General features: G+C 41.4%; 2 protein-coding genes and 2 non-coding genes across 6 annotated transcripts; 2 read left to right on the top strand and 2 right to left on the bottom strand.

The window, feature by feature from the left end:
• Positions 1 to 3,327: 3,327 nt before the first annotated feature.
• Positions 3,328 to 37,723, bottom strand: CEP126 (centrosomal protein 126). Of its 2 annotated transcripts, XM_038762046.1 has the most exons (12): positions 37,672 to 37,723; positions 33,738 to 33,857; positions 29,374 to 29,519; positions 27,453 to 27,549; positions 23,345 to 23,540; positions 15,759 to 17,913; positions 13,903 to 14,067; positions 11,646 to 11,767; positions 10,154 to 10,241; positions 7,201 to 7,410; positions 5,285 to 5,349; positions 3,328 to 3,827 (listed from the first exon to the last, which is right to left on the bottom strand). In XM_038762046.1, the coding sequence occupies exons 2-12, from the start codon at positions 33,851 to 33,853 to the stop codon at positions 3,744 to 3,746; spliced, it is 3,444 nt and encodes a 1,147-aa protein (XP_038617974.1). In that variant the 5' UTR covers positions 33,854 to 33,857; positions 37,672 to 37,723; the 3' UTR covers positions 3,328 to 3,743. The 2 variants fall into 2 exon arrangements, with proteins under 2 accessions (XP_038617974.1, XP_038617975.1); XM_038762047.1 differs by lacking the exons at positions 33,738 to 33,857; positions 37,672 to 37,723 and adding an exon at positions 36,597 to 36,689.
• Positions 37,724 to 40,420: 2,697 nt separating this feature from the next.
• ANGPTL5 (angiopoietin like 5) lies at positions 40,421 to 56,382 on the top strand. Of its 2 annotated transcripts, XM_038762071.1 has the most exons (9): positions 40,421 to 40,458; positions 44,052 to 44,211; positions 47,172 to 47,319; positions 48,265 to 48,368; positions 48,672 to 48,765; positions 50,613 to 50,713; positions 53,229 to 53,349; positions 54,219 to 54,404; positions 55,807 to 56,382. In XM_038762071.1, exons 2-9 carry the CDS (start codon positions 44,113 to 44,115, stop codon positions 56,121 to 56,123), a joined length of 1,170 nt encoding a protein of 389 aa, XP_038617999.1. In that variant the 5' UTR covers positions 40,421 to 40,458; positions 44,052 to 44,112; the 3' UTR covers positions 56,124 to 56,382. The 2 variants fall into 2 exon arrangements, with proteins under 2 accessions (XP_038617999.1, XP_038618000.1); XM_038762072.1 differs by lacking the exon at positions 40,421 to 40,458 and having other exon boundaries at positions 44,010 to 44,211.
• A 17,606-nt stretch (positions 56,383 to 73,988) lies between these two features.
• Positions 73,989 to 74,126, bottom strand: LOC119941707. Its single transcript, XR_005455291.1, has one exon. It is a non-coding gene; the product is annotated as a small nucleolar RNA SNORA7 (small nucleolar RNA).
• Positions 74,127 to 82,481: 8,355 nt separating this feature from the next.
• On the top strand, positions 82,482 to 82,619 carry LOC119941713. Its single transcript, XR_005455296.1, has one exon. It is a non-coding gene; the product is annotated as a small nucleolar RNA SNORA7 (small nucleolar RNA).
• The last annotated feature ends 35,408 nt before the right edge of the window (positions 82,620 to 118,027 follow it).

The raw sequence follows: 118,027 nt of genomic DNA on the forward strand, positions 1-118,027 counted from the left end.
GAGTCATTTTACTGCTCTGGGTCTCGGTTTCCTCATGTAAATTAGGGATTAAATCCCTGTTCTTCCTCCTACTTAGACTGTGAGGACAATGAGTGACAGGGACTGTGTCCCACCCATTTATTTTGTATCTTCCACAGGGCGATGAGGGGCAGGGCTTGGAGAAAGTCGGTTAGCCAGAAAATCGTATTTGTTGAGTGTTTACTGTGCGCAGAGTACTGTACTAAGCACTTGGGAGTGTAAAATATAACAATAAACAGGCACATTCCCTGGCCACAGCAGGGCAGCCTTAGGATGTCTCACGAGCCGCTTTATGCAGGGCCCAGAACTGTGATGACTCCCAAGGAAAGGACCCAGGTAGCCTGCACCCCCCCCCCCTTTTTTAAAAAAATTATGGCATTTGTTCAAGCGCTTACAATGTCCAGCCGCTGTTCTAAGCACTGGGGTAATCAGGCTGGACACAGTCCATGTCCAATATGGGGCTCACAGTCTTAATCCCCATTTTCCAGATGAGGTAACTGAGGCTCAGAGAAGTGAAATGGCTTGCCCAAGGTCACACAGCAGACAAGTGGCAGAGCCAGGACTAGAATCCAGGTCCTCCTGACTCCAGGCCTGTGCTCTATCCACTAGGTAACACTGCTTCCCTTACCCTTTACATTAGTTTGTAGGGTCTTTGAAGGCTGGAAAAACGTGCCTTGCAAGCAGTGTGGCTCAGTGGAAAAGAGTCTGGGCTTTGGAGTCAGAGGTCATGGGTTCAAATCCCGGCTCTGCCAATTGTCAACTGTGTGACTTTGGGCAAGTCACTTCACTTCTCTGGGCCTCAGTTACCTCATCTGTAAAATGGGGATTAAGACTGTGGGACCACCTAATCACCTTGTAACCTCCCCTGCAGTTAGAACAGTGCCTTGCACATAGTAAGCGCTTAATAAATGCCATTATTATTATTGTACTCTCCCAAGTATTTAGTACAGAGCTTTGCCCTTGGTAAGTGCTCACAAAATGGCAATCATTGGATGGGGCACGTTTACCACCTTGCTTATGTTGTAATCTCCCAAGCGTTTAGTACAGTGCTCTGCACACAGTAAGCGCTCAATAAATGACTGATTGATTCCATGCCCCAGCTTCTGTTTCTCTCTCCCTAACCACAGGAATCTTAGAAACGAGCACCGCGACACATCCAGAACCGATTCCCCTTCACCAAAAGGTGGCAGCGCAATCATTAAGTTGGCTTTTCCGAGCTCTGGCTTTTCCGAGCTCAGAATTTTCAAGCGAGATTCCAAGATACCAATATAGTGGCTGCATTTTCTCAGCCTGCAACGATGAAGAGTCAGTCAATCTATGGTATTTATCGAGTGCTTGCTGTGTGCTGAGCCCTGTAATAATATTAATAGTAATGATGACATTTATCAAGCGCTTACTATGTGCAAAACACTGTTCTAAGCGCTGGGGAGGATACACGGTGATCGGGTTGTTCCACGTGGGGCTCACAGTCTTAATGCCCATTTTACAGATGAGGAAACTAAGGCACAGAGAAGTTAAGTGACTTGCCCAAAGTCACACAGGTGACAAGTGGTGGAGTTGGGGAATTGAACCCATGACCTCTGACTCCCAAGCCCGTGCTCTTTCCACTGAGCTACGCTCTCTTCTCTTGTACTAAGCACTTGGGAGGGCACTTGGGAGTCGGTAGAGATGTTCTCCTGTCCGCATGGAAGAAACAGAAGACAACTCTACTTTGAAGGGTGAGTCCTTAGGACATTAAGGTCACTTTGAGCAGGTCACAAGAGCTTTCATTGTTGTCCTAACCTTCTCCCAGGCCTCCCCTGTTGCCTTAAGAGAAGCAACATGGCCTAGTGGATATGCTGTTTAGGCCTAGTATTCAGAAGCTTGTGGGTTCTAATCCCTGCCTCACCACTGTCTGCTGTGTGACCTTGGACAAGTCACTTTACTTCTCTGGGCCTAAGTTACCTCATCTATGAAATGGGGATTGAGACTGTGAGCCCCATGTGAGACAGGGACTGTGTCCAGCCTGATTTGCTTGTACCCAACCCAGAGCTAAGTACACTGCTTGGAACATAGTAAGCATTTAACAAATACCATATATATATATATATATATATATATATATATATATATATATATATATATATATATATATATATATGGTGTATATGTGTGTGTGTGTGTGTGTGTATAATATACGTATATATATAATGTCTATTACCAGGGAGGTGCAGTGCTGGGAGTTGGGGGGAACCTGGGTTTGTGTGGCCACCTGTATGACCTCAGGCAAGATGCTTAACCTCTCTGTGCTACAGTTTCTTTATCTGTGAAATGGAAGATCTAATTTACAGGACTGTTGTACAGACAGAATAAGTAATGTCAAAGCACTTTGGGAAAATAAAAAATAAATAAGTTTTGAACCAATTCCAGGTATTATTAGGACTCAGGAGCAAATTTCGGGTGATGATTGTGGTCATAAGAAATACATTATATTTGAGCAATACCTGCTACCCAAATTGTACATCAGAGACTAGAATGTTTTTAGAACTCAAATCTGTGGCTTCCAGCTATAACTATGGAAAGTTCCCAAATCACAAAGGCACGGACTTGATTCTCATAACATAATAATTCTAATAACTGAAGTCAATTTACTAAGTCTGATTTTTCCCATGCAACAGCATGGGAAAGGTCAAAGGCAGATGATCAAGTGATCAAAATGTTGATGAAAGACAACAGCAGAGACTTAAGTTTTTACTGTGTGAAAGAAGGCAATGGTTAACCACTTCCATATTTTTTACCAAGAAAACTCTGTAAGTCCATAAAGTCGCTAAGAATCGGAAATGACTTGATGGCATTTGATGATGATGAACTGAGGCGGAGAGAAGTGAAGTGATTTGTCCAAGGTCACACAGCAGACAAGTGGGTGGGAAATGTCTGTTCATTTTTGTATTGTACTTTCCCAAAGGCTTAGTACAGTGCTCTGCACACAGTAGGTGCTCAATAAATACGACTGAATGAAAGGCAGGGCCGGAATTAGAACCCAGGTCCTTCTGACTCCCAGGCCCATGCATTTATAAGCTTACCGTGGGTAATCAACAAAATGGATATCCCATTCATGGAGAATCAAGGCTTGAAGGTATTTGTAGCATTTTACTATAACTTTTTGGACCAGAAACAATGTAAAAATCACGTAAGTTTATAACCATAGGAAAAACTAGTGGAAGCCAGAAGATGGAAAAAAAAAAACCCAAATGGGGAGATGCTTGGAAAAAACTATAGGTGGCACAGAAAGAAAGGTGAAGAGGGGAATGAAATGAAAAATTCGAACCATCAGAATGCTTCAAAGAAAACAGCACAGAATTTATTCAGAATTCCCCAAATCATGAAGCTTGAAGAGTACAGCTCACCCACAACTTGAATAATAAAATAATTATTTCTTTTAAAGTTACAGTGAATTTACATCCAGTAGCATGCTCATTTAAAAACAATGAGGTATTTCCATTCTTTTAAAAATGTATTTAACAATAAAGTGCATAATAAAATAGAATTAATATCATAAATGTAAACTAGTCAACTGACATCCATTACCAGTGTTATATTTTGTGATTTCTCATGTAGTGCATAAAATGTCTTTCAATGCAAGAATATATATTATCTATCTTTCTATCTCTCTGTCTATATATATGTACACATACAAGGAAAGCTTCAAACCAGAATTCCCCTAGAGCAGTTTTTATTATATTCCATTAGTATTTTCTCTGTAATCGTGACCGAGAATAAGTTGATATTCTGTGATCCATAGGAAGGGATGTGGTCCATGGCTGACTTTTCTGTAAAATATTTGATTTCAGAATATTGCCTTTAGGAAATTCAAAATACACTGCCCAAGTTAACATGCTACTTATATACTAAACATAAAGAATTCATTACATTATAAATTCAATACACATTTTTACTGCTAATAGAATGTAACAGATAATTTTCTGACAGTAGTCAGGCAACCCTAATTATAGTAATGCAATCACAATATATTTTCAGTACTTGGGTTTATTTAAAAAGTCACAGGGGCTAAGACACACATGGCTAAAACTGTCTTCCTCCTTCCAGTCAATGGGAGACTAGGAAGGAATACACATGTTCTCTGGAATTAATTTTTTAATTCCCTCTAGACTGTAAACTTGTTATGGGCAGGTACCATGTCTGCTAATTCTTGTTTGTTTTTGCAGGGAATGTGTCTTTTATTATATTGTACTCTCCCAAGCTCTTAGTACAGTGCTTTGTGCTCAGTAAATATGGATGAATGAATGAATTCTGTTGTATTTGTACTCTCCCAAGCTCTTAGTACAGTGCTCTGCACATAGTAAGTGCTCAAAAAATACCACTGATTGATTAATTGCAGGATTTGACAGCAAAATGGGTGAACTTTGTTAGGCACAAAGTTCGTTGGTACTGGGCTTGGCTGAGGATTTGAACTCTTGGTTTATTTCATTTCAGGGCTTCATTTTCTGTGGACATGAATATGATGTTACACCCTCATTCTGAAAGCAACTCAAATTATTAGATTGGGGGAAAAATCTCTAGGCAATTCTGACATTGTCTAATTCAGGAAGGGCAAGAGTTTTAAAATTTTGAGGTATTTTTCAGGTGGAAATTGTACCTTTTTAAAATCTGGATCTGAACAGGTTTCATGGCAGGCCAGGGCAATACCTTTAGAGCCATGAAACACTATTCGTGAACACTGACAAAGGCCTGCTCAAGTGGCTGACATGATTCATTTCAGAGTTTTCCACCAGCCCTATCTACCTGGCTACCGTCTTGGAAGACTTTGGGCAGCCTCTGGATTGCAAATAGGCTGGCGGAATTTAAAGGTGAAGACTCTACTTAAACTCTTCCCAGACTGGTGCTAAGTTTTGCAAGACAGAAATCTGGGACAGTGTCAGGGGTAACTTTGGCTTTTGCTCTTTCTCTGGTGCAAAAACAATTTAAAATAAATCAAGCTTATAGCAGGAGCTCATTTCTAGTTTCTTTTGTTCCTACTTGGGTCCAGCTGCTGCCAAAACCAAATCTAAAATGGTGATGGAGACGCTATCAACCAAGCCACAGGGTATAGTATTGCAACAAAATAAGCCTGGTTATAAAACTTTCAGTTAATGGTTTTCCTCAGTTCTCAGATGTCTTGTCGCAGAAGGTCTTAGTAGTAAATCCATCTTTTGTTAGAGTAGAAAAGAGGTGCTATAAGAAATTTGAATTCTTGGAGAGAACCTAAACAAGTCCATTGAACACTTACCAGAGGTGATGCAAGCTGTAAAATACTTTTGATGGATGGGTTTTTGCAAATGATTCCTTGGACATCTACAAAAAATATACCACCATGTTATAAAATCACCTCAGCATTTACACTCGCACATACAAAAATGGAAAGAAGAATCTAAATTCACTTTTCACTTTCTGAAGTATATGACGGCATGAAATATAAAATCTTCCTTAAGCCTAATACAAAAACATACAGTACTTTACATAGGTAGCAAGGTTAGAAATATAAAAGGTCAGATTTCTTAAAGAGTAACCTTAGAAGTGTTTGAAAAGAACTGTCAAACTTGTAGAGCTGTGATATAGCTATCCATCAAAGTGGACTGGCATTTTAACCAAGTAAACTCTTCTTTCAACAAGAATGCCAATAACAGGCCTCTTATTTTTAAGACTTTACAAAAAATATGGGAGCTGGCGAGTCAAGCTGGGCCAGTTGCAGGATACCGCGTTTTCAGGTTGAGAGGTGAATTGAAAGAACCTAGGTGAGTTCCAGGTGAATACATGAGTACATTAATGGCAGTGCCAAGAACAGAATCTATGTCTCCTCACTTTGTCCCGGGTTTTGTAGCTGAAAGATACAAAGAAACAGTAGCTCTACCCCTCCAAACTTCTCTAATACAATTTTACATGAAGTTGAAGGCAGCAATTTCAAGGAAACTTGCTTGAAATCAAAGAAACATGCCTTAAATTCAATTTACCTTTAATGTGTTTCTCCTTCTAGACTGTGAGCTCCAGGTGGGCAAGGAACATGTCTCCAACTCATACTGATATACTGTACTTTCCCAAGTGCTTAATAAATACCACTGATTGATTAATGTGAGGTTTGGCTTGTTTCACTCAATTAAATAATGTGCTTGTTGAGGTTTCTCCTTCCTCCACCAGTAATGGAACTGGGTTTCTGCAATACAGGTAAGCTATGGATCTCTTCATGACATTGTTAATGGTGGTGGGAAAGAAAGGGCTTGTTCCCATTCCCTGTCAAGGAGGTTTCTACAGCATCTAAGTGCTGGGGTAGATGCAAGATAATCAGATCAGACACAGTCCCTGTCCCACATGGACCTCAAAGTGGAAGGGGGAGGGAGAACAGGTATTTCTCAAAGAGGCTTTTGCTCTTTCAAAGAGGAGGAAACTCAGGAATAGAGAAGTTAATGTGATTAGCCCAAGGCCACATAGCTGGCAAGTGGTGGAGCTGGGGTTAAAACCCAGGTCTTCTAACTCCCAGAACCACTAGATCACCCTGCTTCTCCATCACCTACCACAGTTGCTGTCATTGGCTGGCCTCTTCAGGGTGGTAGGAGCGGTGTTGGGTGGGAACTTGTTATATCCCTTAGGTTGGACCATATTATGTATTTCTGTCATTTCCTGCTTAAGTCGCTCATGGGGAGGGAGCAATCCTCTGTTTTAGCTAACTTGAAAAGCATTTGAAAGGGAGAAGAGGAGGAGAAAGTGGGAAAGCAACTAGTGCACTTCCTAGAGGAGAGAGTCAACTTGGCAACAGCAAAATGTATTTGATTTCAACTGACAAATTGGATGAATTCCATTATTTTCTTGTGGCAGAACATAACTGTGGTACTTGTTATGCACGTACTATGTTCCAGGCACTGTACTAAGCGCTGGGGTAGATACAAGGTAATCAGGTTGGGTTCGGGCCCTTTCCCACATGGGGCGCATGTTCTTAATACCCATTTTACAGATGAGGTAACTGAGGCACACAGAACTGAAGTGACTTGCCCAATGGCACACAGCAGACAAGTGGCAGAGCCAGAATTAGAACCCAGGTCCTCTGACTCCTAGGGCCCCTACTCTTTCCACTATGCCACACTGCTTCTCTACAGGTCTGCACAGCAGGATAACAACACATGAACAATTTAGAAAATAAAATACCAGATGTACCTTGCAATCTCTGATTGAGGCAGTCGAGAGACTGTAGGATTTTCTGTTCTTCAAATGAGAGAGCATTAATGTTTAATTGCCGGGTCTTGTTTAATGTCGTAGTTGGTTTGTGGGGCTGCATGGTTTCCATCGCAATTAGAATTTCATCCTCAGGAGCCGATGACTTCACTAGATTTTCAGCCAGTAGAAACTGGGCAGTGCTTTCTGAAACTGTGGAGGATACATTAATCCCCCCAAAGCATGTCTTCCCTGCCTCCGACAAATCCAAAAATCCTATAAGATTTGCTCTGTATTTTATGAATTTCTACACTTAAGATGACACCTGAGTGTGACTGGGAAACGTTTTTCAGCTCTGATGGACTTGACTCAAGTTTTTTTTTTCCTCCCTCTGAATTGTCTTTGACCATCTCCTTCTTGGAGGAGGGTTTGTCCCCCCATCCCTCCAGGTGGCAGGATGGCAGAAGAGAGGAAAATGGCCCCACTGAAATGGTCTACCACCAAGGAATTTTGAGAAACATGGATTTGCAAAGAGCTCAAAGAGGAGTTAATAAGATGTGGTTCAAACTGGCCCCGCTAACAGGAAAGCTGGAAAACACCATTCAACACAGCTGAGCTAGTGCTTTAAAACAAAGGTGAACACAGGGTTGAACGAGTTTGGCTTTTCAGAGACTGTCTCCCCAAAATATGCATCGCTTCATTCTGTATTTGCTGTAATGGGGACACATGAGAGAAAGGATGGGAATCAGGAAGTGAAAAAGATGACAATGTGGACTGTGCCACTGATACTCCTTTATTAGCTTTCTTTTGAGACTTAATGGTGGGCCAAGAACATTTTTTAAGAAAACTTTAAAGTTTTCCTCTATCGTACTCTCCCAATCAACCAGTGATCTTCACTGAGTGCTTACTATGCGCAAAGCACTACATTAAAGAAGCAGCGTGGCTCTATGGAAAGAGCACGGACTTGGGGGTCAGAGGTCATGGGTTCTAATCCTGGCTCCACCACATGTTTGCTGTGTGACCTTGGGCAAGTCACTTAACTTCTCTGAGCCTCAGTTCCCTCATCTGTAAAATGGGAATTAAGACTGTGAGTCCCATGTGGGACAACCTGATCACCTTGTATCCTCCCCAGCACTTAGAACAGTGCTTTGTACATAGTAAGCACTTAACAAATACCATCATTATCATTATTATTATTCCTAAGCCTAGAGGATAAAGCTTGGGCCTGGGAGTCAGAAGGATCTGGGTTCTAATCCCGACTCTGCCACTTGTCTACTGTGTAATCTCAAGCAAGTCACTTTTCTCTATCTCAGTCCCTTTATCTGTAAAATTGGAATTATTACTAATAATAGCAATGGTATTTCTTAAGTGCTTTCATTCATTCAATCATTTATTGAGCACTTACTGTGTGCAGAGCACTGTACAAAGCACTTGGGAAGTACAAATCGGCAACATTTAGAGACGGCCCCTACCCAACAATGGGCTCACAGTCTGGAAGGGGGAGACAGATGACAAAACAAAACAAATAGACAGGTGTCAATACCATCAGAATAGAGTTATAGCTATATACACATTATTAATATAGAGTAATAAATATGTACAAATATATACAAGTGCTATAGGGAAGGGAAGGGGGTAGGGCGGTGGGGGGCGGTGATAGGGAGGGGAGGAGGAAGAGGAGACTTATTATTTGCCAGGCACTATACTAATTGCTGGGGTGGATACAGTCCCTAGGGTTCACAGTCTCAATCCCCATTTTACAAATGAGGTAACTGAAGCACAGAGAAATGAAATAACTTGCCCAAGGTCACACAGCAGACAAGTGAAGGTGTAGAGATTAGAACCCATGACCTTCTGAGTCCTAGGTCCATGCTCTACCCACTATACCATACTGCTTCTGTGAGCCCTCTGTGGGACAGGGACTGTGTCGAACCTGATCATCTTGTATCTAACCCAGGGCTTAGAACAGTACCTAGCATGTGGTAAGCACTTAACAAAAACCACAATTATTATTATCATTACAAAAGAATTAGCAGACGCTCTCCCTGCCCATAACAAGTGCTTAGTCCAATGCTCTGCACCCTAAGGACTCAATAAATACCACAGATTGATTAGGCAGGGATTTAAAGGAACTGAGGGAGGGATTTTGCCAGTTACAGAAGGAGGGACAGTGATTCCAGGTGCAGGGAACAGCAGGGAGAACATAGAGACAAGACCAAGAAGGGGAAATGAAGGGGTATTTGCCTCACTGGACAACAGGAAGAGAGACAGCCTAGGGGAGATGGAAGATGCAAGCAAGGATGCATGCAATGTAAGCCAAGTCTGGTGGAAATTCAATTGGAGAGGCCTTGAAAAGGGATTAATGCCACCACATTTGGTGACGTAAACTTTTTGGAAGTGGTGTTTTCAATCCATTTATGGGGAATGTCTTGAATAGGGAAGCCTATAAATAGAAGTGGAAATGGTCAAGACAGGATATGACTAAAGAGGGACTATGAGTTTTGGAAATGGATTAAGAAGGTAAAGGGAGACTTTAGAAATGTGGAGAAAAAACAATAAGATTTTTGTGGTTGGATGTCGGACAAGAAAGAGATGGTAATATGACTGCTACATTTCTACTGGGGCACTGAACTAACCGCATCCAATGGCAATGAGCAAGATGGTGTTTGCACTATGGGTAGCAGAAATTAGGTCCGAGTAGAAGATTGAGGGAATGGGAAAGGTCGGGAAGAAATATTTGAATTTTGTTCTTTACCCCACTGCAGGAAGAGATGATAGAAATACAGCTAAGACTGTTGAATTAATTGGAGGACTAGTATTCAGGTTAAAGATCTAGATTTAAAAGTCACCTGTATGGAAATAGAAAAATGAGTAGAGGGAGAGGTACCAGGAAAGAATGCAGGAAGAGAGAGATAATTGTATTCAGAGCCTGGAGGGCATTTAAAATGACACATACCTTCTTCAGCATTAGAAATAACTCTGGAAGTTTGCACTGGTTCAAAATCACAACGAAGTGGACTCAGTTTTACAGTATGTTCTGAGTTCTGAAAAATTGATTTAACAAAAGTGAATTTTTAATTTAAAAATGTAATGCTCATTATACAGTTACTAACCTTTCTGGTATTTTCTTCAAGTGGCTGAGGTGCTTCAAACATTTTACTGGGCTTGAACCACTTCAACCTGGCTCAAATCGTTACAAAAGTATTTAACACCCTCTCATAGAAATGGTCTGTCCTAGGCATGCTAACTGCTTAAGGAGAAGTGTGTGTGGCAGAAAGGGAAGGGAAGTAAGTGTACGGAGAGGATGGAGGGAAATGAGAAAATGGATCTTGGAGATCCGCTGTGATTGTTCATTTTACTCTGTTTCAGGGGAAGCAAGTAACTTGTCAGTGTAATGGGGAGGAGAGAGAAGATTGAAATATTGGGGGGAGAAAAAGGGTAAGGGGACAATTTGGACCAGTGGGAATGTTGTTGGCTAGGTAGTGTCACTTCTATTTCTATTATTCCTGTGTTTGTATTGAGTTTTGTTTGCTTTCAATCACCCAGCAGAAGAAAAATTTTCCATTTTTGCCGGAGCAACCATGTTGAATATACAAGATAATCAGGTTGGATCCAGTCCCTGTCCCACCTGGGGCTCACACTCTCAAACCCGATTTTGCAGAGGATGTAACTGAGGCACAGAGAAGTGACGTGACTTGCCCGAGGTCACACAACAGACACGTGGCACAGCCGGGTTTAGAACCCAGGTCCTTCTGCTCTGCACACGGTAAGCACTCAATTTGATTGATTGCCATTATTATAACAAATGCCATCATTATTATTTGAGGAGCGTGTTTGATTCTGGTGGGCTGCTATGACCTGGTCTAGCTTTAGGTCAGGGTCCCATCCCAGCAGAAGATCAGTTCCTTGTGGATCCTTCCTCCTTCCCAGACACCTGCAGAGCTTGGAATCCTGATTTAGACTATCCAAAGGATTGTGTAACTCACTCTTCTGTCTTTCCAAAAATCTTCAGGCCTCAGATGACCTGTACTGGTATAGACTTGTATTATTCTGTCCTTTGGCACAATTCCTCGGAACCCTGGGCCTTCCCCTTTTCCTCCTCTCTCCCCTTTCCTTTTAGGAAAAAATCAACCCAAATGTCAAGCAGTAGAGCGCTTAGTACAGTGCTGAGAAGCAGCTTGTCCTAGTAGATAGAGGCAGGGCCTGGGAGTCCCAAGGACCTGGGTTCTAATCCCAGGTATACCACTTATCTGCTGTGTGACCTGGGCAAGTCACTTCACTTCACTGTAAGCACTTAATGAGTCAGAAGGTCATGCGTTCTAAGCCCAACTCCACTGCTTCTCTGCTGTGTGACCTTGGGCAAGTCACTTCAGTTCTCTGTGACTCAGTTATAAAATGTTATATGGCTTTTTTCGCGATATCCAACAACTATTTTTATTAATATTTACCTGTCCCCGGTCACTGCATTTCGTCCCCTTGGAACTGGAAGTCTCTCGTCTTTGCTCTGCAAAACCTCTGTGTTTACTGTCACCGCTGTCAAGATTTTGTTTTCTTCTGGTAACAGTAGATTCTTAAATGGATGCCAGCAACAAGTCATCAGTCACACAATAGCACATCACATGCCATATGCAAACTTCCAAGTTACCTTGAGATATCATGTTATGTTGTGTGACTCCCGAAAGCTAACCTTATGAAAACAGTATTTCTCCCATTCCTCAAACAGTAATTTACTTTAACGTCTGTCTCTCCCCCTAGACTGTGAGCTCTCTGTGGGCAGGGAACGTGTCTTGCCAACTTGACCGTACTGTTATCTCCTAAGCGCTGAGTACCGTGCTTGACACGCAGTAAGCACTCAATAAATACCATTGATTGATTGACTGATCTAAAAGTTTTCAATGGTGCAGCCTTTGCCAAAGATTACACTGACTGGAAGGCCAAGGAAATTCAATTTAATGCTTGATTTTTCTGAGGAATGTACCTTGAATGCTACACAGGTTTATTATCAAGAACTGAGTCTCCTGGTTACTCTATGAGCCCAAAGAGATGCAGAGATTGTATCCAATCTGAATCTACCCCAATGTTTAGAACAGTGCCTGACACAGAGTAAGCACTTAACAAATGCCGTAATATATATACACTTGTATTTCCCATTTACCTTTACCTTTGAGTTTTTCCAACTCCCACTCCATTTCCACTTTCAAAAGCCTCAAACTTTCCTGACCAAGGAAGTGACCTGGTGATTTTTCACCATCTCTTTTCATACTCACTCTTCTAGTCGTAAAATACAAAGCCTCTTCTTGGTTAAATACTCACTCTTCTAGTCATTAAATACAAAGCCTCTTCATATAGTTTCCTAAATGTTCTATCTTTGTAAATTTATCTTTGTGTATGCTGATGTAAAAGCTTTCGATTTTAGGCTGTAAGCTCCTAGAGGGCAAGGACCAGGTCTGTTTATAATTTAAATAGACTCCAAATTCCACCCCCAGTTATCCTATAATACTGGAGGTTGTCTTCTTGAAGAGCTTTTGGATTATGGGGAAATCATGTTGTAGGACTGAATGGGAATTAATGGGCTAGGGTTTGATGATACCACCGTGACTAACATTTTTTGGTATACATTTCTGTATTATTATTATGTCCTCTACTAATAATTATTATTATGTCCTCTACTATGTGCCAAACTAAGTGTTGGAGTAGAAAAACCAGATAATCAGGTTGGACACAGTCCGTCCCTCATGAGACTCATAGCCCAAGTAGGAGGGAGAACAAGTATTACATCCTCATTTTACAGATGAGGAAACTGAGGCACAGAGAAGTAAAGTGACTTGGCCAAGGTTATATAGCAGGCAGGTTGCAGAGCCAGGATAAGAACCCAGGTCCCTCTGACTCCCAGGCTTGTGCTCTTTCCACTATGCCACACTGCTTCTCACTATAGAGAAAGAACATCCCCTAATTACTCCATCACCTTCTATCCAAGTTGCATAACAAAAACACATGTTATAGCAGAATTGATGATTAAGAGCCCCATTTGACTTGGTGTTCTGGCTTTAATTCCCACTTCCAGTTGAAAACAAATAATTTTCTTACAATACCTAACATGTTGGGCATTATTTTTTTTTATTTGTACTTTATAATTCAATACCTTAAAAGTCTAGAGATTTAAGATGGCTCCATGGAATGTGGCCTATCGAAAGAATAGAGCCTGGGAATCAGGGCACTTGCCTGCTCTGTGATCTTGAGCAGGCCACTTAACTTCTCTGTGCCTCACCTTCCCCATCTATAAATTAGGTTAAAATACCTGTTCTCCCTCCCACTTACACTGTGATTCCTCATAAGAGACCGGGACTGTGCCTGACCTGATTATCTTGCATCTAACTCCAGTGCTTAGTACATAGTAAGTGCTTAACAAATACTATCATTATGATTATCTAAATATTTCAGGTGGGTGAAGTTTTTTGGCTTAAAATATTTAGGTAATTTTCTATGTAGACCCGTTCTGCTGTGTTGCTACTACTGGCACCACTCCTGTGGTTCTGATCCCCTGAGTCTAAGGGATTATTTGTGATTTTTTTTTTCCACAATGGGAGATGTTTGTGGAAGGGATCTGAATGCAATGACATGAGGACTGAATTTACTCTAATTTTTCAATGACTTAAAAAACCACCCTTTTATTTACAGGTAGAATATGCAATGAAATAGTCTTACCACTTGATGGAGAAGAGAGAGTTCCATTCTTTGTAGAATTTAATTTCAAATTATTCAGAGTGGTACTGCCGTGAATATTAACCCCGGACAAGCTGGGCTCAGAAGCTGGCAAGTTAGTAAGGTAGGAATTATTGTAATAGGCCCCATCACGTTGTTGCAAATCACCTGAAAAGACAGTGAAATTAGGTCCAATTTTAAATCAATCAACGAATGATATTCACTGAGCACTTATTGTGAACAGAACGCTGTACCAAGCACTTGGGAGAGAACAATACCATTTGTTCCAGCGCTTAGAACAGTGCTTTGCACATAGTAAGCACTTAACAAATGCCATCATTATTATTCAGTTAGTAGACAACGTTCCCTGCCCGAAAGGAGCTGACGGTCTAGGGGGAAATAAGGCAAAGAACGCTTATAGTTTACACAATAAAATATTATTGTAGAACAGAAGTAGGTGATGAACTTAATAGAATGAAATGAAGGGTAAAAATGATGAACAGGTTACCTTTGTGTGATTAGACTGTAAGCTCATTATAGGCAGGGAATGTGTCTGCTTATTCTCTTCTGTTGTACCCTCCCAAGTGCTTGCTACAATATTCTGTTCACAGGAAGTGCTCGATGAATATCACTGATTGATTGGTTCTCTTTGACATTCAAAGAGGTTGCTACTGATAGTAAGATTTCATCTGTGTGTTTCTGAAGCTCCTTTCATATTGTGTACACGTAATAATAATATTAGTATTCGTTAAGCACTTACTATGTCCCAAGCACTGTTCTAAGTGCTGGGGTAGATACAAGTTAATCAGGTTGGACACACTCCCTGTCCCGCATGGGACTCTCACTACTAATCCCCATTTTACAGATGAGGTAACTGAGGCCCAGACAGGTGAAGTCACACAGCAGACATGTGACAGAGCTGGGATTAAAGCCCAGGTCCTTCTGATTCCCAGACCCATGCTCTATCCACTAAGCCATGCTGCTTCTCAATCAGAGGTATGTATTGAGCAGTTAATGTGAGCAGTGTACTGTACTAAGCATTTGGGAGAGTACAATACAGTGAAGTTGGTAGCCATGATTCCTGCCTTTGAGGAGCTTTCAGGCTATTTATGAGAAGCTTTCAGTTTAACAGGCTGTTTTTCTAGCACCTCGCCCACCAAACTTGTTGCCCGCTTCCGTAGGAGAAGAAAGAACAAAGGCCTGGGAGTCAGAGGACCTGGGTTCTAAATCCAGTTCCACCACGTACCTGCTGTTTGATCTCGGGCAGGTCCCTTCACTTCTCTGGCTCTCAGTTCCTTCCCTGCAAAATGGGGATTCAATCCCTCCTACTTACACTGCGAGCCCTATGTGCGATCTGATCATCTTCTATCTACCCCTTTGCTTAGTACAATGCTTGGCACATAGTAAGTGCTTATAAATGCCACAATTAGTTTACGAGTGCAGATGGGAGGGAGGTGGGATAAGGAGGACTTCCATTTGATCTCCTTGGAACAATTAGAGCACTATCGCCATAGGTCCCCAGCAGGGAAGACTTCATATCTTACTTAAGAACCATGATGCTTTCCTCAAATACTAATTGGAAAGAACCCGGGCTTGGGAGTCAGAGGTCACGGGTTCTAATCCCTGCTTCGCCACTTGTCAGCTGTGTGACTTTGGGCAAGTCACTTACTTCTCTGTGCCTCAGTTACCTCATCTGTCAAATGGGAATTAAGACTGTGAGCCCCACTTGGGATAACCTGATTACCTTGGATCCCCCCAGTGCTTAGAACAGTGCTTGGCACATAGTAAGTGCTTAACAAATACCATCATCATCATTAAATGTCCTTTCAAAAAAAAAATCAAAGTGACTTTCTTCTTACCTGTAGTGTTCTCGTTTTGAGCCAGGGCACTATTTACCCCTTTCCACAATATAGCAATTTCTTCTTCAGTAGGGGTGTGGTCCAGTTTGGGACAACTTTCTTCATAAACAGGACTGCCACGGGCCACCTGTAGAGCACTGGTGGTGGTATGGTTTGTCTTTGCCAAGATCTTGCCTTCAGAGATGCTACTGGAAGGTCGAAATGGCATCACAGTGGCTAAGTCAGAGGTACAAGTATTGTTCCATAGCGAAGGACTGCTTTCTTGAATGCCCAAGGTTACCACATGTTTGGGTGAAGAATCCCACTTTGAATGTAGATAAGGATGGCTTGCGTTCTTTTGAGGTTCTGAACATTTTACTGGTTGACATTGAGAATCCATTGCATTTTTACCCATCCTGCTATTTGATGTAAGTTGAAGAGGAGGATGAGGTATAAGAATTTTGCCCTGAGTTTGTATAACCTTGTTGGCGTCCCTCGCGGACTGGGGTCGGATGACAGTGCCCTTTCTGCTCTTAGATGCAAAAGCTGATGGGCCCTTGGCACATCGTGCTCTTCGAATGACCTTTGGTTTCCCCCTCCGTGGGCTAGTTTTTGGAGATTTAGCCTCCTCAGCAGACACAGAGAGTTTACCCGCTGCACTTTTTGAGGCTAACCAGGCTTGCTTAGCAAAGTGGTAACCTGATGGAACGAGAGAGTTCAAAGGCACACGATCTTTTTCCGATTCTTTTATGGAAGCAATTTTGGGGATGTTGAGAGGATCGTCTTTGGGGGTTTCATTACTAGCAGGATTTAGAGTACCACAGGGACTACTCCTTGTGTTATTAGCAGCACTGACTTCCGTTGAAACACAACAGGGTGACAACAGCACCTGGGTTATCCCAGTTTGATTCTTTTTTGAACCCCTGTCTTCATCCTCTGTTCCTCTTTTGCTTATCTCATCAAACCACCGCAGCTTTTTACTGGCCTTCTGACCTTCTGAGCCCTTTCCCTTGACTTTCGTCAGTTCGACGCTGTCGCGGATAGAGGCTGCGGTTTGGTTTCCAAAACAGATTCCTTGGTTGATAAGTAGGGCCTTGAAGTAATTGTTTTCATATTTGGATTCTTTCTTTAGAATGCTTTTGAGCAGACACACTCCATTTCTTTCATGAGTACTATGATTCATTTTTCTGTGTTGCTCAACCAAGTCAGAAAGAGAAGTCCTGCTGGATGGCGAGACCGCCATCCCTATGTCATTTTGCTCCTTTTTTTCCGGTTGATTTGATTTATTGAATACACTGGAAGCACTAGGTGAATCTGGAACTGAAAAAGTCTCCTCCTGTTCAGTGCCCTCAAAATCTTGGACCTTTTCGTCTTTGTACCCTAGATAATTGGCACACTGCATGGCGTGTGTACCTTGTATGTGCACATTCTTTCGTAAGGAACTAATGCTGCACGTGCTGTTATAAGTATCTGTACAATCACTCCATTGACCACCGGATACGATTAAAGGTGTGGTGGGTGGATTTGAAGCATGTGCCACAATTCTCCTTCGCTGGGTTAATTCAGTATTTTCTTCATAGTCGGAAATTTGAACTGCTTCATGTGTAGGAGAAGTTAGAGCAGTAGAGGGTTTTCTCGACTGAAAGGTTGGGCTTACAGTAAAGTAGGGTCTCTCTCTTTTGAACATTCCAGAAGAAAGAGAGCCAGCTTTCCACGTGGTGCTGGGTTCTGAGTTCTTCTCTTTATTTTTATCTTGTTTAAAAGTACCCAGCCCATTTCCAGAGGATGCTGTATCGGCAGTTAGTCTTTGTCCAGATCCAGTAGGAGCAGGTGAATTCTTCTCTTGATGATTTAAATGTTCACTGGGAGTAAGAACACTGGGTTTAATTAAAATGGCATCAAAAGGTGTGGCTGCCTGGGTATTTTTATCACCTAAGTTTGTGAGCCAATTATTCACGTGCCGCATTTTAGAGAGAGTCATTCCGTCTGAACCGAAGCAACTCTGATTTCTTGATTGTGGGCTCTGGTAATCATGTGATATAGAGTTCCACTTTGTTGAAAAAGAAGGAGCTTTAGTGAGTGTTTCATAAATTTCATCATGCTCCCCAGCCTCAAGGCTGTCTACACTTGACAGAGCTTCAGAATTGATAAGATGATTAACTTCTTGATGAACATGCTGAAAAATAGAAGGAAAGGACTGCTTTACACACAAAGACACACACATTTTTCTTTGGAGCCCTAAACTTATTAGTACATTCAGCATCCTATTGCTATTACTCAAAATATTTTAATGACCGTTTTTGGGAACAGGAAATAGGCATAACCAAATCTGCACAACATAGCAAAAATTTATCAAGGCATTATTATTATTAATAATAATATCTTTAATCTTTAAATTGTTTAGGAGAATAAGACAAACCACGCTTATTTTTTTCACACAGGAAACAAATTCTAAATACAACACCTTCCTGTGAATTTAGGGCTTGCCATGACTCTGAATATTCCAATTATAAATAACTCCACTTAATTGATCAATAAATTCCTAATTGCAAACTTTAAGGATTAAGCAGATAGACTTGAACAACCTGCTGTATTCCCAAATAAACAGCAGCTACTAAAACAGAATTGAAAAAAAACATCAAACTTTATTCAACTGGCTAAACTCAAGTCATGTACTCAAACCCACCTGAAGAATATATGGGCATAGTGACTTCCCCATCCTATTTAGAACCTTTACCTGCATATCCATCTTTCCATTGTCGTCGTCTTCCTATCTGTAATTCAATGGTATTTATTGAGTGCTTACTATATGCAGAGCATCGGGGAGAGTATAGTACAACAGTATTAGCAGTCATGTTCCCTGACATGAGCTTACAGTCTAGAGGGCTATAGATTCCTTGAAGGCAGGGATCATGTTTTCTACTCTCCCAAGCACTTAGTACGGTGCTCAATAAATATGAGGGCGAGAAAGAGGAGGTTGTGGGAGGAGAGAGGTTTTTAATCTTGGGGCTTCTCTCCCTTCTGTTTCTGACAGGGTACTAGTACTGTAAAGAACCTCTCAGAGCTCTCCCAGGATGAGGATTAAGACCGGTGTTTGATTTCTCAGTGAGCCGAGGTTCTTGTTCTTCCACACTGAGTGGGAGGGGATCCAGGCTGCACCAAATCAGATCTGGGCCCTTTGCCAGCTGGCTCCTTGGGTCTGGCGGGGCAGTTTCTTAGGTACTAGTTACCAGGCTCCAAACTATGTCTTCTCTCGTGCCTGGTGTTCGGCAGACGGAAAAATGCTCTTGCCAGATAACACCTTATATTGAAAAATCTGGTGGAAGGTTTTAATCAAGTGAGAATACCTCCCTCGGTAATCTCGTGTGTTTGTGTTTTATGGTATTTGTTAAGCACTTACTATGCATCCAACACTCTTTTATGCACTGGGGTAGATACAGGTTAATTAGTTCAGTCACACTCCCTGTCTCACAAAGGGCTCATGGTCCGAGTAGGAAGGAGAGCAGGTATTTCGTCTCCATTTTACCCTTGAGGAAAGTGAGGCACAGAGAAGTTAAGTCACTTGCCCAAGTTCACACAGCTAGCAATTGGCAGAGCAGACGTTCGCACCCAGGTCCACTGACTTCCAAGCCCACTCTCTTTCCACTAGGTCATGCTGCGTGTATGATTGTGTATGTTTCACAGTTCGTCAGTCATCTCCTTTTCAAAAGAGATGGAAAAGGGCTGGGAAATAATCTTTCATGCGAGGCTGAAAAGTTGAATGGTTTATCTATTCTCTCTTTCTTAGTAATTCGGCTACTTGTTTTCTCTTCTTAACCATCAACTTCGATGAGGTATGGGCTGAACCAAAGTTCCTGTTAGCTGTAATGGTGGAGGAGAATGGCAGAAAGACTGAGAGGAGAAAGGGACGGAGAATGGTGAGCAGAGAGAATAATAATGATGGTATTCGTTAAGCGCTTACTTTTGCCAGGCACTGTATTACCTTGCAAAGAGATATTTACTCCTATGACTTTTTATCAGAAAATATTCTCAGTGAAAACAGTGCAGTGCAGTGCAAATAGTTAGTGGTCAATAAATACCAATAACTGATTGATTGATAGTGGGAAATGAATGGCGGAAGAGATTAAGGGGGTGAAAAACAAGGAATTCTCTGTCTTCTGATTGGACATACTATCAGATGGAGCTTTGGGATCCTGCAGGGACTATGTCAACAATTAGTGTTTGCTGTATATCCAGATTTAATGTATTATCCTCTTGATTGTAAATTCACTGTGAGGGAACGTGTGCTCTATTGCTATATTTTACTCTTCCAAGCGCTTAGTACAGCGCTCTATGCACAGCAAATGCTCAATAAATATGACTGACTGATTGGCTGATCCTTAAAAGCAAGGGGGACACATCAAATTTAAGTGATTTTTCATCACAGTTCTAATTTTAAATAAGTGAGTTTACCAGATGGCTTTGGTGGTTACAGATATAGATATTTAATCTTATCCATATGAGCTAGAACTGAAAGTTTAGGTGCTAAGTCTGTTTTGTTGCATATCTACCATGTGAAAAAGGCATCAAAAGGGGTAACAAAGAGTCAAGTGTAAACAAAAACCCCTTTAGGGAAAGTTTCAGGGCAAAGAATATTGGTTTCTTTCCAGTAAAACAGAATCTGAAGATCTCTGTTAGTCATCCATTAACCTCTCCTGGATGAACTGTACCTCTAACCTCTTTTTGAACTTGACAAAAAGGAAGAAGAAGAAATCTGCTCTTCCTTAAAAACTTGCTTTTTGGACAGCACTAAACTCTTCAGGCCTCAGAACTTGCTGTGATCTTTCTAACTGGATATGAGTGTAAGGAGAAATCCAGTGAATTTTACCAAACTTTCTTCACATTTGAAATGCTACAGCAAAGAAAATGTGTTTAAGCCACTCTTCTGCCAGAGAGTTCAATTCTGAAGAACCTCTCCCTCAGTTCAGAATTCCAACTGCTATTGTTTTTAATTCATTTTGTCAAATGTCAGTGAAATTTGAAACTTAATCTTGATGCCGTGTGAAACTATATAGAAATAAAATCAAGGTAAAGCAAGAAGACAAGGCTCTAGAATAATTTATATTTTTGGATGATGGCGATGGTGATTTTTCTCCTGAAATGTTTCTACTGAGCTGCTACAGTGACTTCATTCAGTCCTATTTATTGAGCGCTTATTTGTGCAGAGCTCTTACTAAGCGCTTGGGAGAGAACAATACAACAATAAACAGACACATTGACATTCGCTGCCCACAATGAGCTTACAGTCTAAACTCAGTCTATCATGAATTCTGCTTGGTAGTTGCATACAAATTTCTTTACAGCTTTTGGTTTCTTTAAAATTCACCTATTTCAGAATTGGTAGAGACAAACTCCAACATCCTTTTGAGCCTAAATGTTGTATTTGGACTGATATGGAATGAAAGAAGAGAAAATATTCCCGTCTTCCAATAGGTCTGGAATCTCTTAGTTTTCTACTTTAAAAATGCACCCTTGGGTACTGGCATGAAACTCCTGAAAAGACCTCTGGCATTCATCCAGATTACACTCAATATCTATTTTTAATGTCGACACTGGGTGCATAGAAAGCTACAGGGAGGTGGTTTTATGAGCAGTTAACATCTGGGGAACAAATGTGTTTGCTAGAGAAAAATAAAGAAAAATCCAATTTAGTTGGGGGTTTTACCTAAGGAGGAAAAAAGAGTAGGAAGTGAAGCAAGTTTTTGATATCATTAACAGATTTGGGCTCTGCCAAGACCGTAATACTGATCTGCCATGGTACAGCTGGTGGTTTGAATAGTGGTCAAGATGTCATCTTAAATAATGAAAGAAAAGATGCCACAAAGATATGGTTTGGATTTTGGGAGAAATTCTTGCATATCCTGGGCTTGAGAGCTTATACTGTTCCTAAAGAGAATCACTCTACAGTTATTGAATACACTCAGTTCTGCCACAGTCCATACTTTCACTATGTATTTTGGCTAGAAAATTGCTTGGGAATTAGGGAATGTTTTCCCAGGGTCATAAGGCTGGTAGGATACAACAAGATGCCATGTTGGAAGAAATAGTTGTGTGCATGTCCCTGTGTTACATGGTGTCAGAAACCATGAGAACGCCAAGTTTTCTTAATGTGAGACTTGGCAAGAACATAACTCTGGTGTTTTGGAAGAATTGGTGTGTGTGGCCTAGAAAAATGACAAGTTCACAGACAACAAATTATGGGTCATTTCTGGAGTCAGCGATCACATTTTTGATGCCCGTTTCCTCATCTGTAAACTGGGGATTCAATGCCTGTTCTCCCTCCTTCTTAGACTGTGAGCCCCATGTGGGTCAGGGTCTGATTAACAACCTCATATCTACCCCAGGGCTTAGAACAATGGTTGACCCAAAGTAGAATCAGTGTGGTTTAGTGGATAGAGCACAGACCTGGGTCAGAAGGACCTGGGTCCTAATCCCAGCTTTACCACTTAACTGCTGTGCACCTCATCTATAAATGGTACTTCACCTATAAAATGAAGTTTGCTTTAGATAGAAGTAGCCTGGCCTAGTGGAAAGTGCACAGGCCTGGGAATCAGAGGTCCTGGGTTCTAATCCCAGCTCTGCCACTTGACTGCTGTGTGACTTTGGGCAAGTTGCTTACACTTCTCTGGGCCTTGGTTCCCTCATTGGCAACATGGAGATTCAATATCTGTTCTTCCTCCTACTTAGAGTGTGAGCCCCAGGTGGGAGCTGATTATTTTCTATCTACCCTAGTGCTTAGTACAGTGCTTAACGCATAGTAAGCACGTAATAGGTACCACAATTATTATTATAGTTTAAAAGCCACTCAGAGAAATATATCATCCATCTAGTGATATATTTTCACCTGAATAGTGTTGAAAATGCATAATTTTGGGAAAAATCTTAGAAAGAAAAATGTGTCTTAAAAGCTTGACTTTAAACCGAAGGAAAGAGAATTAGTGTCCCCTAGTGGTAGCTATCTTTTCAAATGCTGTCAAGTCGCTTCCACGAGACTCAGTGGACACAGTGTCTTCAGAGCGTTCTATCTTCTTTGTTCTGGTATATATAGCCATAGAATTTTCTTGGTAAGAAAAAATACAGAAGTGGTTTATTTTTCCATTGCCACCTCCTGAGTAGTAAAAACAAAGCGCACGAGCCTGGGAATCAGAGGACCTGGGTTCTAATCCCGGCTCTACCGATTGCTTGCTGTGTGACCTAGGTCACTTAACTCCTCCGTGCCTCAGTTTCCTCAACTGTAAAATGGGGATTAAATCCTACTCCCTCCTACTTATAGATCCCTTTGTAATTGAGAGCGGCAGCTATTATTATCCCCCCATTTTGCAGATAAGGAAACTGAGGCCCAGGGATGGGAAGTGGTTTGCCTGAGGTCACTCAGAAGGCAGTGACAGAGCTGGGACTAAATACAGGTTTCCAAGAGCTGTTCTCTTTCCATCGGCCCATTCTACCTCCCGAATGGACTATAATTCAAATCATATTTTTGTAACGTGGTTCATACAATTCAGAGGAAAATAGTTCATAAATATAAAAATATCACTCTTTATTAACAATTATGAAGTTCTGTTCCATACCTGCAAACTGCTCAGGTGCTGGTCTTCTAAGAGTCCCTGGATTTCTTCCAGATTTTGCTGAAAGAGGACCTGATCGAAATCCAGGTTTGCTCTATTTTCCTGCATCTCTTCGTTCAAGTTAACCTTGTCTGAGTGGTGATTTTGATACCTGGAACCAGTCCTTGTCACTGCTGAAGCCAAGGGAAAGTCTATAGTTCTGGAAATAAGAAAGAATATTTACTCGATTTTTATGTATCAAATAGAGAACCGTACATTTATTTTTAGTATGAGAATGTTGGCTGACAAGATCCCATATATGGATACTGGAGAAATGTGTAGGTATAGGGTGGACTTTTTTTTTTCATAGTTATGGAAGCCATGTCAAACAAGACTAGGAATCGCTCTCAACCGCAAGCTCATTGTGGGCAGGGAAGGTGTCTGTTTATTGTTATATTGTACTCTCCCAAGTGCTTAGTACAGTGCTCTGCAAAGACAGTAGCCGCGGGGACTAGGACTGGCATCTTCTTGAGCCTCCAAGTGGTGAACTGATTATTTTCAGGTTTAAAGGGGAAAGTGCTTAACCTGCTGTCAGTCGCATCCTCTCACATAACTGCTCTCAAGGGGCAGGGGAGTGACCCAGCCAACAGAGCACAGGCCTGGGATTCAGACAACCAGGGATCTAATCCTGGCTTTGCCACTTGCCGGCTGGGTGACCTTGGGCAAGCCCATTAACTTCTCTGGGCCTGAGTTTGTTCATCTGTAAAATGGGGACTCAATACCCAATCCCCTTCCTACTTAGAATGTGAGACCCTTGTGGGACTGTGTGTCCACCCTTATTAACTTGCATGTCTACCCCAATGCTTAGAACAGTGCTTGACAGTAAACACTTAATTAAATACCGTAATTATTAATTATTGCATAGCAAAGTGTAGGAAGACAAGGAGGTGGCCGATTGCCAGGGCAGCAACTGTTGTTGCGGTTCCGGTAACATGTCTTACAAGAGAGAACACAAGGGACCCCATCAGATCCACCTGGAAGGTGAGAATGCTTTAGGAACTTCAGCCTCGCCACATACAGTCCATACATATCTCCAATATCCATATGTATATATATATATATATACCTTAAATAGATATCCAATATCTGTATATATACCTAACAATCAGTGGTGCCCCAATTACCAGTGCAATTGATTCCTGACCTTTTCTTTGTGACTGGAAGCAAGAGAAAGAAGGATAGTGGAGCAGGAAATCACACCAACAATAAGCCACCCAAGTGCTTCCCTCTCATGCTCTTCTAATCTCACCCTCTTCGTCTTTCCCTTTGTATCCATTCTCCCAACCCCAGCAAAGTGTCTACTAAATCTACTAAATAGCTAGTAGATATTTACCTTTAGTGATGTCGTTTCTCAATTTTTTTTCTTTACTCTTTTCTTCTCTATTCTTTCTTCTTTTCTCTTCTCTACTGTCTTTCCCCGCCCAGTGGCGGGGGGGGGGGGGGGGGTGGAGTGGAGGGGGTGGAGGGGGAGGGATGAAGGAGAGGGAGATGGGGGGCTAGTTATAAAAAAGGAAGGAAGAGGTGGAGGCTGAGGACAAGGGAGAGGGAGTCCTGAAGGAAGATGAAAGAGGTGGGATAGAAGCACAATGTAACATGGAGGGAGGGGTTGAAGTAAGGGGAGGACTAGGGAAAGGCGAGATGGAAGTGGAAGGTGAGGAAGGGATAAAGGGGGAGGGAAGAATGGAAGGAGAGGAAGAGGAAGCTATGGAAGGGGGTGGAGAAGAGCTGGAAGTGGTGGGACAGGAAGAGATGGAAGAGGAGGAAGAAGTCTCAGTAGCAAGGTGATTAGGACCGGGGGATGGAAGGCCACCAGAAGACTGAGGTGGAGGAGACAGCTTGACGGGTAGTAAGATATTTGGGCTAGCCGCCGGACATTGAGGCAAGCGAGGGACACAGCCAAGAGGATAAGGAGGGATAGGTGCTAGTGGACGAAGGGCAGAGTTGGATGGACAGGAAATAACCAGATGAGGTAGAAGAGTTTCAGGGTGGGCAGGGGAAACAACTGAGTGAACTGGAAGGGCCTCGGGTGGGAGAACAGGCATACGATGAGGTGGTGGAGAAAGCCGGATAGGCAGGAGGGGCTTGGAGCCAGCAGCCTGCAAAGTCAGCTGGAGGGGAAGGGAGGGTTCAGGGCTGGTTGGCAGAGGAGTCAGTCGGCCAGGCAGAATGGTTTCATTGCTGGGGGGGCCGGGGGGGCCGCCACAAGGAACCGAAGCTGGAAGGCGGGGGAGGCAGCTAGGCAGATTGGAAGGGATTGGAATGGGCAGGAGGGCAATGGGATGGGCGGGAGACGTGGACAAATGGACAGGAAGCTTTCGCGGCAGGCGGCTGGGGGAGACGGCTGAATGGGGAGGAAAGAACTGGGAAGGGAGCGGGTGTGTGGGGGCAAGGGAGGAAGGTAGTTGGATGAGGATAGTGGGACTGGCTGGTGAGGAAACAGCTGGGCAGGCAGGAATGGCTCTGGACAGATGGGAAAGCCTTGGGGAGAGTGTGGAGGGAGAAAGCCTCGTTAGGCTGCTCTGCTCCAGTGTACCCAGTTCCAGGCTCTTGTTCCACTTTTTTTTTTTCTTTTGCCCTGATAATCCACAACCTACAGTGGACCGTGTGAGCGGAGAACTGCACACAGTTGATAGAAGGATCTCATCCTCTAACTTCCTCAAGATGACAGAATTCCTCTCACCTTCTGCCCCACTACTTCGCCTTCATCCATGTAGTGTGAGGCAGGTGATGAAGACTGGGGTGACCCAGAGCAGAAGCAGGGAGATCTCGCCCGTAATTCAAGGCTGTGGGCAAAATTTGGCCAAACCTCCCATTGAGCACAGGCCTGGGAGTCAGAAACACCTGGATTCTAATCCCACCTCTGCCATTTGTCTGCTGTGTGACCTTGGGTACGTCACTGCACTTTTCTGTGCCTCAGTTACCTCATCTGTAAAATGGGACTAAGACTGTGAGCCCAGGGGGACTGTGCCCAACCCAATTATCTTAGACCTACTCCAGCACAGTACATGGCACACGGGAAGCACTTGACAAATACCCCAATTATTATTATGGTTATTGCTGCATGTGACTTGTGGAAAGCTTCATGCTGGGTATATGTACAAATGCATATGCATGAAAAGAGAAAGATTCTGGAGAGAGGCATGAGTCAATTTTTCTTGAGAATTTAGACATAGAATTGGGTGACTGCCAATTTCCTCTTCCACAAATATAACTGAAGGAAAAACCGATGATTTTCACTAAGAAGGAGTGGTTCTAGGGAGGGAAAGTGGTCTTCCATTTTCCTTATTCTTGTGATATTTTTAGGGAATAATACTCTGGCTCCACCACAGTTCCTCCTGTTAAAATCCCCCAAAGAATTGAAAGGCAAAAAGAGAAATGAAGAATGATAGAATACAATGGCTTGTTACCCTAAAGCCTAGGTAAGTCCAGCCTATGCACATTCTATACAGTATCTAAAATTTATGCTCAAAAATCTCCTTAAAATTTTAATTTTCCATAAATAACACCTGTGACTTCAGCTAAGTCATTGAATTGATATGGTCAATATAGTCAAGTGGAAGTTCTTCTTGAAGGAGGTATTAAAAAAATGCTTGGTTTCAATTTTAAGTCACTTTCCCCCACAGATCAAATCTTTCCCTTCTCTCACCGAAGTACTTCCAATTTTCTTCAACTGGGTTCTCCCATGTAATTTTGTGAGGTACATGAAAGGTACATACTTTAGTTTTTCAAAAAAATAAGCTCTTTATTTCAGAGGGTAAAAATTATTTTCCCTCCATTCATGAATGGAATGGTCTTCAAAGTCTCTCTGCCTATGAATAGTTCCAATATTTATCAAAGAAAGGTAAAAATGCTTAGGCTCGGAAATTTTCAACTGCAAATTTTAACAGTGATTTGCTGAGTGATTGCTATTGACTTATAATTTGGTGTCACTTTCATTAACTCTAAAATGGTTAAAAAAAAGCTTCAGAGAACTAATAGATATGATTGCCAAAACTGCAAATAAGGAGCTACATCGGTACTGGACTCAAAACAAATGATTAAGCAATGCATATGTTGGTGCTAAAATATTTACCTGCTGTATCTGGGGGATCTGTTGGACAAAGATGTTATGTCAGATCCTTGAATTTGTTCCAGGGCCTCATCTAATGGGGGAATTGGTTTCCCAAGGACTGTATCGGTGACAAAAGGAAAAATACAACGTTAAAGTTTTAGTTTTAACTATCAAAAGATTAAATCTCATCTCTCTGGACCTTTTAAACATAATAATTGATACATAATGTCGATGTCTATCTTGTTTAAAAATGTACATATTTTTAAATTTATCCATTGAACTGGTTCTATCTTTTCCCCTTAAACTGTAATCTACTTAAAGACTGATTATTACTTCTGAATACACAAAGTTCAGCACTCCACATTGGCCAGTATATCTGCTGACTGATTTGCCATTTTGGCCTCATTCTCATTTTTAATCAATCAAGCATGAAATCATCCTTGATGCCACCTTTATGTCTTCTATTTCAAGAGAGGTTAGATAATCTGGTATCATGGTAGAATAAAGACAAAACTCTTAGTTTTAATTTGAGGGAGAAGAAGGTCAGGATGGCATAAGATAATTGCTTTCAGATTCAGTCTGTGAGGACGAGTACGTAGGAGAACCAGAACTTCTTGTTGGTGCAGGTAATTCCACTCTTAAAACCAATCCTTCCTTCCCTTTCACTCCTCCTGGACTAAGCCCATGAGCCATTGATTCCAAATGGGGCCAATTTCTCCCATGCCAAGAGGTTCTACTGCTTACCTAGGGAAAAGTGTTGTCTCCAAAGCATGGGGCCTGGCACAGCTGTCCTAATTGACCCCAAGTGACAGAGTATTTATCTGGTGACTTAAGATGGTATGAACTAGAAGCAATCACATTTTCACTCTATAGCCCAAAGCAGGAAAACTCTTATGCTTCAAGAACCATTAAACTGTCACCTTGTCACCATTTCAAGATGTTCTTTGTCATCCTCAGACTGTCGCAAATTCAGGGGAAATGGGGAACTTTGGTTTTCTATTTTTTTTTTAAACTCAAATTTTACTCACGGGATTTTACTTCCTTGAACATCCTCCGTCACAGGGGTACATCATCGAACATTCATAACTCTCACCTCTAATAACCCTTCTTGGTTTTGCCACTTGTGAATCTACGTCAAACCTTTTTGAGTTTTCTAAAGCCCTGACTGTACCTTTTAGTAATAGCAGAGTTGTCATTCAGTTTGAAAATGATGCTTCTGATGGTGAAATTGCATCCAGGATTCTCGCTGAGAGACACTCCTATAATCAACTGTGGCTCTCATTTATCTATCTTTCAATCAGTTGCACAGCACTCTACTAACAAGTCGGGAGAGTTCAATTAAGTAGTCACGATCCCTACACTCTTTTCTTGAACCTATTGATATTTTTTGTCAGCACAACATCTTCTAATATCAAACCCTCTGTGACAACTCTGCACGGTCTTTGGAGTTACAGATCATGGGTTCAAATTCCAGCTCCGCCAAGTGTCAGCTGTGTGACTTTGGGCAAGTCACTTCACTTCTCTGGGCCTCAGTGACCTCATCTGTAAAATGGGGATTAAGACTGTGAGCCCCACATGGGACAACCTGATCACCTTGTAACCTCCCCAGTGCTTAGAACAGTGCTTTGCACATAGTAAGCGCTTAATAAATGCCATCATCATCACTGTATGAAAATAATATTTCTGTGTTGTTTTGAACTCAATTCCCTCTGGCTTCAATAGATGCCTACCGGGGTCTGGTGATGTTTTATTTGGTGAGGTACAAATTTTTCAATAATTTTTCAAGACAAGCAGTGTGGCCAAGCGGATAGAACCCAGGCCTGAGAGTCAGAAGGACCTGGGTTCTAATCCCAGCTCCGCCACTTGTCTGCTGAGTGACCTTGGGCAGCTCACTGTGACTTCTGACCAAGCAGTTTCCAAATTCTAATAGCACTTTATGCACCTGCTTTCCTGCGGTGAGGAGGAGGAAGATGGGCACGTTGGAATCTTTCAGTAACTTCCTCCAGCTTCTGTTTCCTTTGCTGAAGAATCTGCTCCCGGATTCTTTGTTCTTTTTCTTCTTCTTCCTTGTGTTTCTCTTCAAGGGCTCTTTGTGTAATTCACAAAACAAGACATGCTAAAATATCAGCACACAACCATATACATTAAAACACCAAAGCGGTATAATCCACAGAATTCAAAACACTATTTCTTTGAAAATTATGCCGCACATTTCACGCCAACTTTGGATATAAAATGATATTTCACTTCCAAAATCTATTGAAAGGGCTTGGTGTCCTGGTAACAATTCAACATCATGACCTAATTTAGGTTGGATTTAAATAATCATAACTAGGTTACAGTTTCAGCCAAACGACTGTCTCTTCCCTAACCACATGTACTTATTTAAGTCTCTGATACAGCAGGATATTTTTCATACACCATGCTCTGCCACACAAGGCAGGGGTTGAATCCCTCACTCAGTGAGTGACCCAAGCTGGTGACCTGACACAGCCAATTAATGACCCTGGAGAGTTGGCAAGGCTCTACACCTCTCAACATGTAGGTTGAAGGAGTGTAAACCTGACCCGGAGAATTTCTCCCAAAGGGCACTGTAATCTGGTAGCTAATGTGCTACTGATATTGACAAATACCAACAGTTATTATGGCTAGTGTAAGCACTTTACATGAACCCAAACAAAACCAACAAAATGCAGTATTGATATTGACAAATTATCAGCAGGCATTATGATGACTAGCGTACGCACCCTTACACAAACCCAAACAACCACAATGACACAAAAACCCACAGTTGTTTTCTCTGCCTGAATCGCAGATCTAGTCTAAAAGCGAATGCCCACAACTGGTTGGGTTAATTTGAATCATCTAGCACAATGCACCAGAGGTCATGGTGGAACTTGGGAAGCAAAAGGACTTAGCTAATTAGTAGATAATGGATTTCTTCATATTATATTTTATTGAAACCCTAACATTACCCACAGGGCCTCAATGTTTGATTCAAGCAGTACAAGATATGGCCAGCCCCTCAAAAGAAGTATAATGCACTTCAGATAGGGGCATTTGTTAAGAAGATCGACTGGTTTCCAAGCTTATTTCATCTCAGGTGTGAAGGCATGCTTGGGTTGCTACTACTACTAATAATAATTATGGTACTTGTTAATAGCTTATTATTTACCTGTATTATTCAGTGTGTATTATTATTCACTGTATTAATAGCTGGGGTAGATACAATAATAATAATAATAATATTAATGATGGCATTAATTAAGCGCTTACTATCTGCATAGCACTGTTTTAAGCGCTGGGGAGGTTACAAGGTGATCAGATTGTCCCACGGGGGGCTCACAGTCTTAATCCCCATTTTACACTGAGGCCTAGAGAAGTTAAGTGACTTGCCCAAAGTCACACAGCTGACAATTGGCAGAGTCGGGATTTGAACCCATGACCTCTGACTCCAAAGCCCGTGCTCTATCCATTGAGCCACACTGCTTCTCATACAAGAGAACTCAGACGCATTCCCTTGTCCCACATGGGGGCTCACAGTCTAAGAAGAACAGAGTAGGATTTAAATAATAATTATGTTATTTGTTAAGCGCTTACTATGTGTGAGGCACTGTACCAAGCGCTGGGGTGGATATGGTCCCTGTCCCATGTGGGGCTCATGGTCTAGATCCCCATTTTTCAGATCTCCCTCCTACTTACACAGAGCGCCCCATGTGGGACCTGGTGATCTTGTATCTACCCCAGTGCTTGGCACATAGTGAGCACTTAAGTACCACAGTTATTATTATGACCTCACATTTTTAACTTCAGAGTAGGAAGCCAATGTCCCCCCCCCCGCCCCACCCCCAAGTGGGGTGGGATGATACCGAATGTATCTGGGGTCTTGGCCCAGGGATGCTCAGGCCCCAGAAACCCTCCGGGGTCAGCACCGCCCCAGACTTATTCCCAACCGGCACTGTCGTGTGGGCACCTCGTACCCACATGCCTCGCTTTCTCCCGGGCATTTATCTGCCATTACCAAAGGGAGAGTCTTTAGCCGGCAGCCATGGACCAGCTCTCCCTGTACGCAGGCTAGGAGTAGATGGGGGGTTTAGAGGTCACATATCAGTTTTGTTTTGTTGTCTGTCTCCCCATTCTAGACTGTGAGCCCGTTGTTGGGTAGGGACCGTCTCTATATGTTGCTGACTTGTTGTACTTCCCAAGTGCATAGTACAGTGCTCTGTACACAGTAAGCGCTCAATAAATAGGATTGAGTGAATGAATGAGCAAGCTGCCAAGCGGGAGTACTTTTCTCTCCATTAAGCCCTTCTGGTTTCCAATAGAGAACTTTGCCTAGGGGAAGGGAAGACAACTCACTCCTTGTTCCCCTTAGCAGATCGACCTGAAGCTAAATGAGGGAACCAGCAGCCAGGTGATTTATTGAATCCTGTAGTTACATAAAGGATACATTTTTAGACTGTGAGCCCACTGTTGGGTAGGGACTGTCTCTATATGTTACCAATTTGTACTTCCCAAGCGCTTAGTACAGTGCTCTGCACATAGTAAGTGCTCAATAAATACGATTGATGATGATAAATCACCAATCTCCAAGGAGGCCTGGAGCAATAAAATGTCCCTCAAGGCCAGCGAGTTGCCCCTCGGGCACTTGTCCCTCAGCTTGGGGGGGTGGGGGGGGCACCCCCCTCCATCTCTCTTCTCTGACAAGGAGGGAATGGTTTCTGAGATGGGCAGGCCCATGGCTGCTGACACTGTGTGCCGTTAGCTGATGAGGTGGAGTTAAGGGCCAGGGAGGAATCAAATGTGTACCCATGTATATGGTGCACACCACATTGTAGGCCACTGATAAATAGTTAATAACCATAACATAACAATGCATCAGGGCATCCTTGGAAACCAAAAAAAATCTAGAAAGAAGTGTATTTGTCCAAACAACATGTATAAAAAAACTTACACCTTCCACACACTCTTAAACTGCTCCTTGCTTTAATCTCAAGCCTTAAGCGCTTAGTACAGTGCTTTGCATGAAGTCAGTGAATATGACTGAATGAAGCCTGGCACCCCACTAGGTACAGTCTTTCCCCAATGTCTCAGCTTCACCAAACTATGCTCTTTTCTTTTGGTGTCTTCCTAAAAATCAATCGATGGTATTTATTGAGCACTTACTGGGCGCAGAGCACTGTACTAAGCGTTTTGGAGAGAGGATCTCCCCCACTTGTGGAGTTGTCAGGAGCTTCACTGACCACCCAAAACAGCTCCACCTCTATGGGTGAACTGTCTAGCGACCTATTATCTAATATCGTACTGCACATACAGAACAGAAATTTACATGTGCTTGGCTCTAACAATAGACCTATTAGTATGGGTCTGGGTTCTGTCTCAATAAAAGAGGTGCATATTATCTTTTCAAAGTTGACTGGTCATTTTCAAGAACAATGCTAAGACGAAAATATAAAACTTGACAACAGCAGAGAATGAATTTCAACATTGCAGCAATACCAGTTAATATGAATTGAAAGAAATCACATAGAGGAAGAAAGACCTGGCAAACAAAAAAAATCCGGCAAACATTTTTTTCTCTCCCCAAGGGTGATTTACAAAAGATTTCCATTGATGTAGTGTACTAATAACCTCTTGGGAAACCTTGGGCTTGCACATTAAAGAGATACTGAAATAAGTAGCAAAAGAAGTCAACAATAAAAGGAAGTGAAAAAAGCTTTTAGATTTATCTTGAATTGAAAGAGCTGTAGAACCAAAAAATAGTTGTATGTGAAAGAAAGATCCCTATTTCATGCTGATCATTGGTTTCTACATATGTTCTGACACTTTTAGTTCTCAACTATTCTTCCTTTTCTGTTCTATTTTCCTATTTTCCAAAAACATAAATTCATCCTATTCTGGCTCGAAATTGGGTGGTATATATGGAGACGGAGAATGGAAGTGAACAAGTAACCTGAATCAAACCACATTTCAACACAAGTATAGAAACTGCTAATCCACCATGAAATGCTAAAAAAGCAAAAGGGGAGAGGTGCACAGAAGCATGGCATTATGAAGAATAATTCAGCACCAGAAGAAAACCTTGGCCGTGAGCACCTCCAAAGATGAATCACCACAGTCTTCTGCTTTGTGAGTTTGGAAACTACCAACAAAATACTAGAGGCTCTGAAGATAGCACCGTCCCATTCGAGTGGATTGCTAGTAGTTAGGTCCCTGAAATGCTACAGGATGATGACAAAGGAGTCTATCAATTCACCGTCATACTTAAAACTTCCTGAATTGCCCACATAAAATAAGGTTACTTACCTCCTTCTTCGGTTTGACTCTACACAATGTTTACGTGCCCGAATTCGGCACTTTCTCTGCTCCTGAAGTAAAATTTGGCGTTCTGCTTCTAAATCTTTTTCTAGATGAATTTTCATATTTCTACCAAGAGTATTTAGTTAAAGAAAAACGCAAGAAAAGATCTCGATGTGATGACTAGCAGTGCTTACAGCACATGGGAAAATAAAAGCCATCAGACTGTTAATGACAGTTAATGGAAGATTAATACTAATGCTATTTAAGTGTATACCATGTGCCAAGCACTGTACTAAGCACTGGGATAGAGCACTTAGGACAGTGCCCAGGGCTTAGAACAGTGCTTGGCACATAGTAAATGCTTAACAAATACCATCATTGTTATTATTATTATAACATGATCAAATCAGACAAAATCCTTGTCCCATATGAGACTCACAGTCTATCAGGGGAATGGAGAAAAGGTATTTAATCCCCATTTTGCAGATGAGGAAACTGAGTCACAGTGAAGTTAAACGACTTGCCCAAAGTCACACAGCCGTCAAGTGGCAGAGGTGGGATTAGAATCTCCTCACTCCCAGAGCTGTGCTGAAAGGTAATCAATTCTAAATATCAAAATACTTTACAAAATTAGTAGAACCACTGCCTGATGACTTTTAAAGATTTGTTTTCTGAACTTGATGAATGTATATCTTTCTCATATGAATATCCACTGGGAAAATGAATTCATAACCTCAGAGGAGGAGGAGGAAATAACAGTTCAATTATAAATGTCTGTCCTCTAGACTGTAAACTCATTGTGTTAGGGAAGGTATCTGTTATACTGTAATAATAAAAATAGCAATAATAATAGTAATGATGGTATTTGTTAAGTGCTTACTATGTGCCATATACTGTTCTAAGGGCTGGGATAGATACAAGGTAATCAGGTTGTCCCATGTGGGGCTCAAAGTCTTAATCCTCCCAAGCACTTAATACAGTGCTCTGTCCACATTAAGTGCTCAATAAATACAATTGTTTGGGAAAGGAGAAAGATTTCACTAGCAAGGAAGTAGGATAAGGGTGAATAAAAAAATCCAATAGGTACTAATGAAAAATATATTTAGCATAAATGTATTTCATTGAATTTTGACCACTGCTTTCCATACTATTATATACATCACATTCAATACTCTAGGTGGATATGTTATTATGCTGTTAGCAAAAAAAACCCCCACTCCTTTACCACTTGTGATGTCTCTAAATAGACTACAGCCCACTCTGCTATTACTGTATGTTATGTAATAATAATAATAATAATGATGGCATTTGTTAAGCGCTATGTGTGAGGCACTGTATTAAATGCTGGGGTGGATATGAGCAAATCGGGTTGGACACAGTCCCTATCCCACGTGGGGCTCACAATCTCAATCCCCATTTTCCAGATTAGGTACCTGAGGAAGTGAAGTGATTGGCCCAAGGTCACACAGCAAAGGGGCGGAGGAGGAATTAGAACCCAGGACCATGTACGTAGGGTTCTAGCTTCTTCTCCTGCCCAATTTGAGGGCATTTTGCTGCTCAGTATCACCTCCAGTAGAGGGTGGGCAGAGAGAAACTAAAGCCAACTGCATTTGCTACATTTTAGCAGTTTGGATAAGAGATCTCGTGGAAGAGATGGTTTAAGTGAATGGCAGAAATGAGGCTGTGGGTTGACTGCTCCATCTCACTGGAGAAGCAGCGTGGTTTAGTGGCAAGAGCCCGGGCTTGAAAGTCGGAGGATGTGGGTTCGAATCCTAGCTCCATCACATAATAATAATAATAATAATGGCATTTATTAAGTACTTACTACGTGCAAAGCACTGTTCTAAGCACTGGGGAGGTTACAGGTTGCCCCACGGGGGGTCTCACAGTCTTAAACCCCATTTTACAGATAAGATAACAGGCACAGAGATGTTAAGTGACTTGCCCAAAGTCACAGAGCTGACAATTCGCGAAGCAGGGATTTGAACCCATGATCTCTGACTCCAAAGCCCGTGCTCTTTCCACTGGGCCACGCTGCTTCTCTCAGCTGTGTGACTTTGGGCAAATCACTTCACTTCTCTAGGCCTCAGTTCCACCACCTGAAAAATGGAGATTAAGTCTGTGAGCCCCTCGTGGGACAACCTGATGACCGTGTACGTACCCCTGTGCCTAGAACGGTGCTTGGCACATAGCGCTTAACAAATACCATTACTATTATTATTACTGGCAGAGACAATTGAGAGTTGACTACATTTTAAATCACTGATCAGGCGATATAAGGGCAAGGTTCAAGACCCCGAAAAACCAACCGAGCGACCGAAAAACACTGAAAGATGGTATATTTTCGATTTCCCGGAGTGTGCGGGGCAGTTTTGGAGGGGGTTGGGGAGGAGGCCTGTGCCAAGGGAATGGGGGGACCCAGGACCGAGGGGGAAGCTGCCACGGAAATGTAAAAAACCATCATCGTTGCATAACTAGGATGGCAGAGGCCTCAACTGGCATCGGCCTAGAACAGTGCTTGGCACATAGTAAGCACTTAACCAATACCATCGTTCTTCTCCCCGCCGGCTCCACCCTTGGACCAAACGAGAGGGAAAGAAATGGTCACCCGTCAGTCAATCAGTCTAGCCAATTTATCGAGCGCCTGCTGTGTGTGTGCAGAGCCCTGGACTAAGCGCTGGGGAGAGGACAACCCAACAATGGAACAGCCAGGTCCCCGGCCCCCAGGAGCTGTGACCGTCTAGAGGGGGAGTTGGACAGTAACAGACACAGATCAATTACTGATCTGGACAGAAGTGCTTTGGGGTGGGGAATAAAGGGAGCAAATCGGGGTGACGCAGAAGGAAAAAAAATGCTTACTCTCACCGGCAAATCCAAATGAGGCTTGTTGAAGGGAAGGGGAGTCCAACAGCTCGATTTCCAGCTTCTCCCCCGCTTGGGGACAGGGACAGGGACAGGGACAGGGACAGGGACAGGGACAAGAACAGGCGGGGGAGAAGGGGAGGAAGGAGGAAGAGGGGGGAGGGAGGGGGAGAAAAGGGAAGGGGGAGGAGGAAGGTGGGGAGGAGAGGGAGTGAGGGGGGGAAAGGAAGGGGAGGGGGAGAAAGGAGAAGGGGGAGGAGGAAGAGGAGAAGGAGAGGGGGAGGAAGAGGTGGGAGGGGATGGAAGAGGGGAGGCGGGGGAAGGGAAAGGAGGGGGAAGGGAGAGGAGGAAGAGGAGGGGGAGAAACGATGAAGGAGAGAGGGGGAGGAGGAGGAAGAGGAAAAGGAGAGGGGGAGGAAGAGGAAAAGGGGGGGTGAAGAGGAGGGAGGGGATGGAAGAGGGGAGGAGGGGGAAGGGAAAGGAGGGGGAAGGGAGAGGAGGAAGAGGAGGGGGAGAAAGAGGATGAAGGAGAGAGGGGGAAGAGGAGGAAGAGGAAAAGGAGAGAGGGAGGGAGGGGTGAGGGGATGGGAGAAAGAGAGGAGGAGGAGGAAGGGGAGAGGGGGAGGAGGAGGAAAAGGAGAGGAGGAAGAGGAGAGGGGGTTGGGGGAGGAAGAGGGAAAGGAGAGGGGGAGGAAGACGGGAGGAGGAGGAAGAGGGGAAGAGGAGGAAGAAGGGGGAGGGAAGAGAGGAGGAGGAGGAAGGGGAAGAGGGGGTGGGAAGAGGAGGGGGGAGGAAGAGGAAAAGGGGAGGAAGGGGAGAGGGGGAGGAAGGGGAGGAGAGGAGGAGGAAGGGGAGGAGAGGAGGAGGAAGGGGGAGCTCGTTGTGGGCAGGGACTGTGAATGTGTCTGTTCTATTGTTAGGTTGTCCTCTCCCGGGCGCTTAGTCCAGTGCCGGGCACGCAGTAAGCGCTCCATACCTACGATAGCATGAAGGAAGGAAGGAAGGAAGGAAGGGATGGAGGAGAAGATGGGATGGGGAGATGATGGTGAGGGGTGGGGGTTCGGTCCGGGAAGGATACAAGAAGGAGGCGGTCCGGCGCTGCCTGCCCCGGCCCCGGCCCCGGGCGCGGGCGCGGGCCCGGCTGCCGGTGCTGTCCCGGGGGCGGGACCCCGGCTCCCCGGCTCCCAGCCCCCCGGCCCTCAGCATCCTTCCCTCATGGCCGCCCGGACCTGACCCCCGGCTCTGACCCCCGGCCCTGACCCCCGGCTCTGCTGCTCCTCCTCCTCCTCTTCCTCTTCCTCCTCCTCTTCCTCCTCCTCCTCCTCTTCTTCCTCCTCCGCCGCCGCCGCCGCCGCCGCCGTCAGCCCCAACCGCCGCGCCGCCACCGCCATCTTGGCAACCGACGGACGCCGTTCCCTTCGCAACCGTAACTAGGGCGGGACCGGGGCGCGCGGAGGGGAGGGGGCGCGGCGCTCCGCCAATGGGAGGCGCCGACAGCCCCGCTCCGCCGGCCGGACGGCCAATGGGAGGCACTGACATCCCAGCTCGCCGGGCCAGGCGGCCAATGGGAGGCGCCGACAGCCCCGCTCGCCGGGCCAGGTGGCCAATGGGAGGCGCCGACAGCCCCGCTCGCCTGGCTAGGCGGCCAATGGGAGGCGCCGGCGGCTCCCCAATGTGGGAAAGTGGAGGAAATGAATTAATTAATGATGGCATCGGTTAAGCGCTTACTATTCATTCATTCAGTCGTATTTATTGAGAACTTAATGTGTGCAGAGCATTGTACTAAGCGCTTTTGAAGTACAAGTTGGCAATATCTAGAGACGGTCCCTACCCAGCAGCGGGCTCACAGTCTAGAAGGGGAAGACAGACAACAAAACAAAACATATTAACAAAATAAAATAAATAGAATAGTAAATATGTACAAAGAATAGTGAATATATACAATATTTACTATATGCAAGGCACTGTTCTAAGCACTGCGGAGGATACAAGGTGATCAGGTCGTCCCACATGGGGCCCACAGTCTTCATCCCCATTTTACAGATGAGGGAACTGAGGCCCAGAGAAGTGAAGTGACTTGCCCAAAGTCACACAACAGACACGTGGCGGAGCCGGGATTAGAACCCATGACCTCTGACTCCCAGGCCCGGGCTTTTCCCACTGAGCCACGCTGCTTCCCCGGAAATAATAATAATAATAAATAATAATAATAATAATAATAATAATAATAATAATAATAATGGCATTTGTTAATCAATCAATCAATCAATCATATTTATTGAGCACTTACTATGTGCAGAGCACTGTACTAAGCGCTTGGGAAGTACAAATTGGCAACATATAGAGACAGTCCCTACCCAACATTGGGCTCACAGTCTGAAAGAGGGAGACAGAGATAAAAAAAAAAAAAACCAAACATACTAACAAAATAAAATAGAATAGATATGTACAACTAAAATAAATAAATAAATAGAGTAATAAATATGTACAAACATATATACATATATACAGGTGCTGTGGGGAAGGGAAGGAGGTAAGATGGGGGGACGGAGAGGGGGACTAAGGGGAGAGGAAGGAAGAGGCTCAGTCTGGGAAGGCCTCCTGGAGGAGGTGAGCTCTCAGCAGGGCCTTGAAGGGAGGAAGAGAGCTAGCTTGGCGGATGGGCAGAGGGAGGGCATTCCAGGCCAGGGGGATGATGTGGGCTGGGGGTCGATGGCGGGACAAGCGAGAACGAGGTACGGTGAGGAGATTAGCGGCGGAGGAGCGGAGGGTGTGGGCTGGGCTGTAGAAGGAGAGAAGGGAGGTGAGGTAGGAGGGGGCGAGGTGATGGAGAGCCTTGAAGCCCAGGGTGAGGACTTTCTGCCTGATGCGCAGATTAATTGGTAGCCGCTGGAGATTATTGAGGAGGGGAGTAATTTGTTAAGCACTTACTACGTGCGAAGCACTGTTCTAAGCGCCCCGGGGGGATACAAGGTGATCAGGCTGTCCCACGGGGGGCTCACAGTCTTCATCCCCATTTTACAGATGAGGGAACTGAGGCCAGAGAAGTGAAGTTACTTACCCAAAGTCACACAACAGACAGGTGGCGGAGCTGGGATTAGAACCCATGACCTCTGACCCCCAAGCCCGGGCTCTTTCCACTGAGCCCCACTGAGGTGCGAAGCTGAGCTGGTTGGGAAAAGAGCATCCCTGGAAGGGAGAGAAGAGGGAGGCTAAGACTCTGCTCCTTCCCGAGGCATCTCTCCCTTTGCGTTTGGGAGGAGGATGAATGACGATGGTGGCATTGATTATTATTATTACTATTATTCATTCATTCAATCGTATTTATTGAGCGCTAACTGTACCAAACACTGTACTAAGCGCTCGAGAGACTACAATATAACATCAAACACATCCCCAGCACTTAGAACAGTGCTTTGCACATAGTAAGCACTTAATAAATGCCATCATTATTATTATTCCCTGCCGCATCTCTCCCTTTACGTTCAGGCGGAGGATGAATGATAATGGTACTGATTATTACTATTAGCATTAATCATATTTATTGAGCGCTTACTGTGTGCAAAGCACTATACTAAGGGCTGGGGAGAGTACACTTTAACATCAACGAGCTCACAGTATTTGTTAAACACTTACTGTGTGTCAAGCCCTGTTCTAATAATAATGATGGTATTTGTTAAGTGCTTACTATGTGCCATGCACTGTACTAAGCACGGGGGGGTGGGGGGGGGCGGTGGCGGGGACAAGCAAATTGAGTTGGAGACAGTTCCCATCCCAGGTGGGGTTCCAGTCTCAATCCCCATTTTTCAGATGAGGTAACTGAGGTACAGAGAAGTGAAGAGATGAGCCCAAAGTCGCACAGCAGGTAAGTGGCAAAGTCAGGATTAGAACCTATAATCCTTTCATTCCGAGGCCCGTGCTCTATCCACTACGCCATGCTTCTAAGTGCTGAAGTGATCAAATACTATGGAATTATTTCCGATTCATAGCGACTTTACCGATGCATTTTCTCCAGAAGGTCCTATCTTCTGCCATAATCCATAACCTTGCTAACGACTCTTCCATTATCGCTAGTTTCTATCCATCTAGCTGCTGGTCTGCCTCTTCCACATTTTCCTTGGACTTTTTCCTAGCATTACTGTCTTCTCCAGAGAATTGGTCCTCCTGATGATGTGTCTAAAATATGAGTCATTTGGCCTTCTAAAGACCTCATTGGCTTAATTTCCTCCAGAATCCGTTTGTTGTTTTTTTTCATGGTATTCATGAAACTATTTACCAATCAATGCTCTTTCTATCCTCTTTTTTCACTTCCCAGCTTTTGAATCCATACAATGTCACTGGAAACACCATAGAATTGATAATTTTGTGGCAATCGTTATATCAGCACATTTCATGATTATTTTTCCAGGCTTTTCATAGAAACACTTCCTAACATTAATCTTTGGCATATTTTTTGACTATTTGTTCCCTTGCTATTGATTATTGATCCCAGGAGAGAAATAAATGTCAACTATTTCAATCTTCTCTCCATCCACTATAAATGTGCTAAAACTTCCAGTCTTCATGATCTTTATGTTCTTGATATTCAAATGCAGGCCCACCTTTTTGCACTGGGGTAAATACAAGCTAATCTGCTTGGACTCAGTCCATGTCCCACATGGGGCTCACAGTCTTAATCCCTATTTTGAGGTAACGGAGAAGATTGAATGAATATTCAATCAGAAAGTGAAGACCATGAAAGGTCCATTTGAGGAGACCAGTGAAGAAAGACAGTTTTCAAAGACAGGTAACCTGCAGGTGGGCAATGTCTAGTAAAGGTGACTGGTTTGCCTTAAACCTGCCTGACACCTTGATTTAAAAATGGTGCCTGGTTTCTGACCGCCAAGTGCCAGTTTGGTCTACTTAGTGCTAACATTTCCTAGTTGTTTATAATAGTTACAATAGTACTAATGGGATTTGAGTGCCTACTAAGTGCAATGCACTGTACTAAGCACAGAAGAGAGTCGATGAAATCACAAGAGAAGCTGCGTGGCCAAGCACCAAGTTCTAATTCCAACTCTGTCACTTGTCTGCTATGTGACCTTGGGCTAGTCATTTGACTTCTCTATATGGCAGTTACCTTGCCTGCAAAATCATCATCATCAATCGTATTTATTGAGCACTTACTATGTGCAGAGCACTGTACTAAGCGCTTGGGAAGTACAAATTGGCAACATATAGAGACAGTCCCTACCCAACAGTGGGCTCACAGTCTAAAAGGGGGGGCGGAGTCTAAAAGCGGGGGGGGCGGGGATTTAAGACTGTGAGCCTCATGTACGACTCACATTGTCTTGTATCTACCCCAGCGCTCGGTACAGTGCCTGGCGCATAGTAAGTGCTTTACAAATATCATTAAAAAAAAAGGATATGTTCTCTTCCCACGAGGAGCTTACACTCTAATGGGGAAGATGGATGTTCGTAGCCATTCTGCAGCTAGGCTTACTCCTTATAATATTACTTCTGCTTTCTCATCTTGTTCCCTTTTTCTTATTTGGCACTTGATAGATGGTGCTGGAAGTTATAAATGAATTCTTGGCAGGCTTGCTGAGGAAGAATCAGCCACTGGCATTATTAAGCTTTACAATACCATGTTGTGCAAGAATGCTTCTCCATTTACTGGCATCAACGTCGACCCATGTGCAAATCCCCTTGAATGAATATCATTTTATCAGTTTGTCCCCCCTCTAGACTGTAAGCTTGTTGTGGGCAGGGATTATGTCTGTTGTATGTGTCTGTTGTACTGTTATATTGTATTCAAGAAGCAGTGTGGCTTAATGGAAATTTCTAGGGAAGTTTAGGAAGCTAAAGACAAATGATGGGTTCCAAACTAGGATCTGAGAGTCCAGATCTTACAAAAATTATTTGAGATCAACCCTTGAGAACTACTGTAAGATTATATTATTACTCTCCCAAGCACTTAGTACAGTGCTCTGCACACAGTAAGTCCTCAATAAAATAAGATTGAATGAACGAGTGAATATTTCTTTAGGTACTACCAGAAAATTTGTAAAGCTTATCTTGAATGGTAGCTAAGCCAGGTTTCCTGTTATAAAATTCTGGGTTGGGATTAATTTTAATGACCTTCTTCTCTCCAGTAACAGTGGTAATTATCAGTGAAAAATTATTCTCTAGAGCTAAATTCATAATTCGTCCCACTTTTCAGAAGAAATGTATAATTTAAATTTGATAAAATGAAGGCGATGCTCTAATTTCAGAAGGACAGTTACCAAATTACCTACTATTGGTCTTGAGGACAGTTTTTTGTCCTAAAAATGCAGCAGTCACGAGGGGTGCTGTCACTCGAAAGCCCATAATAGCCAACTGAAAGGCATACTTCTCGGCCAATGGCAGGACCAATATCTAGAGAGAGATAATAGTAATAATAATAATAATAATAATAATAATAATGGTATTTTTAAGTTCTTACTATGTGCCAAGCACTGTTCTAAGCACTGGGGTAGATACAAGATGATCAGGTTGTCCCACGTGGGGCTGAGTTAATCCCCAATTTACAGATGAGGGAACTGAGGCACAGAGAAGTGAAGTGACTTGTCCAAAGTCACAAAGCTGACAAGTGGCAGAGTCAGGATTAGAACCCATAACCTCTGACTCCCAAGCCCATGCTCTTTCCACTAAGTCATGCTGCTTCGCATGAGCACACTCTCACAGAATCCTCATTGTTCTTTTTCAACTGCAAAAGAGAATGTAAGAAGTTGGCATGTGCCTAATGTATATTTGAATGAGGGAGGCAGGGCAAGCACAATGATGAACAGAGGAATAAACATGAAGCACAAATGGGGAAGCATAAGAACACTAAAAAATGTTACCTCCTAATCTTCTTGTTTTATTTTCTGAATGATTGTCAAGGGCGTTTTCTCACCAAGAACATTGCCAAATATTTTTAAGAATGGTTTGAGAAACTATATGCAACTTCTATGTTAGAGCGTGGACTTTAAATAGAAATTGAACCCCATCCCATAGCTATAGAGGGCAAGCATCACTTACTTTCCCTGTAACGATTTGGAACCAGTATGATACTATATTGGAGTAAAGTACTTCTCAATGTGAGCTCAATTTTTGCTCCTAAAATATTCAGTAGATTCAAGCCATTCTATATTTTCACATTTTAATCCAGTACATTTTCCTTCTGGATCAGGTTAGTCGTTCCAGCTAAATGCATTTTCAGGAGTAATTCAGACATTAATATCTATTTCATTTACAATAATCCCCTTGAAATGGTGTGGCAACGATTTTGGTCGGAGGTAAGATCTCACTGAATTAAAGGGATCAGCTGGATTTCTGAATTTTTCAAACTACTGAGGGTGGTTTTAAACTGGGCACTGAAGCAATGATGTGTTGGCTTCTGTTTGTACTGTACACTTTCCAAAAGCTTTCAACTGAAGAGTCTGTACTCTCCAGTACTTTCCACAGAAACAAGAAATTGGACACGCTGAAACGTTTTTGAGTTTTCCACAAAAAGATGATTCAATTTAGCCAAACTTCACTGATCTATCTAAATATGTATTTTTTTATATGTGAAGAAGTCATGCAAAGTTGTTTGGCACAGCATTCTTCAATGGTAAGGATCACGATGATATTATTTTGAGTATAATTGACCCAATCGAACGTAACCTTTTGAAAGCAGTAGATGTTTTTGAAGATAATTTGTTTTATGACTGACTATAAAATATGCCACAACAAAAAGATTGAAATAGTAGACTCGTAAGCTAAAAGCAAGCATATTTATTAATGAGTCATTACTAACCATGTGTGTGTGAGGTTTTATTCTCTGCGTAACAAACTTTTGTGAGATGATTTATTTTAAGTTGTTGGCTTTAGGGAAAAAGTCGAGCAGCAAATTTTCAAGTATTGTAATTAATGGAATAAACTGTGAGTAATCACGGAGGAATGAAAAACTTTATTCACATCTCTAGGTTCCTGAAGTTTCATGCTTCAGAAATGCTTATTGTTACCCAGGAGATTGACTGACAGATCCCAAACAAGATTATCTGTAGAGAATACAAAATGGCTAGACAATTTTGAGGTTTTAAATTCAGCTAATTAGCAACATCCTCATTTGACTATTTCAGATTTTAATTCTTTAGTCAGGTGCCATCAAATGACTTTTTCTGGGCCATTTTGGAATGTTTGGAGTCTAAAATAAGTAGCAGACATTTGAAAAATGGTTGAATTAATAAGTAAATTCGTGCTTTCTTAAAAGTCCTATTTTCAAGACTTTTATGCTGGTGAGTTACCAAAATCAATGATGCATTTGAAGTTCAAGTATAGGTAGGTTTTAGAAAACATCTGGAAAATACATTGGTTTTCCACGATGCCGGAAAAAGGCGTTCAAAATATCTAACCTATTTGACTGCTTTTTGTTTATTTGGTCACCAGGAAAAGACTAAAATTCATTTTGATGTAGTATATAAGGATGGAGGTTTGCTAAGAAAGACTTTTTTGAGAAGGGAATTAAATGTGAGCAGGAAATGCGAAAGGCAATAAAATCAGATTTTTTAAACTAATAATTCTGTAATTGAGAATAGGGAGGTTTCTGATCACATGATTCCAATCAGTGGTATTTATTGAGTGTCTACTGTGTGCAAAGCACCGAACTAAGGGCTTGGCAGAGTACAATGCAACAAAGTTGGTAGATGCGTTCCCTGCCCACAACGAGCCTACAGTCTAGACAGGGAGACAGACATTAGAATAAATAAATAAATTTCAAATATGTACATAAGTGCTGTGGGGGCTGAGGGTGGGGTGAATACCAAGTTCCAGAAGGATACAAATCCAAGTGAGATGTTACTAGTGTTATTGTATTCCCCCAGGTGCTTAATAAAGTGCTCTGAACATAGTAGATGCTCAGTGAATACTGTTGAGTAACTGACAGATTGATTCTTAGATGAAATTAAAAGCCCCTCTGGACCCTGAAACGCAACTGCACAAAGCCATTCATTCATTCATTCAATCGTATTTATTGAGCGCTTGCTGTGTGCAGAGCACTGTACTAAGCACTTGGGAAGTACAAGTTGGCAACATATAGAGACAGTCCCAACCCAACAACGGGCTCACAGTCCATTGTCTTTGCGTATTCATAAATGTCACACCCGTCTGCAATGTCTCCTCAGACAAGTCACTAAACTTCTCTGTGCCTCAGTTACCTCATCTGTAAAATGGAGATTAAGATGGTGAGCCTTCTATGGGACAGGGTGCTGTGTCCAAACTGTTTTTTTGGTATCTACCCAGGGGCTTAGCATGGTGCCTGGTGCATAGTACGAGCATAATAATACCATTAATAAATAAAATAAATGCAGACATCAGATTGGCCTGAGGCAGAAGGCACACACTATCCAGTTTCTCTTCCTCTCTGTGAAGAGGCATAAATAACCTTAGATAAGAATATTAGAAGACATACTCCTAACCTTATGCTTGGGCATTAAAGAGAACAGCTATCACCCTATTCCTCTAAGTCTTCTTTAGTGCCACTACTAATGGTATTTTAGTAATCTTAGTAACACCATATTGGTTAGCTTACAGAGGGCTATTAATCTTAACCAATATGACATCACTAAGCTTTTTATAATCATCATCACTACTGCTGAACAATCACCACTCTGCCAAAACAATTCAAGTCCATTGCCTATCAGAGGTTCTTCCTCTTAACCATTGGTGTCTGAACAATGCTTGCCTGAATCGTTACACTATCACTTTGATGGAAACAATGGACTATGTGCAAAAGATTCTCTTTCATTCATTCAGTTGTATTTATTGAGCGCTTACTATGTGCAGAGCATTGTACTATTAAGCTCTTGGGAAACTACAATACAGCAGTAAATAGAGACAAAGCACTTGGGAGAGTACAATAGAATGGAATTGGGAATCAATCGATCGATCAGTCGCGCTTAATGAGCGCTTACTGTATGCAGAGCATCGCACCAAGCACCTCGGAGAGAGCAACACAACAGAGTCGGTGGATTTGTTCCCTTCCCATAGCTCATATGCTTTATTTACATTTATGTGTACATAGTACTTAATATCTGAACTTCGGTTGCTTACTGAGTCCCCTTTTTCCTCTCCTCCTCCCCATCCCCCCGCCCTACCTCCTTCCCCTCCCCACAGCACTTGTATATATATTTGTACAGATTTATTACTCTATTTTACTTGTACATATTTACTATTCTATTTTGTTAATGATGTGCATCTAGCTTTACTTCTATTTATTCTAATGACACCTGTCCACATGTTTTGTTTTGTTGTCTGTCTCCCCCTTCTAGACTGTGAGCCCATTGTTGGGTAGGGACCATCTCTATATGTTGCCAACTTGTACTTCCCAAGTGCTTAGTACAGTGCTCTGCACACAGTAAGTGCTCAATAAATACGATTGAATGACTGAATTTGATATTTTGGAAACCCAGTCATTCAAAAAGTAAAGTAAGTAAAAGTTTTGAGACTCTAAACTATAGGCAGTTGCAGGTTATATAGATTATGTGTTATTCTATGATTCTTATGAGTTTTTTTTCACTTTTTTTGGTGTAGCAGCATCCTCCTGTTGTCACCGTGGTGGAAGAAACTTCCAAAATTGGAAGCAAAGACAAACCCAGTCCTACCTTACACAAAGACACCTGTTCTACACCAGGTGGTGTTCACGCCAAAATAACCCGAGAAGGAAAACAGTCTATGTGTAGTGAGTATTTACCAGAAGACAACTGAAGTACGAGTTCATTTGACCCATAGAGTCAGTTTTTCCACAGCATGTGTTTTCCCTATGCATTTTCAATGGCAGAGATGGGGATTATTTTTCCAATAACGTGTGTCTGCCTGGATTCAGTGCTATGCGGTGTTGGAAGAAATGGTTGTGAGCGTGCATATATGGAAAAGGACACCGGGTGATTACTCCAACATGAATTTTCCTTCATGTCAGCTTCTGCAAAAAAAGTAGCTTTTGGGGGCTTAGGGAACTTGGCTGTGTACCCCTTAAGTCGTTGAGAATTGGGGTGGCCTAGAGGATAGAGCATGGGCCTGGGTGCTTAGTACAGTGCTCTGCACACAGTAAGTGCTCAATAAATACGATTGAATGAATGAATGGGAGTCAGAAGGACCTGGGTTCTAAATCCTGGCTCTTCCACATGTCTGCTGTGTGACCTTGGGCAAGTCACTTTGCTTCTCTGGGCCTCAGTAACCTCATCTGTAAAATGGGGATTAGGACTGTGAGCCCCATGTGGGACAGGGACCGTGTCCAACCTGATTACCTTGTATCTACTCCAGTGCTTAGTACAGTGATGGTACATAATAGGCACTTAACAAGTACCATAATAATTACTATTCCAAATACCAACAAAGCCATGGAGAAGGGACCAGTTGTGGAGAAGACTGATAAATGCCAGAGGAAGTGAGGGGATGGGGAAAAACAGGGAGTCGTGGGGTACGGGGTTCGGCACTAGGGCAGACGGAGGTTTGGTTTACCCATCACTACCAGGAAGATGGGATGGATATCATTTTGGGTTATCCCCCTAAAATCTCTTCACCAGGAAAACAAATTTACCACACTGTTGCATACTCCCTGGGAACTGTGCCTAGTTGTAGACATAAAGATTACACTCACTGTATTATGCTCTTTACTGTGGTTCAGGAAATTTGCAGAATTCTATTGTGACGTACACAAGAAATACCAAAAAACTGCTAAGAAATATGATGGATGAACAGCAAGCTTCTTTGGATTACCTTACTAATCAGGTACTAGTTTCCATTTGTAATACATACGTGTTTTGTTTTGTTTTGTATTTTCTTGATGGGGTTTTCAGTAACTTATTTTGATCCACGGTATACTAGGTAACCTCCATCAAAGCAGGAAGTGGATGTAGAGGATGTATACCAAAAATCAGCCTTAGAGGATCCATTCATTCATTCAATTGTATTTATTGAATGCTGATATATACCAGATCGCTGGGTGTATGATAGAGGGGCAATTGAATTACTGATAATTCCGATATCAGTATAAATATATTGATGTGCGTTTTTTCGCTTGTGATCGTCTAGGTGAATGAGCTTATGAACAGAGTCCTTCTCTTGAATACCGAAGTGTTTAAAAAGCACTTGGATCCATTTCCACACAGACCAGTTCATTCTCATGGTGAGTTCTTTGCTTTTCAGTCTTCTCATCTTTCTCTTTTTTCTTACATATGCCATAAAAAACACAGTGGCATTTTTTTCTAAGTAAAATTAGACGAGATCATTATTGACAAGAAGAAGTAAAAGCACCTTCCAAGAGGCAAACTTCTTCGAAGATCATGAGTTCTTTACTAAAATGGGAGCATGGTGTCGAGCTATTTTGAAACAATTATATGTGAAATTATTCTCTTCTGTTTTTATTAAAACATCACCAGATATAGAAAGTTTGGATTGTATTCTCTCACAACGTTTTGGGGGTATGAATCATGTTTAATAATAACTGTGGTATTTGTTAAGTGCTTACCACATGCCAGGCACTGTACTAAGCCCTGGGGTGGATACAAGCAAATCAGATTGGATACAGTCCCTGTCCCACGTTGGGCTCAAAGTGTCAATCCTTATTTTGCAGATGAGGTAGCTGAGGTCCAGAGAAGTGAAGTGATTTGCTCAAGGTCACACAGCAGATAACTGGCAGAGCTGGGATTAAAACCCCTGACCTTCTGTCTCCCAGGACCATGCTCTATCCACTGTGCCATGCTGTTTAAGTTTGATGGCCAAATGCTAAACCAAATTTGCAGCTAAGACCCAAGGGATCGTTAATAATGCATAGTGCGAGTCTTGGGGTCCACTTTTGGCATTGCTGATCTTGCAGAGAGAGAAGTCAGACTGAGGCCAGGAGATGCTAATTTTTCTCAACCTTTCCTCAAGCACGCAGAGGCATTGGACAGATCTCCATAGCTTGGGCATCCTTCCTGTGACTCAAATGGCTAGAGGAAGTCATGGGGAAATGTTGGATTCGGGTGATAGTGTCTAGGTGCGGGAGGAGATCCAGTCCCACCTCTATAGGGGCTGGATAATAATAATAACAATTTTGGTATTTGTTAAGCGCTTACTTCGTGCCAAACACTGTTCTAAGCACTGGGGTAGATACAAGGTAATCAGGTTGTCCCATGTGGGGCTCACAGTCTTAATCCCCATTTTACAGATGAGGTAACTGAGGTACAGAGAGGTTAAGTGATTTGCCCAAGGTCACACAGCAGCCAAGTGGCAGAGCCGAGATTAGAACCCACGTTTTCTGACTCCCAAGCCCAGGATCTTGCCAGTAGGCCATGCTGCATCTCCTAAAAGCCCCAAGACACCAGGTAAACCAGCACACTTGAAGAGGAGTAATGTGGACTTCAGTTCCTCACTTTAAAAGAGGAAGTAGCATGGCCTAGAGAAGCAGCATAGCCTAGAGGCTAGAGCCCGGGCCTGGGAATCAGAAGGACCCGGGTTCTAATCCAGACTCTGCCACATATCTGCTTTGAGAATTTGGACAAGTCACTTAACGTCTCTGTGCCTCAGTTCCCTCATCTGTAAAGTGGGGATTTAGACTGTGAGTCCCACATGGGACAGGGGCTGTGCCCAATCCAACTTGCTTGTATCCACCAAGGCACTCAGTATAGTGCCTGGCACATAGTAAGTACTTAACAGCTGCTATTATTATTATTATTTTTAAAAACATGTAGTGTGTTTTGCAATTTAGGCCTAGCCTAGCCAAAGGGGAATGATGGAAGAAATAATCTGAACAGTTTAGCCCCCAAACACACTTCCATCTGGGTGATCCAGAGAATTAAGGCAGATAATTACCTACACTTTTGATAGTAGAAAACTGATAGAAATGATCCTTATTTTCTTCTATTATTGTCTTGAAAATAAATGGCAATTTGAAATCACTTACCTGAATCCAACAATTCCTAGCCTACTAATTCAGTTTGGAAATGTATATTTTAAAGTGCCTAATTTGATTACTTAACAACGGTTATTTAGGTTTAGACTGCACTGATGTTAAAGATATCATTGGTTCCGTCTCCAAAACGCCAAGTGGCCTGTATATTATCCACCCCGAAGGAGCCAGTTACCCATTTGAGGTAAGATAGTTTTGTTTTTTCATATTGGACAAAATGAGTAAGAGAACTCACTTATTCTGATTTAGCAGGACACAACATTCTAATATGGGTTCGACCAAGTGAGTACTGCCTAGCTCTTTTATGTCATCCCCCTGGTATCATGTTGGATATGTTTATCTATTAAAATGATTTATCTATTTAAATAATATTGTTCTGTTCCTGACTCATATTCAGTCTGTGGAAACTGTGATTTTCAAGGTTTGGTTTTGTGTTTTGCCTGCCCATCCGAGTTGGTAGCTGTTGTTTGTGTATGTACCTCACAGTGTGTCATCTTGCTCTTAAGGCTCTCAAATAGATCATTTGATGTCATCTGCAAATCCAGTGAACAAATTGTCGAGTCCTTCACCCCCAAGTCATTGCTAAAGATAAGATACAGTAGATAATGTTAAATGTACAGTAGAATCGGTGATAGTTGTCCTTTGGTTCTCCTAAGGTGAGTTTTATTTGCCCTCAGGGATTCCATGCTCCCATCCCAGTGCAAGGTTCTTTCTGGAGTTTCTTTTTCACCCACATCCTACCTCTGGCCTGGAACATCCTCCCTCCTCAGTTCAACAGACAATTACTCTCCCCAACTTCAAAGACTTACTGAAGGCACATCTCCTCCAAGAGGCCTTCTCAGACTAAGCCCCATTTTTCCACATCTCCCACTCCCTTCTGTCACCCTGACTTGTTTTCTATATTCTTCCCCCATCCCAGTCCCACAGCACTTATTACATATCTGTAATTTAGTGTTTTATATTAATGTCTGTCTCCTCCACTAGACTGTAAGCTTGCCATGGGCAGGGAATTTGTCTGTTTATTGTCATATCGTATTCTCCCAGCACACAGACTCCCTTTTCTTAGCCCACATTGGGACTCATTCCCACACTCCCTCCCTGGCCTAGAAGCCCACAACCTTTGGGGTCACCCTCGACTCCTCACTGTCCTTCAATTCTCACATTCAACCCATGGCTGCTGATTCTTCCTGCACCACATCTCCAAGATGCTCCCTTAATAACAATAATAATAATAATAATAATTATAATGGCACTTGTTAAGCACATACTATGTTTCAAGCAGTATTCTAATCGCTGGGGTAGATACAAGGTAATCAGGTTGGACACAGTCTCTGTCTCACAAAAGGCTTACACTCTTAATCCCCATTTTACCAATGAGGTAACTGAGGCCCAGAGAAATGATTTGCCCAAGGTGTCACAACGGACAAGTCTTCTAGACTGTGAGCCCGCTGTTGGGTAGGGACCGTCTCTATATGTTGCCAACTTGTACTTCCCAAGCGCTTAGTACAGTGCTCTGCACACAGAAAGTGCTCAATAAATATGATTGAATGAATGAATGAATGAAGTGGTGGAATCAGGGTTAGAACCCTGGTCCTTCTGACGCCCATGCTGGGCTCTCTCCACTAAGCCGTGCATCTGACACACTGGTATAACAAATATAGCTATAACAGGGCTAGACAACTGTATAAATCTCATAATTAGTCTTCCGCCTCCAGCCTCGCCCCACTCTAATCTATGCCTCACCCTCACCCGCATCTTCTCGAAGCGTTGCTTGGAACACATTTCCACTCCTCCAAACCCTCTGCCGAAGCTCAATCCAGAGGGATACAGATGACGCTGCCTTAGCCCAAAGGGGATAATTAAGTTCAGTAATCATTGCTGTAGCAATGAGTAAATGCCACTGAAAATCCCGTAGCTCTCAGAAAGAATAGCATGAATCTTAATGCTGAACAAGTATATCAAATGGTCCTATTTACTGAGCAGCTCCTATGATGAGGGCACGTACTAAGCGCTTGGGAGAGCATGACCCCAAGTAGACATGATCCTTAACCTCAAGAAGTGAACGATCTATCTGAGGAGATAATTTACAGAAGGAGAAGTGGATCTGAATGTAAGGTGCATAGTATTTGTAGTAGAATAATAAATAGATCATATTGTCATTGTCTGCGTAGCTCATCCAATAAAGTGTAACATTAATAGGGAGAGCCGAATTGGTGAAACTAAAATCAGAATATACAAGAATACGTGATGGAGAACTATCAATTATATGCAGCAGACTGTAAACTCATGGGCAGGGAAGATGTCCACCAACTCTGTTATTTTGTTATAGTGAACTCTCCCAAGCCCTTAGTACAATGCTCAGCACAGCAGTAAAAACTCAGTAAATATCATTGATTGATTTTTAACTGCTTCGTCTTCCATTTCTACTCCTGACACATGACCTTTCATTATACCCAGGCTCGCTACCAGTTTCTCCCACAGTAAAGCGAGTTCTAAATGATGCTAAAAATAATTCTGAGAATATAACCAGAATTTCTTATAGAACAGCTGCTGGTATGCAAATGCAGGAAATAAAAAGAAATTTGAATTGGAAAGCAAATTTAAAAATATCTGAGGGAAGAGCAGACATGAGGGAGGAGGCAGGGCACAGAACAATGGTGTATTCAACTGTCTGTCTTTTCTGTAACTTGCCATTTTAGGTAATGTGTGACATGGATTTCAGAGGAGGTGGTTGGACGGTGATTCAAAAAAGGATTGATGGGATAATTGATTTTCAAAGGCTATGGTGTGATTATCTAGATGGATTTGGTGATCTTTTAGGTACAAATTTGATATCTCTATCTTACGTTTTTTCAACTTTCAGGTATTGTATTCTTTTATTAAGTGATTAGTTTGATGCACCCAAAGCAGGGTGGGGAAATCAATTCATCAATTGATCAAGTAATGGTATCTTTTAAGCGCTTAGTATGAGCAGAGCACACTGTATTAATTTATGGATGAGGACAATACAATAATTCTGGTAGACATGATCCCTGCCCCCAAGAAGCTTACAGTGTAGAGGGGGAATGGAGACTTTAGGGGGCATATCTGTAAAGGCAGAAAAAAGGAGTGACAGGGAGGAAGAGGAGACAAGAAAAAAGGGGAGAGAATGATCAAGGCAGAGGATTAGGGGAAGAGAGGAAGAGAAGAGTGAAAAGGTGAGTGAGAAGCAGCCTCGTGGAAAGAGCATGGGCTGGGAGTCAGAATATCTGCGTTCTAATCAGTCAGCCAATTATATTTATTGAGTGCTTACTGTATGCAGAGCACTGTACAAAGCACTTGGGAGAGTACAATAAAACAATAAACAGACAAGGTCCCTTCCATAATCCTGGCTCTGCCACTTGTCTGCTGTGTGACCTGGGCAAATCTCTTAACTTCTCTGGGCCTCAGTTACATCATCTGTAAAATGGGGATTAAGACCGTCAGCCCCATACAGGACATGGACTGTATCCAACCTGATTAGCTTGCCCAGCACTTAGTGCGGTGCTTGGCACATAGTAAGCACTTAACAAATATCTTAAGAAAATGAATGTTAAATTAAATGATATGACATTTGAGGTCTCAAGTTTAAATCCTACACATTGGGGAGGCAAATTCTGGGTGAATAAGAAATGGGGAGATTTTACCCATTTTTTTTTTCCTCCTTTCAGGAGAATTTTGGCTGGGCCTGAAAAAGATATTTTATATTGTAAATCAGAAAAATACCAGCTTTATGTTACATGTGGCTCTGGAATCTGAAGATGACATGTCTGCTTATGCATCATATGACAACTTTTGGCTGGAAGATGAAGCCAGCTTTTTTAAAATACACTTAGGGCGTTATTCAGGAAGTGCTGGTGAGTTTTTCATCTCTAACTTTATCCCAGTTATTGTATAACATTCAGTGAAGATAAAATTCATGCTTCTCTTACTTCTATAAAGCAGTGATCTCCAAAGAGTTTTTAGCTCTGGCAGAAGGATTGGTTCATATTGGCAAAGTCTGTCAGAGTTAGGAGTTTTGCAGACAACAATTTTCCTAGATAGGTTCTAAATGCTTTCAGATTTTGCTAAATCCTAAGGAAGGTTACCAAATCCCGTCTAGTTCACAGGTGGCTTAGTTGAATAGAGCCCAGGCCTGGGAGTTAGGGACCTGGATTCTGCCACTTAACTGCTGTGCAACCTTAAGCAAGTCACTCAACCTCTCTGTGCCTCACTTTCCTCATCTGTAAAATGGGGATTAAATACCTATTCTCCTTCCCCTTATGTTATGTACGTAGTTGGACACCAAATCACCAATCATAGCCCCTGAAGTTATTTACTGACTTTCTCCTCTGGGGGATTTTCTCTCCCCAAGTGACATCATTTATTCCACCAGGATCTAGGCCCAGATAAAGCCAGTGTCGTAATAATAATAATAATAATAGTATTTGTTAAGCACTTACTGTGTGCCAAGCACTGTTCTAAGCGCTGGGGTAGATACAAGGTAATCAGGTTGTCCCACGTGGGACTCACAGTTTTCATCCCCATTTTACAGATGAGGTAACTGAGGCACAGAGAAATTAAGTGACCTGCCCAAGGTCACACAGCTGACAAATGGCAGAGCCGGGATTAGAACCCACGACCTCTGACTCCCAAGCCCATGCTCTTTCACTAAGCCATGTTGCTTCTTCACCCCACTCAATTGCCCCATGATATTTTTACAGTACTCTACCCAATCACTGAGTACGGGACTCAGCAAACAGTAGTTGCTTGGTAAATGCTACTGAAAGTATCCACGCAACCTGTTTCGAGTCCAGGATGGGAAAGAGCGATATGATTGAATGAAAGAATGAAGAGTGGGTAGTCAGTCAATTGCATTTTCAGCCAGTCAATTGTATTTACTGAGCACTTACCGAGTGCAGAGCACTGTACCAAGCTCTTGGGAGGGTACAATAAACAGACACATTCTCTGCCTACAATGAATTTAGAGTCTAGAGGCAAGTTAACATATCTGTAATTTATTTATTTGTATTGATGCCTGTCTCACCCCTTCTAGACCGTAAAGCTCTTTGTGGTCAGGAAATGTGTCTGTTGTTGTTTTGTACTCTCCCAAGCACTTAGTACAGTGCTCTGCACACGGTAAGTGCTCAGTAAATATGACTGACTGAATGAATAAATGAATTGAGGATGGTAGCACATCATTCCAGTACTGCACCCAACAAGGGCTCAAAAAATACCACCAAATGATTTGTGTGATCATTATTGATCTGATTCACCCAGGGGATGCATTTCGCGGCCTCAAGAAGGAGGACAACCAGAACGCGATGCCTTTCAGCACATCTGACGTGGACAGTGATGGATGCCGCCCCACCTGCCTGCTCAGCGGGCAGTCTGTAAAGAGTTGTAGCGACTTCAACAACCAGACCGGCTGGTGGTTCAACCAGTGTGGTGTCGCCAATCTCAACGGAGCCCATCGCGCTCCAGGGAAGCCACTCCAAGGAATTCAGTGGGACACGTGGCTCGTAAGCAACACTCGGGTCAAAATCAAATCTGTGTCCATGAGAATCCGAAGAACCTACAACCCATATTTCAAATAACAGGGCTCGAATGGTAATCCATTAGTTTTGCAAGTATCCTGGCTCTAGTGTAAGATATTTGCCTGGTTAAATCATTTCGCTGTTTCAACTCTGAATTCTGGTAACCAAAAGATGGTATTGGGAATGGGGTGGGATGGGATCGGATTATGGAGTCCTGTTGTCCGCTTGTAGAGTGTGGGAACTGGAAGCAGAGAGCTGTGTAATAATAATAATTGTTCTTATGGTACTTGTTAAGCGCTCACTATGTGCCAAGAACTGTTCTGAGCGGTGGGGTAGATATCAGTTAATCAGGTTGGACACAGTCCCTGTCCCACATGGGGCTCACAGTCTTAATCTCCATTTTACAGATGGGGTAACTGAGGAACAGAGAATAATAATAAAAATAATCATGGTATTTGTTAAGCACTTACTATGTGACAAGCATTGTTGTAAGTACTGCGGTAGATACAAGGTAATAAGATTGGACACAGTCCCTGTCCCACAGTCTCAACCCCCATTTTGCAGTTGAAGTAACTGAGGCTCAGAGAGTGAAGTGATTTTCCCAAGGTCACACAGCAGAAATGTAGAGGAGCCGACATTAGAACCCAGGCCCTTTCGATTCTCAAAACTGTGCTCTATAGTAAGATCATTTGAGGACAGAGAGTGTGTCTGTTATATTATTTTATTGTACTCTCTCAAGTGCTTAGTAAAGTGCTCTGTACACATTAAGCGTTCAATAAATTGATTGATTGAGTGATTTAGAAACGTGACATCTCATTCCTTCCACCTTCTGAAACAAATAGATGTTGATGGTTTTCCTGTTCTTTCCCCAAATACTGAAGTTCATTTTCAAAAAGTCTCATGTTTTCTGAAATGGGAGACCAATCTTTTCAGGGGGTCTTTTTGTCAGCAGTAGCAATGATTTCATTGGAACTGGGCCAGAAGAGCATCTTGGTGGTTAATTATCTCCTGCAGTTCGGTGAGTTGAATATCTTCCAACTTGGAAGCCACTCTCAGCCTCTCACGTTGTGATTTCTATGTGTGTTTTTTAGCTCTGTAGACCTCATTTCTGGAAAACATATTTGTTAAGATATTTGCTGATCATTCCTAGTTTTTCCATTCTCCAATATTCGTGGACTGTATTTGTTCCTCGGGGCAATAAAGTCACTTTACCTTCACACTCTGAACACTCGTATATTGAAAATGCATATGCAATTCATATGTTTTTAACTTCTAGTCATTGGGGGATACTTGGGCTGATAATGGGGATAAAAGCCGTGATTCCCTTGTGGAATGCAGACTGTGTATGGACAGGAGTAGCTGTACCTGATTAGCTTATATCTACCCCAGCGCTTACTTAATACAGTGCTTGGCACATCTTAATCGCTGAACAAATGATAGAAAAAATTACAGGAGTACTTAGGGTAGACTCCATCAACTTGAAAGTGATCATAGGATTTGGAGTGGGCCTGGGACAACTTGAGATGAAAACAGGATTGTGATAGGGAATTTTAGATGAGAATAAGGAAGGGAGAGGAAAATGTACATGGAGTTATGAGGAGGAGGAATCTGAGAGCTTAGGGAGAGAGGGTAAAAGAGTTTGTCAGGATGATGACCTAAAGATGAAGACTGAGAAGAAAAGGGATGGCTGGAAGGAGAGGTGTGAGGTAATTGGTTACCTGAAAGGAGGCATCCTATTGTCATGTTCCTGAAAAAGCATAAAAAAAAAAGGCAAGGGAGAGAAAAATAATATTCATTACCATAGTATGCAAGAATCATTTCTAACTTTCTTCCATTTTTAGAATTTTATATTTGCACTCAAAGGTGTATATTTCCAGCAGCTAGCTCTAGTATTTCTGTACTTATTTATCCCCATCCTCTGCACTTATGCATAGACATTTATTCAATTCTACACTCGGTTATGTATTTCATTCACTCTATTTACTTTCTACTTTATTTCATTTACTCTACTTGCAATATTTTAATGTCTGTCCTCTCAGAGTGTAAGTTCTTTGTGGGTAGAGAACGTATCACTTCTTTGTTTTGTGCTTCCCCACTGCTTAGGTCTGTGCATTGTAAGGTAAATTCTATGACTATTATTATTACTACTACTGCCACCTCACTAACCTCATTTCTTGTCCAGACTCTGTTGACTCCTCTTTCTAGCAAGTCAACCTACTCAGGAAGCAGAACCTAGTGGATAGAGCACAGGTCTGGGTGTCTGAAAGACCCAGGTTCTAATCTCGGCTTCACCAATTGTCTGCTGTGTGACCTTGGTAAGTCGCTTCACTTCTCTGGGCCTCAGTTACCTCATCTGTAAAATGGAGATGAAGACTGTGAGCCTCATGTGGGACAGGGACTGTGTCCAAACTGATTAGCTTGTACTTACCCCAGTTCTTAGAACAGTGCTTGATGCATAGTAAACACTTAACAAATATTATTATTAGTATTATTAATATTAATACTACCTGCCCCCACCCCTCACCTGCCTGGGAGCTGTCCCCCTGTCTGAGCTGATCTCTGTAGTGCCTTTCTCATTCTCATCTTCCCCTACTTCCGTCAGTTCTGCTCAAATCCCAAAACCCCAATAAAATCCTTCCAGGTTAGTTTTACGTGACTCTATCATTTCAACCACCATAACAAACCCTCGTGTCCTTTCTTCCATTCCACCTCCTAGTGACTTAGCTCTCATGCACATATCTCTTGGAAGCCGTATTTAGTTATGAATAATTTATGCTTCCATTACTTGGTTTTGAAGAAAACAAAATATTTCTTCCTTCCCGTTACAGTGTTTACTCTTCAAAGGCAGGAACATCTTCTGCTTCCTTTATAATTTCTCTCGGCCTCTAGTTCAACACGCTTGTCTGTGGAGAGTGTTCAATAAATATCAATCAATTAGCAATGAAAAAGGGGAGCCATTTTGCAACAAAATTTGGTAATGAACTCAGTACTAATTCCAGGAATAACATCCTCATATTTAACAAGGTCTTCAATTCTTAAAAACCTATCAAACTACCAAATAAGATTTGGCTAATCATTGACATGAGAAAATTTCATGCTTGTCGAGTGAATGTTTTGGACTTTGTTCCCAGGAACGTGATGCTAATACACAAAAGCCAGATTTGTTTTCTAGAAAAGCTGGAGATAATAGCTCAGCCATGTCTTACGTGGCAAGACTCAATTTTAATGTGTTAGGCAGCTGGAAAGACCAGACGTGAGCACATTTCATTTTTCCACTAAGTGCTAAGGCATTTCAGATGTCTGAAAGCCAGTTCTGAAAATTGATGTGTAAACGGCAAACTTTTTTTAAGCTATCCCAGTTTTTTGCTGAGATGCTGTAGATATTATTTTTTTAATCAGATAATGCTTAACTCTGTACTGATGACTAAATTGTGCAGTTCTATATTTGAACTGAATTCTTCCCTAACTGGCTCTAATTCACCCTTTAGACCAGATCCTAAATCCTTCAGTCAGGACAAACAATCCCTTCTAGGCTCTTGCTAGAGTTCTCAAAGTGGGATTATAACCAAATCTTCTCAAAATGAAAAACCACCCCCAAGCATAATACAAGTGAGAGCATAAAGACCAAGCTCAATAAAGACCAATACATAATGTGTTGCCTTTAGATTATTTCAGGATAATCAACTCCACCCCCAGCATCAAGGAATTAAAGTATATAAAATGCTATCAACAGGCATCCAGAAAAAGGTACATGAGATCCTACATCAGAAAGCACTAGATGGATTACATAATTTTAGCCTTCAGTTGCACTACTACATTCAGCTGTGCTTTCTCTCTTTTTTAGTTGTTGCTCCTTGTGGATAGGGAAAGTGTCTACCAACTCTGCTGTATTGTACTCTCCCAAGCACTTAGTACAGTGCTCTGCATGCAGTAAGCACTCAATAAATAACATTGATTTGTTGATTGGTGAATGATTAGCTCTTGAATACATTTATTTACTCGAATAATACAAATTCTTGTTAGTTCAAGACATGATTGTGTGGATAATCCCAAGATTTTTTTTTTCAGTTTTCCCAAATGAATGGAAGACTTGGAAAAATAAGCTTTCCAAGTTATGCTAAAGCTAAGGATGGCAAGACACACGGAGTAATAAACGTTTATTTATATATAGAAACATTGTTGGTGAAAGGATGGATTCAGGGTATTAAAATCCACAAGGATAATATTCTATAAGGATAAATATCTGTAATCTATTAAAATCAGGGGGGCCTGGGATCATGATGGGGGTCAATGGTGTGTCAGCCTCAGTGCCCAAGACCCAGAATTCATAGAGATGACTGCGCTTTGGGCAAGCAAATCCTGGGCTCTGCCACTTGTCTGCTGTGTGACCTTGGGCAAGCCACTTAACTTTTCTGTGCCTCAGTTACCTCATCTGTAAAAGACTGTGAGCCCCACGTGGGACAACCTGATTACCTTGTATCTACCCCAGCGCTTAGAACAGTACCAAGCACACAGTAAGCGCTTAACAAATGCCAATATTATTGTTGTTATTATTAAGCGAACCTAACCGTCTTCTCGTCTCCAGTGAGACTTCAGTAGAACATCACTCAATCAGTTAGTGGTATTTATTGAGCACATACTGTGTGCAGAGCACTGCACTAAGCATTTGGGAGAGTACAATATAATGATAAACAGACACAAAATGATGGGAAATTCTGCTAGGAAATGATAATGGCAAAAGAGAAGCTTGGTGTGGACCGCTGTTAAGAGGGGAACCTTAGAGAAACAGCATGGCTTAGTGGAACAGCATGGGTCTGGGAGACAGAGGACCTTGTTCAGCCCTCTGCCTGTTGTGGGACCTTGGATGAATCCCTTAACTTCTCTGCACCTCCTTTTCTTCATCTGTAAAATGGGGATCCAATACCCCTTCTCTCTCTCTCTTAATCTGGGGGACAGACACTGTGTCCAATCTGATTATCTTCTATCTACTCCAGTGTTTAATACAGTGTTTAGTTAGTAAGTGCTTAACAAATTCCACTATCATTATTATTAGAAATTTGGGGAGTTTGATGAGTCAGACAAAAATTGTTGTAGCTAATGCAACTGAACTGCAAAGGGAGATCTTCACGTAGTCACAGTGTGGAAGGGCAGGTCATCCTGGACAATTCTTTTCAACAACATCCACACATACTGAGGAAATTTCCCTGCCAAAGAGCCATATTTTTCTGGTTGTATTTTAAGATTTTGGAATACAGAGAGTTCATATTTATGCTGCCACCTTATGGTTTAAAAATGCTTTTCTGCTCATGGACAAAGCGCATCATAATTCACACATCAATTGTATTTACTGAGCGCTTACTGTGTGCAGAGCACTGAACTAAATACTTTGAGGGAGTATAGTATAACTGAGTTGGTAGATATGTTCCCTGCCCATGACGAGTCTAGAAGGAGCTTACAGTCTAGATAATATCTAGTCATTCCTCTGTTTCCTGGACAGGTATTTTCATTTGTAGCTAACAGTAATAATAATGTTGACAATTGTTAAGCGCTTACTATGTGCGAAACACTGTTCTAAGAACTGGAAAGGATACAAGGTGATCAGATTGTCCCACGTGGGGCTCACAGTCTTCATCCCCATTTTGCATATGAGGTAACTGAGGCACAGAGAAGTTAAGGGACTTGCCCAAAGTCACACAGCTGACAATTGGCAGAGCAGGGACTCAAACCCATGACCTCTGACTCCCAAGCCCGTGCTCTTTCCATTGAGCCACGCTGCTTCTCTAACAGAATTAAGCTAATTCCGATTCCCAGGCTCTATCCCCTAGGCCACTGCTTCTCAGGGTCAAGCACTGTTCTAAGTGCTAGGGTAGATAAAAGTTTATCAGGCTGGACAACTCAGTCCCTGTCCCATATGGGCTCACATTCTAAATTGGAGGGAGAAGGATTTAATCCTCACTTTACAGAAGAAGTAACTGAGGCACAGACAGGTTAAGTGACTTGGCCGAGGTCACACAGCAAATGATTGGCAGAGTCCGGATTAGAAACCAGGTCCTCTGAGTCCCAGGCCCATGTGTTTTTCAATAGGCCATGCTGTTTAGAGTTTCTTAGTTCCTGGCCCTGAATAACCTCATTCCCCGGCAGATTCCATTGTTCAAATATTCACCAGTGGCTGCCTGACTGCAAAACATGGCCCCCAGTAGAGAGCAAAGTGCACTTCTCAAGCTCTAAAACCAGGGATACAACTTGAAATTATTTCCAAGAACGCTCACGCACCCTGCTGCACATCTCAAACAAGAAACAGGCACCCTGTTGTAGAGAGATGAAATTAGGTCTAAATTTGGGGCACAAATAATAGCAGACCAATGTGTTATTTCAAAAATAAGGCTTGGGCTTAGAGCTGCAGTTCTCAGAAAATTCAACTAAGCAAGAAATGTTTTTTGATCTATCAAAACAAATGGCACAAATCACCTCCTAGGTTATCTTGACATTGTTTGTTCTTATGCCCATCCTGCTCCGTAAATCTCTGATACCAGGAACCCACTGTATCCATAGAAACCCAAAATGCGAAGAGACGCCATGTACTGGTCTTCAGGATTTTGTGTTCCCTTTAATGTGCCTAGTTACCTTCCTTTCACCTCCTTAGTCCCAAACAAAGTGCCTCTTTTCTAAGAGAATCTGAGGTTTTTCACGCTCAGTGATTTATCTGAACATCTTTTTGTGCCCTGTTTTCATATAATCCTGGAGTGTTATGTGGAGGATTTCAGGAAAGATGTTTAAAAACCATAATTGAACTGTATTTTCAGTCTAAGACTTCCTTAGGGTAGTATAACACCATTGACCATAATAAATAAGAAACTCTGGGTCTTAGGTCAGTGTGACCCATTTTTTAGCTATTTGTAGGCAATGAATGCAAAAGTGGCTTATGAAAATGGAACATGTAACATTTTTTAGCATAGTTTGAAACTCTTGCACATATTCTCAATACATATGAAATATCTTAATAATTGTTTTAGCAAGAATAATGCCCATAGAGTTAATGGATGTTTGGCAAAGCCAAAAAAGCACCATTTCAGAGGCAGCTCTAGGAGCATTTGAGATGTGGCTCATGATTGTACTCCCCTAAGCACTTAGTACAGTGCTCTGTATACAGTATGTGCTCAATAAATACCACTGATTGACGAGTAGGCAATGATTGGATCATTTTAATTAATGAGTTCCATCAATTTGTTAACTCCCACTCACCTCCCGTAAAAACTGGACTGAACACTGTAAAAAGCAAGTTTTATAGACACCTTGATCCTCTTTGCATTGACAATCTAAAAAAGACAACTGTCCATTTTCAGCTAGTGAGCCCTCTGGACTGTGAGCTTGCTGTGGGCAAGAATGTGTCTGTTTGTTGTTATATTGTACTCACCCAAGCACTTAGTAGAGTGCTTGGCACACTGTAAGCGCTCAATAAATACAGTGAATGAATGAATACTCTGGTTCCATGGTCAATCCAGTATCCTCTTAGTTCATGGATAGTCATTTTCGTTTAGCTTAATATTCAAGATGTTTCTGTCATTTCTGTGTTCATTTTAGAACCTGATTGCTTATCATCCTTTCTTTTCTGTTTGATATTATTAAATTAAATTATTATTTTTATTTCATAGAATATGGACTTTATTGAGCACTTACACTGTACTACGCTCTGGGGCGGATACAGTAAAATCCTATCTGACAGGGTCCATGTCCCACTTGGGGCTCACAGTCTAAGTAGGAGGGAGAACACGTGTTTAGTCCCCATTTTATAGAGTTGTTGTTTTTTGGAGATACTGTCAAATATGTCAACCAGCAGGTAACATCAGGGTTGGGGTTCATGATCTGCACATTATTTGAATTGTAAAAATGGGCAGATCGTGCAAAGAAATGACCAGATTAGACAGTTGATCAATCATATTGACTGAACATTTACTGTGTGCAGAGCATTATTCAAAAGCACTTGGGACAATGTAAAAGACACATTCCCTGGTCATAGGGAGCTCACAGATTAGAGGGAGCTCATCATTTAGACAACTAAGCCCTGCTGCCCCAGCTTGGTCATGAATCAGTGGGTGGAACTCCTCTCCAGGACTGTGTTCCTTTGGGCCACGGAACTCTTAGGATCTAAAGAGTCCAGCTGCCCACCTTCTGGCAGACTTGAGCTTCCACCCACATTTATTCATTATCTGAAGATCGGAGCATTCCAAGAAATCTATCTCACTCCTCACACTCATCCTGCTTTCGTCCTGAAAAGCCCTCCTCCTCAAATCCAACAGACAATTATTCTCCCCCTGTTCAAAGCCTTACTGCAGGCCCATCTCCTCCAGAGGGCTTCCCTGAATAAGCCCACCTTCCCTCTTCTTCCCCTCTCTTCTGCATCACCTGACTTGATCCCTTTATTCATTCCCCCTCACAGACCCACAGCACTTTTGTCCCTATCTGTAATTTATTTATTTCTATTATTGTCTGTCTCCCAGGATTCTGGAGTCCAGCCACCAAGAAAATCACTAAAGAAATGGGATGGAGACAGGCCTGCTCATCTCTCAGAAACCACTTTGTCATTTCTTCAGTCATTTAATTGCATTTATTGAGCATTGTACTAAGCACTTGGGAGAGTACAATATAAACCATTCCCTGCTCACAACTAGCTTTTAGTCTAGTCTCTGTGAAGATAACAGATGAATAAAGACGTTATAGATTTTAGTCCAAGCCCAGGAAAACAGGTTGTTACTTTCCAGGTGATTCACACCTCTGAGCGTCCCTAATTATTTTCTGTAGATGGTAAGAAAGGCATTAGAACATCCAATGGACAGATGTCTTTTAGACCACCTAAACCAGGATCCCTCTTTATTTTCTATCAACATATGATAGTTATTTAGTGGGGCTTTCATTTCAGGAAATTCAATAACATTGAAGACTAATTTGCACAAACATTCTTTGACTGGGCACCAGTGAAGAAGAAAATTATGGACCATCCCCAAATATAATGTTCACAGTTAGCCCAAATGATGGTATTACAAGAACCAAAATAATTCACAGGTTTCAAAAATATTCAAGAGAGAACAATTTCTGATGTCTTTTAGGATATGCTTCTCTCAGATGGTGGATTGGAGGGTAGTTTTTAAAGTCAAATCATGGGGAACTGGTTTAATGATGATCTTAATTCCTTCGGGACTTTTTAATTCATTTTTCTTTTTCTTAAAAATCTATTATGAGAAATTACTGTCTTGTTGGAAAGCGGATAAAATCTGAAATTATATCCAAGGAGGAAGATCCAGACTTGAACATATGGAAGAAGTATAATGGCTTATGCTAACTCAAGAATTTGCTAATTGGAAAGCACCGTTAGAATTTCACAGTCATTTCATGCTGCTGTTCTGATTTTCCTTCCCAGCAATCTTTTCACTGTGTAAAGACCCACAAACAAACGCTCTCTGTTTTATGGAGGGCTCACCCTCCTAGAATCAGTAACTGATCAGTAAAGATCAATAAAATCTCCCTCTTACTTTAGACTGTGAGCCCCATTCTAGACTGTGAGCCTGTTGTTGGGTAGGGATCATCTCTATATGTTGCCAACTTGTAGTTCCCAAGTGCTTAGTACAGTGCTCTGTACACAGTAAGTGCTCAATAAATATGATTGAATGAATGAATGAATGAATGTGAGATAGGGACTGTGTCTGACCTGCTTATCTTGAATCTACCCCAGCGCTTAATACAGTGCGTGGCACATATTAAACAGTAAACAATAATAAACCATTAAACAATATATGCTTTTAAATTAAAAATCTGCTGCAATTATGAAACTGACTGAGATCTTGGATGGCCATTAGCCCCCTCCAGTCTTGAAATAAGAAGATGATAAAAGACATTGAAGAACCAGATAATACCAAGGGGGACTTTCCAACATCATATCTTCTTTGAATAAAATCAAATCAGCAGAGTCTCTTTGTGGAGAACTCTCATTCTTTATCGGTCTGAAACCAGGATGACTTTGGATTTCAGAAAAATACCGCAAAATCTGATCCTTCCGAATGGAAAAATCATTCTACCCAGGAAAACATCCTCCAAATGTTACTATTATTGAAAGCACATTCAATCTTGACTTTTTTTATCATCTCTGTGGATGTTATCACCAATCATGGTATAAGAAAACTTGGCATTTAAAATGTTCCTTAATCAAACCCATTCACTGTTTTTATTCCTTCTACAGACGCCTGTCCTATTCTATTCACTACCTTGCTCAGAACAGTGCTCGACACATAGTAAGTGCTTATTATTATCATTATTATTATTATTGCTCATTCCCATTTTGGCTCCTCATTCTCCTGTATCTCTTTATCTTAATCTCTCTACCTGGAGGCCACGAAAATTCCCAGGAACCCTGCCATCTCTCTACCTTGTTTCCCCAAGGACTCCACACATCCTGTACACTGCACCATGGCTCTCTCTATGACCTGTGCACTTTCATTCTTTCATTTATTCAATCATTCAGTCATATTTATTAAGTGCTTACTGTGTGCAGAGCACTGCACTAAACACTTGGGAAAGTACAATACAGCAATAAAGAGTGACTATCCCTGCCCACAGTGAGCTCACAGTCTAGGGAGGGGGGAGACAGACATCAATACAAATAGACATCAATATAAATAAATAAAGTGACAGATATATACATAAGTGCTGTGGGGCAGGGAGAGGGGGGAAGAACCAAGGGAGCAAATCAGGGTGATGCATAATAATAATGGTATTTGTTAAGTGCTTACTATGTGCCAAGCACTGTTCTAAGCACCGGAGGGGAACCGGGTAGAGTGGTCTGCTTAAATAGGAATTGATACAATGGCCATCCATCACAACATGACAAGTGGGTAGTTAGTACAATTGTGATCCATCAAAGCATGACAAGGGGGTAGTTAGAATGCAGAAATAATAGGCAATCGACATACCATAGGAGATAGAGCATATACACAAATATGTAAATCACAGAGATAAAGGGGTGCTGGACAACGGTGCAGGGGAAGAGGGGCCCACTCCGCCACCCCTAATTGTGCCATCTGTTCTTCATAAATCCTTAGAGAACAGCTACATCCTCTGGGAGAGAATGTGTCTGTTTACTGTTGTACTCTTCCAAGTTCTTAGTACAGTCCTCTGCACACAGTAAGCACTCAAAAAATGCAAGTGAATGCATGAATGGGAAGTTCCCAGGGTTTGCATTCAAGTGGACCGGGATCTTCCTTTATGACCAGTCTCCATACTGGGATTTGCTGGGAGCTCCACACACATTCTAAGCCTTAACTCTTAAGTGTCCAGCGCCTACACCTCTCTTCCCTCCCATCTGTGTTAACTATCAACTTGGCTGTGTACCCCTTATGCACTTTGATACCTCAGCTCCACAATATTAAGGTAAAATAGTGAGAAGCACCATCTGCTGTGTGATCTTGGACAAGTGACTTCACTTCTCTGTGCCTCTGTTACCTCATCTGTAAAATGGGGATGGAGACTGTGAGCCCAATGTGGGGCTGGGATGTGTCCAACCCTATGGGAATGCTCATTCCCATTTTGGCTCCCAAGCACAGGCTTGGGAGTCAGAGGTCATGGGTTCTAATCCCTGCTCCGCCGCTTGTCAGCTGTGTGACTTTGGGCAAGTCACTTAAACTTCTCTGGGTCTCAGTGACCTCATATGTAAAATGGGGATGAAGACTGTGAGCCCCACATGGGATAACCTGATCACCTAGTATTCCCCCAGTGCTTAGAACAGTGCTTTGTACATAGTAAGTGCTTAATAAATGCCATCATCATCATTATTATTGTTATTAGTAAGTGCTTAACAAATACCAACATTATTATTATTATTACAGCCCTATTTTATAGAATTTCTAGTGCTTAACAAATGTCATCATCATTATTATTAGTAGTAGTAAGCGCTTAACAAATACCAACATTATTATTATTATTATTATTATCACAGCCCTATTTTATAGAATTTCCAGTACCATTTGGTCAAAACACGTGAATAGCCACTAGATGGCATATGGCAGTTGTAAGAAATGAAGACGGGATTTAGGTTTGGCGCCTACCCTCTGTTATTTGAATTGCCCAGCTCTTGGTCATAGCATAAAGTTCATTCATTCTCCATGCAGTCCAAAATGCAGTGAACCGAACCTTCAAAAGATGAAAACATTTAGCTCAGTATTAAAATAAAACCAAACCTCTTATTGCTTATTTGAAGTTGTTCGAAACAGGATCCTTGACATTTCAATTCATATTGGACTAATTATGAAGGCAATGACCGCAAGCATCCAGCTATTTATAATGACCGAGTTAATTTATTTTGGTGATGCATCAACATCAAATTTGAACATATGGTATACTCTCACCTCCCCATTCTCCTCTGTCAAATGACTTGCCCAAGGTCACAAAGGAGGCAAGTTAAGCAGTGTTGTCTAGTGGAAGGAGCACTAACCTGGGAGTCAGAAGTCCTGGGTTCTAGTCCAGACTCTACCAATTGTCTGCTGTGTAACCTTGGGTAAGCCACTCAACTTCTCTGTACCTCAGTTTCTTCATTTGTAAAATGGGGATCAAGATTGTAAGCTCCATGTGGGGCAGGGACTGTGTCCAACCTGATTATCTTGTTTCTACCTCAGAGCTTACTACAGTGCCTGGCATATTGTATTCATTCATTCAATAGTATTTATTGAGCACTTACTGTGTGCAGAGCACTTTACTAAGCTCTTAAGCATGAAACAAATACCACAATTATTATTAGGTAATTATTATTACCTTCACTCCTACCTCTGGGCTCTTTCTATAAGGGCACATTGCTTCACAAATTTCTGTCAACTTTCAATTGCCTTGAGTCCATTCTTAGGTTTTGGTGCAAATTTTTTGTCTTAAACCACTTCTGCCCTTATGAAGTTAGAGCAATTCCAGTGAGAAAAAAAGAACAGAATTTGATTTTTAGTCTTTCTGATTGTCCATTTTTGTTTCTATTGCCCCAAGCTTTCTGAGACAGGACTCCAGAGAAATCTGTATATTCCTTTCTTTATTGAAGCTATCAGAAAGAGAAAAAACAACGTTTCTGGGGTTGGGTGAGTGAGCATTCATATAATACACTATGTAAATATTTAGCCTTGCTTTATTACAGTTTTATTTTTTATTTATAAGGTATTTCTCCATGATTTACTGTAGCCACATGCTAACTCTTCCTGTTCTTCTTTCCCAACATCATCAGTTAGCACCAGAGAAAGCCGGTCACAAATGTATTTGATTTCTCTTGAGTAAGCATTACATTCATAAATATTTCTTTACAAGCCTGATGAATGACCTATGGTAATATTTGGACACCTAAGCATATATAGTCAAAGCCCAGGCAGGATTATGCTTTCTTCTAGGATCATACTACCCAAAATTTATCCTGAGTTAACAGCTGACAGTCCCTGAAAATTTCTAACAATGCTTTTAGAGAAGCATCACTCTGGGTGGTTAAGTCACCACAGGTGAGCAGGGTATAAAGCCTATTAACTGGGGCAACACAAAATGGAGCTCTCAAGTGGAATCAGATTTGAATAAGAAGGTTGTTGCTGTTACTTGCTTAGCCATTGCAGAGAGCATGTAAGTTCTGGCTATTGAACATACTGGTCTGAAGTTGTAATTGTGGACTGAACAAATGGTATAAGAAATATTCAATAATTATTGAAATGTAGAGAAAATAGGGAGAATTCTGAAAATCCTTTTGTGTCCAGGACAACATCTGCAGTGTGCTATTTCAGCCATTTTCTTTCTCCTCTCTCTCCTTTGGGCACCCTTAAAACCTTGACACTTGTGGGTATGTGTTTTGAGAAGGAAATCTCTCTCAATTTATCATTTTTTGTGATCAATTAAAAATCATTTTTGTTTCCAAGTTCAATTCTTACTCTGGGCACTGAAGGAAAACCCTGTTTTAGTTGGTCACAAAGTGCTTGGGAAACATGCATTTCATGTTCCCTTTGTGTATAAAAAAAGGCAATTATCAGAGGTCTTTAGAAATGAAATTACATTGGGAGGGGTATTATGCATGGGATCTCTTTTTCAAGTCTGCTACTTGGTAGGGAGAGAAAGAATGGGCTAAGAACGAGCTCTCTTCCAGCCCTGAAAGTAGGCGTAGCTGGAAAAATCACTGAGTTTGTCTTAATCATCCTGAACTAGGGATCAACCAAAAAAAGCATTCAGCCGGTTGGGAACATCCAATGTGGTGACAAACACTTTAACGTCAACAAGTTTCTTTAAGAGATTGAAGTTGGATAATGCCACTCTCTGAGTGTTTTACAGTGTTGTGAAAATGGAGAATTTCTTCTAAAATGAAGCCTGACTCATAGAGCCATTTAAAAAAGAAATGCTATTTTTGGTTAATTTTCCCTTGATGAGCAGTAATATTTCCCAGAAATTCCTGTTGTCAAAAAAGTTTTTCTATATAATAAAAACCTTATGATAAAATTAAAACTCACTGCCCATGTTTCACAGGCCCTGTTTGTCTCCTAAATATTTCTTTGGAATAAAACACCACACTGAAAAGGAAGACATATCATGGAAGCAAATCTAACTGTGTTTGAAAATACCTTAAATATAGTGTAACTGTGAAAAGGAGTGAAATGTAATTAAGGGTTTACATTTTTCTTTAATGGTAGTTGTTAAGCTCTTACTATAGCCCAGCCATTGTAATAAGATAGGTTGGACACAGTCCACATTCCACATGGAGCTCACAGTCATGATCCCCATTCTTCAGATGAGGTAACTGAGGCACAGAGAAGTTAAGTGACTTGCCCAAGATCACACAGTAGACACCTGGTGGAAGCAGAATTAGAAACCAGGTCCTCTGACTCTCAGCCCGTGCTCATTCTACTGGACCACGCTGCTTCACTTGTCTCTATCCACTGGTAGGTGTTTTATGTACTTTTGCCTACATATTGAAATTGGCTTTTCATTTTTGCAAACTTATAAATTCTTCGAGGGTCACAATTCATATTTTCAATTTCTCTGTTATGGGATATCAGAATCGCCTTTCGAGAATGATGGGCGAGGCTCAGTCCTGAGGTTTTAGGACTAAGAATTTGTGTGAAGGGGCTGATTGTAGTCTGAGTGTTTTGCACAGCATTAGCCACACTCTTTTTCCCCTTCCAGGTGTGTCTCTTCTGAGGTCCAAAGTGCAGCAAGTATTTCCCTATTTGCAGGGCTGGGACTAAAACCCAGTTCCCAGAATTGCAATAGCAGGGCAATAGTATAGTGCTCTGCAGTAGGGGCTCAAGAAATAGTGCTGATGATGGTATCTTGCTATTGATTACTGAAAATCTGGAATATTTCAAGACCCTCAGGGAAAATTTTTTATATAAACTGGACTTCCATAGAGTCCCTTTTAGCCTAATTAAAAAAATATGAATAGCAGGTCATAATTCATCTTGAGGGCAAGTTAGATTCTTTGGATGATACTAAGTTCCTACTCTGGAGTGGTGAGCATACGGAACAGAGACAAATGGAACAGCAAAGAACTTCTCAAGATCATGGAAGGCATTGCAAGTAAAAGATGGACACTTGGTTTCTAGTTCTGTCATCAAATGTGCGAGAAAATTATTGAATGAATTAAGTCTATTTTGCCACCCCGTTAGTGATGAGGAAATATGGAAAGAACCTGTTGACTTCAACCTGATGGAAATATCTCGTGTACAGTAGATTTTTAGAAGAGTTGAGATCTTGTAAACTTTCTGGAACAATCTAGCTCACTTAGCAGTTGATTCTGTTGAATCAAAAGAACAGTGGAGGGGCTTTGGTGATTCCTGTATCTTTCGGATAGCTGGTAGGCAGCAACGATCATATTTACTAGCCTGTGCTGTGATTTAAAATCACAATGTGGAAAGGGAGTGAAAAGCAAAGGGAAGTCTCTAGGGAAGTAGGAATCACCCTATCTCCATCATCTCTATCCCAGAAGATCAATCAGCCAGTCAATCAATGGTATTTATTGAGTGCTTACTGGGAGCAGAGCCCTGAACTAAGCACTGGGGAGAGTGCAATATGATAGAGTTGGTAGACATATTTCCTGCCCACAGTGAGTGTACAGTGTAGACATCACCATCATCATCATCACCTGTGGTATTTACTGAGTGCCTACTGTGCGCAAAAGCACTGAACTAAGTGCTTGGGAGAGTACAGTACAGCAGTATGACAATATAAAGGGAATAATAATAATAATGGTACTTGTTAAGTGCTTACTATGTGCTAAGCACTGGGGTAGATACAAGTTAGTCAAGTTGGACACAGTCCCTGTCCCACATAGGGCTTACACTCGTAATCCCCATTTTGCAGATGAGGCACAGTGAAGTGACTTGCCCAAGGTGACACAGCAGAAAAGCGGCAGATCAGGATTAGAACCCAAGACCTTCTGACTCCCAGGTCCATGCTCTAGCCACCAAGCCACATTGTCTTTAGGGAAAAGCCCCTCCAGCAAACTCATACTGTCCAGCGTGAGTTTACCCAGGCCATGGAGCGTATGTGGGTTTGAAATGGGGGAGAAGAGAAAGGGTTTATAGGTAAGAAGATGAGCAACCTCTTTGAGTCTCTGCTATCCTCAGAAGTGAGCCTGGTTTTCATTTTGCCCAACAAAGTTGCTTTAATCTATTATTTTCTGGAATTTATCAAGCCATAGTGTGCCTTTGGGTCATCACAGGTAGGGCTAAGCTTACACACCTCCTGGGAGCTGGACATGAATATCTGAGGGTAGGATTTGACCCAGAATTGGAAAGTTGCGGAAGGACAATTTATACTGTCAAAATAAAAAAAAAAAAAGGCTGTATCACAAAAGTCCCCTGATAATAAAGAGGAAGTAATTTTAGACCTAAATGGGAAAATGTTCAAAGCAGTTTGGATGGGAATAAAGCAAACTATTAAATCAATAAATATTGAATTGGCTCACAAAGCTCATCTACTACCATCATATGCTATTGATTGTCATTTAAAGCAAAGAGCTTTATGACACAGTAGTTTAGGAAAGAGTTAGGCTCCTATGACTTTAACTACCACCTCTATGCAGAAGACTTTCAAATCTGCCTCATTAGTCCTGGCCTCTTTGCAATCTTGCATTTCCTTCTGTTTCCAGAACATTTCTACGTGGATTTCTTGCTGGCACCTGGAGTTCAATTTGTCAAAAACTGAACTCCTCGTCTTCCTTCCCAAATCCTCTCCTCTTCTACACTTTCCCGCAGTTGACATCATGACCATCCTCCCATCTCTTAGCCCTCCTGCATCACCTAAGTACTTTAATTACTACAATTTCTGTAGCATATATATATGTATGTATATCTGTGTATTTGTTTGTATGCACACATATATATATATACATACATATAGGGGTGTGTGTGTATGTAACGTACACTCCCCTACATGGAATTCAAGTGCCCATCTCCTCTGCACTTTAAGCACAGGAACCATATCTTTTGTTTTCACTCTTCCAAGTGTTTAGTACAGTGCTCTGAACTCAGTAGATGCTCAGTAAATGCTATTGATTGACTGATAGATTGATTGTAGGATAATAGTTGGAAGACTGACCACTGAATACAAACTCATAAAATTGGGTTAGGTAAATTATGTCCTAAAAAATCAAGGTCAAATCCAGGCCCTTATTAAAAATGCATGGAAAATTGCCTGATATATTGCTCACAGTGTCCCAAAGGAATTTTTGGGTGTGATAGTCTTCACATCTTTTAATATTTCTCCCCAGATTACCTATCTACTATAACTATTGTTTTCACGGTACTATAAATTGTAAAAAATAAGGAAAAGTTCAGACTCTGGGGAACACCCAAGACATCAGGTGTACCCAGAATAAATTGCAGGGAGACATGCTTTTTGATCTACATGACAGTCAAGAGTTGCCATGCTGCCAAGTCTTGTAGCAGATCATCTTCCATTCGCTAGTCACTGCCCAAGCTAGAAATGGAATGGGTATGCCTCTGCTTGACTCTCCCTTCCGTAGTCAAGACTGGTAGAGTACTGGAAACTCTCCAGGTGTGACCCTGAGAGGGGAGTTGTGAGTCAGAATTTATTAATTTCCTCTTTGGAACTCTCTGGAGACACAGTGATTCAGAGTCATTACTGAAAGAAAAGCTCCGTGTCAGCCCTTTGCTGATATAAGCCAGTTTGGGATTCTCAAGCCTCAGTTTTGACATCCGGGATTGACGTGAGAGTTAGTGGCAACTGTCTGGATGTTTGACAGAAGGGAAAACACAGATTTCATTTTCTCACCAAGAAATGATTCATAGCTTTTTAGCTCTCAAATGGCTAGTTCGCAATAGTAGCCTGCGTGGGAAGTAACTACTTGGGATTTGAAGGAAATAAATCTAAGAAGGTTTTGAAAAGGACAAAGATAAAGGTAAATTGAGTGAGTGCTTTCATCATTAGGTTCATGATCATCATAAAAATGAATAGTTATTATTTGTATATAATGTTATTTTTAATATTTGAAAAAATGACCAGATTAGTAAGCAGGTTTGCTTTTCAAAATCAAACAGTTCCCTCCCTATGAGAAGACTGTGCTCTCCTAGGTTTCATTTCCAAGATGGCTTCTGAAATATCTAAATCCAAAAACAAGTGGAGGAAGCAGGGAAATTAACAACCTAAGAAGTAGGTGGTATCAAAAATTGGACACATGTCAGAGCCCGCACAATTAAAGGTTGTTTCAGTTGGAGAGCATTATTAAATTATTGATCATCTGCCCGGAAAACCTGAAGAAACAGCTGAAGCAAAGAAATCTATTTGCTCCATATTATGGAGAAAATTGTCAAACATTCTTGGAGTTTGCCCTCTAAAGTACTTTGTGACTTATTTTTCATTCAATCAAGAGTATTGAATACCTACAGTGTGCAGAATGCTGAACTAAGAACTTGGGGAAGTACAATAGAGTTAGATATGGACCCTGACCTCAAGAAGTTTACCATCTAGTGGAGGAGACAGACATTAAAATAATTTACTCAAGGAGGAAGGAGTAGGGGGTAGGTGTGACCTTGGGCAGGTCACTTCTGAGCCTCAGTTGCCTCATCTATAAAATGGGGTTTAAGACTGAGAGCTCCACGTGGGACAACCTGATCACCTTGTATCCCCCCCACCCCCACCCCCCAGGCCCCAGCGCTTAGAACAGTGATTTGCAAATAGTAAGCGCTTAACAAATGCCATCATTATTATATGAGGTAGTGCTTAATCAATCAATCAGTGGTAGTTATTGAGTGCTTACTGAGTGGAGAGCACTGTACTAAGTGCTTGGGAAAGTACAATTCAACGAAGTTGTTAGGCCTGATCCTTGCCCCCAAGAAGCTTACAGTCTACAGAGAAGACAGTAGAATAAATTATAGCTAGGGGAAATAATCGAGTGCCAGGATACTTAGAAAAGAGCTCAGGACTTGGGTGACTATCAAAGTTCCTAAGTCACACTCCTTGTAAAATATGCTTGTAAATATTGTGGAAGGTTGTGAGTACACAAGTGCTTAGTAGCCTAGAAGTGTTGAAGTAGCAGCTGGGGAGCTATAACCTAGAGAGAAAATGGAAATTAACTGGGGAACTCCTGAAGAACACGTCATTTCAGGGAAGTTTTGAGAATTTTTCTCCTATTCCTCATCATCATAAAAATTCCAAACCCTGAAGCAATTTGACCTACCAAGAAGCAATTCTGAGGGTTGTAGGTGGCAATTTTTCAGCAAAATGAAACTTAAAAAAATTTTGCATTAATGATATAAAGTACATGTACATATTTTCCCATGTATGTGTCCTCCACACACTCAAAGCACATCATAATACAAATAGGTTTCATTCATTCATCGGTCTTAGGCACAATGTAACAAAATTCCTGATAGGACTAAATGCCTCAGAAGTTTGTCCATGCCAGGTATTTAATAATAACACGAAATGCTTAAATAAAAAAGAATGTTTTTTCAAAACAGATTGTGAGGTTCTTAGGGGCAGGAAATGCATCTCAGTCATAATAAGAATCATGATAATCAGCTCTTACTATGTGCCAAGCCCTGTGATTAGCACTGGTTGCACTCTCCCAAGGGCTCAGTACTGAGCATCACAGTCAGTAAATGCTCAATAAATACTATTAATAATGACGATTATGATTAATAAATTAGAGTTTGAGGTTGGTATCATGACATATTCACCTCTGAGAACAGGACAAATTAGACAAAAACTCCCTGAGCTTCTAGGAACCTAGAATCAAAGATAGACAAAGCTAGAAAAGGGCAGTGGGGCATTAAAACCTATTCTCTGACATTCAGAAGAACAATTCATTTGGAAATTTTCCAAAGGGTTTTTATCTAAGAACCTCACTTAGAAGGCTTATAGTAAATCAGACTAATTTAATTTACTTTTCAGAAGTTAGCAATGATCTCTGATTTTTTGATCATTTGAATTTTGGAGGAATCTGCTGCCTCCAATCTCATTAATATTAATAATAACAATAATTCATTTGAAAGTGGTCTTTGTTTAAGTATGTCTTTAAATGATATAAAGTGGATAATATTGTGAGCCCCATGTGGGACAGGGTCTGTGTCCAACCTGATTAACTTGTATCTATCCCAGAGCTTAGTACAGTAGCTAGCACATAGGAACTGCTTAACAAATACCATCAACATTAACCAACAACCCCTGGAATGTCCAAACTTTGGAATTTTGTACTCAAAGAGGGTACATGCTTCCCAGAAGTCCATTACATATAGTCATTTTCCTCTTTTGTTCCTTTCGAACTAAGATTTTCAGAAACACTGAGAATAACATTCAGGGGTGGATTTATAAAAGTTCCATAAACAGAGTCTTTTAGGTCTTGGTCAAATACTCTACCTCATAAAACATAAAGCTGTTACATAGAAAGACTCATTTTCATCTGCAAATAGACATCTGAAATTGTTAAATGAAAATCGTTTGAGGAAGCCAAGATATCGGTATTGTTATAGGTAAGGCTGTCTGACGAGTATTAAGCAACATGTTTAAGAACAAACATTGTGGCTTCTTAAAGATTTGAATCGAAAGACATCCACATGTTAATATGAGATGAAAATAGCTCTGAAATAGCTGGGTGACTCATTGGACAGGAATAAAAAATTTTCTTCCCATGACCTGGTATCAATTTGCTTTGACCTCAAAGGGCTCCCTTGTACTGTGGATACCACTCAGTAGGATTCATTATGAACACTCGGAATGATTCCTCATTATGGAGGCTCTGAATGATTCCTCAAGATCCTTCTCAAACATGGTTGGAGGGGAATGGACCAGCATTCTAGAGGGGGTTACAACATTTATGAACATACCTATAATTTATTTATATTAATGTCTGTCTCCTCCCTAGACTCATCGTAGGCAGGGCACTTGTCTACCAACTTTGTTATGTTGTAGTCTCCTAAGTGCTTAGTACAGTGCTCTGTACACAGTAAGCATTCAATAAATATGATTAACTGATAGGGGGCTAAATGCCACTAGTGTCTTCTAGAGGCCAGAAGTACAAACAGAAGCAAAATGAAAATGGCAATCAATAAGGGAGGGTAAGGGAGGAATTTGGGGCCTAAATGATCTCATTTAGATCATTATTCATTACTTTAAATTATTATTTGTCAAATTTACAAGATCCTGGCTTATCATTTTTCACTTGGCATATGGAGACCCTTATGCAAGCAGAGGGGTGGGAGGAGAGAGGAGACACTTTTTCTCACACTCAGGCATTGGGAAACTGTTTGATGTCAAACAACCTTGCCCACACAGGGCGCCCCTCCCCAACAGAAATGGCCAAAAATAATTGTGGTATTAAGTGCTTAGTCTGTGCCAAGCACTGTGCAAAGCCCTGCAGCAGATATGGTATAAGCAGATATCATAAAGTCCGTGTCCCATATGGGGCTCAGAGTCTAAGGCAGAGGGACAGCATCTCTCCTCTCCCCATTTTTATAATATATAATACATCATGAAATAATACAATAGTAATTATTAAGTTCTTATTCTGCACTAGGTACTGGGGAATATAAATTGAAATCAGATTAGACAAAGATGAGGAAACTGAGGCAGAGAAGTTAAGTGACCTGCCCCATGCCACACAGCAGGCAAATGGTAGAGATGGGACTAGAACGCAGATCTTCTGGCACGAAGGCCCACCATGATCCTTCCTGAGGGCCGCTAAGTCCAAAGTTCAGTGGGGACTCATTAGCCCTGGCCTGCTCTTGAACCTTCTTGGAGTCTTGCAGTGTGGTCTAGTGGATGGAGCATGGGCCTGAGAGTCAGAAGGTCATGGGTTCTAATCCTGACTCCACCACTTGTCTGCTCTGTGATTTTGGGCAAGTCACTTCTGTGTCTCAGTTACCTCACGATGTGGGACAGAGACTGTGTCCATCCCGATTTTCTTGTATCCATCTACCCCAGCGCTTAGTACAGTGAGTGCCTGGCACATAGTAAGCACTTAATAGATCCTATTATTATTATTATTACACAGTGAAGTCACCCAAATCTCCACTGCAAGGCCAGCATATCTTGCTCCTTCTTTGGGTTCAGCTGCAGCCAAAGGAGCTGCAGAAAGCCAGAGGGAATGTCTCTTGAGGAACATGAAGCGGCATTCATCTCAGTTAAATTTCTGACATCCGAATGCTTCTCACTTCATAAATCCTAATCTAAAAAATAGTTTCTTCAGAATTCTAGGTATTCTTAGACAGCCTCTTCGGACTCTTGGGATCCAGAGCCTGAATTCCAGGATCATATTCTTTCCTTGGGCAAAATGCCAGTTGAGTGCTTGAAAAACAGCTAGAATTGGGACCATTTCCTCACTTTTTTCTTAAAAAGCATTTACTGGTTGGCTCTACTTAGAATACCGGCTGAACAAAAACAAAGTAGACAAAATGCTTTTCTGTCGACTTGGGCATTACTAGGATAAAATGTGCCAAATGATAAGGGCTCAGGTAGTTTCCATTATACTCCCAATATAATTTGTTTTTCAAATTTTCAAAACATCGCCACCCTCTAGACTGTAAGCTCATTATGGGCAGGAAACGTATCTGCTAATTTTCTTGTATTGTACTCTCTCAAGCACTTAGCACATAGTAAGCGCTCAATAAATCTGATGGATTGATTGCTAATAGTTAAACATGAAAGCAATCTAAAGCAAAGTTTTTGACTGAAATGTTTATACACTATTGGATATTTTAATGGTTTTGTGAGGTTTGGATTCCTCTCCAGTTGTGAGGGCCATTTGTCTGGTTTTATATCGGGAAGTCTGGTTTTTGGGGAGGGGGTATGTCCCCTGTCCAGCGTGGCTTTGATACCAAGCACCATTGACTGGTATTTTTATTTCAAAATGCTCAGCCTTCCTGCTCCTTGGCACTCAAAGAGGCCCCCTGTGTTCACAGGGTCCTGGGAGGGTGACACAAACAAAATGGCTCTGGAGAAAGTGTGGAAGACCTGCAGACCCCAAAAAGAACTCCTCTAGGTTTGGACGGACTCTGACCAAAAATTCCTTATGATGTCATTACATGATCCTGAATTATGTCTATCATAAGCCTTATAACGTCTCGGGCATCTGGACGTTCGGGATCTGCCAGTGTTGTCACCTCAGTGTGGCCTAGTGGCTAGAGCATGGGTCTGGAAGTCAGAGCCCCTGGGTTCTAATCTCAGTTCCAACTTGTACCTGCTGTGTGAATTTGGACAAGTCACTTAACTTCTTTGTGCCTCAGGTACCTCGTCTGTAAAATGGAGATTAATGCTCTGAGCCCCAGATGGGACAGGGACTGTGTCCAACCTGATTTGCTTGTATCAGTACAGTGACTAGCACATGGTAAGAGCTTAACAAATACCACAAATATTATTATTATTATTATTGTTCCCAGCTGCCAAGGTAAAGGCTTAGTAAATATTAGTATTCCTTCTATCTTTGTCCTTCATGTTCCGAGATGATGGTTGACCAGATGACAGTTGACAAGGTGACAATTAAGAAGCTGCATTGACTAGGAGTCAGAGGACCTGAGTTCTAATTCCAAATCTAATTGCCTGCTTTGTGACTTTGGGCAAATCACTTAACTTTTCCGTGTCTCATTTTCCTTATCTATCAAATGAGGATTAAATATAGGTATTCCCTTCCCTTTAGACACCGTGGGACAGTGATTAGGCCTGACTTGACTATCTTCTATGCCAGCACTTAGTTCAGTGCTTTGCATCCATTAAGTGCTTAAAAAGACCACAGTTATTATTATTATTGTTATTATTTTTGTTGACATTGTTGATATCCTGAATGACTGTGCTTGAAGGGACAGTCCTACTGTTAGGAGTTTCTTCCACACTATGTTCAATAAGAAGAAGAAGAACAATACTAATAATGGTATTTGCTTAACACTTACTATGTGTCAAGCACTATACTAAGCAGTGGTGTAAATACAAGTGAATCAGGTCCCACATGGGGCTCACAGTTCAAGTAAGAGGGAAAACAAAGTAGTATAGTGTTACTGTACTAACTACTCAGTGCTTAGTACAATGCCTGGCATATAGTGAGTGTGTAACACATACCATAAAAACAAACAACAAAAAAAGGTATAAAATCCCCATTTTACAGATGAGGGAACTGAGGGACAGAGAAGTTAAGTGATTTGCCCAAGGTCACACAGCAGGTACAAGTTGGAACCAGGATTAGAACCCAGGTCTTCTGACTCCCAGGCTCATGCTCTTTCCACTAGGCCACTTAACAAATGTCATTAAGAAGTGGAGATGGAGCCCTATTCTTCCCTCGGTTCCCTCCCCAGTCCCAGCCTCCTCCTCCCTAGTTCTCCTACTGCTGAACTGTCTCGGAGTGATTGGTCACTTGAGTATGGAAGTACATGCTACTAGTTCCTGTTAAAAACACACACAATCATTTCAGATGAGCTTTGATAACCCTGAGTCTGTGGCTCTTTGAAAATGTTTTGATTCTCATCTTGGAACCAAAGACTTCATATTTTTAAAACTAAAAACAAACCTGTTGCTTGTGGGCTGTTTACAATTCTAGTAAATACTAGTGTATATTTTGTCCAGAGAGTCTATATGTGGTTAGGTAGGTGGAGATTAAATCAGAGAAAAATAAATGTTTAACAAATGGCCAGAAAATTTCCCGGAATGCGAATCATGTATTTGTAAACCCTGCATTAATTAATGAATGACTTTATATTATTAAACTACTCCAGACAAGCATTTCCACTGCGGGCATAGTATACTACTGTACGGTGTTTTTTAAATAGAAAAACACATATCTTCAAAAGTATATTTTTAAGTCCTCCTGGAAAAAGTTATATTTAGAAAATCTATTTCTTAGTTTCCAAAAAAAATTATGCAGAAGAATCACATGATAGGATTTTTTTTGAAAATGGATGTAAATGCCTCGAGTTAATATATGCTTGCAATCATTGTAATAGTCTTTTTCTGAATTGAATTGCACGTCCAAACTTGAAACCCTATCTATCTACATCTGCATTCCTCTCAAACTGAGTTCCTAAAGCCCTAAAAATAAATATTGAGAAAGATGCCAAGACTTTGGGATTTTATGTCAACAAGCAGCCTTGCCTAGTGCACAGGCCTAGTAGTCAAAAAGTCCTGGGTTCTAATCCCAGCTCTGCTGCTTATTTATTGGGTGACCTTGGGCAAATCACTTAACTTCTCTGTGCCTCAGTTACCTCATCTATAAAATGGGGATTAAGACTGTGAGCCTCCATATGAGACATGGATTGTGTCCCACCTGACTAGCTGCCCCAGTGCTTCATATAGTGCCTGGCACTAGTTGGCACTTAACAGATGCCAGAAAAAACAGGAACAACATAAAAAACAGCTCACTACATGAACTGGGAGCGTGATTCTCTTCCCTCCGCTAGTGGGGAATGGATTTTCTAACACCTCCAAGGGACAACCTGAACCTAAGCTTCTCCAGCTTTTTGCTCAGGGAGGAGAAAATCTCTCTCCTCAGAGTAGGGCTGGTCTCTCATAGGCCTAATTGGTGTGGCTTAGGGCAAGTTGAACAAGGACATGGAGGAAGGTTTGTTGATGGTGATCCGAGGTAATAATAATAATAATAATAATAATAATAATAATAATGGCATTTATTAAGCGCTTACTATGTGCAAAGCACTGTTCTAAGTGCTGGGGAGGTTACAAGGTGATCAGGTTGTCCCATGGGGGACTCACAGTCTTCATCCCCATTTTACAGATGAGGTAACTGAGGCCCAGAGAAGTGAAGTGACTTGCCCAATGTTACACAGCTGACAATTGGCGGAGCTGGGATTTGAACCCATGACCTCTGACTCCAAAGCCCATGCTCTTTCCACTGAGCCACGCTGCTTCTCTATTATGGCATATTAAATTATATTGAATTATGGCATTTATTAAGCTCTTATTATATGGGACCCCCTCTCAGGATCATACCTGGAGAGTTTCCAGTACTCTACTAGTCTCGATTGTGGGAGGGAGAGTCAAGCAGAGGCCTACCCATTCCATTCCTACCTTGGGCAGTGGCTAGCGAGTGGAAGGCAATCTGCTACAAGTCAAATCTCACCTGTGCTGGGCAGAAACAGCATGGGAGAAAATCGAGGGTGGAGACTCAAGTTTACTATGTGGAAGAAGGCAATGGTAAACGACTTCTGTATTTTCACCAAGAAAACTCTATGGCTACACTACCAGAATGATTGCAGATGGAGGTGCGGTGTTGTGGGAGAGATGTGTCTGTGTACTGGGCACAGTACACCAGAAGTACACCATGTACAGTATACCCTGTACTAGGTTCTGGCACAAATACAAGATAATCAGGTTCAACACATTCTCTGTCCCATAGGGGACATTTTACAGATGGTAACAGAGGCACCAAGAAGTGAAGTGACTTACCCAAGGTCATACAGAAGATGTGTTGTGGAGTCGCTATTAGAATCCAGGTCCTCTGACTCCCAGGCCCATGCTCTTTCCAAAAGGCCGCGCTACTTCTGTAAACCCTGCTCTAGAACCAGCGCTTAGTACAGTGTCTGGCACAGAGTAAGCACTTAACAAATACCATAATTATAATTATTATCATTATCAACCTCACACTCTTACTTTCCCATCATTTTCATCGGTAACACCATTCTTCTGGCTCCAAAACACAAAACCTCTCTGTCAACTCATGGTTCTTCTCTCTCCTTCAGCCCACAAAAGCATGAGATACCCAAAAGAGGATCTGATGCTTTTCTCAGAAGCATTTCTTCACTGAGTATCCACAGAACCCGACTTGTGGAAGCTTGGGAAGCTTTTACAAAATCTATGTGGGTCTTGGTGGTTCAACAATATCTGTCCTGGGCTTGAGTTTGATACTGGTATTTTAAATCACAGTTCTGCTCAGTGGGGCTAAAAGCTTTAGGTGGAGGTCCTGGAGAATGTACCTCATGAAGGCCTTTGGAATATTCCCCATAGACATAGCCCTACACTTTTGCCCTTTGCTGTAAGCCTTCTTCATGATGATGATAATGATAATAGCAACGTCTGCGATGTGACGTAGGACAAATCACTTCATTTCTCTGTGCCTGTTACCTCAACTGTCAAATTGGGATTAAGACTGTGAGCCCCATGTGGGACAAGGATGTGTCCAGCCCGATTTGCTGGCATTGCTGGTAGCTACAGGTCAGATCCTGGGTGAGATGGGACATGAGTTAGTGTGAAACTTAATTATGGTAATAACTCAGTCTGAATTACTAGAAGCTTTATTTCCTGTAGATAACTTTGCCCTCCTCGTTCCCTTCCATTTTCTTATTCAGACAAAGGTCTGGCTTTATGGGCCTCGAGCAAAATCTTATCCCGTCATGAGCTATGTCCTATGTTCGGAAGACCAGTGAACTCTGTCAGACTTCATTCTGAGGCAGTGGGTAAGTTCTTTCAAAGGCCCAGAGGCACCTAATGAAATCCTTTGCCGCCACAGTCACTTAATCATTGCACAGCTCAGTTGTTGTACTCTGTGGAGAACTTTTCTATGATGGATCATATAGAGGTGATTGGGTTTATGTTTTTATGTGAGGAATGAAAGTGTTGTATATGAACTGATTATACTTGTCTTCCAACATTTTAAAGCAGAATGAATTTCAGGTATGAACCCTTCTGTAAACCTTTTGCTGAATTAAGGCCAAATTGTTTTATTGATTTAATAATAGTCCTATTTGTTACTATAGACAGACCCAACAGTCTCTTTCCTGCAAAGTCCTCCCAGGCTGAGGTGGGAAAACAGATGTTTAGCTCCCATTTCACAGGTGAAGAAACTGAAGCACAGAGAAGTTGTGATGCCCAAGGTGAAAGCAACAGACAAGTGGCTGAAATGGGATCAGAACCCAGATTCTTTGGCTCCTAGGCCCATGTTCTTCCCACTAGACTATGCTGCTTTTCATGATGCTGTCTAATATTTTATTGATTTGCACTTTGTGATATATTTAAATGATTCTGAAAGAAATCCCTCAGTCCCCACTACCAAATTTTCCTAGATATAACTACTTAGAAGCTCACTGTGGGCAGGGAATATGTCTACCCATTCTTTTGTATTGTACTCTCCCAAGCTCTTAATGCAGTGCGGTACACTCAGCACCCAATAAAAACCATTGATGAAGAGGTGGCAGGAAGCCCACAAGACAGCATATGTGCAGACAAAACAGCATTATGAATCAAAAGAGTGATAAAAATGTACACAATATGTTCAAATTGTCAAGTCTTAGCTCTTTAATTACTGCCTCCCTCACGACTCAGACTTGACGCTTTCAGTTTACTGATGACTCTCTCCCAAATTTCTGTGCTTACTGGGCCTCAAGTAAAACATTCCCATAAATGGCTTTTGCTCCTGTAGATGAATGTTTGTCTTTTGGAAATAAAAAACAGGGGCTTCTACCTGATTTTTTAATGGTTAGTAGGAAAGGGCCAAAACTTGTTTTGCAAAATTCAAGGGGTAGAAACCACACACTTGGGCTTAATCAATAAATACTTCAGAATACCCTTAACAAATGCCATAATTATTATTAACAAAGTACTACCAAAATGCTAAGTACTTACTGTGTGTCAAAGGTTTATCTGTCCTGGATGTTTGAGAGCACTGAGGCCCTGAGTTGGAAATGTGTTTGGTGGCGGAAATACTGGGAAGAAGCCCTCCTGAAGTAGCAAGGGGTTTGCCACATCACTAATCAACTAATTAATTGATCGTATTTGTCGAACACTTATTGTGTGCAGACCCAAGTCAGTAATTCACTGCTAGCCATTGCTTCTGCTATTTTCCTACTCGTGCAATTATCATAATTCCCTAGTTATGTAAAACTCCCAGAGTAAATCATGTATCCATCTCCTTTCCCAAAATCCTAAATATATGTCTAGTAGGTGACTTCAAAGTTTGTTTGTGACTAGTTAAAAATCTCTCAGCTTTTCGGGCCTGATGTCAGTCTTCTTAGTGGAAAGCTTTGGAATTTTTCTAGAGACATAAATTTGAAAACTGTGAGAGTATTTTATGTTTCGCTCAGAAGAAACGTAAAGGACACAGCTATATCTGTGATTTGACAATTAGATTCATTCATTCAATCGTATTGAGTGCTTACTGTGTGCAGAGCACTGTACTAAGCGCTTGGGAAGTACAAGTTGGCAACATATAGACACGGTCCCTACCCAACATTGGGCTCACAGTCTAGAAGGGGGAGACAGAGAACGAAACAAAACATATTAACAAAATAAAATAGAATAAATATGTACAAATAAAAGAGTAATAAATACGTACAAACATATATACATATATACAGGTGCTGTGGGGAGGGGAAGGAGGTAAGGTGGGGGGATGGGAAGGAGGTAAGGTGGGGGGATGGGGAGGGGGAGATGAGATCATGTTTGGAGAAAAAAGTGTTTTTGCTGCCTTTTAAGAATGGTTTTTCTCTACTTCAGACTGGCTGATTACAGTTAAAAGGTCACCAAATCCTGAGGCAGCTGAACTTTAATACCAGCTTCACACAGTGACATCTCTAGGGACTTGTGTAGTTTGCTTAGAACTGCAAAATCAGTGGAGTATAAAAATATGTACATAAGTGCTTTGGAGCTGAGGGTGGGGAGAGTATCAAACCACTTAAGTGCATGGTTAATGCAGAAGGGAAGGTGAATAAGATGGTGAAATGAGATGTTAGGGAAGGCCTCTTGGAAGAGGCGAAGGCTTTCAACAATTTCTGAAAAAGTTAATCGCTGAGAGGGTTATTCAAATTTTTTTTATGAGGGCAGTTTTTTCTACAAATTTCTGTCGTAATATACCCGGAAATACCAAAAAGAGTCAAACTTTTGACAGTTACTGTTTGAGACATGTAGAGAATGTGGCTTAGAACAAATTTGGAGAAAGTTAGCTGCAGCTGTTTGGTAAGGTTGCTTTAACATTTTACAATCAATCAATCAATCGTGTTTATTGAGCGCTTACTGTGTGCAGAGCACTGTACTAAGCACTTGGGAAGTACAAGTTGGCAACATATAGAGACAGTCCCTACCCAACAGTGGGCTTACAGTCTAGAAGGGGGAGACAGAGAACAAAACCAAAATACTAACACAATAAAATAAATAGAATAGATATGTACAAGTAAAATAAATAAATAAATAGAGTAATAAATATGTACAAACATATATACATATATACCGGTGCTGTGGGGAAGTGGTTGGGATACATTAAATTTAATGTAGGCAATCATAGTTGATACTTTCATACTGTCTATAATTCAGGTGTACATAATTCTAATCATTTATACTTGCCCTTTAATCTGTGAGGACACTTTACTCTTTACAAGGCTCTTCGGGATCATTCAGTTGCACTTTTAATCGTAATTATTATGGGCATCTCTACTTCTGATATAATGAAGTGGCAATTATTAAATACACAGATAGGGAAATAATCTTCATGAATTACTCTGGAGCATTTTTAGAAACCTTAACTAAGAGTTTATCATAACATCTCTCTGTCAGGTAATTTATCCTGATCACCTGCTAATAGACTCTGACATCACAGATTCCTTCAAACACTGAGCTCCTTGTATTTATGACACTTACTAGTTGCTATTTTGGGAATTATATTGGCCTCGGAAGTAATTCATGAAACATTCAAATATCCTAATGAGGTAACATTACAGAGAACATCGGAACTGCAAAATCATGAAATGTACTCTGGGAAGTAATGTTTACCTTCATTACATTTTGATATTATTTTGCAAACTTGTGCTGAAATTTCTTAATGATTTTTAATTAAGATGAATTTAACCAATTATTGGGTTTGGATAGTGAGTTGCAGATATAACCTTTTTATTACTGTTGTTGGGATTATAGCCTGCGTAAGGAAAGAAAAGTTTAGTTTTGAATGTCAGCGGTACCTTCAAAGGTGAAATGAAACTGACATCATTCACCCGCTAAAAAATTGAGCAAGAATGCCATGATTTCCTTCATTCTTTGATCTTCTGCTATTACTGTAGTTTCCTAAGCCCTTAAAACAATGCTATCCTCATGCAGTTGGAACTCAGTAAATAGCACTGATTGATTATGCAAAGTAGGTTCAGTACACTAGCCTTATATAGGGAAAGCAGCTGGCTCAGTGGAAAGAACACAGCAGGAGGAGTCAGGATATCTGGTTTCTAATTCTGGCTCTGCCACTCGTCTGCTGTGTAGAAAGGGACCTCTGTCCCATCTGACAAAGTGCTGGAGTTGATACAAGTTTATTAGGTTAGACACAGTTCCTGTCCCACCTGGGACTCACAGTCTCAATCTCCATTTTACAGATGAGGTAACCGAGGCCCAGAGAAGTGAAGTGACTTGCCCAAAGTCACACAGCAGACAAGTGGCAAGTTGAGCAGCCTGGCCTAGTGGCAAGAGCATGGGCTTGGGAGTCAGAGGATGTGGGTTCTAATACCGGTTCTGCCACTTGTCCGCTGTGTGACCTTGGGCAAGTCATTTCACTTCTCTGGGCCTCAGTTACCTCATCCGTAAAATGGTAATTAAGACTGTGAGCCCTGTGTGGGACAACCTGATTACCTTGTATCGACCCCAGTGCTTAGAACAGTGCTTAGCAGATAGTAAGGACTTAACAAATACCACAATTATTATTAACCTTCTGATTTCCAAGCCTGTGTTCTATCCACAGGATCACTTTTGTAACCATTCACAGTACAAAGAGCTAGCTAAAGAAAACAATTATCTATTTCCCACTTTAATAGTTACATAGCGCTGCTCTTTGATGCTATGGAAGAATTACTTTGTTTCTATGGACACTGTGAAAGAGAAGCTCATCCTTGTCCAGTGTGACTCTAATCATTGTCTTACAGAACTCTATAAGTAGCATTGGCACCAAGCGCATGTGAATTCTCCACAAGTTCTCCTTAACTGGGCTAAGTCTATATCTGGTTCTAACTCTGGCCAACTTATCCAACTAGACAGGACTGGCCAGATCGGAACACAGACAAGAAAACTATTCGAACACTAAAAATAAAGCAATCCAGATTTATTACAATAAATATCTCCAAAAGTCTGCATTCTGTTTTTCATCAGAGGCTTGCTTTTCTGCTTATTCTAAAAACAAAAACAACTAAGAGAATTTGAAATCAGAAGTCAGTGCAATTCCAAATATCATACAATATTTTATGGGAAAGCGTTTGAAAGCCAGTTTTTCACAGGGTTACCCCGAGGGTAGGTTATTGGTCCTCTGAAAGGGTTGAGATCCGTGCTTTCCAGAGTCCAGGGGTTTTTCGAAGATTGCATTCAAACCTATTCAGAAAGGTTGGTTTGGCATTGATATCACTCTTGTGATCAAAATGGACACCATCATTTTTGTGTTTCATCAATCTAGACTTTGCCTTTTTTAACGCAAGATATTTCATCACCGTCATCATCGGTACTATCGGAGCAAAACTGTGTACTTTACTAAGATCCTGGGGAACATAGTGTAAAAGTAGATGCAAAGCAAAACCCCTGTCCTCAAGAGCATAGAGTCAAATGGAGGAATTTGCAATTTCATGGGACATTTTTCAAAATGGAAACCCAAATCCATCTATCAGGTGTAAAATTCAAATAACTCTGGGGGCAAGAAAAAGAAAAATTTATCAGAGGCTTAGCCAAGGGGATCATTGCTATGACCAATAATGAAGAATTACAACGTAGAGAATTCTGGTTTGATTTTGTTTTTATTACTCTTTAGTACGATCTGAACCTTAAAGAAATTCCATTTCGCATCTTGGAAGAGTCATTAAGTGTCTTTAGAAATTTGATTCAACCAAAATACTTCTCGCTGGCTGTTAAAGCTTCTTTCACCTAAAAACCTTAAATTCTGTTACAGTTTTTGGATGATTTCACACAGAAGATGCTAAAGAGATGTAACTGGCAGATGCTTTTTTTTGAGACAGGACCAATTGCGTTTGACATAATTTAGACCTGATGGGATTGAGAATCTCAGGCTTATATGAAAATGTTTTCAGCAAGACAAAGCCTGAGGGAGAATCACTGAAATCTTAGATCTATTTTCCAACCATAATGGAAAACTTTCCATGCTGCTCCTCTGCCAGGGTCTCTTTGATTTCCTCCTTCTAGCAGCATTCCTCCTGAATCCTCTCTTGAAACATTTTATGAAGCAGTGTCCTTTCTTTGAGCTGAAGGCTAGACCCTACCAATTCCCAGTTCAATGTCTCTCTCCCAGTTTTCTGGTTCTTACCATTCTGTTTCTCCTTTCCAACACTGGAGGTCTATTCCATCCCACTTCAAAATTATGGGAAGGGCTTTGAAAGGTGCTTTCTGAATGTAAAAACGCACACAAACCTCAGTGAAGCAACATGGCCTAGTGGATAAACCTGGGCCTGGGAGTCAGAACGACCTGGGTTCTAATCCCAACTCCCCTTCTTGTATCCTGTGTGACCTTGGGCAAGTCACTTAACTTCTCTGGGCCTCAGTTCCCTCATCAGTAAAATGGGGATTAAGACTGTGAGCCCTGTGTGGGAGAGACTATGTCCAATCTGATTATTTGTATCTACCCCAATGCTTAGAATAGTGCCTGGCACATATTAAGCACTTAACAGATACCACCATACAAAGAGATCGATGATTCCCTTCCACCCACCATTCTCTCACATCCAAATAAGTTCATTTTCTTTTCATCATGTCAAACCCTTGTCCACATAGTACACAAAAGAAGGCCTCAGACAGCATCATTAAAAGATTCTCATGCAGGGCCCACACATCATTTGTAGATTTAAAAACATTGGGATTCAGAACTACTTAATCATTCTCACTGTTTTCCAGGAAGAACTTCCTCAGTTCCCACGGTTTTATTCTTTCATGTGCCTCCTCCAATGGGTCTCTGAATTCTCCTTTGCAGCCTCTTGACCCTTCCCTCCCCCCCTCAAAAATTATAATGTTCTCACAAATCCTGTTTCTGTTTCTATTTCTTTAGCCTTTTTCTAGGTTGTTTCCCCAACCCGATAACCCTGCATTTTCTCTCCAAGAGACCTATTCATTCTTTATTCAGTTGGAAGCAATGCTTGACTTCTGCTCTTCTCCTACTATCACTTTTTTAATGGTTCCTGTTAAGCACTTATGAGGTTCCAGACAATGTACTAAGGGCTGGGTGCAGACATAAGCCACTCAAGTTAGACGCAGTCCATGTCCCACATGGGGTTCAAAGTTTTAATCCCCACTTGACAGATAAGTTAACCGAGACTCAGAGATGTGAAGTGATTTGCCCAAGGTCATGCAGCAGACAAGTGGCAGAGACCGGATTAGAACCCAGGTCCTCTGACTCCCGGGCCTGTGCTCTTTTCAATGGAGCAAGCTGCTTCTCTAAACATGATTCTCTAATAATAACAGCAACAATAATAATATTAAGCAACTTTAGGTGCTAAATGCTGGGGTAGATACAATCTCTTTCCCATACAGAGCTGATTATTCTGTCTCCATTTTAGAAGTAAGAGAATTGAAGCCCAGGAAGCTTAAGTGACTTACCCATGGTCAGGGCATAGACCATTGTTGGAACTATTGCTAACTAGCTTCCACAAGCATGTTCTTCTTCCACTCTCTTCTTCATATCTTGACAGGGAATTGGGAATATGACACACCTGGATATAAATAAGGGCCTACAACTAGAAGACAGTATTACCCCACTGTCTCACTCCTCTCCAAGCCACCATTTTACAATTCTCAGACATGTCTCAAGATGCAAATCCATCTCCACTAGACCATGTTGTGTCTCTATTAATTTACCACCATATTCTGTTAAAAGAATGAAAGGGCTAGGAGCTAGAGAAGGTCCAACAGGCAGAAAAGATTTAAGACCAACAGGGAGGTAGAAGAGGAGCAAAAAAAAGGTGGAGGAGAAACACATGTTTACCTTCTCTTCCCTCCAATCGGTCAAGGCCCAAGTTTCAGTGAAGGGGGTGGGAGAAAGGAGCGAGGGAGAGGGTAGAGGGGGAAAGGATATCACTGAATGACTTATGGATCATAAATATGTAGAGGTACCCAAATTCTTGGTTTTACCTTTTTCTATCCAGTTACTATCCAGAGAAGCAGCGTGACTCAGTGGAAAGAGCCTGGGCTTTGGAGTCAGAGGTCATGGGTTCGAATCCTGCCTCCACCACTTGTCTGCTGTGTGACCTTGGGCAAGTCATTTAACTTCTCTGAGCCTCAGTTACCTCATCTGTAAAATGGGGATTAAGACTGTGAGCCCCACGTGGGACAACTTGATCACCTTGTATCCTCCCAGTGCTTAGAACAGTGCCTTGCGCATAGTAAGCACTTAACAAATGCCATTATTATTATTGTTATTATTATTATTATGCAATCGAGGCTATTTAGCAATCTGTTGTCTATGATACTATCGTATTTAGTTTTGGGCTCAGTAAAAGGAGTGTTGTTTCCTTCCACTGTGAAGGCTTAGTGGATAGAGCATGGGACTGTGAGTCAGAAGGATCTGGTGTTCTAATCCTGGCTCTGCCACTTGTCTGCTGTGTGACCTTAGGCAAGTCACTGCACTTCTCTGGACCTCAGTTCCCTCATCTGTAAAATGGGCGTTAAGATTGTGAGCCCCATTCTCTCCCCACTCCCAGGCTCACAGCACTAAAGCAGCCTGGTGTACTGCATACAGCATGGGCCTGAGAGTCAGAAGTATGTGGTTTCTAATTCTGACTCCACCCCTTATCTGCTGTGTGACAAGGGTTATTCAGTTCATTTCTCTGGGCCTCAGTTATTTCATCTGTAAAATGGGGATTGAGACTGTGAGCCACACACAGTCCCGCTGGGTCCAACCTGATTTCCTTGTATCCACCCCAGCACTTAGTACAGTGCTTGGCACATTGAATTTAACAAATGCCATTATTATTATTATTATCACTCTAATTTATTTGTATTGATGTTTGTCTCTCCCGTCTAGATTGTGAGCTCATTTTGGGCAGGGAATGTGTCTTTATTGTTGTATTGTACTTTCCCAACCACCTAGTACAGTGCTCGGCACACAGTAAATGCTCAATAAATACGAATGAATGAATGAGGAACAGGTTCAATGTTCAGCACTTAGAATAGTGGCTGGCACATAGTAAGCGCTTAACAAATACCTTTAAAAAATTTCTCATGAGTCTGTTTGTTCAGAGTGATGAGGTGTCCAAAGATTGTACAGTGAAGTCTGCCATTTGAATCAACAATTTAACATTGTTATTTCCTGTTCTCTGTTCAGCCTTATTTCATTTTCTGACCTTTCTCTGAATCCCCTCTCTTCCCACCCTCTGGGGTAAGCATGTGAAATCCAAAGAATATGCATGAATGAATATATTTGTGTAAATATGTATTCTTCTCAGAGTTTAAATACAGTGCTGGGCACGTCTTAGGCATTTCAGTATTATTTATTCTCTGTGATTTTTGTTTACTTGGAGGAAAGCAGCTGCTATTGAACTGTGAAATGGATGAGAAGAGAAAATGATGATGAGGTGATTGTTATAAACTGATCATTCAAGTCCTTTGCAGATATTGGGAAGGATAATAATAATAATGATAATAGTACTTTTTAAGCACTCACTATGTGCCAAGCACTGTTCTAAGTGCTGGGGTAAAAGACAAGTTAATTAGGTTGGACACAATCCCTCTCCCATCTGGGGCTCACAGGCTAAGATTTAATCCCCATTTTACAGATGAGGTAACTGAGGCATTGAGAAGTTAAGTGACTTGTCCAATGTTACACAGCTGAATGTGGTGGAGTAGGGATTAGAACCCAGGTCATCTGACTCCCGAGTCTGTGCTCTTTCCATTGGGCCATGCTAAAGAAAAGTGTGTTTCCCACAATGGGTAGCACTGACCTTGTGGGTTTTTTGTTTGATTAGCCCTGGTTGGTCTTTACAAACAAACAAACAATCAACCAACAGTAGGAGTCAGAAGGTCCTGGGTTCTAATCCCAGGTCACCACTTTTTTGCTGTGTGATCTTAGGTAAGTCACCTCCAGTGCTTCACAGTGCTTGGCATATAGTAAGTGCTTAACAAATGCCATTATTATTATTATTATTACTTCTCTGGGCCTCAGTTAACTCATCAGTAAAATGAGGATTAAGACTGTGAGCCCCATGTGGCACAGGGACTGTGTCCAACCCGATTAGCTGTTTTCTACCCCAGTGCTTAGAATAGTGTTTGACACATAGTAAACACCTATCAAATACCATCATCATTACTGAGCACATACCTCCCTGCAGAGCACTGAACTAAGCACTTGGGAGGGCACATTGAATCTTATGTTTTGCATCTCACCGAGCTCATCACATCCCAAAGCATCTGTAGTGGGTGGGAAGGGGAAAGCTGTTACTAGGAGAGCCACGTGGGACAAATAAGGGTGCTTAGCAAAGGTGCCAAGTGCTAATCTAGCCATGGTACCACAAATGGTTCAGACAATACCTTTCAGAACATAGTTTTATGCCCATCTATTAGAGGGCTGATTTTGTATCTGCCTGTATAACTACCTATAGACACTTCAGGAGGCAAGCTGAGAGTTTGCTTCATTTGCTTCATTCAATAATCAGGTTGCAATAACCCAGAGATGAGGAAACTGAGGAGCCCACACAGTTTATTCACAAGGAGTGAGAAACAAAGTTTGTAATAACACGTTTCCCACAGTGAAATTGGTCACTTTCAAGACCGGTAACGTTGTTGAGAAAAATAACAGATGGCACGGATTGTGTGTACGCACACAGTTTTGTTTGTATGGAATCTGCACCGAGAGCAGTGTTTTGTTGTTTTGCAATTACTCTACTCACAGCTGGCGGCTCGGCCTTAGAAATAGACATCGGTGAATGACACTCGTTCAGGGATTCGATCCCAAAGCAACGTGTATGGAATGGGGATAGTTCTTGTCCATTGTCTCTGCTGTTGATTTGCTGGAAGACTAATGAGATTGGTGTTCCACGAGGGTGCACTTGACTATATCCTTGCCCCCTCCTTTCTCACTGTACTCTTAATCCTACTGTGAACTTGATGGTAGAGGTGAGAGATTTTGAGTTGTTAACAAAAAAAAATATTAGTTCCTCCTACACTTTCTTGCCCTAAAGCCTCAGAATAACAATAATAATAATTATGATATTTGTTAAGCATTTACTATGTGGCAGGCACTGTACTAAGCGCTGGGAACTGAAGTTCATTTGTTAATGGATCATCACTGTTTAGACTCTACATATACTCTGTATAGACTGTATATATGGATGGGCTCTTTGCAAACATTCTAAAGCCTGCCTCTCATAGCTCTAAATTAGCCCACTATTTACCAAAAGCAGAAAAATAGTGATTATTCTTCTGTTAAATGTAATTCTTCCATAAATTGCATTTAAGATTTACAATTCCTTGAATCATCATCATCACAATGGTATTTATTGAGTGCTTGCTACATGCAGAGCACTGTGCTCAGCGCTTGGGAGAGTTCAGTACAACAAAGTTGGTAGACACATTCCCTGCCCTCAATGACCTGTTTACTTATTTTGATGTGCATATATCTATAATTCTACTTATTTATATTGATGCCTGTTTACTTGTTCTGATGTCTTTCTCCCCCTTTCTAGACTGTAAACCTGGTGTGGTCAGGGATTGTCTCTCTTTTTTGCTGAATTGTACTTTCCAAGTGCTTAGTACAGTGTTCTGCAAACAGTAAATGCTGAATAAATACGACAATGAATGAATGAATGAATGGATGAAATTAATAGATTTCATCTAAATACTCGCTCCTAATTCCAATTTAAAAGTATCTTCAATAGATCTATGTGTGAATCTCTGTGTCCTGTCTGGTTTTTCCATTACCCGAGGAGTGCTTTAAGAAGTGGACTATCTATTTCAATAGCACTTCTACTCAACAAGCTGATTCAAAAGTCACTTATCTCTGAGACTCCTTCTTTGAATTCTGTTTGATTATAAACTACTCTTAGCTTTAACTTTCTAAAGACAAGTATAACTAGGGGAGGAAATTGCATTCTAGCATTATTAGACTAAAGTGAAGAGCAAACATTTATAAAAAAAGTAAATAGTAAAAGAACATGTGGAGTAGTTTTGCTCTCCAACTGAATGTGGCTTAGATTAAAGCTCTGTGCACTTAAACCTCATATTCTGCTTATTCAAAGGGCACCACCAGAGACAAAACTTTTCCAAAAGAGCAAACATCACTGAGGTAAGTGGGGTGCAGGGAGTAAGGCTGATTGCTTGTGTCTCCACTGGACAATCTTCAGTCAATCGTATTTATTGAGTGCTTACTGGGTGCAGAGCACTGTACTAAGTGCTTGGGTGAGTATAGTATAACAGTATAACAGACACATTCCCTGCCTATAATGATCTTACAGCCTAGAGGAAATGTACATAGGAAGTGTACCTATGGTCTCTTCTTTTTCTGGTCTCTCTTTCATTTACCTAAATGGCCTAAAAGCAAGAGACAGGTGTCCTCTCCATCCTATTCATGAAATCCCTTATCATGCAGACCCCATCTCTACGTAAACTTTAGGTAAAAAAAAAAAGAATAACTTCTCAGTTTCCAAGTCAACAAACAGAAAGATTTTTGGGTTGGGATAGGGAGCAAGCGGGGAAAAAGACAAGAATATCAAGTTCAGCCTGGAGATTTAACCCGAAAAGGACATGACACTTTGAGAATTTCCCACTCTATTCCTAAGAAATATATTCCATTTTAGCTTTGGTCTCCAAGATTTTATAGTTTAATCAAAGTTTTTATTTTTTAGTTACCTCACCTAGCAGAGCCCATTGTGGGCATGGACTGTCTCTCTTTATTGCTGTATTGTACTTTCCAAGTGCTTACTACAGTGCTCTGCACACAGTAAGCACTCAGTAAGTATGATTGAATTAATGAATAGATGATGGATGTTCTGATAGATGTTTCAGAGTCAGCTCCAGTACCAGGTCCTGTCCACTGCTCAGGATCGAATCCACATTGCTAGCTTTCCTTAAGTATGCTAAGACTAATAATTAGAGACTAGCAATTTTTCCTGTCTTATCATCTCTCTGCCTCTTATTCTGATAAAAAGTTCAGGAAATCTGGCCATAGATAGACTGGATAAAAGGATCTGTATGCTTACCTGCCTCCTCTGCTAGACTGTAAGCTCCTCAAGGGCAGGGACATAGTGTGTTAAATCAATAATTGCCACTGAAAAGCAGCATGATCTATAATAATAATGATAATTGTGGTATTTGTTAATCACTTGCTATGTTCCCAGCACTGTTCTAAGCACTGGGGTGGATACAAGCAAGTCAGGTTGAACACAGTCCCTGTCTCATGTGGGGCTCACAGTCTCAATCCCCATTTTACTGAGGCATAGAGAAGTTAAGTGACTAGCCCAAGGTCACACCACAGACAAGTGGAGCAGCCACGATTAGAACCCATGACCTTCTGACTCCCAGCCTCATGATCTATCTCCTATGCCATGCTGCTTTTCTAGTGTTTCTCTGGCTTAGTGGGAATTCTAATCCTGGCCCTCCCCTTGTCTGCTCTGTGACCTAGGGCAAGTCACTTCACTTTTCAGTGCCTCAATTCCCTCATCTTGTAAAATGGGGGTTAAATCTGAGCACCGTGTGGGAAAGAGACTGTGTCCAACCTGATTAACTTTTAACTGCCCCAGTCTTTAGTACAGTTCCTGGCACATAGTAAGTGCTTAACTAATACTATTAAAAAAAAATTAGTGCGGTGCTCTGCACAGAGTAAGTGCTCTATAAACATTATCAATTGGTCACTTGAAACAAACAGAGGGTTGCCATCGAATAAGAATTAAAGGGCCACAGAGCTGGATCTATGTGAGCAGTCCTTTAGGGAGTCACGGTAACTGGAATGTGAATCAGTTACCTGTGACTCGTCAGGCCCCAGTTAAATGAAATAGCAAGTCAAGTAGTTGTTTATAGATGAGCCCAATGTCATCACCTGAACATTTAATCTCATTCGGGGAGAGGATTTAAAGGTCTCTTCTTACGAAAAACCTAGGAAAGTCAAGGGGCTGAAATTGGCCTCCGCTAATCAGAACCGAATGTACCTGATGGCAGATTGTGGCCTGGAGACCGTTACCGTGGACCAGCGAGGTCGCTGAGCTGTCTTCAGCTAAACAAAATTTTCCTAGTAGAATGGTAGGAATGTAATCACAGCTCGTTATACTGTGGAAAGTCTTGAGGTTTCTCTAACTCCCAAGAGTTGTGTTCCCATAAATCCCCAGTGACAGGACCAACGATATCCTGGGAAATAAAATGGGAACAATACTTTCATTCTTCCTTCCAGCGATGCAGACGGAAACACTGTGGTGGAATGTCATGTGGTGGTTTTGAAATATGAAAGGGTCTCCCAAACCCAGAAGAGGATTTAGACAGCATGGCTAGTGGAAAAAGCATGGGACAGGGAGTCAAACAACAGATTCTAGTCCAGGCTCTACCTCTTGTCTGTTGTATGACTTTGAGCAAGTCACTCTGTTGACTCAGTTTTGTCATCTGCAAAGTGGGATTAAACAATGTGGTCTCTTGCTTTGTCAGACCCATGTGTCTGAGGGAATTATCTTGTGTCTATCCTAGTGATTAGCACAGTGCTTGGCACATAGAAAGCATTTACTCATTATTATTATTATTTTGGGGGGGGCTAACAGCTGACGAACATTATAATGCAGACTTCTCTGGGATTACTATTCAATTTTAGTCCATGTGTGGCATGATATAGAATACATACGTGGAATAACAGAGAAGCAATTGTTGCGTAGCGGAAAGAGCATTGGCCTTGGAGTCAGAAGACCTGGGTTCTAATCCAGGCTATGCCACATGTCTACTGTTTGAGCTTGGGAAAGTCATTTAACTTCTCCGTGTTTCAGTTATCATCTGTAAATTGGTGATTAAATCTTATTCTCTCCTACTTAGACTGAGAGCCCCATGTGGGACAGGGAAGACATCCAACTTGAGTAACTTGTATCTGCTCTTAGTGCTTAGAATTTGGTACATAGTAAGCACTTAACAAGTACAATGATATAATAATAATGACACAGAAGACCTAATCCTTGTTCATTCATTCATTCAATTGTATTTATTGAGCATTTACTGTGTGCAGAGCACTGTACTAAGCGCTTGGGAATTACGAGTCGGCAACAAATAGAGCAGGTCTCCACCCAACAATGGGCTCACAGTCAAGAAGCGGGAGACTACTCACTGAAGTTTTAATGCCATTCCCTTTGCTCTTCTTATTATTTTTCGATTCTTTATGGACCTGGGCTATATGATAAAACTAAGCAAGTTTGGTTGTTCTGAGAAAACTGGTTCATTCATTTTTCATACACAAAAGTTTAGGTTAGTTTTAATAATTGTGGTGTTTATTGAGTGCTTACTACGTACCAAGCCTTGGTATAGAGATAATCCATGGCGTAATAGATAGAGCACAAGCCTGGGAGTCGGAAGGTCATGGGTTCTAATCCCAGCTGTGCCACTTGCCTGCTGTGTGATCTTGGGCAAGTCACTTCACTTCTCTGTGCCTCAGTTACCTCCACTGTAAAATGGGGATTGAGGCTGAGAGCCATGGAACAGGGACTGTGTCCAACCCAATTTTCTTGTAACCACCTCAGCGATTAGTACAGTGCCTGGAACATAATAAGCACTTAACGTGCCATAATTGTTATTGTTTTTATTATTAGATAAGACACTCCCCTTTTTAGACTGTAATTAATTACAACTATTTTATGATGGTATGCCTGCTTTTGTTAGAGTTGATGAGGTTTTTAACTGACCCGTTTCTTACTGAACAGGATTAGGTAAATAGGACCAATCTTATTCAGACTCATAGGCATCTGCCAAGCTTGAGAACTCAACGAGAATCTGAAAATTGGAATGAAATGTTTGAGACCGATTTCCAGAAGTTTCTAAAATGCTAATAATCATCCACCTCATTATCAACAGCATTTATTGAACTTCCATGAAAGAGAAGGACTTAGAGATGATCTCTGCTGTTATGTTGACTAGAAGGATTTTATTACATTTAAGTATTTACTATGTGCCAGGCACTGTACTAAATACTATGGTAAATACAAGTTAATCAGGTTGGACACAATACATTGTAAAAATGTACTATAGCCAAACTGAGTGAAAAGTTCCCAATGTACCAGGAGTTTTTTTATTTGAGCATCATGCCGAATATTATTTTTATTAGTCATATCCCATTTTTTCCATTCACAATATCTGTAATAAACTGAGATACTAAAAGTGTCATTTGTAAAAATTGTTAGTCATTTCTAATGTGGATCTGGTTACTTATAAGGTAAGGAACTAATACAGTGCAAATAGAACAGGAAAATTTATGAGCCAAAACTAAACCCAGCTAGTTGGGAAGTGAAATGAAGGAGTGTTTACTTTTTAAAATTGATAATGCAAATAATTATATGTCTGTTTTCAAAGTATTTGCAGGTATTCATGGAATGAATGATCAAGTGATGAACGAAATGTAAAATGCTTAATCGTAGTGTTTTGGGTGACCAAGGATATAGTCTGAAAGGTCTTTTAATTGTGGCATTTGTTAAGCACTTACTGTGTGTCAGGCAATGTACTAGGTGCTGAGGTGGATACAAGCAAATCAGATTGGATACAATAGTTCACCATCATTCTAGCAATATGTATGTTCTCCTATTAAAGATAATTGTTGTGCTAGCAGTTCGTGGCTTATTATATCACAAATCCAGGAATAGGAAACTGGTTACTTTAGTTTTCCCATGTTTCATTAAGAATGCAAATATTTCACAATATTTAGTATATAGGGAATTAACAGAAAACATGCAGGCTGTTTTCTGCATCTTTGGGATAAGATGTTCCTTTCTACTCCTTTCTGAAGCACATGAGCTTAAACAGGAAAAAAAAAGTGGCATTTTCTCTCTGAAATGTTTTTCTTCCTTAGAGCTATGTTTAGAACTGTAGAGATTTATTACACTGAGTAACTTATCAGACAGTTGCGGGACTTTCTTGCTGTCTGCTTTATATGTAGAGCATAGGGTAGTTTCATTCAATTGCAAGCATTTTTCCCAGGACATTTGAACTGTATTTTAGGGTTAATGTGTTTCACCCTGGGTACGATGAATCTGTGGTTTAGCAGGAGGCATGGACACTTTAAACACAAACACACACATACACACACGTACACATACACTCTCTCTCGCGCTTTCTTTCTCTCTCTTCCACTCACTCACAAAACAGCTTTAAGTTACAGGATGTTTTCCAATGTTGGTGCCTGTCAGAAACTGACAGTGCAGAGTATATGGAAAGTGACAGATAGACCTAGTTCTCCTAGAGTTCAAGAACATTTCGGAAGCAGTGCGACTTCCTGGAAAAGATCACAGGTCCTGGGAGTCAGAGGACCTGTATTCTAATCCTGGCTCCACCACTTGTCTGCAAAATGACCTTAGGCACGTCACTTAACTTTTCCGTTCCTCAGTTTCCTCGTCTGTAAAATGGGGATTCAGTAGCTGTTCTCCATCTTACTTAGACTGTTTGCCCAATGTGGGAAAGGGACTGTGTCCAACCTGATTAACTGCTATGTATCCCAGCATTTAGAAGGTGTTTGGCCCATAGTAGGTGCTTAACAAATGCCATAATAATTAGTCAATCAAACATATTTATTGGGTACTTACTATGTGCAGAGCACTGTACTAAGTGCTTGGGAGAGCATCTTACAACAGAATTAACAGTCACATTTCCCTCCCACAAAAAGCTTACAGTCTAGAGGGGGAGTATAACTGGTTGTCACCTGCTTGAAATGACAGGTGGAATTCAGAGTTTTCCAGACTCTAGCCATGTTGGCCCCAACCCAGGGCCAGACGGAGGAATCTCTGGACGTTCCCCAAATTCAGACAGGCTGTCAGTAGGGTTGGGAAGAATGCCAAGATGTAACTGTCAATAACTGTCAATCAAGTAGGCTTCTGAGCCAATCATCAGATTCACTTAGAAAGGCTGAAGTCTTCCCCAAGTCAGCTAATACTTATTGTCCCATTAAGTTGAATTGTGATCAAATGCACCAGTGTCAAATCCCCTTACTATTCACTCATTGATTGATCCATCAATGGTATTTATTGAATGCTTACTATGCACAGAGTACTGTACTAAGCACTTGAGAGAATACAATGCAACTGAATGTTATTCATTCAATTGTATTTGAGCGCTTACTGTGTGCAGAGCACTATACTAAGCACTTGGAAAGTACAATTCAACAACAGAGACGATCTTTACCCAACAACAGGCTCACAGTCTAGAATATTATGAGACCACCCATTCTTTCTCTCATTACAACTCTAGTTTATAGTAACAATTAAAAATAATAAGTATGGTATTTAAGTGCTTACTATGTGCCAGGTACTGCACTAAGTGTTGGGATGACTACAAGCAAATCAGGTTGGACACAGTCCCTGTCCCACATGGGGCTCACAGTCTCAACCCCGGTTTTACAGATGAGGTCACTGAGGCACAGAGAAGTGAAGTGGTCACAGAGCAGACAAGTGGCAGAGCCAGCATTAGAACCCATGACATTCTGACTTCCGGGCCGAGCTCTATCCACTACGCCATGCTGCTTCTCATGCTGTTGATAGTCTTCTCCCACTTAACTCTTCCTCCTTCTCATTCTTCCTCAGAGAAGCAGCATGGCTCAGTGGAAAGACCCCGGGCTTGGGAGTCAGAGGTCGTGGGTTCTAATCCCGGCCCCACTACTTGTCAGCTGTGTGACTTTGGGCTAGTCACTTAACTTCTCTGGACCTCAGTTACCTCATCTGTAAAATGGGAATTAAGACTGTGAGACCCACGAGGCACAACCTGATCACCTTGTATCTCCCCAGAGCTTAGAACAGTGCTTTGCCCATAGTAAGTGCTTAACAAGTGCCATCATCATAATCATCATCATTCTCAACTCTTCTGCCTTTGACCTATCACTTGCTTTTTCTCACCTAACTAGAACAACTTCCTTGCCTTTATCAACACCAAAACGTCTCCCCTTAAATCCTCCCACACCTCAAATCAAACAAATACCTCAACAGGTATTTGAGTCCATAGCCCAGGGCTTGAGCGGGTGACAAATAAAGGTTTTGAAGCTAAGAAGGAAGAAGGGTGGCTAGAAATCTTTGGTGGGTTTAAAGACCAATAAGTGAATTGGTTGAAAAAATGTGCCCTGCCGCTGTGCCCTAGTCCTCTTGGAATCATTCTCCAATTCCTTTTGAAATGCAGCCGTGACATTTATCTTGATGATCTCATGAAATAAAAATAATCCTGCCCCTTGACTAAACTACAAAAGAAATATTTATCATTTATCAAATGAGTTTCTTTGAATATACTTCTCTTTCATTTGCCTTATATTTAAAAATGCCTTCTGGTAAATGCATCTTGGTTGGTTTTTAATTGCCTTTCCAAATCAGCTCTTTGTTTTTCAGACTCCTTTACTGGTGAGGGGCGTCTGTCTTGTTATCAGCTTAATTGATTTATTTGAGTTGCATATTGTTCCCCTCTTCTGTAGCAGCATAGAGCACAGGCCTGGGAGTTATAAGGTTGTGGATTCTAGTCCCTCTTCCCCCACTTGTCTGCTCTGTGACTTTAGGCAAATCGCTTCACTTCTCTGTGCCTCCATTACCTCCTCTGTAAAACGGGGATTGAAACTGTGAGCCTGTTGCGGGACAGGGACTGTGTCTAACTGGATTTGCTTGTATCCACTCTAACACATAGTACAATGTCTAGCACCCAATGAGTGCTTAACAAATACCACAATTATTATTACTATGATTGCTAGCAACTGCTTTTGTTCTTTTTCCAGTAATATGCCTTGGAAGGTTTACAGCATGTGGCTATTTTGAATTTAAGTTTTAAGTACTGCTCGAACATGACAGATGTTTCTGCAGTCAGTTGGTCACATTTTTTGTGTGCTTACTTTGTGTGGGCTTGAGAGAATACAGTAATGTAGATGTGATCTCTGCCCTAAAGGAGCTTTCAGTCTAGCCAGGGAATCTCCATTAATCAATATGGGATTTTATATTCTTTCCTCTCATTTCATTTGTTCTTCTGATAAGTAGTTCCTAGACTAAATTTTTTAAAAGACATTCATTGTAATACCTTCTCTTGTCAAAATATCAGTCACCTAAGGTTTTAAAATGGTAATGTTTTAAATCATTCTAAGATTAGTTTGGATAATCAATACTACTTATTGAACACTTAGTGTGTGAAGAGCACTGTGGTAAGTTGCTGGAAGACTAAAATACAACGGAGTTGGTAGACATGTTCCCTTCCCATTTGAGTTTAGTCTGAGAGGAAGAATACTTCCATATAACAGTCCAGTGGTCCAATTAAAAAACTTTCCTCTTAGAAGTATCTTGAAGTTTAACTTATTAGTTATAAATTCTTACTTACAGAAGACAATGATTAGGGTCAGTGAGTTGGAGAGCAGAAAAATACTTGGATGATTCGGTCAAAAACAATAGACACAGTGTAAAAATTAGATTAGCCAGCCATTATGTTGCTTCCTGGCCTATTGGTATCCAGGAAGTTGGGTCCATTTAAGTCTGAAGGCAGCAGTCCTGGCCTGGTCCTGACTGAACTGTCTTTATGACAGGGCCCCTGGAGCCAGCTCATATAATAATAATAATAATAATAATAATAATAATATTTATAATAATAACAATAATTGTGATATTTGTTAGACTATGTGACTGTAAGGTCATTATGGACAGGGAATGTGCCTGCTAATTCTTTTGTATTGTACTCTCCCAAGTGCTTAGTACAGTGCTCTGCACATAGTAACCACTCAATAAATATGATTGATTTGATTTCCAGGCCCTCTGCTAAGTGCTGGGTGAATGCAAGCGAATTCTGTTGGACACAGTCCCTGTCCCACATGGGGCTCACAGTCTTAATCCCCATTTTGCAGATGAGGTAACTGAGGCACGGAGAAGAGAAGTGACTTGCCCAAGGTCACCCAGCAGACAAGTGGCAGAACAACTAGTAGAACCCAGGATCTTCTAATCCCAGCTCCGCCACTTGTCTGCTGGATGACTTTTGGCAAGTCTGTACCTGAGTACTGCAGGGCTGAGGGTGGGGTGAACATCATTTATTTTTTTGTGCTGCAAGTACTAGAATCACTGATTAACAATTATCTTTAGTAAGGTCACATCTCCTCCAAGAGGCCTTCCCCAACTAAGTCCTGTTTTCCCCAATTCTCTCTTCCTTCTGCATCATCTATGTACTTGACTCTGTACTCTTTGGGCATTTAGCATTCAGCCATCCAGCTCCTCAGCATTTATGTACATATCCGTAATTTATTTATATTAATGTCTGTCTCCTCCTCTAAACTGCACGCTCATGGGCAGGGAATGTTTCTACCAACTCTGTGGTACTGTGCCCTTGTAAGTGTTTAGAAGAGAATCCTTTAAAATGTAAGTGCTCAATAAATGCCACTGGATGATTGACAGATTGATCCCAAATTAGAATTTGTTGAGTCTAAAACTTATAATACACCTGAATGAAACCTGGAAATTGCAAAGCATAACCATTTGTTTCTGAAGAAAATTAAGCTTGGAGACTGTTAGTATACCTTGTAAGTAGAAGCTTGGAACATTTTAAAGTAATAATCAACTTATCCAGGGAACATTTAAGATCAACAAACTCGGTCATTTGGGTTTTCCTATTGTATCCTCAAACGAGTCTGTGGCATTAATTTATTTTAAACCAGTTTACCTTATCTCAAGGAGGTGAAAATGTCATTCAGAACGTTGTACATAACTGATTATAGGGAGTGCTATGTAAACCCTTTCAGCATTTCACCATTTTAGGAAATAGATTTTATTGTCAGCAATTCATCTTGAGTGTTTAATATTTCAGTACAGTGCTTCCATTTCCAAGGACACAGATCTTCCTTCTACTGAGAAAGACCTAGACCAACATGACCACTTAACAAATTGCCTGAAAGTTTTTCCTCCGTCTCTTGTTCCAGAAGAAATGTCTTTCTCTGAGTTAGTGCTAGCAGGCAGGCACTGTGGGCTCAATTCCCAGTTCAGTCAGACTAGAGGTATTTATTGAGCATCAGAGGCTGGGGAGAGCCATGTTCTGAACACAGTCCATGACTCCCTGGCAGGCAGACTAGTCAAAAAGTTCTTTCATTTCTACGTGTCGCAGTTTTTCCAATGATTGTTACTTCTGAAAGAACTATAGGCAGGAAGTTAAGAAATGGAAATTTCAACAATCCTCACATGAAGTTGCTCCAAGCTGCTGCTTTAAGATCATAATAATTGTGGTACTTGTTAAGCGCTTATTATATGCCAAGCACTGTACTAGACACTGGGGTAGATACAGAATAATCCGGTCCCTTATACTGACAAAATGGTCTGAATTCTGAAAAAAAAACAACTATCAAGAGCAGATTTATTAAGTCCATAGTTAAAGCTTCTAATCTTTATTCCATACTGGCTAGGTATCATCATTCTAAACTATTTATTGAACCCATACTTAGTCCTGCCATAGCACATGTTTTCACTATACATTTACCTGAAATGTTAGGGAATTAGGGTTGTCCACAACATGAACTTGTTTGACTCCAACATACTATGGGGTCAGAAGAAATGGATCTGTTGGACGTGTGAGACAATGGAATGGGTTAGCAATACAGTATCAGTTTTTCTTAACTGTTTTCTTAACTGTTCCAACTACAAAATCAGATACTCTTTTGAACACTGGATACTTCATCTGTAGCGAGATTTGTTGAGTAAATATATCTCCAGCAGTGATATAAACAAATCAGGAGCCATGCAAAACTTGGGGCAACATTTATACTTACATTTCCTACTTCTCAGAAACTGAATTTTTAAGGCTTCTTGGATTAATCACAAGCTTCTAGGGGAAAAAAAGTTTTACAAGAAGTTATTAGCTCATGAGCTACTTGGTTATCTGGAATTTGGTCAGCCTTTTTTTTACCTCAAAAGGAAGTGAATGCACTCCTTTTATCTCTGGGCATTTCTCTGACATTAATGCTCTCCAGTTACAATATAATGAAGAGTTTGGGCCTCCTCATCTCATCTATCTCGACTCTCCTGTGCTCATAATAATAATAATAATGATAATAATAGTTGTGGTATTTGTTAAGCACTTACTGTGTGCCAGGCACTAAACTAAGTGCTGGGGTGGATTCAAGCAAATTGGGTTGAATACAGTCCCTGTCCCACGTAGGACTCGTAGTTTTAATCCCCTTTCTCCAGATGAGGTAACTGAGGCACAGAGAAGCGAAGTTCATTCAATCATATTTATTGAGCACTTACTGTGTGCAGAGTACTGTACTAAGTGTTTGGAAAGAACAGTTCAGCAATAGAGAGACAATCCCTGCCCACAACAAGCTTAAAGTCTGGAAGGGGGGAAACAGACATCAAAACAAGTAAACAGGCATCAATAGCATCAATATAAATAAATAGAATTATCAATATATGCACATCAAAACAAGGAAACAGGCATTAATATAAATAGAATTATACATATGTACATATATACACAAATGCTGTGAAGCGGGAAGGGGGTAGAGTGAAGGGAGCAAGTTGGGGCAATGAGGAGGGGAGGAGGAGCTGAGGAAAAGGGGGGCTTAGTCTGGGAAGGCCTCTTGGAGGAGGCAAGCCTTCAGTAGGGCTTTGAAGGAGGGAAAGTGTGATTTGCCCAAAGTCACACAGCAAACAAGTGTCAAAGTCAGGATTAGAACCCAGGGCTTTATGACTCCCAGGCCTGTGCTCTTTCCAATATGCCACACTGCTTCTCTTCATCAGGACAGTTTTAGCGATTAGGGAGAAAGGAGGCTGTTGCCCTTAAGCCCATCATCTCAGTGGAGGTCGCCTGCTGGGATTCCAGAAGGACCCTTATCTCCTTACTGGGAGTTCTTACAAGGCTGGACTGAACCCACCAGCGTTGGGGAGGGATTGTGAATCTAGGGGCTGGAAGACATGAATACTCTGGGAAGGAAATACAGGAATGAACTTTCGTTCAAGGCATCCACTGGGCTTCCTCAGGCCCAGACCCACCATGATTTCAATCCAACTATGGTCTTAATTGGTCATTTATTAGAAAACAAAGGAAACCACCCACAATTAGGCTCCAGAGAACTGGACTTGAAGGAACTGAGAAGCAGCATAGCATAGTGGGTAAAGCCTGTTCTGTTGACCCCCGGCCCACGTCCTCCCCCGGCCTAGAATACCTTCCCTCCGCATATCCACAAAGCTAGCTCTCTTCCTTCAAGGCCCAACTGAGAGCTCACCTCCTCCAGCAGGCCTTCCCAGATTGAGCCCCCTCCTTCCTCTCCCCCTCCACCCCCTTTCCATTCCCCCCGCCTTACCTCCTTCCCCTCCCCACAGTACCTGTATATATGTTTGTATGTATTTATTACTCTATTTATTTGTACATATTTATTCTATTTATTTTATCTTGTTAATATGTTTTGTTTTGTTCTCTGATTCCCCCTTCTAGACTGTGAGCCCACTGTTGGGTAGGGATTTGTACCAACTTGTACTTCCCAAGTGCTCAGTACAGTGCTCTGCACACAGTAAGCACTCAATAAATACGAATGAATGAATGAGTGAATGAATGAATGAATAAAGCATGGACCAGGAAGTCAGAAGGACCTGGGTTCTAATCCCGGTTCTCCGACTTGTCTGCAGTGTGACCTTGGACAAGTTGCTTCATTTCTCTGTGCCTCAATTATCTCATCTGTAAAATGGGGAATAAGATGATGAGTCCCAGGTGGGATTGGCCTGTGTCTAACCTGATCACCTTGTATCTACCTTCAGTTTGCCCCTTCCTACCTCACCACTCTCCTACCACAACAAAGCCCACAGACTTTGCTCCTCTAATGCTAACCTTCTGACTGTACCTTGATCTTGTCTATCTAGCCGCTGACCTCTCGCCCACATCCCGCCTCTAAGCCTAGATTGTCTTCCCTCCTCCAATCCTACAGACAATTACTCTCCCCCGCCCCGATCAAAGCCTTATTGAAGGCACATCTCCTCCAAGAGGCCTTCCCAGACTAAGCCCCCCTTTTCCTCAGCTCTTTTTCCTTTCTTCCACTCCCTTCTGCATCACCCTGACATGCTCCCTTTATTTATCCCCGCAGCACTTATATACATATCTGTAATTTTATTCATTTATAATACTGTCTGCCTTCCCTTCTGGAATGTAAGTTCACTGTAAGCAGGGAATGTGCCTGTTTACATTGTACTCTCCCACACGCTTATTACAGTGCTCGGTACACAGTCAGCACTCAATCAGTACAATTAACAGACTGACTAGTACAGGGCCTGACATATAAATTGCTTAACAAATACCATAAAAAAACTGTTGATCAAGGAATCATTTGTATTTTTGAAATGAGCGCAGGTATATCTGACGAATATTTTTTTTCAGAGAAGTTCTAGGAATCTAACATTTAAAATTGAATACTGCAATATTTTTAAGACTTCCAGTACTTTCAGGTTTAGAATGCTGTGACTGTTTATTAACAGCAATATTTTTCACTTCTAGTCTGGAGATCTCACTGCTTAATTAATTCCTTTTTTGCCCCTAGGAAGTATGTGAGACTTTTTGTTTGTTTCGTTTTTGGGAGAGTGGGAAAGAGGGAGAAAAGGATAAAGAGAAGAGGATACAGCTACTCTTGATTAGTTGGTACTGATGATTTAGTTTGTGATTTCCCAGGCTCTTTGGCAGTTTGTTGCACACAATAAGTGCTCAGTAAATATCACTGATTGATCGCTTGACTGATTCTCCCTGTCTTGATCCCTGAATTTTCATGGCAATTACTCCCCTTTTGTACCCTCCACCCTCCAGTGGATGGAGAAAGGAAAAATGAGAAGGCTTAATTCAGTCCATTTGGGCAGCATAGCCTAGTGGAAAGAGTATGGGCCTGGGATAATTATAAATACCTTGGTAAAATGAAATGTGGGTATCATCAAAGCCTGACTCAGAAACTTTCTTAGGAGTCTTTAAAGTTTTCATACAAAAATAGATCTTCAAACACTTTGAAAGATATACAGAGTGTATTTTAAAATAACATGACAACAATTTTTTAATAAACAAGGCCTTTTTGACTGTTTATCAGAAATAAACAATCCAGAATTAGATGTCCTGAACTCACAACTTAAATACCATGTCTTAATTGAGAGAATTGAATAAGATAAGGTCTCAAGTGAAAATATTCTTGCTTCAAGGAATCAAGTTTCTGAATTGACTGACATTTCTGAACAGTCGGGGATCATCAGAAATGTCCATGTCAGAAATGTCCCCCCAAAACAAGACTGTTTAGCTCTCCCAAATCACTGCCACAGCTATCTCCCTCCTTCACAAAGCAAATTACATCCTCTCCATCCAATTTCCTTTTCATAAGGAACCAGAAAGCAAAGGGACAGTGAGAATGGGGGAAGCAGGGCATTGAGTTTTAGAACCATTGAGTAGGAAATGAAAACTCTTTCCAAGGATGGACATAGCTACTAGGTGGAGCAAATGGCTCTTCTCTTTCATTTAAAATCACCCAGAGAGAGATTCTCAAAACTTTCAAGGTACAAGTGAGGAGAAGGCAGTTGGGTTGAGAACGACGGGTGGGAAAGAACAGCCAGAAGACTTGAAGTATGAGTTCCTCTCATAGCACAGCTCCCCTTAAATAAACAGCAATGCATCCAAGTCGATGGGACACCTAGGGAGGAGGAATGATATGAGAGCAACTCAGACTTTCAGCCTTCCAGCTTGTCCATTCCATCACTCACAACCCCCACCTTGAACTGTTCCCAGAAACTCTCTCTGCCCATGCTCAATTTTAGATGAAGAGCCTAAGTTCCCACAAACAGGGATGTCCTTGTCTTAAGGTTTCTTGAGTTATGGGGAATGGAGCTTTTCATTTCTAAAAACACACCCCGTTTTAGCTTTACTACAGATCAGTTTCCCCTTCACAACATCGGTCTTCTTTGTAATACTAGCTTCAGGGGCAACAGTTAATGTGGGCAGGAGCTGCAGGGAAATGGCAGTTGTAGTTAAAGTATGTATTAAGAGAAGCAGAAAAGCAGCATGGCGTAATGGATAGAACACGGGCCCGGGAGTCAGAATGTCAGGGGTTCTAATCTTGGCTCTGCTGCTTGTCTGTTGTGTGACCCTGAACAAGTCACTTGACTTTTCTATGCCTCAGGTACCTCATCTGTAAAAATGGGGCTTGAGACTGTGAGGCCCCGGTGGGACAGGGACTGTATCCAAACTGATTTGTTTGCATTCACCCCAGTGCTAGTACAATGCCTGGTAAATAGTAAGCGCTTAACACGTACCATAATTATCATCATTATTATTATTGTGTCCACTGGGTGGAAGGCAGTGATCTCAGTGCTTGGGAAAGTACAACAAAGGCATGAGATACGTGGATTGCCCATGAGGAACGTTGACATTTTGAAAGTTGCAGTGGGTGAAAGGAAATGGGGAAAGAATGCTTCAAGATGTGAGGGAGGATGGAGTGGGAGAAGGAAGGGTAGGCAGTGGACCAAGTCCAGGCTTACTTGTGAACTGTAAGCTCCTTGTGGACAGGGAGTATGTGGATCAACTCTGTTGCACTGTACTCTTCCAAGTGCTTGGTACAATGCTCTGCTGAGCCCCCTCGTCCCCCTCTCCATCCCCCCATCTTACCTCCTTCCCTTCCCCACAGCACCTGTATATATGGTTGTACATATTTATTACTCTATTTATTTATTTATTTTACTTGTACATATCTATCCTATTTATTTTATTTTGTTGGTATGTTTGGTTTTGTTCTCTGTCTCCCCCTTTTAGACTGCGAGCCCACTGTTGGGTAGGGACTGTCTCTATGTGTTGCCAATTTGTACTTCCCAAGTGCTTAGTACAGTGCTCTGCACATAGTAAGAACTCAATAAATACGATTGATGATGATGATGATGAAGATGGTAATGCTTGATAAATTCCACTGAGAGATTGATTGATTGATTGACTTGCTTACCGGGATGAATGACCAGAGTGGGATCACATGACCACAGTATCTCCCATAAAGTAGAATTCAGACATCCTATGATGAAAACTTTCTGACTCAAATATAAATACATTATTATAGCTTTATTACTCATCTAGAATTGATTGAGTACACAGTTCTGGGTAATTTTGCCAGAAATAGAGCATCCATTTTTGTTTCAAGAGCTAATCCCCCATTTGTAACATTGTCTCTATGAGAAAATTGGCTCCTATTTACAGTGTTTTGAATTGCTTTTGTTTTTCAGGAACCAAGCATATCAAGCAATACATCAGAGTTATCTACTGAACACTTACTGTGTGCAGATTAATAATAATAATAATAACAATAATAATAATAATGGTATGATGGCTGTGACAGACATGTAATGATTCTGTTCTTTTCACCATGGGGCTGGATCCTTCAGAAAGCCTAGGTAGGTCAAGTACTCAGAGAAAGTTGTTGTATGTGTCTGTTTATAAATGATCAAGACCCAAATAACTAATGTTAAAACACCTATAATTCAGAGGAAATGTCAATGATTGGACTTTTCTTTTTGACAAAATTACTTCCTGAAAACTCACATATTTAGAAGGAAATGTGAAAAATCAAAGTTCAGTCTGTGGCTGATTCTCACATGAGGTTAAAATAAGAATTCAGGCAGGAGGCAAGGTCAAGGCTTGGAGAAAAGTTATGATTAGAATTAGAGATAGTAGTATTTACTGAACACCCCACCTGTCTACATGTTTTGTTTTGTTGTCTGTCTCCCCCTTCTAGACTGTAAGCCTGTTGTTGGGTAGGGACTGTCTCTATATGTTGCTGACTTGTACTTCCCAAGCGCTTAGTACAGTGCTCTGCACACAGGAAGCGCTCAATACAATTGAATGAATGAATGCTAAGGACTAGACTAAATTATTGAGAGTGTATGATAGACTTAGTAACCATGATCCCTGCCCTCAAGGAACTTACAATCTAGCGGGAGAAACAGACACTGAAGTAAATTATGGATAGGAAGAAGTAAGGGTATATAAGGTATGACCATAAATGCCCCACAGCATTGTGATACTTATATACTTAGGTGACACACAAGTGCTGTTGTGAAAGTGTTGTGAGAGCTGGAGGATATAAAGTAGGGAGATAAAATAATTAATCAATGAAAACTTCCTGGAGGAGAACTGATTTCAGATGAGACAGACTTAATGATTAGGTCTATCTGTGCTATATCTGTGATTAAGCATATGATGAAAGAGATAATGCTTAATCTTTTTTTTTGAACATCTGTTTGGGTGCGGAAATACTTCATTGGTAAACATCACACTCCCCGGGCTAGGAAGACTCACCCCAGCTCAGGTCCCAGGGCTTGGGTAAGGTTAACTTTCCATCTGATAGGTCATTTATATTTGCTCTAAGAGTAACAAAAATGGATATATCTTTGGCACACGAAACAGTATCATTTAGCTGGGAAAAAAACCCCAGTATTTCCCTCAAATTCCCATGGGTCTAACTGGACAGAATCACAGTCTAAAATTAGCTCTGGCTAATTTGGATGGAATTAGTTTCTTTCTCTAAATTTCAAGTCCCAATGAACCTTTAGTTGTGGCTGTGAAACCAACTTTCATAAGGAAAAAAAACCCCCTCAACTCACGTATTTTTTAGTGAGGCAAACAACCTGAATTTTAATTGAAAAAGGGGGTATTTGCCACCAACATTTGGTCATTATTTATAATGATGGGCCGAGAGCCATTTATTCAGGACAGCATGGGTAGGATTTTTTTTTGTCCGTGAGCATGAATCCTTGAGTATGGCTCCTGTCTGACCCAAAAGTCTGACTGACAGTTTTTTGGAAAATAAAATGTTGAAAATATCAAAACACAGGTGATGTGTTTTGGCACTACTCTCTACCTCTCCTTTCTACTCCAGGATGTATGCACTCATGGTCTGAGTCCTTGCTTTGGGATTTTGTCTTTGTAGAGCTCTGAGACTTTATTTGTGCATGGGAGGTGGTGGTGGTGGGTGTCTAAAAAGTGAATCCTTTGCTACTTTGGATCTGTTGCTCTTGGCAATGACTGGTGCTGTTTTTGAATCTGCTTCCTATTATCACACTCTTCTTGAAGACCCTGAAGACTCTGGTTTCTGATTGTTGTATGCCAAGCTATCCTATCTGCTGTTGTTGGGTCCAATCAGTGCTGTCCACCACCACTGCTGATTATGATAATAATAATAATCAGCAGTCAAGGTGATAAATATATGCCCAGGGACAGAAAGAATCCTGAGTAGTTCATTATGGCTGGGGAATGTCAGAGGGGAAGCAGCAGTGGGTAATAGCCATGCCACTTCCTAGTTATTTCCTGATACTAGCAAAAATGACCTCAAATACTCAAGAAACGTGTCTAACCAACACCCTGTTATATTGTACTCTCCCAAGTGCTTAGTACAGGGCTCTGTGCACAGAAAGCTCTCAATACATTCAATCGATTTATTAAAGTATGCAGAGAGCCATAGTCCCAAAAGCCAGAGAATCCAGGTCCTACTGAATTAGGGAATGGCAGGGCTTACAAAATATTAAGTTTCAGTGTCACACTGCACGTTAAAGATGATTTTTTTTCAGTGCAAGAATGTTAAAACTTGAAAATGAAAAACAGTGTTATCATGAGACATACGAACAGTTTACCTTGTAATAAGCATTTTTTTTCTCTTCTTCTTTTGAAGTTAAAAAGATTCACATTAAAATGTTGCCACGAGTGTTATCTTAAATTTTAGGATTTAACTCATTATTAGAGAAAATCCGATGGAAAACTAAACTAACATCTGTTTCCATTCTATATGAAGAAATCGGGGTTCTTGTTAAGCTATCAATAAAATGTGCATAGAAACATGTTCAGCGCTTAGTACAGTGCTCTGCACACAGTAAGCGCTCAGTAAATATGATTGAATGAATGAATAAATGAAGAGCACTTAGAATTAACAGTTACATTGAAGGTGTCAGAATAGTATCTGCTCTCTTCAGGGTATGGATGAAAGAAGATCTCATATTCTACCAGGCAACTGCAACACCACCAATTCAAAAACAGAAAAAGAAGCCACACAAAAGTTTCTTTTTACCTGTCCTAATTAGTGAAAGGGGAGTAGCCAGAATGGTTATTCCCAGGTAATAATTCATCCAGCTAATACTCAATAGTATCATGAATAACTTTTTAGCTTTTAATAGCCGTTTTCTTATTTTATCAATTCAGTATTGACAAAGGTCTATTAATCTTCAGTGAAGACTTCTCACTCTTTCCTTCTCTCCCACAGTTCACCAATCAATCCTGATTTTTTGTCTTCCCTTCATTAGGACAAGATACTTAAAGTTCATTAAATGAAAATCCATCCACCCTTACTCTGCAAAGCAGCTGCCCCAGTCTGTGTCTGCCGAGTGGATCTTACTATGCTTCTTGGCTCCAAATGTCTTTTTCATGGTTCAGAGATTGCAAGCCCTTGGTTGGCTAGGATATCTGTGTCTTACTACGAAGTGGTCCATGAAGCACACCTGCTACCCCATTCCAGTGGTTCTTCCCTCTGCTTACAATTTAGGGTCTGTGATGGGAGGACGCTTCCTTGCCCGATGAAATGTTATAGGATAGAATAAACCCAAACAGTTTGAGTTTACTCTTTTCCCATCACATTTGCATAGCTTTAGATTTGAGGGTGTAATCCAACGTTAATTTTGAAGGTGGCGATTTCACTGTCCAAATGTAGCACTAGCAATATTTGATTCATTGGGTAATAGTAGCATGTTAATCCTGCACTTTTGTAAAGTAGTACTGGAAGAAGCTTGAATGAACCTTGCAAGGGTTATTCATTCAATCGTATTTATTGAGCATTTACTGTGTGCACAGCACTGTACTAAGTGCTTGGAAGGGTACAATAAAACAATAAACAGACACATTCCCTGCCCACAACCAGCTAACAGTCTAGTAGTTACAGCACTGCCCTGAAAGTCAGGAGACCCCAGTTTTAACGTCAGCTCTGACTTGCCTTCTGTTTCCTCATCTGTTCTCCCTCTCCAATCGACTGTGAGCCCTCTATGGGACAAGGACTGTTATCTGATCTGAATGTAAGTTACCTAGCCCCTTGCTTAGCACAGTGCTAGGCCTAGAGTAAGTGTTTAACAAATGCCAAAATTATTCACTTGATGAACAGAAATTGAGCCAGAAGGACAAGCTACTAAAGGGGGGAGAGTTTCATAGGGCAGGATGATGTGTGGGAGTGGGAAAGGGAGAAAAAGGCAGAAAAGAGATGGACAGACAAAGACAGAGGAGAAGTGACAGGCATACTCACATGAGTATGGGAGGGCACTCATTACTTCTGGAAAAGCTTATCTTACCCACCCATTCATTCATTGGCATTTATTGAGCACCTACTGTATTCAGAACATTGTAGTAAGCCCAGGGATAGAAAATGGGACATAGGCAAGGGACTCACTATGGATGGGGAATGTGCCTGTTTATTGTTGTACTGTACTCTCCCAAGGGCTTAATACAGTGTTTTCCACACAGTAAGCTATCAATAAATATGATTGAATGAATGAAAGGAACTTGCCTCAGGAAGTTACAATCTCAAAAAGAAGGGAGGGGGTGGTGGACACAAAAGGAAGATTTTAGTAAAACAAAACAGGACTAGGAAAACAAAGACAAACACAAGAAGAGTATCAGAACTTCTCCATTTACCGTCACCTTCCATAGCATCTATTGAGCCTCTACTGTTCAGAGAGCTTGTTTTTAGGAATTGGGGAGAGTACAAAAGCGTTAGCAGAAATAATCCCTGCCCTCAAGGAATTTACAGTCCAGTGGGAAAGACAGACATTAAAATTACAGGTAGGGAGGGTAAGAAAGACAAGTCCATGAGTGCTAGGGAACTGTGGTAATTTAATTGCTTAGGTAGCTAGAAGGGCTGAAGTGGCAGTTTGGGACATAAAATGGAAAGTTAAGAGACTACTTCAAAGGCCTCTTGAAGGTGTGAGGGATTGTCTTTAGCTCAGTGCTTTGCAGACAGTAAATATAAGTGATGGGCCCCTCCCTCCCCCCCCCACAACCCCCCAAAACACACACACCTAAAAAGGAGGGCAATCAGACTCAGTAAAGAAATTTTGCTTGTCCTCTGGTATTTTAACTTTTGATTAACACATGCGGTTCAGAGGTTCGGGAAATTAGCTAACCCTGATACATTCCAAATTAATGTCGGTGGTACTTTTTGGATCATCATCACTGCACCAAAAATTCAACTCCTGCAAGTTTTTGTTTGGAGGCTCGAACTTGATTTTTCACTTTGGAATAAGACAGATTAGATGAGTAGAAGCAGCTGGCAAACAAACAACATTCATTCCCCTAGCATTTATAGGTGCAGAAAATAGTTTTTTTTTTTCCCCAAGTGAGATGATAACCACCTTATCATCAGTTGCTTGTTCCTGGCGGATTGTACAAGCATACTGAGCAGCTGTGACCAATGCTTACAAGTTTGCTCTTTTAGAGTTGAGTGTCAGAATGTAGCTTGAAAGAAGACAGCAAAGAACTGCAGAGAGAGATATGAAGAAGAAGACTAAGTTCAGGTTTAGAACGACCTGGCCGGCCTTTGTGTCTTTCAAAGGCCAGCCTGCTTTTGAGAAGCAGCCAGGGAAAGAAACAGTGTGGCCCACTGAAAAGAGCATAGGCCTGGGACTCAGAGGATCTGGTTCTAATTCTGTCTCTGCCAATTGCTTTCTGTGTGACCTTGGGCAAGTCACTTAACTTTGGAGAAGCAGCGTGGCTCAGTGGAAAGAGCCCAGGCTTGGGAGTCAGAGGTCATGGGTTCTAGTCCTGGCTCTGCCACTTGTCAGATGTGTGACTTTCGGCAAGTCACATAACTTCTCTGTGCCTCAGTTCCCTCATCTGTAAAATGGGGATTAAGACTGTGAGCCCCACGTGGGACAACCTGATCACCTTGTTTCCTCCCCAGCGCTTAGAACAGTGCTTTGCACATGGTAAGCGCTTAACAAATACCATCATTATTATTTTATTATTTTCTGTGCCTGTTACTTCATCTGTAAAATGGGGATTAAATCCTCTTCCCTCCTACTTAGATGGTGAGCCTCATGTGGGATAAGGACTGTGCCCAACCTGCTAAACCTGTATCTAACACAGCCTAAGACACACAGTAAACGCTAAATAAATAATATAAAAAGGAAAAAAAGAAAGAAAGAAAAGTCTTTTAGCTCCTTTCACCGTCTCCCAGAGCTTTTAGCAGTCAGCGATGCTACATGTGCTATGAAATTCTTCTTGGTGAGATTCGCGATTTGGTAGAGAAGTGAAGCTGGGGTGGAGAAATACAAACTTTAGCCACTTTGAGACTCTCACCCAGGCGTCTTAAAGGTGGGAATGGGGGCAAATGACGCTTCATGGGGAGGGGAGTGACAGGTAGGAGGAGGGAGGGTGCGAGGAGGCCAAAAGAGGAGAGGGGG

The sequence above is a fragment of the Tachyglossus aculeatus genome, chromosome 20, assembly GCF_015852505.1.
Source record: "Tachyglossus aculeatus isolate mTacAcu1 chromosome 20, mTacAcu1.pri, whole genome shotgun sequence".
Classification (NCBI taxonomy): Eukaryota; Metazoa; Chordata; class Mammalia; order Monotremata; family Tachyglossidae; genus Tachyglossus; species Tachyglossus aculeatus.

What these genes read in the sequence shown, in the direction of transcription:
- CEP126 (XM_038762046.1), bottom strand. Translation starts at nt 33,853, where the DNA reads ATGAAAATTCATCTAGAAAAAGATTTAGAAGCAGAACGCCAAATTTTA. An exon ending in TCTCTCTTCTCCATCAAGTG is followed by an intron (nt 11,768 to 13,902) that starts GTAAGACTATTT and finishes CATCCATTTAAG; the next exon opens with AATCTACTGTTACCAGAAGA. An exon ending in AATGCAGTGACCGGGGACAG is followed by an intron (nt 10,242 to 11,645) that starts GTAAATATTAAT and finishes TCAATTTTTCAG; the next exon opens with AACTCAGAACATACTGTAAA.
- ANGPTL5 (XM_038762071.1), top strand. Translation starts at nt 44,113, where the DNA reads ATGATTCAATTTAGCCAAACTTCACTGATCTATCTAAATATGTATTTT. An exon ending in TGGATTACCTTACTAATCAG is followed by an intron (nt 48,369 to 48,671) that starts GTACTAGTTTCC and finishes GTGATCGTCTAG; the next exon opens with GTGAATGAGCTTATGAACAG. An exon ending in CAGACCAGTTCATTCTCATG is followed by an intron (nt 48,766 to 50,612) that starts GTGAGTTCTTTG and finishes ACGGTTATTTAG; the next exon opens with GTTTAGACTGCACTGATGTT.